The sequence below is a fragment of the Vidua macroura genome, chromosome 10, assembly GCF_024509145.1.
Source record: "Vidua macroura isolate BioBank_ID:100142 chromosome 10, ASM2450914v1, whole genome shotgun sequence".
In the NCBI taxonomy this organism is placed as follows: Eukaryota; Metazoa; Chordata; class Aves; order Passeriformes; family Viduidae; genus Vidua; species Vidua macroura.
In genome coordinates this window covers 9,567,692-9,689,587 of record NC_071580.1, presented here as the reverse complement: position 1 = coordinate 9,689,587, position 121,896 = coordinate 9,567,692, and the positions used below count along the sequence as shown (strand labels likewise).

At 46.3% G+C, this 121,896-nt stretch overlaps 4 protein-coding genes, 1 long non-coding RNA gene and 3 other non-coding genes across 17 annotated transcripts; 3 read left to right on the top strand and 5 right to left on the bottom strand.

Moving 5' to 3' along the window:
* The first annotated feature begins 361 nt into the window (after positions 1-361).
* ARMC9 (armadillo repeat containing 9) lies at positions 362-57,630 on the top strand. 10 transcript variants are annotated; one of them, XR_008438522.1, is made up of 28 exons: positions 362-432; positions 928-1,015; positions 1,544-1,663; positions 2,143-2,313; positions 3,339-3,494; positions 5,409-5,501; positions 6,132-6,156; positions 10,812-10,969; positions 12,753-12,851; positions 19,316-19,351; positions 24,490-24,524; positions 25,673-25,784; positions 26,721-26,813; positions 28,074-28,164; positions 29,026-29,149; positions 30,633-30,772; positions 31,547-31,623; positions 32,534-32,608; positions 33,648-33,738; positions 35,038-35,096; positions 39,724-39,828; positions 40,952-41,067; positions 46,093-46,217; positions 49,563-49,695; positions 53,116-53,285; positions 53,617-53,728; positions 54,403-54,446; positions 55,053-55,197. XR_008438522.1 is itself a non-coding variant. In XM_053985839.1 (26 exons), exons 2-26 carry the CDS (start codon positions 965-967, stop codon positions 56,603-56,605), a joined length of 2,475 nt encoding a protein of 824 aa, XP_053841814.1. In that variant the 5' UTR covers positions 362-432; positions 928-964; the 3' UTR covers positions 56,606-57,630. The 10 variants fall into 10 exon arrangements, 6 of the variants coding, with proteins under 6 accessions (XP_053841814.1, XP_053841813.1, XP_053841817.1 ...); XR_008438523.1 differs by lacking the exons at positions 54,403-54,446; positions 55,053-55,197 and adding an exon at positions 56,583-57,630 and having other exon boundaries at positions 49,566-49,695; XR_008438521.1 differs by lacking the exons at positions 54,403-54,446; positions 55,053-55,197 and adding an exon at positions 56,583-57,630.
* A 10,341-nt stretch (positions 57,631-67,971) lies between these two features.
* On the top strand, positions 67,972-68,494 carry LOC128811909 (uncharacterized). Its single transcript, XR_008438526.1, has 2 exons — positions 67,972-68,251; positions 68,346-68,494. It is a non-coding gene; the product is annotated as an uncharacterized LOC128811909 (long non-coding RNA).
* An 8,616-nt stretch (positions 68,495-77,110) lies between these two features.
* B3GNT7 (UDP-GlcNAc:betaGal beta-1,3-N-acetylglucosaminyltransferase 7) lies at positions 77,111-82,845 on the top strand. Its single transcript, XM_053985847.1, has 2 exons — positions 77,111-77,184; positions 81,610-82,845. Exons 1-2 carry the CDS (start codon positions 77,174-77,176, stop codon positions 82,808-82,810), a joined length of 1,212 nt encoding a protein of 403 aa, XP_053841822.1. The 5' UTR covers positions 77,111-77,173; the 3' UTR covers positions 82,811-82,845.
* Positions 82,846-87,010: 4,165 nt separating this feature from the next.
* Positions 87,011-94,407, bottom strand: NCL (nucleolin). The gene is made up of 15 exons (XM_053985844.1): positions 94,290-94,407; positions 93,546-93,653; positions 92,690-92,966; positions 92,197-92,349; positions 91,634-91,822; positions 91,344-91,427; positions 90,949-91,084; positions 90,570-90,706; positions 90,105-90,231; positions 89,745-89,890; positions 89,289-89,412; positions 89,028-89,182; positions 88,404-88,530; positions 87,733-87,953; positions 87,011-87,492 (listed from the first exon to the last, which is right to left on the bottom strand). The coding sequence occupies exons 1-15, from the start codon at positions 94,305-94,307 to the stop codon at positions 87,413-87,415; spliced, it is 2,082 nt and encodes a 693-aa protein (XP_053841819.1). The 5' UTR covers positions 94,308-94,407; the 3' UTR covers positions 87,011-87,412.
* LOC128812526 (small nucleolar RNA SNORA75) lies at positions 88,076-88,216 on the bottom strand. The gene has a single exon (XR_008438752.1). It is a non-coding gene; the product is annotated as a small nucleolar RNA SNORA75 (small nucleolar RNA).
* LOC128812529 (small nucleolar RNA SNORD20) lies at positions 88,839-88,915 on the bottom strand. The gene has a single exon (XR_008438755.1). It is a non-coding gene; the product is annotated as a small nucleolar RNA SNORD20 (small nucleolar RNA).
* Positions 91,163-91,233, bottom strand: LOC128812528 (small nucleolar RNA SNORD82). Its single transcript, XR_008438754.1, has one exon. It is a non-coding gene; the product is annotated as a small nucleolar RNA SNORD82 (small nucleolar RNA).
* An 18,056-nt stretch (positions 94,408-112,463) lies between the features above and the next one.
* Positions 112,464-114,982, bottom strand: NMUR1 (neuromedin U receptor 1). Its single transcript, XM_053985846.1, has 2 exons — positions 114,088-114,982; positions 112,464-112,867 (listed from the first exon to the last, which is right to left on the bottom strand). The coding sequence occupies exons 1-2, from the start codon at positions 114,980-114,982 to the stop codon at positions 112,464-112,466; spliced, it is 1,299 nt and encodes a 432-aa protein (XP_053841821.1).
* Positions 114,983-121,896: the final 6,914 nt, after the last annotated feature.

Genomic DNA, 121,896 nt, shown 5'->3' with positions numbered 1-121,896 from the left:
GGCTCATCCACCGAGCCAAGGCCGGGGCTCAGCCGCCTCCCACCCTGCTCGGTCCCTGAAAAGCTCCGCCCTCCTCGCCCGACATCTCGTTCAAACGAAACTTCCAAGCGGGAAGGCTTTTCCCGGCCCAGGGCGGAGCGGGGCACGAGAGCCCCTGTGGAGGCCGTTCGTCCTCAGAACGGCCCCAGGCCCCGGAACCGGCCCCAGGCCCTCCCGGAGCCACCTCAGGCCGCGGGGCCGCCGCTGCCGCTCCGCCCGCCGCGCCACAGGGGGCGCTGTCCGCGCGGCCGCCGCGGGCACGCCCCCGCCACGGGACGCGCCGGTCCCGAGTGGCGATTGGCTGAGAATGGTCACGTGCGCGTGACGCGACACGGAGGCGGGGCCGCGGTTGCCGGGGCGACACCGGCGGCGACTGAGGGGAGATTGGGACAGGTGGGAATGGGGGACAGGGAGGAATGGGACGCCTGGGAATGGGGGGGAATGGGGCATGTGGGAATGGACGGGGGGATTGGGACACGTGGGAACGGGGGACAGGGAGGAATGGGACACCTGGGAATGGACGGGGGGATTGGGACACGTGGGAACGGGGGACAGGGAGGAATTGGACACGTGGGAATGGGGGACGGCGAAGGGGCGAGTGGGAGTAGGGGATGGGGGGAATTGGGAAAGGGGGGAATTGAGGGAGAGGGGGAATTGGGGCGCGTGGGAATGTGGGAGGGGTGGGACTGGGGCGAGGGAGAATGCGGGCCAGGATGGACTGGGACAGGGAGGATGTGAGGCAGGTGAGAGTGGGGCAGGTAGACCGTGGGCACCTGTGTGTGCCTGCCTGTGTCTCTCCTCATGCCCTCTGGACATGCCGTGGCTGAAGGGCCGTGCTGTGTGAGCCCTGTGCTGTGCACTAACACCCCCTTCTTTGCCGTTTTCCAGCTTTATCAGTGATGAGAAGTAGCAGTAGCCCTTAGCAATGGGTGATGTTTTAGCGTATGAAGCTGAGTTACTTGGACTAGTGAAAGAGGTTGGTTTTCTCTCTTTATTTCTTTTTTTTTCTTTTTTGTGATTCTTGCAAGGCAAGATTTCTCTGTGTTTGCATTCAGACCCAGGCATTGTAACTGAGGTCTGGATTCTGGAGTTGTTTATCTGCATGAGTGTTGCTACACTCTGAAATTGTGCTGACTCCTGTCATGCTCTGTCAGTTCAAAAGGCTCAATGTCCATTAAATGCCAGCAGTAAATTTTCTTCTTTGGTTGATTGAAATTACTGGCTAAACCAAGAGGCATCATTCTTTCAGAGATGGTGCACTCAGTTGTCTCTAGGATGCAGGAGGAAATTTAAGAGAGGAAATTTAATATTTTCCTACCACAAAGTGTCAGTTCTTGATTTATCACTTTGCAGTCTTTGGCATTTGTGGACCATCCTGCAGAGAAACTTTGGCATTTCATGGGCCATTCATTGAAGCATTAATCACCTAAAAAAAAAGGATTAATCATTTACTGAAGCATTAATCATCTAACAAATGTTGTTCCTCTATGTTTGTATCTTGCAGTATTTGGATTTTGCCGGATTTCAAGAAACAGTGCAAGTATTTAAAAAGGAATGTAAAATAAAAGGGAAGCCACTACCTAAACCAGCTGATGTTTCCTCAGAAGATTCATTGCCTGTTCAGGTAATCATTTACACTTACTTTGAGTAATAATGAAAACAGAGATCACTAACCACCGTGTGAGCTATTACAACAGTGAATTGCCTGAACAGGTACTTGATTATTTGAAGAAATCCCCTGGCAGTCTTCTTCCAGTACAGGAGCCTTCAAGTTTGGGGTTGGGATTATTGTTTTTTTTCACAAATGCAGACATTTTGAACTCAAGGCACTAGTTTTGATTTACACTACATAAGTTTTTACTGATATGCTTGAAAATTTGGGCTTTGCTTCTTGTATTCATGAGTGATTCAGGCTCTCAAAGATACTAAAGATACATGAAGAAAGAATATTTGGGTGGTCATTGAATGGTGGGACATTTTTGAATAAAACTTTTAATTGGAAGTGTTCAGATGGCACTGGAATTCTTCATTCACTAACCTACTGCTGAAAATATGTGCCTCTTCTGTGCTTGGGTTTTCACTTGATGCTTTTCCCTTTCACAGGAAGGAATGCTTACAGCATTTGAAGATGGTGATCAGAAAGTTTTCTTCCAGCTCTGGGAGGAGCATATTTTGTCTTCAGTCCATGACAATGATCCAGTTGCTCAGAACCTGGAGTTCTATCTCCACATCTATTTTGCCACCTTCCTCTTGAAACAAACTATGGGAAAGCCTGTAAGTTTAGTTCACAATTCAAACCTCAGATTGCTGCTATTGCTGCTATTTGTTTTACTTCATATATTTGTCTTTAGTGTGGATGAGGATGGGATATTTTCTAAGAATCATTCCAAGAATATGTATCCAGTTTTGGCCACAGTCTGTATTTTAGTTCAGCCAGATCCTTTGTATTGTGAAGTACAGAGATGGAAGTTGGAGCTGTCCTTATCCCAAAGTTCTTGAAGTATTTCAACTTAGAAAATACCAAAATGGCAATACTTTCACACTTGTAATTGTAGATCATATCAGATTCTCAAAACATTTATTTGCTCAGAGTTTGGACTGAAGCTATGAGTTGAAATATAATAATTTCTGATTAAATGGGAAAGTTCAGTTTTGACCAGCTCAATATATCATGCTGAGAAATATAAATCCCAAGATGTTATAAAACAAAATCTCTGTTACATGGGACTTTTATGATGAAGAGACATTTAAGTAGCCTGGACTTAGCCAGATTAGCCAGGGCTTTATAGCTCCTGGCCTTTACCTGTTAGCTGCTACAGGAGTATTTGGATGGCTGCAGTCTGTTTTCCAGCCTCTAAGGAGCTTTTGTTCTGTTATGTGTGCCAGCTCCACTTCCCCCTGCTGTGCAAGTGGATTTTTTTGTTTCTGCACTTACCACTGAAATAAAGCATGTCTAAAGTATGTGTTTTCTCTCTGCCCTGAGTGTAGCAATGGCATTTTTCTTTAAAAATCTAGCCTAAAGTGAACAGGAATAATTTAAATTCAAAAAGCAGTTGTCTGTCTCTTCTTTCTTTGGACTTGGATGACAGAAACAACAGCATTAGTTTACATTTTCTTTTATGATTGGTGAAAACATACAATATCTTCTCTAGTTAAATAAATACTGGTTTTTAGATAACAAATACTCTGGAATTTTAAACTTGGTATTAATATACTTGGGTCTCTTCTTTTATTTGCCAGCTTTACAGTTCATTCAGAATGGTAGTTTTCTAAATTAAATCTGCTGCTTTATTTCTTAGGACAAAGCTGAACTTGATGAAAGGATTTCTTATTTCAAGGCATACTTGGAAACAAAAGGAGCTGCACTGAGCCAGACTACAGAGTTTCTTCCCTTCTATGCTTTGCCATTTGTTCCAAACCCCATGGTACATCCTTCCTTTAAAGAACTTTTCCAGGTAAGTGTATGTGTTGCAGAGATGGTTTTGTGGTGACTTACACTGAGCACTCTGCACACCACGTGGGTGGATGGTTAGGAGATGACTTCCAGAGCTGTGGTTCGATGTTCCAAAGTATTGCTGGCAATACCTGTGGGGAGGGTACAGCCACCATTTCATCTGCTGGTAGCTTGCTCCTCTACTGCAAAACTGCACCTCAGCTTCTCCATTGTGCTGGAAATGTCTGGTTGTGTGCCTGCACTATGACTGGATCAAGGAATTGCTTTCTTGCCTGTGAATGTGTGCGTAAACACCTCCCACATACACATACCTACACTAATTTGTTTGTAAAGCATGTATAGTATTTTTTAGAGTTATTTGCTCTGGATGCTTCCCTGACCATGTGGACAGTTGTGCTGCCCTGACTGAGCAGCTGTGGGCAGCCACTCTGGTGCAAGGAGATGTCTTCAGCCTGCATTGCTGCCACACTGCTTTTGATACCAAATCAAAGCTTAAGTGATGCTTGCCTTAGGGCTGACTTCAGATGTACCAGTTGATGAGGAGCTCCAGTTTAACACCAAAAAAAGGCATATCCTGCCATTTTCCTTTGGGACTAGCAATAAATAATGAGATAGACTGGTTGACCTCAGAGATGGAATATGACTACTCTTTTTTAATTATATGTAGCAGCATTTTTTTTAATGTGTTATCTAAGATGAGATCCTCAGGTTTATTCTGAGTAACCCAGTGTCCAAGCTCTTAGTCCACACTCACTCATATTTTCTTGTGGGAATTGTTCAACTCATTCCATGTTAGTGTTGAAACACAGATTGTTTTATGTTTGAGAAAGAGCAGCAGTGAGTCACTAGTTTACAAAGCAGAGTTCTTATGGCATGCATTTTTCTCAGGCATCTGATGCTTTATATAGCTGGAGTTCCTGTCAGTTTGTGTAATGCATCTTGAAAAATCATATGCACTCCTCTCTGTAGGAGACAAGGTTCCTTTGGTAATATACAGCATGCTGTGGTACACCACAGTCTGGATACTGACTTGGTAAATGCAACAAGTAAATTCTGTACACTCTCCAGCATGGTGAAATAAGGGCAAATCTGAGCTGTGAGAACAGCTTGCAACATATATGTATACAGCAGTAAATTTAGGGAGCTCCTGGTACTTGTTGGAAGACAGAGCTTTTTTTCCGTTGGCTGGCTTTTTCTCAAGCAGAAACCAGTTTCACTGAAGGCTTGAAATAGAAGACATGAGTGTTTGGTGGATTCCTAGTAGTAGTTTGACTTTTTTCCTTAACTGTTATTTTCTTGTGGGTATGAGACACTACGTCAGGCAGAGGACAGCATTTCAGTTAATGCTCTTGGTCTGTTCTGCTGCTGTTTTCCTGCATTGGCTGGTTTTCTCCAAATCCTTATTTTAGAAACATTGTACCCACCAGTGTCATGTCATGATGCTTGCAGTAGTTATGGACAAAACTTATAATTCCCAGATCTTTTTAGGAGCAAAGGATGAAAACTGAGCAGTGCAAAATTACAAATTTTGTACTCTATTTAATACACGTGAAAATAATTTTTTATCCTTTTCTCACGTTGCTTGTCTTTTAAAGGTGCTTTTACTTTCAGGGCAGTTGTTGTGTGTATATGCAAGCCACCAAAGCTATGTGTCAGTTTTCTACTTTAAATCAAAGATACATTGTGTTTCTAGAACTCTTATCTAGGAATAATACTGAACTCTCCTCTGACTTCTGTATGCTTTCAATGGGGAGTGAGCAAACACATTCACCTCAGTAACAGTGAAGGGAAAATCTTTTAAATCCAGTGCTGTCTGCCTTGTTTGCTAGTGGGAAGTTGCTGTGATCCAAGCAGTACTTTCTGCAGAGTGTACATATTTGGTGAACAACTGTCATTATTTGTTTTTCTTTTCAAGGATTCTTGGACACTGGACTTAAGGACAAGATTGGAAACCTTCCTGTCTCTGGCTCTCAAAGCCAGACAGACTCCTCGGCTTCTCACTATATTTGTATCCTTCTAAGAAAACACTTTGCAGATAATTACAAATACTATAAAGAGGCAGTATAATTTATTGCAAGAGTGTGCTGCTAAGATTTATTGCAGAATTGCAGTAACATGGCAGTTCAGTGTTTTTATGACAGAAAACATTGTCTATATTCCACATTCAAAAATAAACTTTTGGAAAAGTCATATAAAGACCATGTACAGATCCACATGAACCTACATGCTTATCATGTGATCATTCTTTGTTTCCATGTATAAATACAGGATTCCCAAAGGCACCAACCTGACCTGACTTCTTTCTTAGCATTTCTAAAGCTGTTAGTCTTTTAAATTAGCCATTTCAGGGACTAGCTGAAAGTTTTCCAGGGCTTTTAAGGGTTCTAGAAATTATTTGGTCACTGATAGGTCAGCAAAAGATCTCAAATCCCTAGGCAACACTGTGAGTTGCACACTTAAGAGGTTTTTATGTATTTATTGTTGATTTATGTGTTGTTGATTTATGTAGAGCATGAGGCACTTGCTGTTGGCTGGGATAGTAGGAATATCTGGCTTGGTTGAGGTTCTCATTCTGAGTCTCTGGAACAAACACTGAAAAGGTGCACATTTTCCTGATCTGCTTTTACTTGTGCAACAGAAGGAGAGTGGACAGTGCAACAAAGGTAAATACTGGGCTGTGGTAAGGATGTTCTATAAAAATGTCAAGGGCTGTGAAAGTAGTGGGAGGTTTACCTGCAGGGGTGGGGAAACCAGTGATGCATAGCAGCGAGTGTGTGGAAATCCAGACCCCAGCTTCAGTGATAGCTATGGATAGCTTTTCAAGTTCAGTAAGGTTCAAGCAGTCAATAAGTATCAATAAGTATGGACTATAAAGGGGAAAGGGCCTAGCAGTGGGATTTGTATTAAACATCTATTCTGTTCTGAAACATGGTAAAAACAAGTGGATAACTCCATAAAAGTGCATACCAGCTTTCCTTTTCTAGTTCTGATGAAAGTAAGTTGTCTTGGATTCCTTTCCCTTGCTTCCAGGTTTTATGTCTCATTCAGTTGTTCTGATGACTGTCTAATGATCTTAGACAAAGTTGATTTTTGTTCCTATTTACTCATTTTGTTTAAATAGTACCTCCTAAAATAGTGCATATTAGTATATCCTGAATGTGTTCATTTAAGTGTGACTGGCTGATGTGTTGCATTTTGAGGTAAGCTGCTTATACACACTTTAATGTGCCTGTGTGACTTGTGGCCCTTTAGAAATAATAATTTCAGCACAGAATCCTGTTAGATGCTGGTAACACTTGAAGCATGTGCCTTTTAAAAATCGGTTCAATAATTAGAACTTAGGTTTCCAATTACCTTTCATTGATTTTTTCACTTGACTTTCTGCATACACTTTCTAGTTAGGGATTTATATCTGACCAGTTAGATTCTTAAAATTACTTTTCCTCTTGAGTTATTTTATCTGTAAGTTTATCCTGAGGATTTACTTTTTGTAGATTGAATTAGGCAGAAAGTTAGGTATTCTCCCAGGGTGAGTTCCATGTGTTTTCTTTGTTATTTTATGCTTTGTGTTGCTGCATTAGACTTTCACTGAATAATAGAAAGGTCTCTTGGATTTTTATTTTCCAGGAGCTACACTTTTTCCTTGTGGAGGACTTTCCTGAACGCAATAATCCCATGCTTTTATTAAAAAGAAATAAATACGCAATTGTACCTGACTTATTTGGGGCCTAATGAGTTTTAATTTGGGCAGGTTCTGTGCTTTGTGCAGGGACTGTTTTGGAATTCAATTCATGCAGGTCAGCCTGAATTTGCAGATTTGCTATGTGCCTTGGAGGTTGAGTCAGTTCGGATTTTTCATAAAGGTTACTTGAGGACTGTTTCATATGAAGGTTTTTGATCCAAGAGGTTATTTTTGCAGTATCCTGCTCACATCACATGGGATCCACAGCACTTAATCGCTGCTGGAGAATATTTACTTTATCAGCGAAGGGGATATGCAAAGGAAATTTATAGGCAACCCATGAATGAAGAGCAGTATGGCAGAGTCCTGAAAACAGCCTTTTGTAAATAGTTGCCAGTCATCAGTCTGACATGCTGAAGTACTTCAAGTTTGGGTGGGGTGGTGTAAATGCTTTTGAGGGTGTCCTGGAGCGTTCAGTGTGTTTACCTAGCCTGATTTACCTGCTACAGTCTGGCTTCTTACCCATTTGCTAAAAAATTTCAGTTCCTGTATGATTTCCAAAGCTATTTCTGTGGCAGTTGTGCTTAACTTACAGTTCTCCCATATGTTTTCAGTTTGGCTGGAAAGGAAAAAATTGCAGAGTGGTTGGCATCTTGCACAGAGAGCTTCAGACCTTCTTTGTGTCATCTCTGCTAACAGGAACTGAGGGAATGAAGTATTTGGACATGTGTTCAGCTGTTGTTCCCTTCACTGCCTCATTACAAATCTGTGGATGAGTTCACAGCCACTGTTCCACTGTTTTGGGGAGGGGGAGAGTGGTGGAAGTTTTTCAGGCTTCTGCACTAGAGAAGGTGGAGCGTGACCTACCTGTCTGTGAAGATTTGCTAAACTCTAAATGACTATTTATGTGGAAAAATGTCAGTTTAAAGTATGGATAGTAATTTTTAAGCAAGAAGGAGACTCCTACTTCTCCTGAGAGCAAGAGTCAGTGTCCAGCAGCAGCTCCTGAGACCTGCAGCTCCTCTGCTCAGAGCTCTGCTTCACTGTGTGCAGGAACTCAGCTGGCTGGAGTCAGTGCTTCTGGACAAGTATGTGAAGGTGGGCTGAGATTAGACAGAAAGAGACAGAGCAAGCACAAGTTCAGGAAGTGTGTTTCAGGTATAGGTAAGTTGTAAAGGAATCTCTCACTTAGAGAGAAAAGGTTATCATGGAATTAAGTGCATATGTGTAACTTTTTGGCTGCTTGTAGGAACTGGAGTTAGAAGACTTGACAATTACACACATGAGAGAGCAGGCAAGAATTCTGGTAAAAACATGCAGTAGTTCAGATGATACCCAGTGCCAGCATCTTCATTTGGCAGAGTCACAAGCTTTACTGTATCTTGTATCTTCCTACACCAGGAGGTTAGTTTTTTGTGTTGTATTTCTTCCTCTTTTCATCGACATATGAATAATGTTTCTGTTAGGTATTTGGTCCAGAGCTTTTTTTTTTTCCTCCTCAATAAGCTTCTCATATGTACAAAGCATTTGCCAGTGCTGGGAGTGTGTCTGGGAAAGAGAGAAGCCACTCTCAGAATAACAGTGTTACTCTGATTCCTGTAATGGTACAGTTTGATCACTGCTGCAAGGTGACATAAATGTCAAATGAAATGCCTCTGAGAGGTGCCATTTCCTTTTACCAAGTCTGGACTGGGATGGTAATGATTTAACATTTTAAACAAGGAATTTAATACTAATTTTTACCTGGGCCGATAGCTCCCTGATTTGTCTAAATGAATGCTGTTACAGGGATATGGCAGGAATGCAATGAGGGAATGGGGCAGCACAGGACCAGCTCTTCCAGCAGCTGTCTGAATTTGGAACAGCTGCTTGCCAGTGATGAGAGCTTCCTGCTCTTTCAGCAGGAGAAGCTGTCATGAAAGACTTTCCCCTTTTCAGTAAAATGACTTTGGTGTGAGAAGATAGTGATACAAAATTGCAAGATATGCCAAGGCTTTGTGATTCCTTTCTGACACCCTTTTCTCAGTTTATTATTGATAATCCCTGCATTTAACAGCCAAGAGGTAAAATTGGACCGTTTCTGAATTTCCAAGACTAGTGTTCATGAGCTGCATTGAGTTTTGGTTATGTCGTTTTTTCCTGCTGACTGCAGTTGGAAGACATATTTTCATCACTGGAAATTTTACCCACTGAGCTATGAAAAGTAAGCAAACTGAGAAGGTTTATGCTTTGTGAGTTGGTGCTTCCAACTTTCCTTTGAGTGAAAGTCACGCTCTAGATACGTCCATTGGAAATTTATTAATTGAATGTGTTATGTCACAGTTAAATAAAAATATATTCCCATTTCTCATCTAGGCAACAGATGAGAATAAAGTGCTGGAGTAGCTAGTTTTGTGCAGTGGTTGCTCTCAGAATCTTTTTTTAGTTTAGAAAAATGTTCTTGTTTTGAAGCTGTATCATATTAAAGCTGTGGTAGCAGTTTAACAGTAATGGCTGTGAAATAAAAACAAAATCAAAGTTGAATTATTATCATCAAGGCTGAATAATTTGGTTGTCTTTGGAAGTCATCTTAACTCTACTGATTTTTCAGTTAATATTGATTGAAATTGAGATTAGTTTAACAGCTTACAGAATTGTGAGAAGCTTAGCAGTTTCAGCAGGATTGCTTAATGTTACTGTTCTTGGTATTTTGGTTATTGGTCTGGGGGTTTTTTAAGTGCATTTTGCTGGATTTGAACAGGATCTGTGGCTTATCGTTTATCAGCAAGATAAACTCTGTCATATTGGGCTGTTTAGAACGCTTTACTTTAACCCAGAAAGATTTTCAGTCTGTGAGAGGGAATCCTACTTTTGTCTGAAACTCCACAGTCAAGCTGATTCCTTCCCACTGTTTAACAAAACGTCCTATGGTAAATATTGTGTCTGTCTGCAGATGGGCCCATGCCACTTTTCACAACACTACAGCAGTACTGGCTTTTCAGCAAACTGATTTAAAACATAATGTTCTAGCAAAATACACAACATCAGCTGTAACAATAGAATTATTGTGCCTCCCTTCATGGTTTTGTCTGGTCACAGAGGTTTGCACTGTGGACCACAGCTCCAGGTTCACTGCCCAGTTCCATGCAGAACGCTGACTTGGCTGGGTCTGAGATTGGGGTGGAGTACACAGATTCTGGTACTCAGTTTGCTTTTGTCTTGAAAGTAATTGAGCCCAAAGGAACAAAATGTATCAGAAATGTAACTTTTTTATTATTCTGATAGAAATGAAAGACAAATTTGAGTTATTTTCAGAAACTTAGGATATTAAAAGTTAAGCGATAAGAGTTTACCATTAACCACGAAGTAATGGATCATCCTCTTCACAAGTGTATTCAGTGATGTTTACTGCCTTATAGTTGTGTTGCTACTGTAACTGTGAAGCAGTTGGTTCTTTGGACAATTAAGGTGTAATAAATACTCGTAGGTATTGCAATGAAAGGGAATCTTGCTAGAGGCATGAAATTATCCTTGTAGGCAAATTCCCACCTCAGAAATTGAGGTTGTCCGTTCAGAGCAGTAAAAATGCTTGTGGGTTCTTTTGTCCTTTTGTTTGAATAGGTGATGCTATTTCTTTTTTTATTATTCTCTTGACAGAAATGATGCAACATCTTCATCAGCAGTTAGTGAAGCGTGAGCACAGTTACATGACCAACCTGAAACGATTGCGCAAGTTGCAGATGGACTACCGTGGTCTCCTTGAAGTCACTGCAAAGCTGGTGGATTCTTTGGAGGCCACAGTCACTGGCAAAATGGTAAGAGATGACCCAGATGTGCACTTGCTTCCACACCCCCCCGAAAATGGAGACCAAAGGGTGAATTACACTTCATAGTTATGAGCATTTCTGTTAGCGCTGCGGCTCTTTGCTAATGAAACACAGCACTTTGGATGAGCAGTTCTCCCATTGCCCTGGTGAAAGAGGATAAAAGAAGTGCAAAAAGCAGGTTGAATTGTGCTGGCTCAGAAATCTTGAGAAAATTATCACTGTCTCACAAGACATCTCAGATCTCTTGTGCAGGTCCCCTTTTGAGCTTTGGCAGCAGCAGTTATTAGAGGGCATTTTGGTGCTTACTGATTGCAGTCCAGCCCATCAACAATTGTTGTGTATTAAAAACTTCTGTCAGGTCTGTTTTAAATTCCATGGTAGTGGAAACAATCTTCTTATCCAAAATTTTGGTGAGGAAAAGCTTTACTTTCTGTTCTGCTAAACTGGACTTGTTAATTTAATTGCTAAAGGGAGCAAGGAGATAGGAGTGAATGAGTTCTTAATGTGAAATGGGCCACACGTATGTAAATGGAGAAGGTACAACTTTTTTAGGAGTATTTTTTGTATGAAGTTGATTGTCTTTTTCATGTGTTGTGCTCCTCTGGGAGTTTAAATTCTGTGTAACATGAAGGCTGTTCTTATGGCAGATGTTAGTGCCCTCTAGGTGCTTTTGAAGGAACTGTGAATTGTTAGCAGGGAGAATGACCTGGCATTTCCCGTGCTGCCTGCTGAAAAGTCAATATGTACCTTCCTTCTGTCATCAGCACGAACACCATATGGTTTGTTACTCTGCTCTGGGATCACTGCTCACTGTTACTGCAGGGAAGAATTTGCCTTTGGGTGGATTATGCTTTACAGCAGATTAGGGAAAGTATCTTCTCGACAATAAAATCACAGTCATTCATTTGCTGCCTCCCATTTCACACCTCCGTGCTCTCCAGGCGATATCCAGTGACCCTCTGTGGTCGAACCGGACGCTGGTTCTCTTCTGTTGCGGATGTTGTTCAGTTTCCTTTGTGAGCCTTGTGCGGGGCACTCGTTTGGTGCTTCCGAAGTGTGTCCAGCTGAGGGTGCTCTTCCGTTAGGGATCCTGGATTCTGTCATTTCTGAATCCAAAGCGGAGTTGGGTACCGAATAAAGTGATATTGAAGTTACGGCGTTCTGAATTTGAAGGGGTTCATTGTCCTGCTGAAGGTCTGGGAATATCAGAAGAGTCCCCAGTTGCATTTCTATAATCTCAGTCCTCTTTTCTGGGGAAGGTACTAACTCTCCTGAAATTAAGCTATTCTGTTGAGGGGTAGATTTCCCAAAACAAAAACACTAAACCCACTGAGATGTTTTGCATTGAAAAACAAAGTGCTGTACTGTGTAATTCATATTTATTCTCTCTGCTGTACAAGATAGTTGTGTAAGTTCTGTTCTTTATGTAAACAACATGTCAGCATTGTTTCAAGCTCAAAACTGCTTCATTTTTTATTTTGATTTGATTTTGAACCTTTTGATTCACAAAAATCTGTATGCAAGTAAAGGTGTGACAAAATCTGGTTTTCTCCTAGACTCTCTGAAAGGGTTTAGCACTAGTCTTGTGAATAGCATAACTATTCCCAGATAAAGAGAATTTACAGTTTTTAAAATTTCTGTACAGAATGGTAGTTGCAGTATATACCTTGTGCCTGTGCAGTGAGCCTCGGTTGTGTGATTTCTTGCTCTTGTCTGGTAGAAAGTGTAAGTTTTATGAAATCTTGTTCTCATTTTGTTTCCCAATTTTTAGATTACACCAGAGTATATTCAAAGTGTTTGTGCTTGCTTGTTTAGCAAACATTTGAAGCAAACTGTAGCACACAACATTGACTTCACAAGGCCTGGAACTGTAAGTATAAATGTTTGGGATTTTTACAGTAATTGTCTTAAAAGACAATACTACTTAAGCTATATATAGAACAATAAATGCTCTGTAATGGGAAAGACAAAACATAATGTGTTCAAGCTTGTATAAGAATATGGCAATACATTGTTTTGTTGATCTTAGATGCTGGTCAATGACCTGGTTGTGTAGTTATAGCTGTGTAAGTATGGTTAATTCTGTTATTGTGAGGACAGTAAAATTTGTGTCTGTTAAAATGCTAACAAAATGCTTTAAATAAGCATTAATCATAAAAGCGCATCAAAACGTTTTACTAAGAAAATATTTTGTACAACTGTTCTACAAAGACAAGCCAAAATCATGAACTGTGCTTGTTGTTTCTGCCATGGCAGGCATTCATGTGTACTTAACTTTGTAGCAGGAGAACTTAGTGAAGTGTCAAAGGAAAAGCAGAAGAAAATAAAATTCCTGCTTCTTATTCTAGCCAAGGTTTTTAATAACAATGATGCTATGGGTACATTTTGTTCTTCTTGAAAATTTGCTACAGAAAGATAAGGAGATAATACAAATGCTTCCTTTTCTTTTCTATGTGCTAATATTTTCAGAGATAAGTATTATTCGTCATTGTTCTTCAGGCTGTTTTAAATACCCTCACATTCCTGTTAATGGTCAGAACTCCTTTCTCTGACCTGCCATGAGTTTAGGAGGTGCAATCTTATGCAGCCTGCAAAAGCTGCTATTTCAGGGTTTCAGGAAGGAACCAGCATCTGTTCATCTGTTACCTCAATATTAGGTGCTGTCTGCTGCTCCCCTCTCCTCAGATTTATATCATATCCATAGCTTATTTCATCTCCCATCCCATAATGTCCCCCCTCCCACCCCATCTTTCTTCTAACCAACGGCTTGCAGAGGCCTTTCCTCTTTCCTTGCCAGTGGCTTTTTGAGATAATGCTTTAGGTACCTCAGTAGTCTACTGTATTTTTGCTATCTGATGTTGTGTGTGTTTCTCCTTCCCTGTACTGAGATCACCCATTCTGTACAGCCACATGCCCTCTTCTCTCTGTTCCTGCTCTCTGCTTGCATCAAGACTTCTCTTTTTCTCCTGTGCTTTCAAGATGCTCAATTTGCCCAGGGTTTTGCTTATTATTTCTATTCTTCTTATCATACATTGATCCTCCAGTCTCTTGAACCCTTTTAGGAAGGGGGCAGAGGGATGAGTGTCATCCTTATGCAAGGTTCTGATTTCTGCTTCCCTAAAAGTGTCACTAAAAGCATTTCTGCTCCAAAAGCACCTCTGCCACTATACTTATGGCACTATGGCCACTTTGACACAGTCTCCAGCTATGCAGATAGGTTAGAGAAAGAGGATATGTTGGTGGTGGATTTTTTTCCCTGCTGGAAGTAAATTTTTGTCTCCTTTAATTGGGTTAACCTGAGCAAAGCAGTGTTCTCCTGGCACAGTTGTATCTATTTTTATACTAGGCTTTGCTAGCAGAACTATTTCTGTGTGACTTTGTGGCTCATTTATCCACACTATTTGAGGTAGTTGCTGTGACAGCCAAACTCTCTAGTGAAGGACCAGTCCAGTTATAGCCCTGAGACTGTGTAGATTAAGGGTTTCTAGACTGGTTTAGGTCACACCTTGTCATTGAGGTTCTAGCAGCTATTGTGGTTGAACTCTTATGTTGTTTCTATAAGCAGATCCACACAGGCCCTCTGAGGCATTAGCTAAGTTTTGGAGGGCTAATCACAGTCTTTGCATATAGACATTAACTGCATCATAATCAGGTTCCCTCATCTTATCCTTTTGTCCTCTCTTGATCATATTTTCTTGTTTATTTCCCATGTAAAGAGTTCTGGTTTTATACATGAATAGCAAACATGTAGAAACACAAATAAATGTTAGAAGAAAAAATAGATATTATCTTATGAAAAGAAAAATAAGATTCCTTTCTCATCCCAGCATATTTCTAACCACTCCCTGGCTTTGTTGATGCAGGAAGCCAGATGAGATGAACTAAAATTCTGACTATTTGCCACTAGGCCACTCAGGCATGCCATTACTTCTTCTTCAAGGATTCAAGTACTTCATTGTTATACACTCAGATGTTATTGTTCTACCCTTAAGTGGTTTCAGGTTTTTGCATAAGTTTTGGAATAAAGCTGGAGGCACCGTGACCCAGACTAAGTAGTAGCATGAGTTCACAGCATCTGTGCTGGATTTGTGTTGGAAGATTCATTCACCTTTTGCCCATAAGTACTTAGAGGCACTAGAGTGTGGTCTTTCCAGCTACTCCATTTCACAAACCTCCTGCTGTAAGGGGCAGCCAGCTGCATAATTACAGAGAGAAGAGACTAGCAGAGGGGCAGCTGCTTTGTTCATCCTTACCCGTACCATCATCTTACCTCATCTGTAGGCAGGATAAGTGAGAGGCTTAAAAAAACCTTCCCCTTATTCATTGTCTAAAGAGTTTTATCAGGCATTAAATATGGTGGTTTGTCGTTTGTTAGGTTTTTTTTTTCCCCCCACTTCACCTTGACTGTTTAGGATGATCCTATCTCACTGACATCACTGATGTCAGGACAAGGCCCTGAAATAAATTGGTTCTGCTGGATCAATATCTCTAAATAAATGAGCAGAAAAAGGAATCATTAGCAAGGACATTACTTTTTTTTTTTTTTTTTTTGTACTGTCATGCAGCCTTAAATTTCCACCACTGTTATTTAGGGTATGAGTGGAAATGCATTACATAGTTTGGAAAGAGGAGGTGCTTGAGTTCACAGCCAGTTGTACTGATGCAACTCAGGGGACAGTCCAGGTTTTGTGTCAGGTTCTGAGAGCAGAAAATGCTAAATCTGCATAATTCTCTGAGATCTGTACTTGAGCTTTAGAGTATATTTTGTTTAATCAGCTACACTGGTAGTTTTTAGTTACATGGGGAAGGAGGATTATATGAGTACTGTAACCAAAATGAAATATTGTCCAAGGAAATTAAGGAGTATAACTTGGATTATATCCTTGGTAGCATTATTTATATGCAAAGTTGATTTTGTTCCAGTACATTGTGCTCAACTTTTAATGTTGGGAAAAGTCATATTGTGTAGTAGAAAGCTGTGAGGTCTCAGGCTTTGAAATTACAATAAAGGTGAGCTGTATCAGTTGTTAATGTGCAAATATCAGCTTCCTGGTTTGCCCTCCACCATGGCTGAAGGCCTGTCCTTTCAAACTGGAAGAAATTTGTATCAGGAGAACAAATCCCAGGGGCAAGTCTTACTGACCTGGCTTTAAGACCTGAGGCAGTGACAGCCAAAAGAGTTTTCGGTTGTAATCTACCCTGAAATCTTTCTTAGCAAGGGCTTCTAGTGTCAGCTTTGTGTTCTCTGGTGAGCTGGATTGGATCTCATTCTTTTGCAGAACAACTCCATGTCTCTTGCCAGCTCTGTGACTTCCTGGGTCAGCTTGTGAACCTGATCTACAATCCATTAACAGGATGCATCTGCTTTGTGCAGTGGGAGAGAGGTCACACTACTGTTACAGCTGGGAGACCTTTCCAAGGCCTCTAAAGCCCTGTTTCACCCTCAAGTTTTTCTCTTAGCTGCAGTTGAATGTTATCTCCACCTTCCATCATGTCATTTGACATGTGTGGTCCTGAACTGGGAGATAAGAAACCAGAGAGAATTGTCAGAGCAGAAGGTGTGGATTTAAGAATAGAAGATCAGAGCAGCAGGTCTGACAAGCTGAAGAAATGTTTATTTGAGGAATTAATAGATTCCTGACTTCTTAGTGTTCCTTTGGATATGGAACTGATGTGGGTAATGGCAAATTTGAAAAGTATACTTTCAAGTACAGTAATCTATTACAGGACTATCACAGTCCCTTATATTTTTAAGACTCTTGAGATAAGTCAAGTTTTAATTTTTTTTTACGCTTTTCCTTATCTAGTCTTGATTTGTCTGATGGATAAGAAGCAGTGGTTGTAGTTTTTGATGCCTGCAGTTTTCTGTTTAATACACATCACGAAGCCAAGAGGATTCTGGCTTTTTATCACAAACACAGTACATTCACACCTCACCAAAAGTAGCACAGACTCAAGTCTGAAACCCAAAACCAGTTTTTTTTTTGATTGAAGTAAGGTGTACACCCTCCTGGAATATTTTGGATTAAGTATAAAGTAGTAAGATTCTCTAAATTTTGGATTACAGGCAAAACAAGAACGCTTCTTCAGATGTGCAGTTTCTGTCAATAGTAGAGATGGGTGTTAACCACTGGAGAATCTTTCTGTGACTTGAAAGCTGTAAAGTTGTTTGCATGTATTGCACCTGTGTCATGGAGTAGAATAAATACCCATTATGTTTTTGCTGTTATTCATTCTGATTATATTTACCTGTAGCTACAATTAGATGAATTAATGTCCCTTGCAAGTTTTGGGTCTCTTTTGATACCACTCTTGAAGCTGTTGAAAAGTAATGGGGTGGATTTTTTAAGTTCTCTCACTGGACAAAATTACCAGCTGCTCTGGAAAGTTAAACTGTCACTTACAAACTGTGAACAAAGAAGACTTTTTTTTTTTTTTTTTTTTTTTTTTTCCTGGATAGTTGTAATGATTATTATGGGCTCCTGTTTTTCTTGTACTCTTTGCTTTTTTCCTCAAATATGGTTTTTACTGCAACTGTGCCCTTGCCATCAAGCTGTAATAGTTGGTGCCAAGTATTCCATTTCTTACTTATGAAATTTCTGCACCAGCAGACCACATGAAACCTAGGGTGAGGGTAACAGAAGGTTTTTATTTTGGTTTTTTTAATCACTCTCTAACCCATTCAGAGTGGATTCACCAGGCATTATTATGCAGATGTTTGCTCTTTCATTTAAAATTAAAGTGCACATTGCAGCAAACAGCATCTACCCTAAGTGCTTTTCTTTGGATGACACAATCAGTTTTCTGCATCTCTGTCCATGGGATTATTTTTATATGTTTCCATTTATGTATGGAAAAGAAGAAACAAGCCTACCTCTTCAGGAAAGCAAGAAGAAGTTAATTTCTTCCTGCTGATACAGTATATAATGCCCTTTTCACAAGTTGCTGTATGGTTTTTTGTTTACATGAACTGTTTAAGGGTAAGGTATTGCCTTCAGTAGGGATTTCCACAAACTTTTCCTGTTACTGTCCTCAAATCATAGAATAGCCCAGTTTGGAAGGGACTCCCAAAGGTTGTCAGGTCCAGCCTTTTGTGATTTCCTTTAATGTTAAAACTTTACTTGAATGTCATCTTTTGTCTTGATGCCTACATCCATTTTCACTGGCTTAGGTTGTGCATGTGTTGAATTGTCTCTCATCATGATGCAGTTTATCCCCTGGTTTCTTTTGCTCACTTACTGGTATCTGTCAATGTCATCCTTTGCCTTAAATTTAATTTTAAATTGTCTTTGCCAGGAACTGTCTGTATGTGTGTATAGCACCATGAAAGTTAAAGTAATCATTCACATCAGGGAACTCGAAGTATCATGGTAATAAAAAGAAGAATGTCAGATTTTAAAAATTGATTAAAGAATAAAAATAACTTTATTTTCTGCTTACAGTGAGGAGTAGCAAGTTTCTTATGTCTTCTGTGTAAGGCTGTATAAGTCTGTTAAAGAGCAGCCTGCTAAATAGGGTGTTTATGTGCTTATTCATGTGTACAAATATGTCCTCTAAAGTAAGTACTGACAGGTTTGCACAAAAAAATTGGAAGCAAATAATTAATGTTGGTCTTATTTCATTGTGTTGAACTGTGTACTTTTATTTTTAATTAAGACTGTTCTTTTTAGATCCAAAGCTGTTCTAAGTATTTTAGTCTAATTAAGGAGAACATGGCATATTTTGTACTAAACTACTCAAACCATGAATTAGCACCATTCTTTATTTTAGTAACTACATACTAGGTTTCCCTCCATAAACTTCCTTAGTTTATCCCTGGAACCTTTTGGGATGAAGACTTGATAGCACTGCTGAAGCACCTTAAATTGTCTCTCTCATTCTTTGTTATGTGCTGGTCAGAAACTCCAGTCAAAGCAAGTGTGGAGAACAGTGGCAGGTTCTTCCTCAGAAGCTGAGGTCTTCTGATCCAGGCCATGTTCAGGGTATCTCTCTTGGTTGCCTCAGAGGTCAGATATTCCTGTCAATTTGTCAGTGCTTTGTGTGTAGCTATTCTGACTCTGACAGTGTGGAACAATGTGCAGACAGGTGTGTTTGCCAGGTGTTGAGAGGAGAACTCCCAAATATATCACAGGAGAGACACAGCAATTTCAGTTCTAAGACATACAAGTATGAGGATTGGTTTATACTTTTCTTTTCAAAGCTAATAGTCTGTTAATTTTTAGCTAATTTCTATCAGTTGTTTTTTTTATAACTGTGCATTTCTCTGTGATTTATTTCTGTTAACTTATTTTTTTAATCTTCTTTATTTTAATGTGTGTCTGTTTGCCTATAAAGGGATATTACTCTATGAGCCCTTGTGATGACGGATATGTAAGTGTCTATCTTTATTTCCTTTCACATTGCCTGCTCAGTCTGCCACAGTCTGTATTTCTCTTTCTTTCACAACGTGCAGCAATTTTCCCTGCATTTTAACTTGTCATGACATTAACTGTGTGGTTTACGAAGAGCCAGAAAATGTGCAGGGCTTGGAAATTCTGCATGGGGAATGGAATAAATGTTCTGGGTAACCTTATGGCTTCATAATGCACATAACACAGCATGTCAACATAAGAGCAGCTTTGTCCACAACTTTCACATGAAACACAGCTTCTTATAGCATGCAGAAAGCAATTGTTTCTTCCATGGGATCATCTGTGTATAGTATACATTCTCTCTGAAGTGTGCCAAAACCAGCTGACCCCACAACACCTTTGACAAAGCAAATAAATATGATTGCTCAAGATAATTCAGCAAGTTGATTCATGCTCTTCAGACGGATGTTGTATTCTACATATTTGTATTTTTTGTTCCTAAAGTCAAGCTTCCTTTTGGTAGTAAAGATTATTAAATTCTTTCACACAATTAAAATGGTCCTCTTTCACTGAAAACACAAAATTATATTCTCTGTACTGCCTGTGACTTCTGTAACCCAGATGGAAGTTTGTATTCTGGCAATACTACAAGCACACCATAAGTATCTAATTTTGCCCATAGTCAGTGCATTCTTTGTGAAGAAAGGAAATGAGTCTACTTCTAAGTAACTCAGTATGTAATCATTTCATAAAAGTGATTGACACCAGTTCTGAAAGATGCCAGTCAATTTAAAATAATATGTATTTATAATTTTATCACTTTCTTTAAAATACTATTTAAAATAATACAAATTTATATTTTTATCACTTTCTTTAGGTAAAACAAGATTTTGTCTTTCAAGAAAAGCTGCCTAATTTTCAAACATATATATCACCTGGAATTAAAGTAAGCCCTTGTGGGCATTCAACTTTCCACTTAGAACAACATTTTATTTTGAGAAATAGTCATAGAAGTATTGAATGCAATGGACTATTCCTTACATACTTCTTTTTATCTTGATGTAGAGAACACTACCCACATCCACCTATGGTGAAAGATCACCTGTATCAATCAACCTGTTCCCATTGGTGACATGAATGTTCATAATGGACACTTTCTGCTTGATGTTAAGCATTTTGTTCCTTCATGTAATGCTCTGTTTTGAGATTGAGAAAGGTTGATGACAGATAAGCAATTATGAATAAAATTATTTTTACTAAAGAAAAACATTTTCTTTATACCAGTTAGTATAAAGCATTAGTGAAATGTAACTTTATACAATGTAGAATGTAGTAGCTTACTGTGCAGAGTTGTTTATAAAACTGTTGTAAAGCTGTCTGACTCTGATTCTGAGGTATTTCTTGAATATACGGGTAGCTTTCAGCTCCCCTCACTGTTTATGTATAGTATTTTATACTTCTTTCTGACATTTGTGTTGTCATTACATTATCACACAGTATTACTGTGTGACTTTTTAATGTACACATCAGATGACTTAGAGAATCTGAGTTATATGGCAAGTGGGAAGTTTTCATAACAGCATACTTCTAGTACAAGTAGGAAAAAAAATTAAAAACATTCGCAGATCTTCTTATGAAATAAGACTTTGCATAGCCCCAGTAGATCTGCCAGGTTACACAAGCTCAGGGTCTAATCCCTCACAGGCTGTTTGGAGCAGTCTTTTTGTTATTAGTGTGTAACACATGAACTCAACATAGATTTGTGAGTTCTAATGATTTGTAGAAATCTGCTCAAATTTTGGTTTTACTCTTCACATATTCATCACATATCATTGATTATTAATTCTGAATCTGCATTGAATTTGCATTGAATTCTTACAGCACATTTTCAGAGTGGGAACTGAGGACAGAATCTGGCTTTCAGCTTTGCCTTCAGCATATTATGAATATATACATCAAACAGCAAAGGGGATATGGCTTGAATATAGGGCTGCAGTATTTGATAAAATCAGTTGTGGTTTTGGCTTGCACATGAGGTGCATCTGCTTTCTTTTATGAATACTGATTTTTTTTTTCCCTTTGAACCTTGGTTTATTCCATGCTGTTCATATTCATGCCTGTCTTTGTTCAAAAATAAAGGGATGCCATCTGTAGCTAATGTGCATCGTGACAGAATTATTTGACTTAATGTGGCACCTGGTTTGGCTTTGGCAAGAACCAACACAAACATAAGTCATACCCATGATCCTACCAGAATGAGCTATGCTTGGGCTGTTTTTTCTTGTGTTTCTTTTTCCTTTCTTAAGACACTGAGCTTCTGCATGTCTTGCAGTTATGACAAATGATCTCTCTCGAGATAGGTTTTGCATGAAATGTATGTTTTTCAAGATGAAGTCTATGCGTGTTGGGACATAGGAACATGTTCACCACAGGTTCTTCACACTCTGCCTTTCATTGACAATCTAAGGTATACTGTCACTCAAAAGGTCAAAATTATGGTTAACCTGTTCCAAGAAAGACTGAGGGAAGGACTAGGGAGAAAATGCTGAGGAAATAAATCTTGTAATCTAAGAAATATGAGAAGAGGAGCTACTAAATAATTTCTGTTTATGGTGATTGTGCTATAATCATTCAATTGTTTAATAGCAAAATAAATATTTTTAGCTCTTGCACTCTGCCATTCATTGGTAGATCTCAAAACCCAGCTTGTTCAAGAGATTGATGCCTGTATCTCCTTTTCAGATGAGAAAAATTGAGGCCTAGAGACATGAAATGATGTGTTTGGATTCTGTCTGCACTTGGTGGCTGAATCAGGACTAGAAGTGTATCTGCTGAGCCAATGCCTTACTCAGCATGCCACAGATACAGATTAGCTTACATATGACTAATTGCAATAATGCAGATGAAAAGGAAGAAAGGAAACCTCTGCCTGTAACATGCTTGCATTCTTTCTGCTTATCAGTGGTGCTGATTGTAGTCAGATTGAGAAATGACAGTGCAGTGAAGAACAAATAAGACCCCCAAATCTTCCTCCATTCCTGTTTAGCCTTGATGATTGAACCTGATGTAATATGAACTTTATTCTTATTGCTTTCCCAGAAACACCAAAAGCCTGACAGAACTTCCTTCCTCCTGTGCAGGTTCTAGACTGATAAACTAGGTCTAATCAGCAAAGTGACCAGAAGTTTTTCCAGCTCAGTGGTTCTGCCCTCAGAGCCGCAGTGCAGGGCCTGCCTCACTCTCTGGTGCCTTTTTGGTGTAGGAAGAGTACAGAAGGAAACCATACTAAATACCTTGCTGTGCTCCATCTGCTGGCTTAAAAAGTAATTTGGGAATTAATAGGACCTTGTCCCATTTGATCGGAATGTTTTTCCAGTTAAAGTTTCTGTAGTTTGAAATTTTATAAAAGCTTGCAAAATCTGACACTTTCCAAGAAGTTTTATTTGTGTAGAAGAGTGATATGTGTATCTTAACCAGTTATCCTCTGGTTAGATTTTTGTTGGAGCACATTTTTCTTTCTAAGACAGCAAAGAGATGTGTAAAAGAACCTTTATTGAGAAGCAGAGAATCTTTATATGCATCTGTATAGCCCTAGTGCCCTGCTCTGTTTCTTTATGCACTGCTATTCTCTGTTCGACCTTCCATCTCAAGGGCTCTGTAATTTTTTTTGCATTCAAGTGCTATAGCCACTTTCTTCCATTTCCCCTAATGGACAAAGGAGAAAGGTGCTGACAGAGGCAACTAAAGTGATTTGTGATTTCATTGCACACGCAGCTACAAGGTTTTAGGCTTCGACTGGGAAAACAGTCTTGTTTAAACAAAACTCTTTATACTTCTCAAAAATGCTAAGGAAAATGAATGAGGGCAAAACAGTCTAGGGGCAGATATGACACTTAGAAAGAATTTTGTATTGTGCAAGATAAACTATGATGTGAGAACTGCTGGTCCAGACAATTTACTTTTGAGGTGTATGACCTGTTTATTGTATATAAGTCATTAATTGACATAATATAAAATGTTTTCCAAAGTGCATATAAACTTATTTCACATCTAAGAGAGCAGTTCCTTGTATTACAAGGATACAACGAGGTTGTTTTCAAGAATATGTCAGTTGGTGTAATTCAATATTCTCTATGGTATTTCATGCTTTTTGTCTCCTAAATCCCAGTTTTAAATCTGACAATAGACATTGATTATATAGCTCCCATTGAAAGAGGTTCAGTTAGGAGAGAAGACCAGTTTTACAGGCATAAGTGGTAATGAGAGATTTTTAGCAGAGAGATCAGCACAAAGAGATGACATTGAATATTCTGCAAATACAGCATTCTGCAAATACGGCATGACATGAGAATGCATGACATGAAGCATTCTTATGCTAGAGTTGCTGCTGCTTTGCTTACCTACAGTTAAGTCTAGCAAAAACTATTTACTGAGGCAGACAACTTCCATGTGGAACTTTTATATGGTGTTGGTGTTCCTTGTTGCACAGTGGTGCCTGCACAGGCACTGTGTCACCCTGCATCAGAGAAGAAATATCCAGGATTTAATTAGAATTTCCTAGGCAGAACCACTAAGAAATGGCACATTATTTCATATTAGTTTTATCCATAGCAGAATACATAGCAGAATACATATTAATAATTATATATAGGGGTATATTTTGATAGCAGCAGGCACTTGATAACATTATTGTTGGAGCAAAGAATTACAATAAATTTGTATGCAGGAATGCATGCTAGATCTCCAATGAAATATTATTGCAATTTTAAAGGTATGAAAATTTATGAAGTCAGTGAACGTGCTTAGCAAGTTCTTCATCTTCCTCAGCAGGCTCAGATAGTACTTTCTAGTAATTTATTATTATTATTTTTTTTTAATGCTTCAAGCATAGGTAATTTGTGGAGTATGTGGGTGAGGATAATATAGCCAGATCATAACAAAGGAGATTTTGACCTGAAAAACACTTTAAGGGAAAAGAAAGATAAACACTGAAGTATTCTTTCTTTAGCTGTGTTTCTGGTTTACAGCACAGGTTTTTATAGGAAAAGAACTGCAGAATCTTAATGAAAGAATTCACTTTGGACCTCATTAATAGCATTATGTGAAATTTGGACTTATATGCTGTAATTTCATTTTTTCTTTTTTTTTGTGATTCAGGCTTCCACACTGTTAAGAGCATCTTTATCCTCTATGTAAGTATTTGTTGCTGAGCTTCAATTCTGTCTGTAGAGAAGAGGGGGGGTTTGTAAACCGAAGTACACACTGTCAGTTGTCTGCAAATGGGACTCACTCCTCCTCTGTGCTTCCTCTGACCTCAGTGAACATTGATGCAAATATTGTGTGATCTGTGTTCTTCTGCTGAGCAGCTTCAGTAATGTTCTCATTTCAGCAGAGTGTTGTTAACCCATCCAGTAAATCTGCCATTCCACACATGTGAGGTTGTTGCTGTATTTTTAGTGTTACCACATATTTCAGTCCTATTGTTGTAATTGGTTTGATTCTCACAAATCCAGGAAAATGGGGAATCACTAATATGGATTTTTGGGTGCCTTAACTTTTTTGTGTCTGACTTAATAAATTTTGGCTTATAGTATTGAATAGAGATGGTATTTTCAAGGTGAAGTTTTATTAAATTTTTGAGACACTTTTTATCCTGTTGCTTGCAAGATAATGGGACAATTTCACCTAGGACATAAAATTTGTTTTGGAAAGTGGTAGGATGGGAAGATACTAAAACATTTTAGTGGGTTATATTTAAATATTAAGACTGGAAGCAGTTTTCTTAAGGGAAACTTCTATTGCAGTGTTAAATTTTAAAACAGCAAGATAGTATTGATGCAGAGAAAGTAGTTAAGCCAGCATACTCCAAGCTGTAAAAATCCACTCAGCCCACAACAGCTTTGCCTTGGAGAAGACATTTCTGTGTGCGCTCAGAGGTGGACTTGGGGCTGCACCTTTTTACTGCATCTCTTTCTAACTGTGTCAAGAGCCATGAGCTGCTGCCCTCATGCCCCTGTGGTCCAGTAGAGAAGGGGAAAAAAGGGTTTTACTGTACTGTTTTGTGCCAGTAAAAATCTCAGGTCATCAGCTGTCTTGTTGTCAGTTTACTGTCTGCAAGTTATGATGGTAAACAAGCTGCATGCATAAGTAAGAAATAAACCCAAATTTAACAAGTCTGTTGTTCTAACACTATAATGGTAATAAAAGTGATAAAAGTGTGAAAATGTGGAAGTTCTTTTCCTGAAGCAGACTTCCTCTTTTGGCTCTTCTCACCTCAGTAACATCAGCTGCGCTGAATGAGGAGAGAGTTTTGATGACTGTCTTTTCCTTTTGCATTTAGGAAAATGCAGGATGTGCCATTGCTGCCCTCTCTGGATTATGAGAAGCTGAAGAAAGATTTGATTACAGGGAGTGATCGTCTCAAGGCCCTCTTACTGCAGGCTCTGCGCTGGGTAAGGACAGGGAAGCATCCACAGCTAAATCCATTTAGCAAACAACATGGTTGTTCTGGTGATGAGTTCAACATGACAGGCAAACTCCTGTTGGTGAAGCTTGCTAAGGCTGCTGAGATGATGAAGGCAGCCCAGGCAGGAGGTATCTATTTGTAGTGTAGCAGTGTCTTCTTATCTGAGGAGAGACAGATTCCTCACATGAAGAATTCCCAGATTTCTGGGATATTCAGTAGAATTTCTGATGTGCTTTCAAATAAATTGTTATTTTAGGCAGTTCCTTTTTCTACATATCTTTTTGGTTTATATTTATATAAATATTCTGTATCCAAGACATACCTGACTCTGATCACCAGTTTTCCTTTATAATCAAGGTATTTTGCAGGAGCCTACCTTTTGGCTGACTTCAGTCAAGTCATGGCATTTCAGAAAAATTACAGGTGACAACAGGAAGTTACATTTTCCTGCTGAAAAGGAAGCTGGTGTATTCAAAGTGACAGTCATGAAAGATGATAATAGTGGAATTCTGATCAAGTTTCAGTGTCTGTTTTCACATAAAAACAATCTGTTTGTTCTGACCAACAGTATTTCTAGCCCAGTGCTCTGTCTCAGATGTTTAAGAAAAGCACCACATCTGTAACTGTTAGAGGGGCTTTTTTAACTTTATGGGAAGTAATTCTGTATCCTTCCTGTAAGGACAGTGATGACAGCTCCCAGGTAACAGTTTTGTAATGAATCACAGAGCCGAGGTCAGGTCAGTTCATTTCATCTCTTTCCCTTAGGCCACTGAGGCACTGAGGTTGAATTACTGCTCCCCATGAAAGAGGTTCTCAGCTATAGAGTATCAGCACCTTTAAAATCTCCAGGGGTCATCAATCCATAATTTTGGCTTTTTGTGGTTTTTTTTTACTTGTTCATTTATGTTGTTATTTATTTTAGCGCTTGACAACATCATATCCTGGAGAACAGAGAGACACTATCATGCAAGCCTACATCAGTAATGACCTCCTAGATTGCCACAGCAACTGTCAGGTCAGCTGAACTGAGTTGTCAGTTGTCCAACGTCTGTGTGATACTGCTCATTTATGTCTGTGAAGTGCTGATCATAAAATTTTATTGCTCTCTGGAAGAGGAGAAGAAAAAAAAGGTAGTAGTGCCAAAATTGGGTGATACATTTAGGTTCTGCATCCCAGTCTTTAAATGTTGATGGCAAAGGTTTGCTTTACAAGAGCTCTTAGTGTAGACACAGTTCTTGTAGACAAATGAAAGTTTATCACCTCGCTGTGCTTCACTTCTGTGAGTTGAACTGAAGCCTGATGCCCTTTAAATCTTGGTTATCAGATCCTGTGTCTCTTTTTGAGTGATTGTGTATTGTTAAATAATACACTCAATTCATTTCAGTGATCTAAGATAAGAACTAAATTAGGACTTCAGTCCCAATGCCACTATGGAATGTGTCATTGTGCACCTGCAATGATCAACTGTGTTTCTGTGAGTTTGAGGTGGATTGGCACCTTTCTTTAGAAAGGGGAATTCTGGTGTGTTTATTTTGAAAAGCTGTTTCAGTCCCTGATAACCCAGTACCGTTACTAAGAAAAGCACAACTTTTTTCATTGGTTGTAGTACCTTCTGTGCATAATTGAGTTTCCCAGGGGTTCAAGGCACTGAGCCTGCTTGGTTTATTGTGGCTTCATTGTCTTTGCAACAGTCACTTGTACCACTAGGAAACATAAAGGATTATTAAATCAACCATCAGTTTTTCTCCCTCTAAATTTTTGTAAGAGGGAAGTTATATGTAAAGCCTGAAATAATGCAGATAAGAAATAATTTCAATGTGGTGGTGTTGGTAAGTTACTGAGCTGCTTCCCACATTCTTCGTTGTCAAAGAAAAGCATTCCTATTCAGGTAATATTACTGCAATTAAGTTTATCACCAAAACTAATTTGTTTGGTTTGTATTTTTTTTTTTCACTGACTGAATATTAATTTTAGGTACCAGCTTTAGCTGGACTTTGTTGCCTCTATATAATTTCCACTATACACCATAGAGTTTAATGGTGTTTTAACAGCCTCAGATGAGAAGCTGAAATTTGCCTGTTTGTTTATTTTCCATCTCTCCTTCAGTCCCCTGCCAATAAAAAAAAATAAATTGTACATCATACTGACAAATCAGTATGCTTTCAAAGAGTTTGGTTTTTTCTGTGTAAGTTTAATGAAGTTTTTAAAACATTATAGAAGACTAACTTTCGTGTTTTCCTTCTTGTGATTTATTAATATCTGCTTTCTTTTTCAGAGAAGTGTCCTCCAGTTATTATATTCTAAGAGTGAGGTAGTCAGACAGTATATGGCAAGGCTCATCAATGCTTTTGCTTCACTGATAGAAGGTAAAAGATTCACTGCAAAAAATAAGATAGTATTTTCATATAATGCTGTCTTATTGGTGCTTCACAAGTGCATGTCAGTGCATGTGAAAACTTGGAGCCTTATTTGCACCCTATATCTAGGACTCACTCTATTTTGTTATATGCATTCAAAGCAGCTTTTCAGTATCTGCAAAGTTTTCATTTTGACAGTGTATATTCAGTATTTCTAACTTGTTTTGATGATTTGTGATCTATGTGGGAACTTACTCAGATACTGTCTTTAATATAGTCTTCAGTTTCTCCATGAGGGTTAAATAGAAAAATCCCCATTAATTAGGTTTCCTGTGGGCAGATCTGCTCCCAGGCTTTGCAATAGTAACTACTGTGGCTCCTGCATTTTTCTGGTCCTCACCTGAATAAATCTTTGTGCAACACTGCTAACAATCCAGATGCATATATCCAGCTTTCTATCTCTGCCTGTCCCAAATTAGCTCTTGGTTTGCTGCTATTTTTGGAACTAAGTATTGCACTGAAATCTCATTTGAAGTCAGTAGCAGGAGGGAATCTAACTTTCCCAAGCTCCTTGGACATTTCTGTTCTTTTTCTTGATTGTACAAAACTGATAGATCAGAAAGCATATACTCAAAGTGGATTCTGTATGGTACTGATCTGGCAAGTGTGGACCTCTAATACCCCAAGTGTCTGGACTGAGTGCAACAGGTCTGCTACACAACTTTGTGCAAGTTTGTTTGGATCTTGGCACAGGTTTGTGGCTTGTCAAGAGGAAACTGAGGTCAATCCTGCTTACTTTTCCAAAGAGAGGGAGGTTTTCTGTCATAGCTGCTATCTCAGTATCTGTTCTTTCATCGCTTTTTGCACCAGGTCGTGCCTACCTTTCTCAGAACCCAACATTGCTGCAGATGCTGGAGGACAGACTGAAAGCTGAAGACAAGGAGTCCCTTACATGGGAGAATGTTCTGGGGGCTCTGCAGAAATTCAGCCTCAGGTGATGAAAGCACAGCGTGTGGTGGTGACAGCAGGGGAGGAAATGCAGGCTAGTTAGGCTCTGTTCAGGGAGGAAAGAAGAGCACTTGATTTTCCCATAACAATCATCAGAAGCCCTGATGGCTGATGAAAGCAATGTCACTTATTATGAAGGAGAACTCAGTTTTGCTGACTGAATTAACCTGACTTCCTACCAGCTGTCAAGGCTCAAGTAAATGTACATCTCCTGCCACAGCCGTGTGTGCTTTGTATGTGCTCCTTAACTGAAGAAAGTGAAAATCTTAATGTAGAAAGCTCTAATGATCCTACATGGAAAAAAAGAGTTGTGTTATATTCCAAAGCATAAGGTTTTCATTATAATTTCTGCAAACATTTTTCAGGGATTTCATCTTTATCCTGTTGACCCCCTTTCCTGGAGCTGTCTATGCACAGGCTGTCTTGTTTCTTACTTTTGCTTTAGCAGTCTGACTGAAGTGCTCACCACAATAGAAATACACAAAAGCAGTAAAGGGCATGCTCTCTTTATCAAATAAATATGATCTGAGGAACACTGTTTTCACAGCAGTCAGGCAGAATACTGAAAATTTGGAAGTTTTTTATTTTCTAAAAAGTAACAATCTTATAAAAGGTTAATTCCAGATACTTGACATAAGGGAAACTTTTTTAATATGTGGTCAGATGCTCCCTTGTTTTGCTTAGTCCAGGCCATAGACTTGCTGCAATATCCAGCACTAAGAATCATATGAGCTCTCAGGACCAAAGCTAGGAAAGCACCTGCTTTGACCTTTGCAATTTAAATATAATGCCTCTTGGAAATAATGTTATGAAAAATTCTATACTTCAGTAAGACTTTTCTACCAGTATATATACTTCTTTTTTTGTATTGTAAAGTGTAGAATTTTTATTGTAGATCATGGTTGGCCACCTGATACTTTATTAAGCATAGTCTTTGAGGGCAACTACAAGTTGAGTTAAAAAAGCATGAGATTGAAGAATCTCTAGAGAAAAATGCAAGTAGATTCAGGCAAAAGACCTCATTTGTCAAATTGACAGTACAAAAGTGCTACAGTGCTATGGCTACCTCTGACAGAAAAAGTAATTAATTTGTTTTATGGATCTGTTGTGTGTAGCTGGCTTTTTAAACTAATTTTAAAAGACAATTGAAAATGCCATTTTAGCTGGAGTAAGAAGCCTTAGAAGACAATTAAGAAATTTACCTCAGCAGTTCACAAGTTTAAAAAGAACAAAATAAAACAAAAGACAAACCCCCCCCCGATCTATCCAATGTTTTAGTCCTCTAACTGTATGGGAATCTGCATCTCCAATTTCTTCAGGCTTTGTTATTTATTTAGTTTAGCGATTCTGCCAAAACAGGTAATTTAGGGATTTTTTTTTTTTTACTGGCTATAAATGTATATGAAAGCTATTTATGTTGTCATCTGACATTTGTGATTTATGATCTGATTTTGTTTTTTTAATCCTAGGCGCACACTGCAGTCAGCAATGATCAAAGATGGGCTTATTTTCTGGCTGGTTGATGTTCTAATAGACCCAGATTGCCTGTCTGATTACAACCTGGAGTACTGTGCTGCCTTGCTCATGAATCTTTGTCTGCGGAGTGCAGGTGTCTTACATTTTGAATTACAACCTTATTCCAAGAAATAGATAGGGAAGAATGTGAATCTTTTTTTCCTGTTTTACCAGGATTTTTTCAAGTGACTACAATCAGCAGCAAGAACCACAACCAGAGATATCTGACTGTTATAACCAATGCTTTTGAGCACCTTTTTTCCCCAAGAATTCCAGTTATGGGAATTCTAAAGAATTAAGCAATGGCACCCTACAAGATTTGATTATTTTTTATATTAGTACGTGAAGGCTGCCATTCCTACATTCCAGGCCCACTTTTCAAAGGACACTTTGTGTACACTTACAGGATCTGTGTAAGAGATTTCTTTGTAAACAGAAAGAACTGGATTGAGCAGTAAGGGTGAGGAACTTAACCTTCACCTTGCCTTCACTTCTACAAAGCAGAGATTCCTCCCCAAGAGAATAAGATCCTGTCTGTGTCCAAAAGACTTAAAAAGAGCAAAAATTAAATTTCCTTTTAAAAAGGAAAATAAGGTAAGGGTGAAAAATCATCTTCTTGTAAGCAAAAAAATGCCTTTGTTACATTTTTAAATCCCCTTTGTGTTGCATCCTGTCCAAGACTACAACTGCATAAATCCAGAGTAACTTCACTGGTTTCAACTCAGTTATGCTGAACAGCATTTGTCAGGAACAAGAAACAGTATTGCTCTGTGCAAACTATATTTAATACTGATTCTAAAAAGTAAGAAAGAAACTTGCTCTGATCTGTTCTATTTTTCAAGCATATTTATGTGTTCTGCCTTTGCAGGGAAGAAAATATGTGCAAGTATCCCAAACCCCATGCTCAGAGTTCTTTCTGGTCTTCTTGACCATGAGAATCCTAAGGTATTTGTACAGCAAACTTTGGGTTAATGAAAAGGTGGAAAGAAAAATTAAAAAAAGAAGAAAGGAAAAAATGTAAAAAGTAAATTGATTTTGTTTCCTTTATTAGACCCTCATTAATTAAGTTGCATGAATTTTTCCTAAAATTCACAAATACATAAATTTTATTTTGTTGAGCAGAGGTTTTTCTAGACAGAAGCATGTCTTGCTTTAACAAACATCAGCAGCTGAGAATGGCAGCTTTTGGATGCAGTTACCATGCAGTCCATGTGCCTTAATTGCAGTTTCTGATGCTGCTTAAATGGCATGCACCAAATCGCCTTAAGCTTGACTGTTCATGAGATGAACAATGTGCGATGAAAACCCATTATGCAAAACATCAGGTGCAGGGGAACACATTTGCTGTAGTTCTAAGGAATGCTATAAGAAAGTAGTAGACTTGTGACATTCATGAAGCTGCTTTGGCTTTATCATCCTGCCTGAGGCTACAGTGCTTGAAGCCTGTCTTGAGTTCATGCTGGCAGGGACTTTTCCCTGTTCTTTGTCCTGTTTTTTGTACTGCTGTTAGTGTTTGTCAGAAACGAATGGTTTTTCTGCTTTTCTCTCTTTCTTTTCCTTTTTCTTTTTTTTTTTTTTCTTACAGCTAGTCAATTTGTAAGAACACATTATCAGAAGCAGGGAGGGCTGTTTGGGAAATTGGCATGCAGCATACTGGTTTAGATCAACCATATCACAGTATATTTGCATCCTAAAAGTTCTCTGCTTCCCATGTGGGAATTTTTGCAAGTCCAGTCTAGCCTGGTTAAACTCTTTGAAGTATAATTATTTTGTACTTCTGCTTTTATATTTTGATAGCCATCTGGGAGGAATGTAAGAGTTTTTCTTCATGGTTATTACTATTTCTTCCTCTTAGGTCCAGTCATATGTGAATGGAGTACTGTACAGTATTCTAGCCATCCCTTCTGTCCGAGAAGAAGCCAAAGAAATGGTAAGAAGTGCTGCTTTGCAGAGCATGAAAATCAACACCTCTGCCAGAGATGGCCCAGACAAGGACCTGCTGAGCATGGCACAGCAGGGCTGTGAGGTGGGGGCCAGGGCATTTTGAGAAGGGAACCCACAAGAGGCCCTTCCCCTTTGATCCTCAGGGAAGTATGAATATATTTCTCAAACACTTCTGCCATATTTCCAGGTCTTTTTCCCAGGAGTGGAGCCCCAGTAGTGTGAAGGATTCTGTCTGAATTATAAATTAAAGGTGTTATTTTAGAATTGTGTGTCCTTCTAGCATTTTGTAGACTCCTTGTGGCCCCAAGAGATGCTTTCATCTCACCTGCTACTTCTTCCCCTTATTCGCATTCTGCACCAGTGAGTAGCCACTAAAAGGAGTTCTTCCTGCTTTTCCTTCTGCCTGGTATAGAGGTGGTTATTTGGGGAATGAGCAGGAGGGAGGTTTCAGAACTAGGAACTGATTTCCTGTGAAAGTTAGTCTAATGGTAATGACTGCGTTTCAACTTCTATGTTTGAGGAAGCTGCTCCTGGGATAGCAGCATGTCTTTGTATCTTAAGAACTAACCCAGAGAGTTATGGAGACATAATTGTTGTCAGATATTCTACCTCACAGAGCACAGAGGACTGAAAGTGATCATAAATGCTTGAAGACACAATATCAAGGCTATAAGAAGCCATAAAGAGAGAGAACAGGTTTAAAGTCAAAGCTGGTTCTGCTTTCTTTCTCTGAACCTTGCACTGTTGTCTCTGTAGATGCAAATTTTATCCTGTTCTGATGACTATTGTGCACTGAATTCAGAAGGCAAAAGCAACATGTCACTGCTTAAGCCTTGAAGCAATCTAGAGAGCGTATTTCTTTTGTCTGTGCAACACTTGGAGCTGGACACCGTGGTTTGCTTCACACTGCCTCTGTTTTCCCTGACCAAAAAAAAAAAAAAAAAAAATATATATATTTTAGCTAACAGATCTGTCACTGTGGTGACGTGAAATACTGATCTACCAATGCTTTCTGCTACATCCAGGGAATGGAAGAAATTCTGCGCTGCTTTATCAAGGAAAGAAATGAAGAGATGGTTCGCCAGATGGAATTTGTTATCAAGCAACTCAATTCAGGTCAGAACACATGCAGCTATCAGAGCTTTAAGTCTTTCACAAAAGCCACAAAAAAGTTCATGTTTCTACTTGGCATTGGAAACCTCAAAGAATAACAATAATGTGATGGTCTGAGAGACGGTGAATAGTGAATGTCAGGATTTGAAAGTAATGTATTTTAAGATTTCCTTTATGTTGTAGTAATAAAGAAGAAATAAAAAGCTGAGTAAGACACAATTCCAAAGTTTTAGGATCATAAATAAAATGACCTTGGCTGTTCTCTTTCATGCCAGTGGTCTGATGGTAATGAGAGACTGCTGCCAACTGCAAATATGCAGTAGAAATTTGTAAAATAGGATTTAGTGACTAGGTTTGTCTGTGATCATCTCTTGCTCTATTGAGGTGTAGCTTTATGTGAAATTGCTTATCCTGAATAGAGAGCAGAGACCATCCTTTTTGGAGAGGATGTTGATGGGTCATCGAAGTTGTAAATGCTGTAATACAGACTGAGAAGGTGGAATATTTATTCAATTTTCTGTTCCCTGTGACTGAAAGGAAGACTGAAGAAAGAGAAAGCAAATAATGAAAAGGAGATTAGTTCTGGTTGCATCTTTCTGTACAGTAAACATAGAACAAGTTGAACTGCTCTGTTGGCTTTTGGAAAGAGAACACAGCCTGTCTTACAGTTCTAGCTTGTAAAAGAACAAATAAAGTATTTAAGCACTGTATTGCCACTATATAATATTTGTTCTTCAGGGTTATAGAACCTCTCCTCTTCTACCTGCAAATGACATTTTTAAGAGCTTTTGTCTGAGTCATTGAGGAATATAAGTTGTGTTTTCAGATTTCCAGCATAAGCCTGGCCACTTTCTTCCTGAGGAAATAATTTTGTCCAAAACTTACAATAAGTATTCTGCATGAGTACTAACTTTTTATGTACAAAAGCAGTATAATATTAAAGTGTTTGTAGGGAGAACTAGAGTCTCTTATTAAAAAATATTCGAAAAAATAGACAAACTTGCAAGTACACACACTTTCATACTAGTCTTGTCAGTAAATACAGTGAGATGTCACCATGGATTTTATGAGAAAGTAACTATTCCAGAGTGTTTCTGCCATTTTCCAAAATGTGAATTGATTTCAGTGGTTTCTAGTAGAATGCTTATAGGATCAAATTATTCCAATAGTTGTTCTGAAAAGGACATGTCTGTATGAGAAGCAGGTTAAATCTTACTCCTGTAAAACTGAGGTAATAATAAGATCCTATTAAGTTGTACATGTGCAACTTAACTGACACCATTTTGTTTTGCTTCTTTCTAGAAGAGCCATTCAATGATAGTTTTGTGTCTGATGATGATGAGGAAGAGGAGTATGAGGAAGTAAGTAAAGGCTTTCTGACACTTTTTAGAAAAATCCTTAACCTTCTAGAAAGAAAATGTTTGTGTCAATAATGCAGACTTTGGTTGTCTGGTTGGTGGGTTTTGCTTTTGGTTTTTATGTTTACTTAATTATTCTTGCATTAACAAGAAAATTGGATCTGTTTCCATTACCTTTTCTTCATTTGAACTCCTACTCTTTTATTTTAGCAACTCACCACCTCTGTGATAATTAAAGGATTATAGCTTGACATAAGTGAAGAGATGAGGAGTTACTGTAGCAGTAGGAACTTTGCTTTCAAGCAGACCTATCGGATGCAGTTAAAAAAAAGTATATTACCAGAATAGTTTATAAACAGGTTGTCACTTTTTCTTAAGGTGTCATTATCTATTCAGGGTGTGACTTTATTTGCTGTTTAAAAACTTTGAAATATATTTAGTAAATTGCTGGAATGTAAGAAAGGGAAACAGTTATTACAAATAAGGGATAAGTCCCATGAGAAAATAAAATAAAATAAGTATGAGAAACTATATCAAAGCTGATTAGCTTTGTATTTCCTTCTCTGCTGATAAATGCATTCTATACCAGTATTTCAACATCTTTTAAGAAGCTGTCTTCATAGAGCCATGGGTGTAGACAACACAACATACTGGATCACCTAAATTAACAACCAAAGCGAGATGTAAATCATGTGAGAGAAATGTTATACCCAGTTTTCACTGGTGGTGTTGCCATTTCTGTACTGCCATAAGTGCACAATGGAGGCTTGAAAATACAGTGTCAGCAGTTACGTGGGAGTTTTATCTTAAGGAAATCTACCCCACTGCATTTTTATTTTATTGAGAAGCCTTGCGTGAGAAATTTAAAAGAACAGCTATGGTAATGTCCTGGAAAGAATATTTGTGCCTACTTAGGTGTGTGTATGTGTGCAAATACATTCTTAGCATGTGTTTGGCCCTGAAGAAGTCAGTGACATGGAGAGTGAGTGAACTGCAAACTGTTCTTGTATTAGAAGTGTTACTGCAGACAGATTTACTGAAAACCGTGCTTTTAGACTAAATATAAGTTTTTTGTCCTGAACCAACAAAGAATAAGACAGATAAAACTTAGTTGTGTCCACATTCTAGTAGCTCGTTGCCCATTCATGGGAATGACAGTGACTTGGGGAAAACCAAGTCTAAAATTTGTCCTGTTACTGCAGCATGACAGATTGCGTTTTCCAGTGCACATTGACCTTTTTCTGTTTTGAGAGCATATAAAAATGCAAATATCCTGACTGCAACAGGTGTGGTGTGCTCTCAGCTGCTATGGGGTGCAGCATCATGCAGGATCCAGCCTTTGCCTGTCAGTGTCCAGGGAAGCCTTGCATTAGTTGCATTATTTATCCAGTTTTTGTGTTGTGTTGTGTTGTGTATACCTTTTGTGTTGTGGCACAATAGGTGGTGAAGTAATAACTCCTTTGCCTAAAGTTAGAGCTATGTGGAAACTCTAAGTTTAGAGCTAGAAAATAAGTTTTATTTAACAATCAACTCTCCCCTTTTTATTCTAAGGGGAGAGTTCTAAGTGAATTCTAAGGGAATACAGTAAACTTTTCTTTTCTTGTAGGATTAGATTATTGTAATTGTTTCACCTCCTGCAGTCCCAAAGTCTATTTTTTATAATCTTTCCACTCCTCCAACTGAAAATCAGTGCTTGTAGTGCAAGATGGGCTTCTTGGAAATGAATCATGAAAACTTTCCTTTGCTTAAAATGCTGCTTAACACCTTTTAACGGATGTTTCAAGGCTTTGAGTGTCTTGGGTGTATGGTGAAAGTCCAAGATGATAAGACCTTTGCTTGAACTTCAATATACTTTTTTAAAGGATACTGTGTTGTGAAAACACATGGATAAGGAACTCCTTCCTGAAAGATGTGGCATTGAATTGCATGATAATGTTCAACACTTCCATCACTTTACCTGTTCCTGAAAATGAAAGGAAGGTGAATTCTCCTGTTCAGTCCTACTCCCTAGATGAGTTGCTGCTACTTACAATCCCAGCAAAGGCTCTAGGTCAAATCCTTTTGAAATGTATTTTTGCCACTGGATCTTCATGTGATTAAAATGGACTTCTGACATTTCTTATTATTTGACTCAAAAAATAACAGTAGGCTTTTGCGTCCAATTTCAGTTTTTCATTAGCTTTGCCATTATATTAAAAAGAAAAGCCAAGTTTGAAACTGTTTTTAGTGTAACATTCATTGCAACACATTCTGAATCCTTATTGCTGCTGGGAACTAAAATTCTGTTCTGCTGCAAGGACATTTGGTTTCTTAGTCGCTCTGTTTAGAAAATATAGTTTACAAATATCATGGCAGAAATGCATGATGTTGTTACTTTGTTAAATAGACAAAGATTTGTTGACTCACTACCTCAATGCTTGGAACTCTTTTGTATTTTGGAATTGCAGTGAGTTATTGTTCTCAATGGTGTTCTGTGATAACATCTAATGTTGTGATCTGGCAACAGAAAGTTTTGGAAAATTTTATCAAAAGTGTTGCTTTTATGTAACTTTTAAACTACTACAGACTGAGTACATTTCAGAATATGTCCATATATTGCCAGTTTTGCCAGTTTAGTGACATGCTTTCAGACTGCTTACTGATGTTAGAATTTGTTGCTCAATACCTTTATTTATACCTTTACAACTTAAGAAACAACAAAAAGCCTCTCATGCACCCTTGATTTGCAGGTTTTGCTCCAGCTTTAATTGTTTACAAGAGCATGCAAATGTTCCCAGTGCTGTTACTATTACTTTTCATGGGGTGTTTTTGGGTTTTTTGCTTTTATCTGTGTTTAATTTAGAGTTGATGAATTCTATCCTGGCTTTGAGCAGATCTTGTGGTAACTCCTTTATTCTAAACACTGTGGCTAAGATGCAGTTGAGCCTGTTAGAGGAAAATTCTGGGATTTCTAAGGGCATCATAGTTCAGAAATTCAAGGTTCGGTAACTGTCTTAACGCTGGAGCATATAACCATATTAAAAATGTCTCTGTGTGTGCTGTTATTCAGAATAAATTGGCTTTTGTGTTTGTCTGTAAGCTTTAAATTAACTAGTGTAGAGCTTAGGATACGCTGGCTCCTGGAGTACATACCCAGCCTTGAGATGTCAGCCTTCTGGGGTGTGTTGACACCCACAGTCACAGTGTGTATTTCCTGGTGCTCAATACTCTCTTGACTGGTCTGTTAAATACTAACTTAATTTATCTTCAATATTTGATCTTTGCGTTCGTTTTTTATTTGACTTGGACCATCTTGAAAAGCTGCTTGTTAAAGTGAATATGTGATATTGTAGCTCTGTTTAGTTACAAGCTGGAGCTGTGTGAGGTGACTGTACAGTGACGATTTATCAGAAACCCTCTGATCCACTGTCACTCAGCACCTGGCAATAAAATCAGAGAGCTGCCGTGTGAAAATCCACTTCAGCCGCAGAGTACATCAAAAGAAAGAGCTTAATCACAGGGCTTCCAGCCATTACATTAACGGGCTTGGCTTCCAACATCATCTGCAGCCTGTGAGCATTGGGGAACAGGGCACCAATTGTGTTATTTCAGCAGTGCAGTGATGGCACATGGGCAAAGTCCTTATTTTGTACAAGGAGGCAAAGGAGGGACACTTTCAGGCTCGGTTACCTGGCAGGCTAAATAATGTCAGGGAGCAGGATTGGCTGCATTAACAAACCTTGTAAAAAAAAAAAATAATCCCCCCAGACGTATTTATAGAGCTTATCTTTGCGATTTCCCCTCCACTCCCCCCAGTAAAAATACACTATACTGTGGACTTTGGAGTGTGGTTTCTTGGTGGGGGGCAGGGGGTGGTGGGTTGTTTTTTTGCTTGATACAGATGATTGTTGCCTAGTCTACAAGTGTTTATCCTTTTGCCATCATCTGGGTTATTTTTCACCCATACCCAGCTTTCCAGGTAATTAAGAGCTGATTGTGACTATCTAAATCTCACAAAAGTAAAACTGCTTTTCATTTTCATTGTGCTCTGGAGTTCATCAGAGTCCAGTGGACATTGTTTTTAATGGAGTTTATGCCAGGCTCTCTACATAACGATACATACCTTTGTAGAACGAGTCCTTTTTCTCATTTACTGTTTTTGACAGCCATTTACATTTACTGTCACAACAGGTTTCAAAAGCAAAGGACATTTTCTTCATCTGGAGTGGGTCTGTCTTAGGATATCCTGTGCAGGACAGAAGAGAATCCTTTTTAGTAGCAAAACACAAGCAAAAATACTGACTTGTTCTTGTACTACTAATTTTGGTTTGCTGGAGGAATCCCTCAAACTTCAAAATTTCCTGGCTTTTTTGATCTGTAGAAGCTGCAGAGCTTCCATGAAAGATGAATCATCCATAGTTATTCTAGAAATAGGCACTGGAGAGTGAATTCTTGGTAGTTTTTACTTGAAGTTGGTTACATTTGGGTTTGTAGAATAAAATCATCAGAGGATTGTTGCCTTGTTGTATGATATTTTTCTCCTGAAATACTGATTCCAAGCTTTTTGTACCAGCTTTTTTTTTTTTTTTTTTCTTTTTTATTACTAGCTTTAAAGCTTCCTTGCACATCCGAGTTTCTTGTTGCCTTGCAGGAGGACAGTGACGTCCTGGAGCCTGATCTGGACAAAGATGAAGTTTTGCTGCCTCAGCTGGGGGAGCTTTCAGGAGAGAAGCTGCTAACAACCGAGTACTTGGGCGTGAGTACCACTCCTTAGAATATTAAATTAATTTCCGGGGTTAAGTGTTTTATTTCAGTAGTTTCACCACTTTATTCAATTTGTTGCTTGAAGAGGCAGGTGCTACCTACAGAGCAGTCTGAATCTTTCACAGTCTGTGTATGAGCTGCTGCTCAGGAGAAGCAGAACCAGTGTGAGAAAGGAGCTACCCTTTCACGGGGGTGGTCAGGCTATGGCTTAATAATAAGCTACAGGCAGCCTTAGGGTTCTAGTGCTACACCAGTGACTCTGAGCACACAAAGCACAGTGCTGAGCAGGTTAATACTGGAACATTCTGCAGATCTGAAATTATTTTAGAAAAAAGAAAAGTTGAAAAGTCAACAGCTCCTGCAGGCGTTGTGACGGATCAAGTATTGTCTGCCTTACTTCAAGCAGCAAAAAGCTCTTAAGTAAAAAGCATAACGTTTGTATGAATGCCATTTAGTGTGCTGTGACTAATTTGAGATATTCAGAGGGCTGGAGCACCTCTCCTGTGAAAACAGGCTTAGAGAGTGGTGTTATTCAGCCTGGAGAAGAGAAGGCTCCAGGGAGACCTTATTGTGGGCTTTCAGTCCTAAAAGGACCTACAGGAAAGCTGGAGAGGAGCTCTTTCACAAGAACATGTAGTGATAGGACAAGGGGGAATGGCTTTAAACTGAAAGTAGGTCAGATTAGATATAAGGAAAAAATTCTTCCCTGTGAGGATGGTGAGGCTCTGGCACTGGTTGCGCAGAGAAGCTGTGGCAGCCCCATCCCTGGAAGTGTTTGAGGCCAGGTTGGATGAGGCTTTGAGTAACCTGATGTAGTGAAAGGTGTCCCATGGCAGGGGGGTTGGAACTGGATGGTCTTTATGAACCTTTCTAACCCAACCCATTCTATTATAAATGTGCACTTTCTGGATTGGAGAGTCCAGAATCCTGACAATGGAAAAGTGACCTGAGGGAAGATGTTGTGAAAGAGCCTTCATTGATTCCAGGCAGTTTTATCCAGTGACACCAGAATGCAATTTAGCTTCTGCTGCAATGTTTCTATAGAATTTTCTCTATGGCTTCAAATACCTGTTTTTCCACTGCATTATTTTTTTTCTTCATTTCCTGTCTATCAGATAATGACTCACACTCCAAAAACTAAGAAGAAGCAATTTGCTGGTGTCCAGCAGAGTATAGATGAGCCTCTCCAGAGACCTGTGACACCAGGTTATCACAGAACTGCATATCTAATGTAAGTGCAAACAAATGAGACCAAGTTGGATTTTTTAAGCTCTTTTAAAAAGTATAACAACAAAGAAAATAAGCCCATAACAATGCCTAATAGCTAAACCTTCCCTATCTAAAAGTGCATTGCCATTGTCATTCATTGTGGATAATTTCAAAAAAAGGAGCAGAACATTACAGGCAGAGAAAGGTCCACTGGCTGAGGTCACATTCTCAAAATAGTTGAATAAATATTTACTGATCAGGTTGATTTAAATTTGCATCCTCTTATAAAATATTCCATTGGAAAGTTGCACCAAACATCTACAATGCCTGGGATCTCCCACTTCACAAGCAACAAAGTCTATTTGCTCTGGGGAGGTTTGTTAGAGGACAGATGAAAAAGAAAATGGATAGGATAAAAATCTTGTTGTGTTTCCTTGCTTTGGAAGAAATACAGTTTCCATCAGATGTGTGTGTGACACTTTGCTCTTGGTGTGATTTGAGTCAGAGTAGAAGGGTTGTTTTAAATGGAATAAAGGAGTCTTACCACGTAGAGCTCCTTGAATATTCTCTGCCTTCTGTTAGAACAAGTATATCTTAATTTCTGAGATGAGCTTTCTCCTGTTCACTGTCCTGACTGAGAAAGTAAAATAGCAATGAGATCCCAAATTAAAATTATTTTTTAACTTTCAGTTGCATAGTTTTGGATTTGATCAAGTCCAGGTAGCTATGATACAGGCATGTTTATTGTGAGGATTTAATGTTTTCATCTCTGCGGATACTTAATCTGAGAGACTACAAGACTAACAAAGTATGATAAGAGTACTCAAGGCTCACAGGATTGGTATAGGTATGTTAAAATGAATGGGTAACCTGAAAAGCACAATGTAATGAAATTACAGGTGGTTCTTCAAACACATCAGTCCTGAAGATTGTCCCATGTTGTCCCTCTGCCACTCTTTTCTTTCCTGTTCATATTTTCTATTTCTTAAAGTACACTTCCTCCTCATTTTAGTGTGGAAAATGGGTACAGAAGATGGTGAGGACTGATGTAGTTGCACAGGTGACTCTGAGTGAAGTCTGTTGTTTTGGATAAGGAGTGATCACAGCTTTATCTTGCCTCCCACTGTCTCATGCTGGAATTAGCACTGCTGCTAGTAGGAATGTGTACCATTCTTATGGAATTATATGTATGAGGTTACCAGGGCCTTGAAACAGACAAGTGTAACATACCAGATCTGGGCATGGACAAAACCCCAGAAGACATTTATTTTTTAAAAAAAGCAAGATGAAGGAAATACACACTTCCAAAGCAGAAGAATTTTTGGCTATCCAGTGGCATACTTTGCCTTAAAATCTTAATTTTTCTTCCAAGTACTGGCCTGGATAAAATGGCATTTGTTTGAACGTGGCCCTACTTTGTCTGCCTGGTATAGCCTAAATGTGGATTTGGAGTTCTGGCTTTGTGTCCTTTCTTACAGCGGCCAACTTTTTGCACCATCACAACATCCACAGTTTTTGCAAGACCTCTCCCCATATATATTAAATGTGTGTGTTTGTGTGTCAGAAGAAAGCAGCAATTAATTAATATATTAGTAAAATAGTGATTATCTAACAATTTTCATGCAGTCCTCCAAAAGAACTGCAGGCCTTAAAAATCTAGACTGGTTAATCTATGCCTAAATATACACATACTGGTTTTCTATGCCTAAATATACATTGCCACTTTACTGTGGAGTCAGTGTTAGAGTTCAAGGTCCCACTTCCCCTGCACAGTATTTACATTCAAGTATGGCACAACTTGAATCTTCTCAGTTGTGCCCCATGGTGGGCTTGGAGACCTGGAGTGATTCTGTGGAATTGGCTGTTAGGGCAGTGTTACAGTCCAGTTTTTCAAGTTACTAGAAATTCCTCTGCCCAAATTAAGGTGCTAACAAGACCATATGCCAAAGTCAATATTGTGCATTTTATTTGATAATAAATAAGAGAGAGAAAGGGAGAAGAAGGAAGAGAAAAAATCAGAAAAGAGGTGGGGGTACAGAAAGAGAGTGTCAGAGACAGATTGAAATTCTCACCACTCCATGGATCCCAAGGATGCTCCATTGATCCTCTCCAGCTCTGGTCTTCTTGGTGGTGAGGGTGCCCCAAGTGCACAGAATCCAATGGATGAGTACATGCTCAGGCCAGGTGGGAATGCCCAGGGGGGCAGGTTGACACAGTCTCTTGCAGCAGGCTCTGTGTCTGTTGCATCACTTTGCCTCACATGCAGTCCCGTGGTGCAAGGCCTTAGGAATGAGTCTGAGGGGTTCTTTGGGGATCTTTGATGGATTTTGACACCCCCTCAGCTTCCTGCCACATCAGTGTCCCATGGATGTGGCCTGTGGGGGTTGGGGGTTACACAGCTGGGCCAGTTTGTGTAAGGGAGGATGGGTATTCAGTGCCTCTGACCAGAGGCTACACCCAAAACTGCCTCCCCCCCTCGTTTCATGGGGGGAGTCTGTGTAAACCTGGCCTCTGTGGGCTGTGGTCTCCCTCACCCCAAACCCAGCCAGGGATAATTCTCTGCTGCATTTGGCTTTTTTGTGGATGCATTCCTTGCTCTCAGCCTTGTTTGCTTCTCCCTAGACCTGAGATGATTGAACATAATGACCCCTTTATCTTATCTAGGCAGCTTAACTCACAGTTCAAAGTTCCAGTCAGGCATGTTCAAGGAGGGGGGCTTCTGTGGTTGTAGCTTCTTTATACAGTTTTTGCTATAATGGGCAAAACTCCTTCCTAACAATGTCTAAGGCATGAACTATTTCAGTCTCTGCCAGGCAGCCTTACAGCCTGTTTAGAAAGTATATTTTCAGGAATAAATCATCACTATCACTGGAGTGTCTAAGCATTACATTCTTGCTTTATAAGTGGAGAGAAAACCAAGCTTGTGGAAATGAAATTACATTCCTCTGGGAAGTAAAAAAAATGGTGTCAAACCCATGGGAGTGGCTTTTATGTCCCAGTGTCATGTACTGCAGTGCAATTTTTGCATCAGAAATAATCTCTGGAAGTGATTGCTGCCTCTCTTTAGCACCATCCACCCAGGCAGGGTGTTTACTTAAATGTCCCGGGATCCTGGAGTGACGCGACTCTTTTATTTGGCACAACTTGAATCTTCTCAGTTGTGCAGCTTGTGCCTCTGCGAGACGGCTTCAGGTCACTGCTGGATACAAATTAAAAACACATTTCTACCATGCTGGTTCTGGTAGATCTTAGTCTAAGAGAAGTGTTAGTTTGATGGTGTGAAGCAGCCTTTACAGATTGCCTCACTATGCAAACTGCAGAGGAGAAATGTAAACAGCAGAAATCTAACCCTGTGAAAATATGTGAAAATTAATTTCCCTCCTGCTCTGCCCAAATGGTAGAAATACTATGAGTGTTTGATGCTCCCATGTTTTAAGCAGGAAACAAGCAGTACCACCCTGAATGAGAAGTTTGTCCTTTGTACCTAACTAATTTGTGTGCAGGAAACTGCAGTGAGTAGATGAAGACATTCTCTAACTACATTTTACAGCAGAAAAGGACAAGCTTTGATGGCTTTTATGCTGTTCTAATTTTAGTACAAATTCATTTACTAAAATAAGGAAATACTCGCTTGGAAATTATTGCAGGAGGAAGACAATAAAAACTTAGCTGCCTTAATTTGAAAGCAATATCTGAACTGGATGTATTCTGTAGTTTAAATAATTTAAGTGGCTTGTATCATATGAATTCTCATGAAAAATGACACTTTTGCCCTGGATACAGCTTGTCTACCGGATACAATGCAGGACAGCTCATCTGAATATCTGAAGTCTTGTGTTCAGCAGAGTGGTTAAACTACATTAAAAATTTTTGTAAATGCTTCCATTCAAAATTGAAGTGAATATAACTTGTTTGAAGTTCTTCATGTGAGACTCAATGTAATTAATATATTCCATTTAAAAACATCATGAAAGAGCAAGCAGTTGAGGAGATACTATAACATGTCTGAGTTGTTGGTTCATACCTCCAAACAGGAGGGGGGTGAAGATTTTTAGTGCTGAATAGAAGTATTCACACAGAAAATTAATACAGAATAGCCACAGAACATGAAGCAGCCATTTCATGCTAATTTTTCTATGACTTCCCAGTGCAGACAAGGCTCTAGTTACTTCAGATGAATTGTCATGGGATCCCTGTATGGACAAGCTCTTGCTGTATGGAGCTGAGGGAGTCAGGAAATACTGGAAAGCTGCCTTCTTCTTTTTTTCATTTTTCCCTCCTTTAAAGACTCGCTGGCTGTGATCACTCAAGGGGGCCTGAACTACTTAATATTCTGCTAGCTATTTCCTTGGAAACCAATTTAGCTGTGAAATCATTAACTGCCTTCTTGGACTGCATCCTTTTTACTAGAAATGTAGTTTAGTTACCTTAACCTGTTATTGGGCAAGGAAACTTCGCATGTCTGCCAACTTCTTTTCACACACTTTTCACACCCTCTCACTTGTGCTGTGTTTTATTGCTTACTAGTAAGCAATTGTGTCCCTGTTCTGTCCTTCAGCTGCTTCAGTTTCCCACTGATCCACTTCACTTGTGAAATCAAGAGTTCCATTTGTTGCCTACTTTGTTTTAAGTCTGTGTTGCATATTGCTTTTTAAAGTGAAATCCTTGTAATGTTCAGAAGTAAATGTTAAATCCTTGAAAAAGCTAAGTATTGAAGACATCTCAGACCCATTTCTACAATCTTTTTCTTTAAGTGTCATGGTGGTATTTTGGGTCTTCAGACTGCAGGGAGTTATAGTTTCCTTTCCTCGGCTCTTTTATTGCAGGAGGAAAAAATGCCAATTTCAAATATGTTTGATGTCAGCTCGTTTGGGGGAGGTATAGTCAAGCAGTTAAATTGCTTCCTTAGTACTGGTTTGCAATATGAAATATAAAATAATTTCAATGTGTACTATGTCATTACAGACAATTAGAAGAAATTAGAATTTACTCTGATTAAACTTTTTATACTGTGAGCATTCACCTTGCATTCTCCTTTCTCCTCCAGGCCAGAAAACAGTAGCAGTTCCTGTCACGATAGGGATGAGAAGCTGCAGTCTCCACTGAGTGGTCCTTCTTCCATTTGTGGTGGGAGACAGTCCAGCATTTCTGACTTCTGCATTTCCCCCTCATGTAAGGATGGCCTGTGGGTGCTGTTCTTAATTGCTGATGACTTCCTTGACTGGGGCAGGTATAGGGGGCCTGGACTGTGTGTTGTAGATTGGGGATTCTTTTAGTGTAGTGTGGAAATGGCCCTCTGTTTATAGAGCCTGGGTCAGTCTGCAGGACCTTGGGGTACACGGGAGACTTCAGCTCCAACTGAATGAATGGCCACAGAAGGTAACGTGTGGCCAGCAGACACCAATGGTCTCACTTGCCTCGCTCCATCTTGCTTCCTGTGGAAGTGCCAAGGATCAAACCCAGGGCTTCAGGTGCTCTGCAATGTCCCCTGCCCAGGGAAGGAGCTGCAGTCAGAGACAGTGCACTTCCCAACAGGCAAAGCCCCTTGCTTGATCAAATATCCCTTGTTTGGATCTAAATGAATCACTGTCTGCTGGCACCTGCAGGCTCTGTTGGCTGTATCTCAGTGTTAGAGAGAAAGGCAGCTGCAGTTATCTGCTGAGATTTGCAACTGCATTCAGACCATCCAGGGCTGTGGAGGATGGGCAGCCTGATGCTGTGTGGCTGCATTGTGGGTGATGCTGCTAAAGATTCTGCCCTTGCAGCTTCAGCTGAAATTAATGCAAACTCAGCTGGGCCTGAGAGCTCAGAAGCATGTGATGGAATTTAAAAGGTTATAGCCTTCTGAAATACTCGATTGCTGAACTTCTGATATCCACGAGATCTTGGAACACTGGATGTTGGAGTTTTAACCTTCCTGGAGGGATTCATTAACATTTCCAATTACAGATCTAAGGCAAAATGTTCAGCAGCATAGATAAAGGATCTTGCAGCACATCCGGGACAGAATTATTAATAAGTTCAGGCAAAGTGTGCCTTTTCTTTTCTGAAAAATATGCTTTGAAGCAGTAAAGGAATAGCATACTTTTTACTTTCTCTTCTATTTTTTTTAAATTTCCTAAAGGAAATGAAAAGGATTCTGAGAAAAGTAACTGAGGTCTTGCAGACAGGAATTCGCTTGCATAATGCCTAGAGCTGATAAATGGAACATGCTGAAGGAGAGGAGGATAGGAGCAGGAGAAGCTCCTGTCCACGATGGACACTTGGGTTCTTGCTGTTGTGCAGCAATGAGAGCTGCTGTTCTCGGCCTCACTGTGCACAGTACCAGTTCGGGGGGTTTGGCCGACCAAAGGCAGCAACTCACACCAGCAAAGGTTGTAAACTAAGTAATTTGGCAGTTTTCCTGCAGAGAAGGAAAAAAAGAACAGATTTTTACATACCTGTGCTTCGTAAAGGAAATTAAGCCAAGTAGTTATCAAGGGTGTTCCTATTCAGTGTTTTAGAGTGTAACTGGATGCAATTCCTAAGGCATTATGCAGCCATCCAGAGCCCAAGTGAACAGATTTTGGTATCTTTCCAGTGAGATGCATTCACTCACCTCTGTCACTTTTGCTGTGCTGCTGAAGCTGTCTGATAGTCTGTTTTGTAGAGATTTGTGAAGAGGTTTAAACAGGCAGCCTGAGTCAGTCAGCAAAGTAAATGTTGTTGGTTTTTGATGAATATTGATTTAAAGCCTTTATGCTGAGGATATTTCTGCCAGCTTAAATGTTTCATTTTGTCAGAACTTTGCTTGTAGCCTCTGTTTAAAACAGTCTGTTAGCTACTTTCAGTCAAAATTATATGCAGGTGGCTACTGATAAGACTACTAGATTATATTCTTTTCCTGTAGAAAAATCTTTGAGGTCAGAACATACAACATATTGCTAGTTTATATGCATTATACATGTAAAAACACAAATAATTTTTGTGTGTGACAGAGGAAATTTTTCCTAGCATTAATCCGGGCTATAAAATAACATTGAGCTACTTGAAAGATGGCCTGAGGTTTGTTTCGGGTTTTTGCAAGTAGCAGTGACATATGTGCTTGTCTGTCTTATCTTTTGAATTACATTTAGATATGAGGGAACTAGAAATGAAGTGGAACGGAAGAGAAAAGAGAGACTGCACTGCTGGACCCCCTGGTTGTTATGTCAGTGACAAGACTTTATTCTGCAGGATGATAATTGAGCTGGGTCTTTGAACATCTCCACTTTTCCAAAAGGCAATGGGGATTGTAATATTTAAATTGAAAAGGCTTTAATTTAAGACAAGGGAAAATAAGCCCTTTCTCTTCTGTTGCCTTCTAAGATAAAGCAGGGAACAGAAATGTGTAAAAATAATGGTACTGCTTCTAGAGGCTTTCATGATCCTCTGCTAAACATCTCTGCTGTGCAATAAATATGCTGTTTATTGACTTCTGATTTTGGTCTAATGGTCATTCTGCAGTACTACAAATATTTCAGAATATTTGTTTACCAGCATGACATGAGTACCTTGGGACTCAGAGTTTCATGCAGCCAAGTCATGAAATGAATAGTAAGAGACAAAGAGTGAAAAACCAGAATAAAAGCTTCATGTGAACAATTAGCCTCCTCAAGGGACTATCTCAAGGAGGCTAAGTTTAGCCTCAAGGAACCTTGATCCTATTTTGTTTTCCAAAAATGAGCATAGTTCTTTAATGTCCTCCTGGAAATATTTGGTTGTTCTTGAATTGGTCTGATTTTGTCTGGGTCTGTCCTCTCCCCCTTTATCCTTTGATTAAGAATCAATAATTCTTGCACTGTTTTATTTTTTTGTCTCCTGTGGGCAGAAAACTTGTGGACCAAAGATGAAACTTGGTCATCTTCCTACGCTTACTATGCTGAATGCCAGACAGAACATGTGCTGGGCAGCAAAATGTCTGTCTGAGAGTGCCCTGATCTGCATTCTTATCAGCATGAGAGAGCAAACCAGGACAGCAGCCTGTCCTGAGCGTGGCAGGAATGGAGCTAGGGATTTTCCCTAAACTTTCATTGAACTTGCACATCTTGGTAGCCTTGTGGTTCTAAGCAGAGTGTCCTTCACTTCTCCATTAGTGTAAGGCAGAAATTGAATCTGACAGAAGTGTAAAGCACTTCTTTTTGTCTGCAGTGGCCCTGTTACTGTGGATATGTACAGACAACTGCAAGGGGTTGTGTTCCTATGGCTTTAATGAGATATTGGACGTAGCTGAAGTGTGTTAACTGCGGGTCTGCATACTCCTATCCCATTGCAAGTGCACAGTGTAGCCAGTTTTATTTTCCAGCTGCAAAGGACTTTAAATTATCACACTTGCAGCTGTTTTGCTCAGGTGATGAGCCCTAATACACTCTGCCACACAAACTCAGTAGCCTGCCAAAACCTCAAAGTTTCCTTCATACAGCAGAACTGTGACTTGATTGTATTTCTAATAAAACTGTAGGGAGACAACTCCTCACTGAACTTTGTTTCCTTTTTAAGCAGCAGTTGAAATGAAGTCATCTGAAGTATTTGCATCAGGCCATAGAATGGACCAACACATCCCAGCTGGTGATACCTTATCTTCTCAATCTGCTGACTTCACTGAGGACAAAGTAAATGGTCAATCACACAGGTATGATCTATCCAGAGGATACCTAAAATTGTGAGAGGAGTCTGACAGGATTTTCCAGCTAATTCCATGCTGCTGTAAAGACAATCTGTGAAGTTACTTGATGTGTGATGCAGTCCAGCCTGAGACAGCTGTGGTGGTGCTCGCCAAACAAAATACCCTTTGCTGTGCCAGAGGCAGCTGTTCAATTTCTAAGCATCTGGTTCAGAATGAGAGAAGTCTCAAGCAAGACATTATTAATGAACTTCACATGTATGCTCAACGCAGCCTTCTGAAAATAAAATTTCCTGATTGCTTCCTTAGATGACTCAACACTAGCCCATGAAAATCATTTATTGGTAAAGAAATAGGTAGGACTGTGGGAACAGGATGGGAATTAACATGCAGAAGGAAGAAAAATGAAACATTTAAGTGGGTTAAGAGTGCTTAAAGATGCTGAGTTGCTAGCACTGCTGACCAGAGTCCTTAATTTATCCACTAGATGAGTATAGCAAAGGAGGCAAAGTTACGAGATCACCCAGCAATGGATTTCAACTCTTCCTTGAAATTATTCCTGTGAAATGAAAAGTCTTGCTCTCCTTACCCTGCTTATCCTGTTCACCTTAAGCCCTCTGTGAAGCCTTTGTCATGTGTTCAACTGTGATGTTATATCCTGGATGAGAACTAGGAATTAATTAGCAATTGGACTAAGGTCTACCAAAGTTTTCAGGGCCTGCATGTGTCCTTCAGACATTAACAGCTTTTTCCTACAGCTAATTAGATTGGGCCAAGTTTTAAACAGTGTAGACAAATTTTAAAAGCAAATATGTTCCAGAACTAAAACACAGAATGGGTGGAGATGTGTTAAAGGAAAACTTTTATAAGCTCTTTATGCACCTGATTTTTCAGAAGTGCTTGGTTATTTGTGTCAATTACAGCTCTAGAACTTCTGAAAGATTCTGTGTCTGGAACTTTGTTTCCTTCATGCCTACAGATGCCAGTGTGTGGTTTTGGGTTTTTTGTGGGGTTGGTGTGGCTTTGGTTGTTTGGTTGGGTTTTTTTTCCCCAGCTGTACTGTTTCCATGGTGAGATCTGAGAAATTATACATTGTCAACAAATTGTCACTGGTTTCAGCTGAAGTGCTTAGCAGTCATACCTCTTGGCCAGCATTACTGGTTTTATTTCTGTTGTCTGTTGTAACAGTAGCTAAGTACATAACAGAAATACAAATAGACCATACAAATTTATAGCCAAATTGTTTGCTTTGTGATGGAGATAGGGATATTATCTTTCAGGCTTTGCTTCCAGGAAGCAAGTCAAATTGGCAGCATCTTGTCCCCCGCCTTAGTGAGATGCTTTGCTTCTCTACGTAACGTATTACTTAAAAGGTGTGTTCCCAGTAATTTTTAGTATTTGTTCACAAACATGTGTCTAAATCTCAAGATGGAATTTATAGAAGTGAAGGCAAGGTGCAGTATCCTGCAGAGGAAGATCATATCTTTTCACCCTGTGTTTCCTCAGCATGCATGCAGTAATTTGGATTTCCAAATGCAGCCTTGAGTTACAGATACAGGAATGCAGCCATTCGCAGTCAAAGAGAGCACAGGGTTTTCTGTGTCAAGGGTCTTTTGTTAATATGTTGGTGTTGCAATACCTAGACCTGCCTTTTCATTCTTTCACTCCTGGATGCAGACTATAATTTGTTTGCAAAACAAACAGGACTAATAAATCACTGCTTTGCTCATAGTTTTGTCCACTGTAAGAACTGTCTCCTTCCTAGAGGCAAATAACTATTTGGCAAATACCAAGACCTTCCTAGAAGAGGTATGTATGAGAAAAGGAGGGCTAAGTTGGGCTGTGGAAGTGGTCACTTCTCTTTCCCCTCTTCCTTAGCAGTATAAATTGAGAACTTAACTGAACAGAGATGAGAGAAAGGTAGCAAAATAAATTGGAGAGAAGAATGAGAGCTTAGTAGTGACATTTCTGCTACAGCTGTTTTATTTCCACAGGAACAAATGATTGTTCCAACTGATGCTAGGTCAGACTGAGTTAAATGACAAAATAAGCAATAACAATGACACTGCTATATGGAAATAAAGATGTTTAAATATCTCTGTGGTCCACGCCTTGAGGTTTTATCTAGCCAGTCTTATTTTTTGGTGTTGTTTTACCAATCTGTTTCTGCTGCCATCTGCCACCTCCTCCTTTGAAGCTGAGACAAGTATTAACACTTGTAATAGTCATAGGTAGAAGGCTGCAGAGATGGTTCTTAGCAGAGCAATTAGCACATCTCTGCCCTTAACATTTAGCATATACATATGCAAAGTACAGACAATAATGCTGTTTAAAATACAAAAGGAACACTTGCTCAAATTTCCCTGCAAGGTGAAGCAGGGCCTTGGAAGGGCTAATCAGTACTGACGTAGCAGCATTCCCGGGGGAGGAGGGGAGATTAAATATCTTGAAAATCCTCCTAATCACCCCTTCTGATGATCACAAAGGATTCTTTTGATGGAGCTAATAACACGGGAACTTTCTATTTGAATCACCGATTTTTTTATGGCACCTATTTTTTCGATGTTCTGCCTTTGGTTCTTTTATTTCCCTTTTTAAATACGAAGTTTTCATGTAGCTGTTACTTCAGTTTAGCCTTTTCTCCTTTTAAGAGAAAATCGACTCAGTAGTGCAAACATTAATTTAGATTCAAAATTATTTTAGAGACTTGCTATTTCCTGGTAGCCTCCATTTTTGTAACTGGGGAGAACCATATTTATGCTGGGGGCAAGGAAGGACAGTGTATCCTCACACAGTTACTGGCTAAATTTTAAAGAATGGTATTTTTGCAGACTATGAATAGCAGCAGCTGCTTTATGTTCTCAGTGTGAGCAAGGAACCTATGTGTTTAGGGAATTTATTTTAGAGATGCCATCACAGCTTTTTGCTCTCTTGACAAAGCCTTCAGGGAATTCTACAAATCATATCCCAGACAGGAGCCAGGGAGGCTGCCTATGTCTGCCAAGATTGACCTATACCTGGAAAAAACTGTGGTGTCTGTGCCCTAAAAGGATGTGTTCCTGTGCTGTAGCATATCTGTCTATTTTTTCCACCCCAGAACGAGTCACTGGATGTGATAAACACAACAGAAAACAAGCTAAAGGTCAGTTACTGGTTTGCAGGGAATTTAACTGGCCCTGTTCACTGCTGTTGTGCAGAGTGAGGTTTGGGTAGGATGGACAGGTGGATAGAGCCAGGCTGGAGGCTGTGCAGTGAGCACAGGCCCAGGCAGTGCCTGTGGTGCCATGTTCCTTTCCATTTGCAGCCTCCCTGCGGTTTGAGCACCCGCCAGGCTGTCACAGCACGTACTGCAGGTTTCACTTGGTTGCAGATTTACTATGCATACATATTTCTCCATGCATTGCTAACCCTTTCCCTCTCCTGCTCCAGTGAGTTTGCCCAAGCCTTCACCAGCAAACCTAAGATCCCTCGCACTCCTGACGGGCAGAGCAGCAGCCCTAGAAAGGGAAAGGTCCCAGGCATTGCCCCCCAGTTCTCTCAGTCTGGACCCCAACAATCAAGGCATCCAAGCTCCGCAGGATCTACAAGGAGTCGACAGAGTAAGTGGAAAATGTCATCGTTCTGTGTGTCATTCCTTGGGTGGGAAAGGAGGGAGCATTGTAGAAACTCTTCAGGAATTAAGTGGTAGGCTGCAAATGTGCCAGGAGTATATGACATTGTACTTGTCATCTGCAGGATGTACAACCATGTAATTATATCCTGCTGAGCACTGCTCCTATTTCCAGGCTGTCATGTGAGCAGTTAAAAGACATGCTTTGTCCTGTCTCTGGGTGGAGAAAGTGACCCAAATTCTCAAAAGTTTTCGGGGAAGCTTATGAGTCTCAGATTAGACCTTCCCTAGATGTCATCAGAGTTTTTCCTTTTCTTTAGACATTTGTTCATCCCACTGTGTAACTTGAAGTCGGATCCCTGGGTGTGTCTACACTGCAGCTGGATGTAGAGCACATGTCAGGCAGCTCAGGAGATGGCTCAGGGCAGCTTGGTAAGCAGAGAGCCAAGCACAGTGTGCTGCTTATGGCAGTCTCCTTTCTGCTGGAGACTGGTACTCAAGTACCACGTGGCCATGCTGTGGCCTGCAAAAGTTTATAAAAAGTACTTCATCTGTGGGGGGTTCAGAAGAGAGGGTGGCTTTGACTTGAAGATGGAGGAAGATGATGGACACTTGCTTTGAGCCAGGCAACACAAGCTCAATACAGAGGAAAAATTTATCTTGGATGCCCACGCATCAGTAAACACATGTGGTGTGTCAGCTGTGGAGTTTTTTGGGGTGGAGGGGGAAGAAAGGTGCGTTCTTCAGTAACGAACAAACTTTTTCCCAGGCATGTGGATAGGAACAGCTGGATTCAAATAAAACTCTGTGTCCATCATCAGTGAAAATGGCAGGAGCATGACATCATAACAAGTTTAGTGATGATTATTTGATCACAATGCAACATTAGCTCTATTCTTTAGCTGTAACTGTAACCTTGAAGCATTTAACAAAAGCACAGTAAGTCAATACCTTCCCAAGAAACTCGAAATGTGTATATATCATTAGCTACTCATTACAGATACAGGAAATTAAATGAAGATAATTTAAATAACCCAGTAAACCAGTAACAGAGCTGGAAAGAGCATTCTGAGCCTCCTGTGTTGCTCATTCATTGTTCCACACAGTTGCATGTGCAGAGAAGTGGTATGGCTTCATTCAGGGAGTACAGGTGAGGCACTGGAAGGGAATGTTCTTGGTGGCGAAAGGAGGTTTTGACCCAGAGGCTCCTTGCTTCAACACTCCTGTGCTGAGGTAATGCAGCTCTTTCAGCTTTACCTTTGCTGCATGTGCCCCAAGTTTTACCTCTGACATCAGTGCTCTCTGTTTCCTGTAACAGCAGTACTGTTCTGCCCTGACTGGAATTGGTGTTAACACCCAAGAGTCTGTCCCTGGTTCCTGTTTCGGTTTGTTTCCAAAAGCATTGGCCCATTGAAAAGAAGCCCTAGTGAAGGAAGGAAAAGTACAGAGTGTGTGTGTGTGTGTGTGTGTGCACAAAATCTTCTGCATGTTGTAGTTTCTCCAGGGCAGCTTTACACTCCTGGGGAGAGTGTCCTAGGAAAGATGTGACAGACCAGTGTTGCTTTCAGGAGGCTCTGGAGCAAGATCCTTTTCCAGTGGCACAGTGTTAAATGTATTTTATTTTTAAATTGCTCTGAAGTAGATCACTTGGGGTTCTCTGTGGATTCAGTATATGTGATCTGTTAGTCCAGATACTTGAGCTCTTCTAACTTTTATTGTTTTATTTGTTTTACACTATACCTCTTCTCTTTGCTAGGAACGTATGCTGAACGTATAACAGGCATCCCAACTTGCTGTGTGTCCATTTACCATTTCTCCCAGTTTTTTGCTTGGGATTCCAGGTTATCATTTTCTATCTGTCCACATGTGCCATGAGACAGTGTCAGCAATTAAATGTTAACTTCTTCCTGCTAAAAATAGCAAATAAATTATTTTGTAAACAACAACTAATCTTCCACTCATGCTGTGTACGTGTATCCAGCCTCGTTGTCTGCTGTCACAGAGCACCAATTAGTTCTTGTCCATCCTGCAGGGACTTCCACACAGGTGTTTATAGGTGGGAAGAGTTACATGAAGGTTGTAAGGAACAGATTTTTAAAGGGCTAAAAAGGGTTTTTATGCTGAAACTTGAGGTTCTCAAAGGTAATTCTCAGCTGTTACTTAAAGATGCAGGGAAGAGTTCTTAAGCAAGTGAGCCCCTAATGTTTCCCTAGTAAAGCTCTGTGCTTACTGCTCCTTTAATTTCCTAGTTGACTCATCTGCAGGTCAAAAATGGTATCAGATGCACAGATACCAGCAATCAGTAGATTCCAGCAGTTGCTGCCTCCCATTTGCCTGCTGCATAGGTATGTAGGATTTTACATATCAAGAGACTGTTCCAGTGGAAGACTAATTTGTGGATTTCTTAATATTTCTGGACAAATGCAAGTTTTTATAGCTGATGGACACGATGAGAAAAAGATGACTTTCTGATTTTACTTGCTGTATTCACTTATTTTAGAGGCACAATTTTAGCTTGATTTTAGTATTTATTACAGGTGTATTTTCTGGAAACAAGTTGATTTTATGTAAACCTGCCTGAACTAGCTGGACTACTCCTCTTGGAGCATAGAGTGTGTGGAATGCTTGAGGAATGCAGAGGAAGCCCAGGTACTTAGTGCAGCTACAGGCCTGGGGCCAGAGTCCTGCCCAAGATGCAGCCCCTGCTGTTAACTGAACTCCAGAGCAAAAGCAAACTCCTCCAAATAAAATCAGCCATGCTGGGATCCTCTGTGATTTCCACTTCCAAGCTGGCACATGGATGACACTGGCAGCATGGATGAAACACAGAATTCCACAGGGAGTATAGGCACCTCCAAATTTAGACCTTTTCAACTGTGTTCCATGTGGACATGGTTTTGTGGTTTACTCCACTCTGATCCTTATTCTGTCTGTTCCAGGCAACTCTGCATGGGTGTACTGAAGCTGTTTGCAGTGTACCAAGTTCTAAGGCACATTGCAGCTAGGGCAGTACAGAAATCTCTACCAGAAGAATGGGGAATGTTTTTTGTCGGGAGTGCAACTGGGCCCTGGTGATGCCCTTTCAGTTCTTTCAATATCCCCTGAGAAGGGATTGCCATAAATGCATTCTGCAGGTTTGAGTTGCAGCATCACGAGTTAAAGTGCCTTTCTGCATGTTTTTTGAGATGTTTGTGTGTCCCTGTACAAGTGTTGCCCTCGGGCAGCTCCTGTCTTGTAATAAATCCTGCTTTGAGCTGACAGACCCTTTCTCGATGTTTTTCTGCAGGCAGCCAGTCCTACAGGAAGTGAGAACAGTTCCTTTCCTCGAGAATCACCTGTCACATTGTTGAAGGACAGAGCCAGCTTCCTGTAATGAGCTTTACTGGCAACTTGCAGAGGAGAGTGAGGTTGTTGACACTGCAGGCCTTGCACAGGGATTCGGGATTATCTGATGGGATGTGTCTGTGGGCTCTAAAACTGGCTAAGACAAGGGCCTTGTTATTAGAATTCGAGGTCTCAGCAGCAGCCCAGGACTGACATGGGAGATGGATATTTTCTGATAGTTTACTCTAAAGTGACATTGCCACCTTGAGAAGAAACTCTTGCTCTCTGCCTTCTGTGTCAGTGTAAATGGCATTGGAAACAGAATGGCTCAGCCCAGAAGTTTTACCAAGAAACTATATTTTTACTTATTGCTTGCTGAAGCAGCCTGCCAATTGCTTTTTTAAAAATTTTGCCTGTGTGACTGGTTTGGGAGGTATCTGTGTTCAAAGGATCTGCCTGAAGAGGGACAGTGTCTGCCACATGTGCAGAGCCTTCCAGCCCGGAGCAGTCCTGTGTGGGGTGAGATCTGCATGGCCTCCAGACCCTGAAGAGGAGGTATTTTATCAACTTCTGGTTGACCTGTAGCAGATGAAAAATACTGTTACAGTGCCCAAGGCACCATCCATGCTCGCCTCTGAGGTCTTTATCTGCAGCAATTACTCCTAATCCTTCTTTCTGCATTTTTTTTGTTAATTCTACTGTTTAACATTTGTGGAATGAAAAATCTCTTTTTTTTTTTCCCCTGGAATGAAGAGTTTTGCTTCTTCATTCATAGAAGAAACCATGAGAATGTGAACAGATCAGAAGCAACTTTCTCTTTACATGTAACTGTGCTCCATCTTCTTTGGTGTTTGTTGTTTCTTTTATGCTCTTCACTTCAGAGCAATGAGTGTTTATGTCTTTATGGAATTTGTGCTGGTCTTTAGTGCATGTGAAGTGCTGGCTAGGCAAGAGATATCAGGAATCCTTCCACAGAATAAAAAGCAGCAGTTCTGCCAGTGAATTACAAAGCTAGTGCTGTTTTTTGTTCTTTCTCTCAACAGTAACAGTGACCTGGAAACACTGAAGTCTTCACTGAGGGCTGGCTTTTCAGTAACACCCCTTCATGTGGCAGCTGCTAGGACACATAAATGCAGTTTACATTGGAACTTGGCTGCTGCTGAGGCAGAGATGTACAAAAAGCAAACAGTGTATTTGCCACAGTGAGACTTCAGAAACAAATGCTTGAATGAGTATGAAAACAGAGAAGCTAAGGCTTTGGTTTTGGAGAGCAAACAAGTGGAACACAGCCTGAAAGGTAAAGCATCTTCTATAGTGACACTGCCTTCCCCTAAAGTAAAGAGTTGTAAAGCCATTTCCATAGAGCCAGAAGAAAGCTTTGTGCTTCTGACAAGACATTGAATTGGGCCTCGTGCTCTGTGCTGGCAACTCAAGAACCAAGGCCACTGATGTCTTTGCTTCATACCCACTGAGATCAGTGATGCTGTGTCAAATGTTTGCAGAAAGGGCTCCCACACACAAGTTCAGGAAACCCCTTTGGATAGACTTTAACTCAGAACGGGGTGTTTTGTAAGAGAAGACCTCCTGTAGCTTAAAATCCAGTCAATTCATGTGGAAGCTACAATTTACTACTCAGTAACACCGACCTAACACCAAGCTGCCAGAGTATGGGTGTTGCTTTAGCTCCCAAACTACACGGGACATGAAGTGACTACAGACACTTGCTAGCCTCTGTCACACAGATCCCCATGCCAGACAAAGGAGTCAGAGAAAATCTCTGACTTGTGCTTAGAATAATCTGCCTCCTCTCAGAGCTGATAAACACAACTAATGGGAAAATGTCCTCTGGTTCACAAAAAGGCAGTAATGGAAAACAGCCATAAAAGTTCACCTCGTGGCTTTCCAGGGTAGGCAGAATTTCCTCTGAAATTCTGTTTTTTTTCCAGCACTGTAGCATCAACAACCAAGTTGTGAACGAAGTGCTAAGCAGTTCATTTGCATACATGAATAGCATAGAATGCTCCAGTAGCTGAGTTTTCTTTATCTTACAGCAGTGCTGTGTTTCATGTTGGATCTATGCTATGTTCATGCTAGATCTGATTGTGTAAAATGGAGAGCAGCTTTTGAAAAGTGTTGAGAGTAGACTAATTTATTTTTTGCGGGGAGTGGGGTGGGGAACAACAACCCCAAAACCTCACTGATTTTATGAGTTGAGGTAAAACTTCACTGCCCCTTGCCAGACCCCCCAAGGTGGTTGGTAGGTGTGGCATCTGCTCCAGCAGATCAAGATTCATGAAAACCAAAATGCATCTTGCTGATTTGGACTGAAAGGAACAAACTGAAGAGTGTGTGGTTGTGTGTTTCTTGCTCAGGCCTGTTGCAATGCAGAACTCTATATTTTCCCATGTTCTCTTAGCTGTGTGAGTATGGAGTTTGAAGTCCAAGACTATTTTTATATTAATGCATGAGAATCTTAATTTTCCAAATAATGAGAGAAACTATGGATGTGCTTAGAAATAAGTTATCAGCTGAACAGTAATTTGAGAGACTGAGGAAGTAACATGTCCTCCTTTCCTCTGTCTCCACAAAAAAAGCCCCTGTGATCGCAGTCAGAAGATTTGAAGCTAATGAAAAAGGTCAATTCTGCCTTTGTTCATAGAACTCTACTCTTTGGAGTGGAAAGGTCCCTGAATGGAGGTCAGTAGCACACACATAGCAAATTCAGCACCTCACTCTGAAAAGTTCATGGGTGTCTTTTGCTTGTGCCAGGAAGAGGCAGCTGTTAGATTCAACACCCTCCTGGGGAACTCTTAACAGGAGCAGTGGAAATTGCTGCCGCGGTGGGAGAGGTGTGATTGCACTTAGAGTGGCTGTAATTTCTTTCACAAAGAGCAAATAAAATTATTGCAAAGGACACACGGATCTGCAAGGAAAGTTTTTCCGGGACCAAAGTCTAAGTGGTGCTACTGTGCCTTTTGGATGCAACTACTGTATATTCAATGTAATTTTGTTTATGCAGAGTGTTATTTGAGACTGTAAGTCTATTGAAGTTTGTATAGAGGGCTCATTCTGTACAACTGCTTTAATATTATCTTTCCATGACTAGATAAAAATGCTCCTAAAGGGTTTTTTTTCCCTTCTTTCTCTTTTTGATATATTTGGTTTGGGGGTCATGCAACTTTTTTGTATGCATTTCTTTACATTTCGCTCCAGTTTATTATTGACAAATTCTGTCCCTAACAGTTTTTATCTCCAAATGAAAAACACAGCTCCCTTCAGTTCAGCCTGGCCTGCCTCTGCAGAGGTGATGGTGTTTACTCAGAATTGTTGCAAAGCAGGCATGAACCACTCATTGTTTGTGGTCTCACATGAGGAGAGCCCAGGCATGTGGGATGCCACCAGCGACACTGGGTTGCTATCAGAGATATTATTTGCTGTGCAATTTAAGTGTGTTAGAAAAGACAACCAAGGAAGTTCTCTGGAGGGAAAATATTGCTGTGGTGGGGAGGGACAGTGGTTGCTTGGTTTGGCTTTGAGTTGTCCCTTTAAACAAAGTTTCACTAATCTTTATAAATCATGGCACTGCAGAAATAAGGAGCTCTGCATGGTGTTCATGCACATCTTGGCGTGGTGGTAGCCAAAAAGCAAACGCACTGCCTTCCTTGCAGGTGTTGAAGTGTATCCAGACTTACTGTGTAGCTAGGGGCTTGAATTGATCTTTGAGATAGAACTTCCTGGCAGTTTGGACCATCTTCACGCTTGCAGTCGGACTGAATATTGGAGCAAGCACTTTCCTGGGAGGGGAAATGTGGGAGAGTGGGGGGGTGCTCCTTGCTTGAATCTAAGGAAGGAGTGTGTGAGCCCTGGCAGGCACCCCAGACACCTCCTGTGCTGTGTGGGCCCCTGAGCTCGAGGAGGTGTGTGGGCATGGCAGAGGATATATATAATTATAGCCTTGCAAACCTCCACTGATCCTGTGGGAACCCTGTGCCAAAATACCTCTGTGACTGAGCCACGTGGACTTCTCTGGGCTAGGCTGCACTTTCCCAATGTATTCATAGAAATTGTGAAAGGAGGGAGACTCTTGAGAGTTTATTGACAGGTGAGAAATAGCAAGATGTTTCAAGACAAACGAAACAGACTAAGACCAGACTGTTCTGGCCAAGCTATGGCAACCTGCTGCTAATGGATTTGAAAAAGAAACCGACTTCTGGGTGCAGAGCACAGAACATCATCCTACTGTGTTATCAGACCAGTAATTCTGTAGCCTGACATCTTGTCAGGAGATGGAATCCCATATTTCAAAGCAGGTTTCCTCCCAGCTCCAGGCTGCTTTCTGCCCTGCAGTGACATTGTATTCAGTAACAGCATCATGATCCAAATTTCCACTTTTTGAGGACCTGAAGCTGTCCAAACAACAGGCTCAGTGGCGCACCCTAGGACATCTAATAACTTTCTGGAACATGTCCTCCTTTTCGTACAAGTTATGTCAGCAGGCCTTGGCATATGGTCCAATTTTCCAAGAAACTAGGGCAGTAATTGATGGCAGTGAAAGTGAGAATGCTTCACATAAGCAGTAAGAAATCTTATTTCATTAAAGTTGTCACCTGAATAACCTTAATGTTTTGTTCTTATCTTCTTCAAGTATGGGAAATGCTATTCTGATATAATTTAAGGCAACAGATTTGGGAATGTCAGTTATTTTGTTTACTCTGCATGCTAGTGACCTACGACTGCTTTTAATTTCAAAAATAGTTTTCAATATGCCTTGCTGGCTTTCATCTTAAAATAATTTGAAAGTGTTACTTCATTTTAATTTTTTTCTTTTAATAATGCTAAGAGCTAATTCTTCTGAGCAACCAAATAAACAGGACAAATAAAAAGTAGCAGACACCTGAAACAATAAGGTTTATTCTGTAGATGTTTAAGGTGCTTTTTATATTGGGCTGTAACTCACAGCTACAAATGCTGCAGCCATTTGACAATCAGACCACCTGCAGAGGGTTTTTAGGAGTTCAAGGACACCTCCTTCTACTCATCTCAAGGAAAAAATCTGGCCTTTGTAGATCCAGATTTGGTTCTCCTCCTCTGAAAAGTGAAAAAGTTGAGCTGGAGTGAGGATGGGATGAAAGTGCTGGAAATAGCAGCTGTGTGCCAAGTGATAGAGTTCCTCATTTGGGCTGCCGTGTGCCGGTCTGTGTCCGAGAGCCCTTGCCTGGATCCGGCTGACTGTTGGCAGAGGTTGAATCCTTCCTGAGAACAAATCACTTTATTGTTTGTGCCTGCTCATGCACTGCCTTTTGGGAGTGTGGTTCATGTTGTTGCAAGAAGCAGAACCATTAGCACCAAATGAATTCTTTGTCAAGCAGCACAGTCTCCCTGAAATTTTTCCTGTTTTCTCCAGCAGCCTTCCCCCAGGATCAAATTTGCAGTATTGTAGGGGACTGGCTCCTGGTAAGCAGATGACTTTTTTTTGTTAATTCTGCAGATTGTGGCCTACCATGATTTTCCATGAAACTGGCTCCTTTCTATTTCTTCCTCATCCAAGTGAACAGCTGGGCAATGAAATGTGGCAGTCTGGGACTTGAGGAAAACAGTTCTGTTTCGATTAAGCCCCTTCCACCCTCAAGGCCTGTGGAAACTGGGCTATTTGAAACAGCCAGAATTTCCATCCTGACTAACTGTACCAAAAGCTCCATGCCAGCATTGCAGAAAGGTGGGTGTGAGCCACTGTGAACTTCTACAAATCTCAGACCGTGCTGGGGCTCCTAAGGTTCTCTGAAACCACATTTACAGCAACTAAAGCAGTGTCAGCAATTGTGTCACTGCTCAAGTCACCCAGAAATGGCAGCAGTGAGAACCAATTTCATCTCGAGTGATTTGGCTCCTGGGTCATGCCCATGAACAGGGCACAGACCAAGGATTCGTAACATAAAAACCAATCCAGGTGATCTGACACCTTTCTGGTGACAGTAACACATTTGTATCTGGAAAGCCCAGTCTGAAAAAGATACATCCTTGCTCTACATCTCATTGTTTCATTATTTGTTCCTAGTGAGATGGAAATATCTCCTGTGTTTCAACCCAGTCCAGCTTCCCCCAAGCAGCTCTGAGGAGGCAGCTACTTTTCTACAAGCACTTGCTCCTTGCTGGCAGCAGGGGATTGTTTAAACTCTTGCACAAAGCTGGTAAGTTTTGTTCAGGTGCCTAAAATAAGTTTCAGAGGGAACCTCAGTACATTCAGTACATTCATAAACCTCAGTACATTCATAAAAATCTGTCCCTTTATCCTGCAGCAGTGGCCTCTCTGAAGAGCGTCCTTGTACTTTCCTGCCTCCTGCTTCCTTCCCTCTCTCTAACTTTTTGTTTTGTTTGGAGTGGGGGGTTACCTTATTTTTTCCTGCAATGGGAATTATTCCATGGAACTGGATCATGTTCATGCATTACAGAGGCAAAGGAGGCTTTGAAAGATGCTTGTCCCAAGCTGGAATTCTGTGAAAAATGGCTGGGTGTTTGGTGCTTGCTGGTTGTAACCCCTTTTGTCTGTACCACAGCCTCTTCCTGCAAACAGACCTGATCCCAAAAAGATCCCAGATTAGGGTCTCTGGTATTAGCAGGAATTCCCTTCCTTTTGTACCCGGGCTGATTACAATCTCTCATTACCTTTACCTTCTAACGTCAGTACTTTATGCAAAGCTATTTCCTAGTAAGAAAAGTTCAGGGCAACTCAGCCCTGAAGTGTTACCTGTCCAGAGGTGAGACCTCTGGTCTTCCTTAGACACCCCTCAAACCATTTCTGGCAGTAGGAACGGGACAGTGTGATGACAGATGAGCTGGCATATTTTGCTTCTTTCTCCCAACACAGACAGTTGTCCTGGGCAGAGAAGTAAACTCTCACGCTGCCTTATCTTCTGCAGAGCTGACTGGTCCTGCAGCTTGGCACAGGTTCTGGTGTGACCCACGTGCTGCCTTGAATTAATTTTCTCTGGGCTATGAGTGTGGTTTGTACTGGGAATACCCTGTCCTTGCTAGAAAATCAGCTCCTGGGGAAATACGTTCTTGCTTAGGCATGTGGGAGATGATGCATGTGGGGTGCTATCAGCCCAGCCTTTGGGGTGTGTGGTGAGTTAACCCTGGGGGGCAGCTCAGCTCCACACAGCCCTCATCTGCTCCCCCCTTCCCAGAACGATGGGGGACACAAGCAGAAGGGCAAAAGTAAGAAAATCTGTGGATTGAGATAAAGATAATTCAATAGGTACAGCAAAAGCTGTGTGCACCAGCAAAGCAAAATAAGGAATTCATTTCTGCTTCCCACGGGCAGGTAGGTGTTCGGCCATTCCTGGGAAAGCCAGAACAGTTACTCCATCATGCATAACTCTTATTTGGGAAGACAGACATTGTAACTCCTTCTTTCTCGCAATTTTTATTGCTGAGCACTTTGGCACACGGTCTGGGCTATCCCTTTGATCAGCTGGGGTCTGTGCTCTGTCTCCTCCCATTGTCTTGTGCACCCCCAGCCTGCTCACTGGTGGGACAGTGTGGGAAACAGAGCTGGCCTTGTGCTGTGTAAGCAACAGCTAAAACACCCCTGCCTTATCAGCTCTGTTTTGGTCCCAGATCCAAAACACAGCATGACAGCAGCTACTAGAGAGAAAATGAGCTCTGTCCTGGCCCCAGCCAGGGCAGGTGGGTCTTCTTGTTGTGTTTTGCATGGCACTGGCCACAGCATGCGAGGAGTGGAAGCACAGTACAACTCAGGAGAGGAAAAAGCTTGTCTGAGCCCAGCTGGGCACCAGAAGAACTGTGTGGGTGGCAGCAGGGGCTGGTGTGGAGCTGGCACCCAGTTTCTGGACACCAGTTAGACCAGTTAGAGAGTAGAAACTGTGGGTTTTCCTGAACACTTTTGGGGAGATCTGAGAGGATGTGGCACACAACCCTGAAAGGAGACTCTTGGTCATCTGCTCTGCCTCCAGGGAGTTGCTGGCAGGGGCCTTTAAACCCCCAGTTGAACAGCATGGAAGAAATCAATACTGCACTGGGAGCTGGTGCTAGCTTTTCACCACTTCAGGAAAGGTTCATGCTACTGCAGCAGCTCTTCCAAGTCAGGCTGTCACTGCCTGTTGCAGGCTCCTTTTCAGTCCTGTGGATGAGGATATCACTTTTTTAATCACGAAGAGCTTTTCTTCTGTGTCTCATCATGAACTGATGCAATAGATCTGTAACTGCCCCAAATGGCTGCTGTTTGCCTGGCAGCAGCACCAAATGTGCCTTTGTAGCACCAAATCAACAAGGCAGCTGCATTTCAGCCTGGATTATTATTTAGAGCCATTTGTATTCAGGATTCTCTTAGAGCAGCTCAAACCTGGAGTTTGACCTGCGTTCAGGTGTGTATATACCAAGTAGTTTGTATTAAGCTTAACCATGGAGAAGGTCATACAATAGGCTTAGTGCAGGAAAGGCTGAATCAATATGAAATTGAGGTAGTTCCTGTAAAGATTCCGGAATGGAAAGTTTACCACCACCACCATCACCACCACCACCACACCTACTTTCAGAACTTGCACATCACAAAGAAGTTGAGGAATACCTTTGTGGTGGGTGTTTGTCTCAAATGCAAATGTAATAGTTTTAAAGTGTCTCTTTGTTTTAACTCCTTCAAGCAAGACGGGGCTTTGCAGCTGCCTCAGGGGAGATTCGGAGATTGCAAGAGAAAAGCAGGGAGATATGGGGATTCCCCCTGAGCCTCGATGGAGTGTGGGCAGCAGGGCTGGGAGGCTGCTGGGGACCAGCACCCCAAAAAGGTAGAGGGTGAGCTTTAGGAAGGGTCCTATTTTAATCCTTATTGTTTAATTGGAGGGTCCCATTTCTTGTTGGTAGGAGTGATTCTTATGATCCCTTAGTGCTGTCTCCTGCGTTCTTGCAGCAAAGTGAAATTATTTAGGCAGGGTGAGGGTGCAAGAACTGCTCTGTGCATAGGAAGGGTGCAGCTGGGGGAACAGCAGCAGTGTTGTCCTTACGCTGCTGAGATTGCCTGGAGACTTAAAATGTCAACATGATCAGTACTAGCTTCTTCTTATTTTCTTTTCCAGGCACAGTTTGAAGCTCATGTGCATGACCCTGAGGGTGAGAAATAGATGGTGTTTGTCTGGACGACCACATGTCTCCCCCACTGGTGTGGTTCAGGAGGGAAGCTCCTACATACTATTAACATCACAAAGTGAAGTTGAAACAGTTTTGATTCTGCTTCTACATAAACTTAGCCCATGCTCTGCCCACATCAGCTAAAAGCTGTTACGTGGGATCTGACTTTTCCTCCACATCCACTGAACGTGCAACCCACACCAAAGGCAAAGATTGGGGTTGTGCACGCCCAGCCCAGGTTTTCTTTTGCTCTGCCACCCCTAGTTAATGGGGTGCAAAGTACCAGTGCTACACATTTCCTCATGCACTGTTCCTTTTGCTCTAAGCCTGAATATTACTTTTTCCTGTTGCATTGTTTTTCGGAGGCAGCATCTGGCCAGGTTTCTGTTGCATTAGTGAGTTTGCTGGTATTGGGTTTTACTCAAACAATGTGTTCTGCCACAAAGGAGCAGGTTGGAGCAGGTTAGAGCTGTCCAGCCTGGCCGTGCAGGAACCAGTGACGAATAAAGCTCCATAAATACGTTATTCTGCCTCTCCCCTTCCTCCACACAAATATCAATTGCTTTTCCAGATTATTGAGAAAAGAATCTCTGTGTTTCCTGGGTGTGAAATGCGTTGGTTCTCCCTTTGCAAGCAGTGGAGATAATGTTGCTGGCAGAGCTATGGCTTGGCCCGAGGCTCTGCCGCTGGATGGGTGATCCCAAGGCCAGCAGGAGCAGTGGAGATATTTGTGTCAGCCCTGTGAGCAGATTGCTCACTGGGACCCATCCGGGATTCATGACCAGCCCAAAACAGAGCTGCCTGCAGGGGCAGGGGTCCCCTCCTTCCCTGCTGACCCCAGCACACAGTGCCCTGCAGGGCTTGGGTGTAGGAAATGCTCACTGGCCCTTCCTCCACTTCAGCAACACTAGGCCTGGGAAATGAGGTCCCTCTGGGCTCCAAGAATCGCAGGGCTTTGTACATATTTTTAAGCCTCATCCATGAATTGTCCCCCGTGGCTGCCACCACCCTCCTTCAGCATCATAATATCTGGCACAGCTACCACTGCCCGGAAAGCTGGGTCTTGTCCTCCCCACACACTCCTTGGGCTGTGCTAAGGGTTTCATAGGATCCATCTCCCTCCTCCTTAACAAAACCAGGTAATGTTGGAAGGATAACTGAGGAGAGCAGGAGTGGAAAGGGTTTCTGCAGCCTGATGCAGCAGCACTTGCTCTCTGCCCTAAGGCAGTTTGAGTCTGTGGGCTGTGCTCACCACAGCATTGTGCAGTATCTGGTGACAAGACACGTCCTTTCCCTGGGGCAGCTGCTGCTGGTGTCCACACACACGCGGCTTCACCCCACACAGCCAGGAGTGCAGTTTCCAGGTGACCTTTCACAGGTTAAGCACAGCTTGCAAAACCTCATGCCTCTTTCCAGGCTTATAAAACTGACTCATTTGTTGTGGTGGTTTCATTTGCAGTTTAATTTCAGGAGCTGAAGAGGGACTTCACTGCTACCGAAACCTGGCGAGTGCCCAGAGGGGAGGGTGGCTGTGATGCACATCTCAGCCCTTCAGCTACCACATTCCTCCCACCAAGATTTTGAGATTTCCCTTCTCTGGCCCTACTTGTGGAAGAGGACAAACAAACCCTCCAAGGAGAAATGCCTGGGCAAGAGCAGAGGTTTGTCAGGCAGTCAGTTGCAAACTCCTGGTGGAGATTCCCCTTGAGCCTGTTCAGCTGCCTCTTGCAGTGTAGCACAGTCAGGGTTGTAGGTTTTTCCCATTAACCCTGTTCCCAAGCCCAGAGCTGAGCTTGGTGCAAGTTCAAATGCTCTACAGGTGTAAATCAGCACAGCTTCAGCTACACTGGTGACCCTGCCACGCTGCCCACGGAGTGAGGGTGAGGCCCCTTTGTCCCCTTTGTCCAGCCTGTGCTGAGAGCTGTGGTAATGGTGATCTCCCTGGACAGACAGAGGAATCTGTTTTGTCAGGTATTTTGGGCATTCTGGAAAACTGAGCAGAAAATGACAGGTGAAAAACACAGCAAGAGGCAGGAAGGAAAGAGGCAGAAGATTCTCCTGCAGTCTCATGCCCGAAGGTTGGTGCACATTCCCACTGTGTCACCCAGGGTCACAAGAGTTCACCTTGCTCTTTTGTGTCCCCTGAGGCATGCGCACCTTGCTGGAGAGGCCCTGACAGCTGAAAAGCCCTCATATTAGGCTGTGACAGGTTGGTAAGGCTCCTTTTGGGGTACACCTGAGCACCACCCTCCCCTACAACTCCATGCATGGACTTTTCCCAGGTTCCAGCACTTCACCCCTGGCCATTAGACACAAGACTCTGGGGATGGCCAGCACGTCCCCTTGCACAAGCAGGGCCCAGTGCAGTGCAGGGGTTGGTACTGCCCTGCAGTATGGCTCCAGCCCGCTCTCTGCACAGCCCCAGCCCTGAGAAAGTGCAAGTGGCTTTTCCAGCAGCTCCTCTGATGGAGGATTCTGCAAAGTTTTCAGGTGAGGGGGTGGTTTGGATGGGGGTGCCCATGCCCCTGCTGGTTTGGGAGCTGGGCAACAGAGAAGCCCCTTCTCCGGCCCCATCCCTGCACAGACAGAGCCCCGCTGTTGGTCAGAGGAAGTTTGGTGAAGGCAGAAAGGAGGAAAAGATTCCTGACAGGTTTCATCTGTCCAAGCCAAGAATGGTCACATTAGAAGCTTGTAAACCTTTTTCTTCTCAAATACATCTATTTATTTTTTTAACTGCTGGCCGTTGCTCAAAGCGACCCGGTCTGTGTGTCCATCCCATTCAGTCGAGCTCTTGCCTGTGCCTCACCCGGCCCCGATTACTCCGGGAAGCTCTTTGGCTTCCCGGCCATGAAAGCCGCTCTCTCAGGGAGGGCGTGGATGTCTCCCCTTGGCCAGGAGCCTGTGCCGGCAGCGGGCGCTGGGGGGGGGCTCGGCCCGGCGCTGGAAGACTGGGACAGTGTTCGGGGCCGAGGGCTGCTGAAAGGGCTCAGTGTGCGCCGAGCGTGAGTCAGCCGGGCCGGAGGGCAGCTGGGAGCCGGCGGGGAGAGCAGCGGAGAGCTGCCGCAGGAGGGGCCGGCTTCCCAGGGAAAGGTGGCGACATGGATCTTATTAGCCTGGAGTGGAGGCAGAAGGGCCCGAGCAAGGAGGGAGGCTGAAGGAGGTTTCCAGGGCTGGAGAGATTTGAGGGAGCCTTGCATCACACCTGGGTGTCTGCGAGGGGTCAGGGATGGGAACGGGAAAGGGGCAGTGGAGGCTGGGTCTGTCTGCACCCATCACTGGACTTTCACGTGACTTTGAGTGTCAAACAAAGCCTGGGGAAGGGCTGGGAAAGCCCTGAAAAGATCCATGTGGTCCTTGAGATACGGAGCTGTCTTGTGTCACATTTTGGTGTCCTGAGCACTGGCTTGCAGGGCTGGGGCTCCATCCTGGCTCGTGTAAAACATCCCTGGAGCTGCTGGTTTTCTTTGGCTCAGTTTGGCTGTGCACTTCCCGTTCTGGCTGACACACACCCAGGCGGCTGCCGGGCTGTGCCAGCACCTTACACATCCCCAGCATCAACTCCTGGGCCCCAGGGATATCACCTGCCGTGGCAGAGCCAGGAGGTGGCTTGTCACTTCCTGGAGCAGGCAACAGTGCTCATAGCTCTGGGCAGTCCCAAAGGGAGAGTGGCTTCCTGGTGGTCCCAGTTAGGACCTCTGTGCCTGGCTGCATGTGAGATGAGAAGCAGGGAGGGATTTCTGGTTTAGATTAGATGTAAGCATGTATGGGAAGATCTGGTTTTATCTCAAAAGCAAACAGCTCTGCACATGGTGGTGCTACCACCCAGAGAGGTCCCCCATGATGTATCTGAGGATTAGGCATGTGCTACTGTCTTCCAGAGGTATCATGTGCTCATGTAAGGCACCAGCAAGAGAAGAGTAGAGGCCCCTTGGGGTTCAGCTTGCCCCTGTCCTGGAGCCCACATCTGCTGGGGAGAGCAGGAGGGGACCACTGGTGCAGAGAGTGTGCAGAAGGCCCTTGCAGTGGTGTTGATGAGGAGATGCATCCTGAAGGGATATGCTAAATGGGGATTTAGCTGACTGGACTGTGAGGGAGTTGAACTTTGATGAAAAGTCAGACTTAGATATTTCCCTTTAGCACAAATAGCCATGGCCCAAAAAGAGAGTGAGTAAATGGCAGATGATGGCTCTGGGCAGCCTGGCCACATCCCTGTGTCTCCAGACCTGCAAAAACCACCCCAGAGGCTGGGAATAATCCTATCAACTTGCTGGCTGACATTTCAGGGCTAGTTCACCCACCAGACCTCTGGTTTGTTGATCTGTGGAGCCCTGTTGCTGAACTCTGCAGCCACATGCTTGGTGTTGGCACCATGAGCTGCTTCTGCCAGGGAATGTCCCTGCCACCTCGCTCCAAGGACTGATGGGCTTTCCATCCTGCTCCTTCCATGATGCCCAATTCTCTATCCTTCCCAACCTCTCTCTAGTGTTGGGCAGATCCTCAAAGCTTTGGCCCTGCAGGAATGACCTCTTAGGGTGGTGCATTTCTGTCCTGTTGTCACCAGTGACAGCGGGAGGATGACGGGAAAGTAAACCACAATGGGGAGCACAGTGTGATGATACAAATGGGCTGGAAAGACCCAGGAGAGCCATCAGTTTGTCCTCCACCCTGAGCAGGAGCTGGTTTCCTATGGTGAGGCAGGGATCAACCCAGCAGCGGTGTCTGGAGCCTCCCTGCACCAAGACACTGGAAATGCCAGAGCCACGTGAGAGTCGTCAGCCCGAGGGATGGCACGGGGCTGTGGCTGCGCCTGCTGTGAATCAGGGAAGGAGCTGGATCCATGCATTAACTCACTGGCCATCTCAGCTCACAGCATAGAATGACTTCACCGTCGGGTGAACATCCCACCATGGAAACTAAACCTCAGGAATGCGTCTGGGTGTGCCGACTCTCTTCTCCTCTCCAGAGGGCTCTCTTATGTCTCAGCTACTCCCAGGCTAGCAAATTGCTGTTGTCACCTCTCCCACCAGCTCCCTGAGCTGGTCTGGGGAGCAGTGCCCATGCAAGGGTCATCCCCTGTGCCCGGAGGGTGACTGCCCAGGGGTGGCACTGTGGGTGCTGCCCTCCCTCTGTGCGCATGCAGGGAGCTCTGCCATGGCTTCAGTCCAGTAGCCCCCGCCAAAGAGGGGAAGTCTGCACTCCACATGCCCTCCTTCTCCTTTTCTCCGTCTCTTGCTGGAGACAGATCCACCAGTGGCTGTAGCAGAGCCCAGGTTTTGGCGCCGAGCAGCAGCAGAGCGATGATTAATGCTGAGCAGAGCCACAGAGCCAGGGACGTCTGAGTTGTCTCTGCCTCTCTCCTAAACCAATTTGGCCAAAAAAGGCTAATGTGAGCATTTCTGCATCTGCCAGCCTAGGAGGGGGCTCGGCCAGAGCTCAGGGTCTCAGCAGGCATGTATGGGCTGTATGTTTTTCCACTTGGCCTGGAGAGGGGCCGTGGGCAGGCAGCCGCTGGGCTCAGGTGACTCCTGAGCCGTCCTTTCCATCTGACTCATGAGAGACGTCGCGAGTGCTCTCCTGCCCAACGGAAAACACGTCTCCTTGCAGCTCATGGCTTCTGGGCCCATGCCAGTCCCCAGGCAGCACAGCTTCCCAGGGCTGTGCTGGCACCTGGAGCCCAACTCTTCCCAGAATGGAGCTGGGAGAGAGGCTCCATGGGATGATGCCCAACCAGGGCTTTACCTTCAGGCTGTGCCCATAGCTGGCGTGGCAGAACGGTCAGGGTGGCAAGGGCTGGGCAGGACAGGCCCATGGTCCCTGCGATGGGCAGGAGCATCTCTACAGGCAGGGCTCCTGATTTCACTGCTGGCATCACATTGCTTTCTTAACACTCCTGATTTCCTCTTCTCCACCTCTTTGGAGGGTCCAGGATGGAAACGACCGTTCTTCAGCACCAGGACAGATCTTTCCCTTCCCAAGGCCAAGCGCCCCATCCTCCTTCCTTTCTGGGTTTGGGCAGCATGAGAGTGTCTCCCACCTCAAACCCCTCATTCACGTCCCCCATCTTATGTCCTCATGGGCTTGTTTTTTTCAGTGCCTGGATGCCATCCTACCATAGGTTATCAGGAAAAACCCAGACCCTGGGGCTTTCTGCACAAGGGAAACTGAGGCACACTGGGGTCAGCATCTCTTGCTGGGGCTTGTGGCTCACTGTGCCCAGCCTCAGGCTGTTTGCATCATGCCCCAGAGCCTGCCCTCTCTGTGCCCACTGCCCAAGCTGCAGCACTGGGCTCCCCCTGCTCCTCTGGGAAGGGAAATGTTTTCCCTTTCCCCTCCCATTCTGCTCGCCAGCAGCCAGTGAGTCCGGTTTCCCCTGCGCGCTGCCGCCAAGCGCCTCTGGAACCACTGGAAAATGCATAAAAGGCTGGGCAAGGCTGCGGTGAGGGTTACTCGCAGTCACAGCTGGATCCAGCTGCTGCTTTAAAGCAACAGCACAGCCACACAGGACTCCCCAGGACACCCCGGTGTCCCAGGGGTTCAAATCCCATGGGAAGAGAAGGCAGCATCCTCACTGTGCAGCAGCCATGAGGTTGGAGGGGGCCTTTTCACTGGGGAAAATGAGGAAGGGGAAGCCCAAGGACAGAAACCCTTGGGTGGGTCTGGACCTGGGATTTGCTCACCCAGGTTTGCAGAGTGCTTCCCCCTGCCCTGCTCCTGTGGTTCCTGGCACAATGACCAGGAGAACTTCCCTGCCAGCCCCAGCTGCATCCCACGGTTGGGTTTGCAAAGGGCAACAGCAGCTTGGGGACCCCAAAGCAACGGGGGCTGGCCTAGCCATTACCCTGCAAAGCAACTTACACTCCTCCCCTGTTTTTGGAAGAAATCATGCAAATCCCAGAGTGTTTGATTCCAGGCAGGACAGAGGGTGTGGCTTTCAGCTGTGGCTGAAAGGTGTTTCGGCAGCCCCCAGTGTTTCAGTGTGTGAAATGCCGAGGCCAATGGAGTGGGATGGAGCAGCTGGCTGTAGGAAGGCAGAAAACCTCCTCCTACATCCTGGGTGCCAGCATGGTCCTGCTCTAGCAGAGGTGCCGGGATGGAAACAGCCGCGGGGCACTGGGGTTAATGAGTAAAACAACTCACCCCACCTGGGGTCTGGTTTATGGCCGTTAGCATGGGCAAGCAGAGGGAGCTTTCTGTGGGGGTGGATGTCTTTCCCAAGGTCCCACGTCAGACTGGTCAGTCCGTGACGTCTGCTCTACCTTCCAAGACGCAGCAATAAATCAGGTTAATAATTAATCCCAACTGCCTGGGGAACCTTCCCTGGGATGAAGGCAGAGCCGGTCCCGCTCACAGCTCCCAGTATCCCACGTGAGAGCCGCAGTGATGGGCGAGTCTCACAGGGTTGCTCTTTACCACAGCATCATGAAAGGTGCTTAGAAAACAAACATGGAAGGAAAAAGGAACATTCCCTGTCCTATCACATCCAGGATGTTTGCTCCTGAGTGTGTGCAAAGTCTTGATGTGGTGCGAGTCTGGCTCAGCCAAACAAATTACAGCCTTGACCTCCCTCCCTGCTCCAGGGTACACCACAGGTGGTGGTGTAGCAGAGAAAAACCTAAAAGTGTGACCACCCTGTGCAGCTGATCTTGAGTCAGGCTGAGCCCTTGGTCCTGCTCCAGGCACTCAGAGGTTTGAGGAGGAGAGGGCTGGTTTGTGTGTCTCCGCAGGGCAACGGGACCTTGGCTTGTGTGGGAAACCCAGCCCAGGGACCACAGTGTTGGCACAAGTGGTCAGGAGGTGTGAGAGTTCCTGGAAGAAGCAGTGAGAGTTTTTTCTGTGTATGTATAATTTGCTGGAATGAAAATAAATCAGAAAACAACACTCACACACACACCAAAAAAAAACCATATCAAAGAAACCAGTGCAGCTTTCCCCAGTGAAACAAATTCCAAACCATCAGTGGGAAAACACTGGCTAGGTCAATCTGCCACTAGCCAGTCTTCTGGGATTACATAAACTTCATAAAAAAAAGCCCACTTATTTCTTTGTACTGTTTTTTAATGAAACATTTTAGTTCAGGTCCATTTTGAAATTAAAAGAGGATTTTGGAAACAAAAAAGCATTGTGGTTAGCTTTGAGAACATTTAAATGACCCACTTGGGCATCACCCCAGTCCTCATCCTTTCCCTTAACCCAGACATTGTCCTGGAGCCCCGTTTGATGTCAGCTCCAAAGCCTTGTTGTCCCCACAGGTTGCCCCTCCCCATCTCCAGCAGTGCCACCAATTGGGATAATGCTTGGGTGGGGGGTGAGCGTGTGGCCCTGGGACTGGCTCTTTCCAAATGGGTCACAGGAGCTACCAGATGTGGAGATGGCTGCTGCCAGCAGAAGCTGGTGTCACCCTGGCTGTCACTGAGGTGTCACCCAAGAAGATCTGTGCATTGCCTTCCCCTCTACATCCCCATCCAGTGCAACAACAGCGTGCTCAAATGCTGTTCCTCACAGGTGCCCTGCCAGCTCTCCCAGGGCTGCAGTGGCCTGGCACACCTCAAATGTCACTGCTGTTGTGCAAGGCAGAGGAACTTGGCTTTTCCATGCTCAAGCAGCACCTGCCACCCCAGAGCACTTATCCAGAAATCTGCAGCTCTGCCCACAGTGCCAAAAAGGCACCTGGTGTCTCCAAATTTCAGCCTAATGGCTCAGACCTAAGAAATACGGGTGATGGGTGCTGCAGAGAAGGAGGGGCAAGGCTACAGATTCAGTTGCTTTGCTGAAGGCAGGGCTAGGCAGGAATGGCAGGGATATGCTGCTGGCAGAGTCTGCTGGGGTGGATGAAAATATTCAGGTATCTCTTTTTCATGTTTCGTTCTCAGCAGAGTGGTTGTGGCTGCTCATGTGAAATCTGTTCTTGCTGGGTGCTGGAAAGAGGCAAAGGGAATGTGTGTAGAGTAATACTTTTCAAAAGAAACATGCTTTCAGTTGGATTTTGTTCTTCCTGCTGTTTTTCTGCTTTCTCAGGGTGAATCTGAAGAACTGAAAACTTAGTTTTGTCCTAAACTTTTCTATGTAATGATGAAAAAAAAATCATAAACAATTCTGCTTCATTTCCAGGTTCATCCTTGAAACAGGAACTGGTGGTGCCAGGGATGGCCAGGACTGTGTTTATCCCAGGCATCAGAAGCCCCAGACCTGACAGGATTTGAGCCTTTAATGATTATCAGAGGTAAAGTTTTGTGCAGCCCTCACACCCAGGCCTGCAGTGCTCTCATGCAGTGGGATGTGCATCTTTTTCCCACACAGGGGGAGGTAGGGGTGTTATTTGAGCCAAAACCCTGCACAGCAGCATGGAATCATCCGGGAAGTCCTATGCTCGCGGTCCTGCACGGAAGCAGCCGTTGGAGAGGCGGGACGCTGGGAGCAGGGCTGGCACCGCTCCCTGCCCCAGGCTGCCAGGAACTCTCCTCACCTTGCAGCAGTGCTGCTTCCACACCGGAGCAGCACAGCACAGCCCTCAGGCTGCACCAGGCCAGCCCTGCTCCTGCCGGCTGGATGTGCTGGTGCTGGGGCATCCACAGAGCCCCGTGAGACTGTCACACACCCACAGCTGCTGCGTGCCCTGGAATGGCAGCAGTCACCCCGTGGCTGTGGTTTGGGATTTACTGCAGCTCCCCATGAGTGGATGTTGCCATCCCTGTCCTCATCATGGTCCCAGGGCAAATTACAGGGATGAAATGGTTGTTGCGCTCTCAGGGCTTTCCTGTTTACATCCCTTGAGCCTGTTTGTGCAAGGGCCATTCTCCAGTGGTGTCCTCCTCCACTGTGAGCCCCTCTTTGCAGAGTGGGGTGAATTCCCAGACATGGGCTGGCATGCACCAAACCATCCCTTGTGTTGCAGGGATGAGGTGGGTCCTTCTCACAGCCTGTTCGGGTCAAGCTGATGCTCAGTGAATCTCATGGCCATGATTTTCTTGGGGCCATGAGTGCAGCAAATACAAACTTTCCTATAGGCACTGGGAACAGGCTAAAAAGGAATCAGGAAAGGTATGTATGGACTTTTGGTGATGATAAGGACATGGGATACTGTAGAGCTGGTGCAGCCTGTTTGGGCAATGTTTCCTGGGGAGCTTTCAAAAGTCCCAGGACACAGAGCTGCAGGGCACCTGGGAAAGCGATAAGCTGAGATAAGGAGAGAGAAACAGATCTGGAGAAAGTAATGCAATCTTCCTCCCCAAAGTGAGCTGGATGTGGAGTTTTCTTGGTGCTGTTTGAGTAGCAGAGGTTGTGTGGGTCCCTCTACATGTCCAGTCTTTGAAAGAGCCTTTCCCATGAGAAGCTCAGTGTGTCCAGGGGGTTGTGAGAGCTATAGGAGACCCTGACCCTCATCATGAAAAATGCAGAGGAACTGTTCAGAAAGGGACTGGGATATCTCTGCTGGACAGGAAAGGAAATATTGCAAATTTCCTGCAGGCTTCCCAGCCTGGCTTCATGGCAGACATGAGCAGCTGGTGGGATTGGGAGGGTGACAAAAAAGGGAGACATTACAAGGACTGATTTTTATGGCTGAAAAACACCTGCAACAGAAATGTTGCATTTAAAAGGAAAGGAAGGTCTTTAATCTGCTTCTTAATGGGCAATGGGATGTCCCATGCTGATACGGCTGTAGCAGGAATGCTGGTGAAACTGCATCCAAACCAGGGCTGAAGGAACGGTTTGAAAGACCCCTCACCTGGCTGTGATGTTATTGGAAATTTGACCCATGAGAGGTCCCAGCATGCTGAGCAGGCACCTTCCTGCTGCAGCAACTCCCTGTCAACTCCCTACACCCCCAGGTGTGCTGTGGGTCCCAGGAAATGTGTGAGTCCTGGGCAGAGCATGGATGCCTGGGTGAGACTGGAGTCCTGGGCAGAGTATTGGTCCTTGACATGGTGTGGAGCCTGAGTGACATGTGAGTCGTGGGGGAATGGTGGGTCTCAGGAAAGGTGGGTATCCCAGGAGGCACATTAAAGACTCTGGGGCAGAGCTAATGCGCCCCAGAGAGGTCACAGTACACGAGAAGCCGGACTAGGACGCCCCCGAGTTCCCAGATCCTGGTGAGTGTGCCATCAGCAGCGGGGAGGGTCCTCAGGGGGACGTGTGGGGTGTCACCCTTAAACTCCTTGCCACTGGGAGCACTGGGGAGGTGTCTGTCTGCTGGGGCGGGCGGGGGGACGGGACAGAGGGGCAGGGCAAGAGTTAACCTACCTGCTCTGCCATCCATCTCTAGGCTCCACCTCGGAGAGAGAGGGGAGGGAAAAGAGGAAAAGTAGGGAAAAAGAAAAAGAAAAAAGAAGAGGAGGAGGAAGAGTGCAGAGAGAAGCGCCCGGACCGCGGGCAGCCCGGCCAACAGCGGAGCGGCCGCCCCGTCCCACTCCCAGCATGTTCCAGTGGTGAGTGATCTCCGGGGAGCGCGGAGCCCGAGCCCCGCTCCTGCCCCGCTCTCGCACCGAATCCCGGTATCCCTGCCTCCGCCGTCCCGTGTCCTCCATTCCCGCTGCCCGGCACTGCCGTCCCGACGCTGCGTCCTGCCCGGAGCCGGGGGACTGCCAGGACCCTTCCCCACCGGGTCCCTCTCGAGAGCCGCCCCGGGAGTGGCTGGCCGGGGAAGGGCAGTTCTGGTGGGGACGGTGGGCATGCGGAAGCGACTAAGGACGGAATTTGTTATTTGTCCCCTGTCCGTCTGTCCCCATCCCAGGAGCGACCCTCCCGCCGCCGCGGCTCTGCGGGGCTCCCAGGCGGGGTCTCGCTGGCCGCGGTACCCCGGAGAAGACTCTCTGCGGGTCTGCTTCCGACACAAATTTCTCTTCATCCCGGGGCACCGGAGCTCCGGCCCGGCGGGAGGCAGGATGGGGGCAACGGGCAGGGGCGGCCGGTGGGTGGCCCCCAATCCATGGGGATGCGTTTCCCAGCTTTTCCCTGAAAAAAAAGCTGGTTTGTGTGGAGGTGCTGGGGACAGCAGGGCCTCCAGCCCTGCCCGGTGGGGTCCCGTCCCACGGCAGCGCCAGCTTGGGGGCGATGCCCTCGCCGAGGGCGATATCCAGGGGTTCGGCTCTTGCCCTTTCCCCAGAAGCGGGTTTTTACGGCCTTGTATTTAAACCAGACGGCTTTTATGAGGAGGGGACGTGTCCCCGGGCACCCCCATGGCGAGCTTCGGCCCCACTTGGTGCTTGCATCCAGCTATAGCACAGGCTAATTCTGGGGACATTTGGGTTCTTTCTGCCCAGCATCTGTCCCTTTATAAGATCCCCTCACCAAATCCTAAGCACTGCCAACAGACAGGATTCTATACTGGCAGTGCCTCCAGTGACTGGGTCTAATTGAGGGGCCAGCAAAAGCCCCTATCACATAAATAGCGCTGGCGGATCAAAGAGGTTTTCACGTGAATCCAAAGTGAATGGGATAGGGATAGAGAGCCTCTGTCTCCGGTGCCTCATCTGCCCTCGAGCATCAACATCTGAAAGGGATACTGCCCACCTCTGATTTGGAGTTTATGTTTAACACTCTGGTGGTGCGGCCACCTCACAGGGAGGCTTTTGAAGTTTCCTTGGTGGATAAAAGGGAGGAGAAGGAGCATGTTAAGACCTTTTCAAAGTTCTCTTGATGGCACCAACACCAGCAGTTGGGGCAGACAGACCTGACTGGCACCGATGGCAGCCCCCCCCCCTCCCCACCCAGTGGGTGCCACCCTTGGACTCTGCAGTGCTGGGTGTCCCCAGCTCCTGGGGACACTATGGGAAGTGGCTGGGGGCTGTGCCCCAAAAAAGGGTCCTGGGGCTTGGCAGGGTGACGTCTCTGTGATGGCAACAAACCCAAAGCACCTCCCTTGCCAATGCATCCCCAGAAAGCAGGAGATACTTTTTCACCCGTACCTGAAGTACTTCCCAGCTGAGGAGACCACAGAGCAGGAAGATTCGCCACTCGAAAAGATGCACAAACAACTGTTGCTCTTTTGTCCGCCAAATCCTTGGTTTGATATGGGAATTGCCTGCGGTTGTGGCTCAGGGTCCTCCCAGTCCCCGCCACTTTCCTGGCTGTGCAGGGACAGGGTTTCTGCAGGGCAGAGGTGGCTGTGGGTCTCCTGGTTTCTGCTGTACCTGGTGGGACCCCGAGGTTTGCAGTCAGACCAGTAGGAAAAATCCCAAATAGGATCTTGTAACAAAGCAGGAATTGCACTGGTGAGAACTGGGAAACAGGGTCCACTGAAGGAAGGAGGAATAAGTTTCTGTGCTGTTGTGCAACACCTCACCTATAAACATACCCAGGCCACTTGACGCTCCACCTCTTAATAAAAGCTGGAGTTCTCCCCTCAGCTCTGAGGGGTCAGAACCTTCTGTCCCAAGGAGAGTAATGGGGGTCAGTGCGCCCATGCACTGTTAGGCAGAGTCTGCCAAGGCTGGGACCATCTGTGCCAGTATGTGACAGCTCTACCTATGCAAATTGTTGAAATTTGTATCAGTAATTCCCTGCCCTTTGGCTTCTGGGGAACCTTTGGCCATCCTTCAGGCTGAGTATTTTATCACTCCTTGTTCTTGGGTGGTGGGGAGTGTAAGAATGTGGTGGCACAGGACAGGATGGGATGGGTTTGATACAAATGAAATTACTATACAGGGCTGACAGGGGTTATTTCTGCAGCAATGCCAGGTATGGATGAGAGGTTTTAAACATTGTTTGGCTGTACTTGGAGTAAAGTTGTATTGGAACTGAAGGGTTTGTAAGAATAAGCTCAAAGCTGTGCAGGCAGGGCTGGAGAGGGTTAAGGGAATGGTGAGATCTAATCAGAACTGCTCCCTCATCAGTCTCAGATGAGTGGCCACATACAAAACCGGATGAGGAATATCTATCCATTTATCCTTAATTACTTATTTCCATGCTCGCTCCTACAGTCCACACTAGTGATCACAGTTTTCCCACGACAACGTCGAGCTCAAAAATTCTTTGTGCTTCAGAGCAAAGCCAGAGACAGGAGGTCCTGAAAGCTCCTGGTTCCCATCTGGGATTGCTAAAATTCAGGATCAGTGGAATCCCCTAGCACAGTGCTGTCTCCTGCCCTGGGGACTTTGATGACCTATAGGGTGTCTCACCAAGCAGGTGTTTTGGTGCAGCCTGAGGCCCAAAACTCCCCCAGCTTCACGGTGGTTCTGATCACAATCCAGTCCCCAGGTCTAGGAGAGTTTCATGGATTTTGGATTTTTTTTAATCTATCTGGAAAATTCTTGGGTTAAAGATTTCAGCCCCAAGCTCCTTCTCTGGACTGTCCTGAAGTGAAAGTGCCATCTGCCTGCTAGAGATGATTCTGGATTTTTCTGGCTCTGACAGGAGCAGGGGGCTGCTCAGCCCTCAGCCTATCCCAGTGGGTGTCACCCAGGCTGGGATGTGCTTCTGACATGAAGAGGACAGGTACAGGGGCATCCCAAGACCAGTGCCACATCTGTCTCCATCAGCTCCACAACCCAGTGGCAGGAAAAAGGGGTCCAGGGACTAGCAAGCACCTTGTGTCGGAGCAGACAGAGATGGTGCTGCCCTTGGGAAGCTGTCGGGAGTGGAGACAAGGAGCTCAACAGCCATTCTCTCATACCCAGTGCTCATCTGCACAGGGAGATGGCCCAAGGTGGCTGGAACACGCAGGACTGAGGCAGGAGGAAGTTGGTGCAGATGTGCAAGCTGTGGAGGGAAGCTGAGTGCTCAGGAGCTACATTGTGCAGCTGGGCAGAAAGGGCAGTTCCCCTCCTCAGTGAGATGAGAAACCCACCTTTAGCTGAGTGGAAAAGCAGGCTGGGGAGGAATTGTGCATCAATAATCTCCAAATGCAGCCTTGCTGGAGTCCCAAGGACTCAGAAGGATCCTGCTCAAGCTCCCCATGAATTCCATCCAGGGTGTGTCCCATGAGCCAGCAGCTTCCCAGGGCTATAGGTCTGCAGCAGAGGAGAGCAGCAGGACGGTCCCAGGAAGAACTGGGTTTAATCTACTCAATGCCCTGCACACCCTGGACTTGTCACAGGGTGCAGACACCTGCTTTGTCACAGGCTGGGAAAATCTGCCCACCCAATCTGCCCTGTATCCGCTGCTCCTTATCACCACAAAGGAAGCAATGGGACCCAAGAGCTGCCAAAACACTCAGGAGTGCCCCCAGAAATACTGGTTCCCAAGGTGGTTGTAGGTTTAGGGATGTCTTTTTCCCATTGAACCATGAAATTTCACTCAAATAGCTTTCTTTTTTTGTCCTGATGTGCCATTTTGAAATGAAACAGCAATGCTAGTTTCATGTTGACTCTTGTGGTCTTCCCAGTTCTGGTTTCTCAGTGCTCTGTAACCTGTGATACCAGTCTAGGCCATGGACAATATGCCTGTCCTGGAGCTAAGGCTTCCTTGGAAAAGATAATTCCCTCCTGCTCTTGTCCTAAATGACAATTTTCAGATGGCTGAAACAGCAGTTTCCCTTGGGACTTCCTTCTGAAGCAGCTGCCTTGCTGAAACTCTCCCCCTGACTTCTCTCTCTCAGCCCATTTTCATCTTTCCTGTGAACCCTTCCCTGATCTTAGCACTGGGCTTACCAGGTGACACTGCAACCACCCCCACATACCTTGTGACTGTCCCTACAGTTAAGTGTGGCCCCAGAGCCACCCCAGAAGAAGGATGAAGCTGGCAAGAGTATGCATTGAGGTGTCCTGCAGCTCTTCCCACAAGGTTTCTCCTCCTCAAAAGGTGATGGAACACAGATTATGAGCATCCCATGACCTCTCAAGGAAGTGGTTTTGCAGACAAGCCTCTTTAAGCCTGCATATTCTTCTCCTTAACCCCTTGTCTCTTCTCTTTAGGAAGAAGACCATCTACAAAACAGTTTGTCTCTCCTTCTTGCTGGTCATTACAGTGACGGTGCTACAGCGTGGAATGGCCCCAAACCACTTCATGCAGGGCCAGCAGCAGAAAGAACTGCCCCCTTCAGAGCCCTTGAAATCACAGAAGAGAGACAACACCTTCTCCATCAGCAGCACTTTCTGGAAGACCAAGAAGGAGAAAGCTCCTGTGAAGGAGGAGAGCGTGACAGCAAAGCAAACAAAATCCTGGGATGTCACCACTACCAACTGCTCAGCCAACCAGAACTTCAGCAAGGTGGATTGGTTCAAAGGGCTGGAGCCCAACTTCCAGCAGTTCCTGCTCTATCGGCACTGCCGCTACTTCCCCATGCTGATCAACCACCCAGAGAAGTGCAGCGGGGATGTCTACCTGCTCATTGTGGTCAAGTCCATCATCACGCAGCACGACCGCCGCGAGGCCATCCGGAGGACCTGGGGCCAAGAGAAGGAGGTGGAGGGCAAGAGGATCAGGACGCTGTTCTTGCTGGGCACTGCCTCCAAGGAGGAGGAGAGAGCCAACCACCAGAAACTACTAGATTATGAGAACCACATCTATGGGGACATCTTGCAGTGGGATTTCCTGGACAGCTTCTTCAACCTCACCCTCAAAGAGGTCCATTTCCTGAAGTGGGTCGACATCTACTGTGACAACGTCCGCTTCATCTTCAAAGGCGATGACGATGTGTTTGTGAGTCCCAGCAATATCCTGGAGTTCCTGGAGGACAAGAAGGAGGGAGAGGACCTCTTTGTGGGGGATGTCCTCTACAGGGCCAGGCCAATCCGTAAGAAAGAGAACAAGTACTACATCCCCAGTGCCCTCTACAACAAAAACATCTACCCACCCTATGCAGGGGGTGGGGGCTTCATCATGGATGGAGCCCTGGCCAAGAGGCTGCATAAGGCCTCAGAGACACTGGAGCTGTACCCCATCGATGACGTCTTCCTAGGGATGTGCTTGGAAATCCTTAAAGTGTCACCTGTTGGGCACGAGGGCTTCAAAACTTTTGGCATTGTGAAAAACAAGAACAGCAAGATGAACAAGGAGCCGTGTTTTTACCGGAGTATGTTGGTGGTTCATAAACTGCTGCCTCCAGAGTTGCTCCAAATGTGGGATTTGGTCCACAGTAACTTAACATGCTCAAGAAAACTCAATGTCCTTTAGCTCAGTCTCTCTGGAGAGCTGGGACTGCAGGAGCTGGGACAGCTGATCCCTGCTCTGGGGTGGGGTGAGCCTCCGCTGGTGGCACACAAATCCTTCAGGGGTACTGCCCTCCGGGGTGAGGAGGGCAGAGACACTGCGCTCACGGGCAGGGTTTGTTCCTGTACTGTATTGTGGTTCACGTATCTCCAGCTGGGTTGGGGGTTGCTGAAAAAGAGAAAAAAACCAACAAAACATGACAAGTCTAGCACAAAATGGAGAGAGGGCAAAGATGTTTGTGCTCTGCTTTCGGTACCTCCTCCACAGCAGCATGATGAGTGGAGGAGTGGAGGGAGGCAGGGAGGGATGTGGCACTGGCATTTTTTGGAGATGTTTAGGGTCTGGCTATCCAGGGAAGCTGCTCCAAGGGTGTTCAGCCAATTACAAGTGCATCGGCCCCTCCTGACTCAAAACTCATGGGATTTTATTTGTTATCTCAAATTTCTCCTCCATGCAAGGTTTTGGTAACGTTGAATCTGTGTGCATTGGGTTCACACCCATCAAAGTCCTCTGTGTCCCCATATGCAGCTGGGGAAAGGGGCTCTTCTCTGAGGCTGGCCCTCAACAGCCCTGAGTCCCCATTAGGGTTTGAGCCTGGCAGTTGGGGAACTGGGGTCCTTGTCCCTGTTAGAGGGTCCCAGGCAACGGTGGCTCTGAGCACCAGCCTGGGCTGTGCCTGCCTCCCCAGCCCCTCTGCAGCCTTACTGCATGTGTCCTCAGAGGAATGCACCCAGCTGAAATTCCTCAGGGATTTGTTCCTCCTTGCAGGAAGGAGACTAGGCCAGCTGCCCTTGCCTGTGGCCAAGGAAGAGGTGGAGAAAACTGGTGGCTCGCCTCAGAGTCCCCCAGGGATTTGTCACTTCTGGGACTCTACTTCCTGGGCATCCCAGGGGGTGCTGTGGGGAGACCCTCTCCGTGCTGCACAACTGCCTTCATGGCTTTGCCTTGCAGGGGGACAACAGCCCCAAAGGCTCTGTGTGTGTGAACTCTGCTTCGAGTTCAGCCCTGGTTTGTCAGCAACTGTGATGCTCCAGGGTAGGTTGGAGACATTGGTCCTGCTCTGGCATGAGAAGCAGAGTGCAAGGAGACAAAGTGAAGGAAACCTGGTGTTTCACACGTCCGCTCCTCTCAGGGTTGTTGCAGTATTTATTCGACAGGCTGAGATGCAGGAGCATGACAGGGAATGGTGTCACAAGACATGGCCTTTTTTCTTTGGGCTGCAAGGGCCGCGAGCTCTCGAGGGGAGCCCTGGGCTGGCTGCTTGGTGGAAACCACCCAACAGAGAGACATGTGGCCACACAAGGGCCACGGATGCTCTCCAGCCACTGACTGCAGGCATGAGCAAAGGCCACAGGAATGTGCAAAGCCACACATGCTCACACACGTGCTCCCAGGCACAGGGTCTACACGCACAGATGCCCCTGTGCATGTGTGTAGGGCTGGCATGCCCGGATATCCCTGCAGCAGGTGGACACACACAGCCACATCCATGGCCCTGACTACGCACAGCAAAACATGGGCACAGATGCCTTTACTCCCTCTCCCTCTCTGATGCCAGACATTGAAAGGAGAAAAATTTTACTACCTCAAAGGTTCCCCTGTGCAGTGCCTTTTTTTTTTTCCCTTTCTCTTATTTTCTTAAAGCATTTTGGAAACAGGCCTGTTTCATTTACTCCAAGTACATTTCCCAGGTTAGAAAACAAACTAAAAAAGATCATAAACCAGTCAAAAAGGGCACCCACACTAAGCCACACCACTCTTAAAATGGCCCTGCTCAGATGAGATGCAGATTTGAAGAGAAGGAAGAGAAAGAGTCAGTGCTGCCCAGGGCTCAGCTGGTGAAACTGGATGTACAATGCACCAGGTCCCTGTAGCAGCAGGGCAGAATCCTGAGAGCATTTTTGGTACCCACTGGGCTTAGGCAGCACACAATTCTTTCCTTTTACCCTCCCCTCCCTCCTTCCAACAGGAGTGAGTTCAGAAACACTTTCCAAATTGATACTTCCATAATTTATGTCAGGTACAGTACTTTAAGCTGTACATTTATCCTGGATGCAGGGCCAGCTCTTGCTCTCTGTAGCAATGTGTATGGTGAGCCAGGGCTGTGTGCAGTGTTGTTCTTCACCTGGTGGGACCTGTACAGAGAAACCTTGTAGAGTTTGGTGACTATTCTAGTTTCTAAATAAAGGTCAAAAGAAGAAGAAAAAAATCCTACAAGCCTTTACCTCGTGTCATTACTAGTGAGTTTCTGCTGGGAACAAAACCTGGCAGTGTGCAACAGTGACAAAACAAACTCCTTGAAATGGGCATCTGGGGACTATAGCTGCCCTGTTCCAGTTTGGCACAGCTTCCTTGTGGAGCCTGGCATGGTAACCAGGCTGGTGGGTATTTTCTCTCTTTCATGCACTCCTCCACCTTCATCTCAAACTAAACTTCAGATCCTCCTGGTACCCTGCAGGGAGGAGCTTCTCATGTCAACCTCTGTGGCAAAAGCCACCTCAGCAGGGCTGGAAGCTCACTGGTTTTGTTGAGCACTCTCTCCTTGTGCAGAAGGAGATGGGCACCTCCCGTCCCTGTTACCTCCCCACAGCAGGACCTTGCTCACTTCCACAGCCAAAGCAGCACCAGGGGGTAACAGCCCCTGGTCATGAGGTTCGAACCTGGCTGGGGTGAAGAGGAGGAAAGCCACAGGTGAACCCGTAGGTCTCACCTTGGCACGTGGGCACCAAGGGGCCGTTTCCCGGGCTGGCACTCAGCTCGGACACTCCTGGTGCCGGGGAGCAAAGAGGTCAGCGAAGGGGACCAGGACATACTGTATTTGTCAGGCTGGGCCACCTGTGACTGGGGCTGGCTTCCCCAGGGCACCAAAAATTTCACACGCATGGACAAAACACAAGCGCTCAGTGGATGCAGTCATGGATACTCCTGCCCATTGCCTGTCCAGTGTGACCCCACACTGTCACATGGCACCGTGTGCCACGAGTCCGGCAGTGGCAGTAGGGCCCGTGCGCCGGTGTGGAGGCGGGTCCGGCCGAGGCTCCCGCAGTCCCCTCAGGAGCGGCCCCGTCACGCACGGCGGGAAGGACGCGGAGCGCGGGCGGGTGCTGCCCCCTGGCGGCCGCGCCCGCCCCCCCGACCATTTGCCGCCGGGGCGCGCGTGCGCCTCCAAAATGGCCGATGGCGAGGGGCCCGGAGAGCCCGGGCCAGGGGCGATGACACAGGGCACACAAACCCCAGAGCTCTCCAGCTGAAGGGACCCCAGACACCACTGGGAATGGCCTTTGGCAAGGCTCGATGTTGGGAAGCCGGGGGAAACGGCCATAGCAGCATGAGCGGCTGCAGAGGCTCGGCAGGGCAGGGAAGGTCCCAGCAGTGGCCACGTGCCAGGAGGGTGGAACAGTCTGACCTCGGCCGGAGGCCACTGGTGCAGGCCAGTGCCAGGGCACGATCTTTCAGCAGGGCAGGGGTAGATGACACGAAGGGACCCTGTGCCCAAGAATGCTCAGCTACACAGCCCCGCTTTCTGTGCCTGTTTCCTGCACCCATCAGTCTGGGAAAACCATGTACTCCAATAGCTGCCAGTGCAGGGCAGCACCCTGTACCTGGCTAGAAAAACCCACCAGTGACCACTGCCACAGGACTGAGGCTCTTCATCCCCAGGCTGATTTGTGTCTGACCTTGTGTGTGAGAAAGGAAAGCAGGCTTGAGTTTGGTTAAAAACAAGCAGCCACTTAGCCCAAACTCCTGTTTATGTATTCCTTTCACACTTGGGGGCAAAGGAGACAATTTGGAATGAAGCACAAGAGAAAATATCTGTAGAAGAGAGCAACTGAACTGTAGGGCCTTAGTACAAGATCTGATTTACTTCGTTTAAAAAGAAAGTAGAAAAGCAATTGTCTAGCAAGCACCATCACAGCATCTTCAGTTAAAAAAAAAAAAAAAAAGGTTGTGGTTACAGAGCTTACCTTTGCCATCATATTCTTTTTTTCCCCTACTTCCTGCTAACACAGCACACATACACTGCTAGGAGCTGACACAGGCTGGAGCAGAGTAGGACAGAAGCTGCTGCTGTGATACCAATGACCTTAACCCAAAAAAGGGAAGGCTCCAGACAGCCTGTTTCTCACAGCCTGGCTTCATTTAGTGGCACAGAAGTAACACGAACCAGTTTAGGTCCTTTAATCTGTCCAAGACAGGGTGCTAAAGCACAAATGATAAAACATTCTGCATTTTTACAGCAAAAATGCTACAGAAGTTTATAGGAAAAAAAAAATTTTTTTGTACATGGGTAAAACATTATAAATTCAAGACAACTCACAGACAAGGAGTAAATTCCCACATCTATCACTCTTTTTTTTAAGAAGTTCATTTGAACAGGCAAGCAGTCAAAATGGCTTGCTCTCTCTTCCTTGAAATGAAAATGTTATCTTCCAAGTGGCTCACAGTACTGCTTCGCTTCTTGGAATGTCCTCTGAAGGCTCCGCCAAGATCAAAGGAGAATAAAAACCCCCGGAGTCCTTTCAGATAGTCTTGGGAGAGCAGGAAAAGGGAAAGGAAAGGGGAAGTTTATTCAAACTTGATCTTCTTCCCTTGTGGCTTGTGATCTCCACCTCCTCCTCTGCCTCCTCGGAAGCCACCTCCTCTACCTAGAAAGGAAATTATTGCAAAAAGCAGAGTTACCGCTATAGTATTTGATATATAATATATATATATATACACACATGCACACAAATATATTGCAGTGGTATATCTATACCACTGCCTTTCCCAATCCATCCTAGCACATGACAGAATGGTCTCTGGTAACCATAACCCATAACCCCAAGAATGGCATGGGTTCATTTTGAGCACACCCCCTCTGAACAGCAGCATTTGCTTCCTCTTACCTCCAAATCCACCTCTGCCACCACCTCTGCCACCAAATCCACCTCTTCCTCCTCGGCCACCTCCTCTGCCACCACGACCACCAAATCCACCGCCACGCTGAAAGTCACCCTTTGGCTTGGCAAAATCAAGGGTCACTTTGTTTCCATCTATCTCTCCATCTTCCATGGCTTCTTTAGCTGCTTTGGCATCTTCTGGAGAGCTGAAGTCCACAAACCCAAACCTAGGGAACAGGTTACAAGAGCGACAGTCAGTCACAGTTCATGAACTGCAGCACCACCTATAGGTTCCTAACAGAAATCCTTTTGGAATCCACCAGCACTTCTGCATCCCACAGGATGTGTCACTTGTAGGACAGCAGTGGCTAATCACAATCGATGGAGCCCCACTGTGAATCTGCCAGTACTGTACAGTTAATTTTCTTCTCGTGCGAATCCATCAGCTGCCACGGATATTTGTTGGCAGGAAGGAGCTCATTGAGAAGAGGTGAGAAGTGAGCACGTGCTGCCCTCCACCAGAGGACCCGAAGCTGTGTGTTCTCTGCTCCCACCCCTACTTTACCTGTTTCACAGAACCACCCACATGAGTGTGAGAAACACCCTGTACTGCAGAGGTCAGCTAAAGTGAGGTGCTCTGTAGCACCTGAACCTAGCCCAAGTGATGTTTAACCCACCCTTTAGATGATCCAGTGTCTCTGTCCGTGACTATTCTTGCACTTATTGAGCCTTCAAATGATTCTCTTAACGTCTCCTCTGTGGTGTCCTCAGAAAGGCCTCTGACAAACAATGTTTTGCTTTGTTCTGTGAAAAGGGAGCACATTCAGAAGTTCATTCAGCCTGAGCAAGGAAACCTTCAGCTTCATAATATCACATCCAGCTTGCATCACTAGCTCCCAGAACAGCTCTCAGGGATAAAGGGGTTCTTTTCGAGGAACAGCTCAAACACCTGAAGTCCATGGAAACTTTTTCAGGACTGAAGTTAGAGCCTGACATCAAAGGATTTCCATCAGCCAACTGGATACTGCCAAATTAAATTTGCCCCACTCCCTTTCTAAAAATAGATACTTGCACCTTATCAACAATGATAATAACTACCTATACAGACACTGCTGGATCAGCACTTGACTATCTAGAGGAATTTGACAACAGTTTCATCAGCATTTCAGATAATCAGTCATCATATCCAGCACACTTGCTTATGATGTTTGGGGTTTTTTTTGTTTTGTTTTAAAGCAGCCCCAGATTTGCCTGAATGGTGCCCTCCTGCCACAGCAGGAGATCTAACATGAAACACTTACGACTGAACCCTCCTCCTCGGGCATTCGTGCTCCCTTTCTGCCAGGATGGTGAACTGAATTCCAGTCTGATTGTTCTGCCTTCAATCTCTGTGTTGTTAAAGGAATTCAATGCTTCTCTGGCATCCTCAGCTGTGGCAAAATCTACAAATGCATACCTGTGTGGAGAGGAAGATTCCAGTCAGCCTGGGAACAACAAGGGACACCTGGAGGCAAGTCAGTTGCAATGCCAGCCTGGGGGGTCAAGTGAAAGGCACAACCTACCCTTTAGGCCTGCCCTGGTTGTTCTGTGGCACCTTGATGGAAGAAGCTTTCTTAAACACTTCTTGGAGAGTCTCTTCTGTAGCAGCATATGAGAGGTTGTTGACAATTAGGGTCTTCGACTCTCCTATGGGGAAAAGTCAGTGCTGTTAAAGTGCAGACTTGGAGAAGGAGAGCTCTTGTCCTCTAGTTACCAGACTCTGCCAAGGGGTAAGAATACTTGCTGCCCTTTCCTCACCTCAAGGTGAGGCACAAAGCCAAATCCAACCCTGTTTCAATCACCAAGACCAGTTGCCCCTTGTCTGAAACATGCAGTAGAGACTTAAAGTGCAAAGGATGCAGAGCACAAGTCAGGCAAAAGGTCTGGTATCTTAGTTGCCATACCCTCACTAACTTCTGAAGCAAGTGGAAATGAATACTGAATATCATCTGTATGCATGTTATTGGTATGGAAAGTACCTTTCTGATGGTCTTTCTGATGTTCTTGCTGGCTCTTCTCACCAGTGAAGTCAATGACCACGGCACGACCCTCAATTTCTGTGCCCTGCTTCTCTTCCAGAGCTTTGTCTGCCTCAGCTTCTGTTTTAAATTCAACATAGGCCATCCTACAGCACAGAAAAGAACGTAAGCAAACGCTTCCTTCTGGGAACAATAAAGTTTGTGAATGAGGGGGGAAAAGATGTAAAAGAAAAATGCTGCAAAAAGTAGGACAACTAATGAAGCAGGTTCCTTAAGGCAGCCAAAGGACACCTAAGCTTATCAGAATATGCCAAGAGCTAAAGGAACAGCAAACACACAACAGTCCTCTCAGCTACACACCCTTTGCTGCTCCCGTCCTTGTTCAGCACTATCCGGACTTCCGACGCATTTTCAAACACCTCCCTGATGTCATCCTCGGTTATGCGGTACGGCAGGTTCTTCAAAAACAGCGTTCTGGCATCTCTCTCTGCAAAGACAAGTTATTTCAGGTTACCAGCTAAAAATCTCTCCTTATCTACACTGCCAGTTCAGTATGACTTAGCAAGTTGATCCAGCAGAAATTAACAGCAAGCATTCACATTTTCAGAAGCTGCAAAAGCAACTGTAACAAAAGTTAATGAAAATACTGTATTTCTCTTAAGGGCGTCAAGTTCAAAAACCAGGTCCTTAAGTTTCAGAAAGAAACACATTTCTTCCTCAGCCCTCCCAATACGCACTATTTCTTGGGATCAGGTGTGCAGATACTCCAGTCTGAACTTGTATATCTGTATGTAAGCATTTTAGAAGTTCTTAATTGGGTCGTACCTTTCTTGTTTTCTTTCATAGTTTCCTTGCTCTTTGCTTTTTCCAGTTTGACTTCCAAACCCATTAACTTCTTTCCATTCATCTGGAGAGCTTTATCCAAATCCTCAGCAGATGAGAAGTCCACATAGCCGAACCGCCTGAAAGAACAGCATCCGTGAGGTCTCAGCTGATCCATCTCTGGCAGCACAGACCACAAACAGAAAACTAACACCTGAGAGGTCCTCGCTGGTGAAGTTCCAGGCAAAGTTAAACCCTCATCTCTACCAAGAGACCACCCTAGCATTTTGAGGGGAACCAGCACCAGCACAACTTGGACCCCTCTGAACAAATTAGTACCAAATAAAAGAAATGAGCAGCAAAATCATATTGACGAACTCACTTGGAAACACCGATTCTGACATCTACAACTTCAATATTCTTCTTCCCAAAGAATTCTCTGAGGCCAGTCTTCAGCTCCTCAAACTCCTTGGTGCAGACCAAATTTCCAACAAATACAGTGAAAGCTGATGTGGGCCCTTTAAATGAAAAGATAATAAAGTGGGGTTTTTTTAAGGCAGCTTTTATAACTGGGAGCCAGAGTCCAGACAGCTTTAGCACATCAGGTTTTGCTCAGAAGTGACATCATTATTTCAGTATTAAGTCCCTTATAATCATCATTTGTGCTGGAAACCCCCGCCCCTGACATCCTGGACCTTCACAGTTACATTCCTCATGCAACAGAGTTCAATCACAGTCCATTAAACAAGCATCATCTGAGGATCCCACACCACTTACCATCCATTTTCTTTTTCTTGGGCTCTGGTGCACTTTTATTGGCCATTTCTTTCTTCCTCTTTCCAGGTGCTTCCTTGACAGGTTCTGTGCCAGAAAACAAAACAACACTGAAAAATACAGAACATTTCCTAAATTGAATCAATGCAGGAGCATTAGTCCTTACACCATTCATACACAAGATCTTCTCCTGTTACTCAGAAGCTGCTCCCCAGTACAAAAGGCCACTGTACCACATTTCTGATCAGGCACCATACCTGTTATTAAAGAGTCTCAAAAACACTTAAACTCACTTTCATCTTCACTTTCCTCTTCGGCATCCTCTTCATCCTCCTCCTCATCATCGTCATCCTCATCGTCATCCTCCTCCTCATCTTCCTCATCTTCAGATTCTGCTGCCTTGGCTTTCACTGGTGCAGCCTTGGCTGGAGTGGTTTTCTTCACTGGAACAGGGGCTGTGTCCATGGCTTCATCTTCAGACTCTGAAACAAAATGACCACAGTATTCAGACAGTTCCACATTAAGAGTCTTTTGAAACTAAGAAAACAAAATGCTGTTAAGCAAAATGTTCCTCATTTTGCTTAAAATTTGTATGTTATCAGGAAAAAAAGTTTAATACACTTAATTTTTACAAAAGTTGTCTCTCTCCCTTATGTTTTACTGCATTAAAAAAACCCCAAAATCTGTTCACTAACAGTAAGAAGTTTTACTGACAATAGGGAAATTAACACCTATTCAGCAACATAGACAACACCAACCCGCTAAAACCAGCTGGGCACACACTGCATCATTCCCATTATCCTTTAAGTTATCTCCCTCCCCCAGGTCCCTGTGTTTAATAATAAACATCTTATACCGTCCTCTTCTTCATCGTCCTCCTCATCATCTTCTTCATCCTCATCCTCCTCAGATTCCTGCTTTGCTGGCACAACTGCAGGCTTTTTGGCTGGTACTGCTGCAGGCTTTTTGGCTGCAGGCTTCACAGGCATTGGTGGTTCCTCTTCCTCATCTGCACCAACAGTACAAGTCTTTACTACTAAGGTTCAGTGGATGAGTGGTGTAGGTAAAAAGTGCTTAGAGCTTCCCAAAATTTTGTCCAAAAGTTCAGGAAAGAGCAATCAAGAAACTAGGAAATGTCTTACAGGCCATGTGTAAGGCAGCTGCAGCCCTAGCTCTCCTCCAAACTTCAGCCATTGCCCACCTCTGCTTCATAACCCCACTTTAATCAATGAACCCTCCCTCAAGTATTAAATCATACAAACATACAAATACTTCAATTCCAAAGGTACTCATATTTAATGACTTGATCGAACCAGCTTTAGTCAATTCCTAGTTCAAAAGTAACTTACCAGAATCTTCTTCTTCATCCTCCTCCTCATCATCATCATCATCTTCTTCTTCTTCACTCTCTTCCTTCTTGGCATTCTTTCCATTTTTTGCTCCTTTGGTTAGGACAGCAGCCTTTTTAGGAGTTGGAGCAACAGCCTTTTTCGGCTGTGGAGTAGCCACAACCTTCTTTGCAGGTGTAACTGCCTTTTTCGCAGGAGTAGCAACTTTTTTTGCAGGAGTTGCAGCCTTCTTGGCTGGGGTAACAGCAACTTTTTGTGGTTTCTTCTGGGGGATCATCTGAAAGACACATTAGTGTAAGATTCATGCTGGCCTGTTTAGCCTACCATTACTTCACTGTCAAACATACAGCAACTGAAATCTAAAGAATATCCTTCTGACAGTTTCTGTAAAATTACCTCAAATGCCCACCCCAATGAATAAATAAAGCTCAAACTCAGCTTTTTCATACTTTCAGAAGCCTACATCAAAGCACCTCTAAATTCCCTGGTCCTGAACCAAGACCAATGATGTCTACTAGCATTCTATATCTTGGAATTTTTACACTTGCACATTAACCACATGTGGACAAATATCATACTGCTCATTACTAGGGTAATTAGGTACCCACTTGCTTATCAGCTTTAGTACAGCTTTAAGACGCCAGCAGCACTTCCAGAAGCCTGGAAACACAGACTTAGCAGTTGAGCTATTTTTCCCCATGCTGCTTTAATCTCACAAAATCCAGTTTATTCTTTAGCCACAGTTTGGTGAGGAACACCGACTGTTGATTAAACCCCTGTTAGAGTGTAACCCATAACCCGCACGACACTTGTGTAACACGTGCATCCTTTTTGACTCCATCTCCAGATCAATCACCTCTTCTCCGCTGCTTTCCTCTAGGTCAGAGGACTCCTCTTCCTCACTTTCCTCAAACTTTTTCGGGGGAGGAGCCATTTTTTTCTGTTTGATCTGATTCTTCGGGGTCTGAAAGAGAGCGGGAGCAGCACGTTTAGCTGCCGTGCTCGCCCGGGCTGCCTGCGAGCGCTCGCTCCGGCGGGCAATTGTCCCCACCACGTGGCCGCCCTCCGGCCCCGGCGGCGCTCAAGGGGCCGCCCGGGGGCTGCGGGGTCGCGCCCGCCGGTGTGCGGGGCCTTCCCGGGGGCGCGGGGGCCGCCCCGGGAGCTCCGCGCGCTCCCACGTGCTCGCTGTCCCCGCGCCCCACGTGGCCGCACTGTGACGTAGCCCCGCCCCCCCCCATCCCGCGCGCGCTCGCACGCGGGGCCCACCCGCGTCCCTCACACGCAGACCCGCGCCCCGCAGCCCGCCGCCCGCTCCCCTCCCGCCCCGCGCCCCCGCCCGCCGCCGGCGCCCGGAGCCGAGCGGGACAAGGCTGGGGGGGAGCCTTGAATCCGCTGCCTCCGGGCCCGCGGCCCCTCCCCTCGCCGCCATCTTCACGGCTCGGGAAAGCAAGGCCCGGAGCCACCGCGCGGCCCGGAGCGCACGGCGGCGAGAAGGCGGCCCGGCTCCCTCCCCGATACGCCGCCATCCGCACCCGCCCGCCCCATCATGGCGGCGTTCGCTCGCTTCCCGCCTGGCGGCTGCGGCCCCCCGCTCCCTCACCTTGGTAATTTTCACCATGATGGCGGCGGTGCCTGGCGGCGCAGGGGCGGCGGCCGAGCTGTGTCGGGAGCGGGGCGGGCGCGTCCGGCGGGGCGGCGGCGGGGGGGGATCGGGCCGCAGGCCGGCGGCGGGAGCTGCGGGGACGCGCGGGCGGCCGGGCCGGGCACTGACACGAAAGAGCGAGCGCGCGCCCCTTCCGCCCCCTTTGCTAGCCCCGCGCCAGGCCGCGCCCCCACCGCCCCCGCCCCGACCAATCGCCGCGCGCGCCCCGCCGCCCGGCCAATCGCAGCCCCCGCCCCTCGAGCCGCCGCGCCAATCGCCGGCGCTCTGCGATCGGCCAACCGGAGGGCGCGTTACAGCCCCGCGGCCGCGCGGCGGGGGCCGAGCGCGGGGGGACGCACCGCCCGCCCGGGAGGGCTCGGCCTCAGCCAATGGGACGGCGGCAGCTCGGCGCCTGCGCGCTGATTGGGCGGCGTGGCCGGGCCAAGGGATCGCACGTGGCGGGCGGCGGCCACGCGGTGGGGCCGGGCGGGGGTCCCGGGGGTCCGGCCGGTCCCGGCACCGGCAGAGACGCTGCCACTCCCCGGCAGTCACGGCTGCCCCCGCCGGCCCGGCGGCAGCTCGGCGTCCGGCGTGCAACTCTGCCCGAACACGCTTTTGCCTTCCGCTTTGGGATTGGGTTCTCCCCAGCGCTGTCCCTGCCCCAGTGCTGTCTCTGCCACCCACTTCAGCCTGGCCCCGCGTGCCCTCCCCGACCCTCGGGAGGCACTAAGCACCCCTGAGCAGCTTGGAAAAGCATCCGTAGGAGCCGGTCAGTCTGCTGCTGCTGCTGCTGCTGCTGCTGCTGAGGTTGCGGTTGGCAAAGGAGCACTCTGCAGCTGCCAACCTCCACTGCTTCAGCTGGGAGAAAAGGCCCAAAATGAAAGAAAAAAAAAAAAAAAAAAAAAAAAAAAGCCTGTGCTTGCCTGATGGATACTTTTTAATTCAGTCACTGCAAGAAGACACCACCTTTCTCCCTGTGGAATTTTTCCCCGGTGGCTATAAAGTCGGGGTATAAATGACCCCAAGGCACAATCGGTACCTCTGTTTTACTTGTCACTCTGGTGGGAGGGCTGGGTGCTGCCTTGCCCCTACTTGACACAGAGTGGCCTCCATTGCTGGGGTTTTCCCACTGCCTTACCTCCCCTACCACTTCAAACTGGGCATCCAGCCAGCTCCTGGGGGCTCCTGACGCAAGCATAGGTGACTAGCAGTTTGCTCATCCACGGCCTACTTGAGATAAGAACCTGACTTGAGGAACAGGAGATCCTAGTGAGCCTTAGAATAAAAATGCAGACTCACAATGAATGCCATCCTGCACGGCCCTGATGCCCTGAGGGGCACCCCAGGATTATTCAGTGCCACCTGAAGCAAGGGACACACTGTGGGTGAGGCAACATAGCTGGCTCTTAGGCTGTCCTAGTGCCTCTTTCTCTGCTGGGTAAGAAGAGGCAGTTTCCAGGCAAGCTGAGCTAAGGGCACCTCCTCACTGAGAGGTGATGGGATCAATCAGCCTCTCCAGGAGTAATTCAAGCCTGTGCAGAGCCTGCCACCATCAGCTACTATGGGGAGGGAAGGAGCTGGAACGGAGTGGGATACTGCCCATGTTCCAGCCCTGGTCACATACATGCAGGCAGATGGGGATCTCAGCTGGGAAAACCCCTTGTGTAGGGCAGCTGGACCCTGCCTGTGAAATAGCAATGTCTGGCTCATGTCCCACTGTGTGCTGGGGGAGCTGTCCCCAAGTGGGGACACTGCACGGGGGAAGCAGTGACACAGACCAAGTGTGGCCCAAGGGGATGCAAAGTGATGGAATGGAAGACAGAGATACTTGAAAGTGATTTTTAACTGTCTGAAGCAAGAGCTGATTGCGCTCTCCTCACCATGCATGTGGTGCAACAAAATAGTGTACCATGACTGCCTGAACAGCTCTGCTGTCTGTGCTGGGGCTGGCCTTGGTTCCTCCACGTGCTGTGGGAGGCTGGTTTGTCATGAGAAAGGTACAACTGTTGCTTTAGCCAGGGGCAGTGTTGGCAGCTGGGACACTGCATGTGTCCAATAACATTGCCAGCAGTGGGATCTGCAAAGGGCTGGGCTGGCAGCTGGCTAATCTTGGTTCCCAGCCCTGGCAGGGGAGTTCTCAGTATGGCCTGTGTTCAGTCCCGTTCCCCAGCAGTGTGTTGGAAGGTTGTCCTTGCCTCTGGCATCTCTGAGGTGCAGCAGAGCCCAGTGTTTGGGGAAGGAGCACAGCACCCTGTGCAGAGGAGTGAGAACCAGTGCTGCCCACAGGGCTGTGCTAATCCATGCTGTGTATCAATCCATGCACCCTGTCAATCCATGCACTGTGTCAATCCATGCTCCATATCAATCCATGCACTGTGTCAGTCCTTGCACTGTGCTAATCCATGTTCCATATCAATCCATACTCTGCATCAATCCACACTCTGTGTCAATCCATACACTGTGTTAATCCATGCTCCATGTCAATCCATGCACTGTTATCCACACACCATTGAGCAGGTCTGGATATGGCCCAACCCTGCCAGCTGCTGTTATGGTCAAAAAGGGCCCAGGATACTGCAGGGAGGAAAGTAGCCAGGACATTGCAGATGCCAGTGTTTAGGCTGCGCTGTTCCCTGTATCCCATGTGTGGCCAGGATTTTTCAGCCCTAGCACTGGGCAGGATGATGCCAGAGTGGAGCAAGGCCAGCCTTCTTCTGGGACACACCATATTGCAGGGCTGTCCCTGCTGTGGCACAGCACAACCCAGCTCCTCTGCAGGCGGCTCCAGGAATTTCAATGCCGAGGGAAGTCTCACTGAGAAGCATCAGTGAGAAGGGTAATTTGGCCAAAAGAGCAGGTTTGACAGCTCTATTTGTGCAGTAAATACACTTTAGGTCCTTTTATGGCTGTCTCTTGTTGTAGCATGTCTGTGGCTTGGGAGCGTTGATATAATTCCACAGTTAAAGGGAATTTAGCTGGTTCAGTGGAGACCCCAGGAGGGATTTGCTGTGGATTCTCAGTTTCTGGCATAGCAGACGCTCACCCCTGTGCTTTTCCCGAGCCTTGCAGCGCTGGGAACACTTTACCCGGTTGCGGCTGCCCAGGGCTTGGTGGGGGGAACTGGGTTGCGAGGCAAACGCGGCCGCCCAAAAGCCAGGAAAATTGGGTGGCCAGCTGGAGGGGGAGCCCCGCAGGAATCACAGATGGGGTGAGTGAGGGAGTGTTCCCAAACGCCCTGTTCAGCCTGTGGCCGGTCGCGGCTGCGTGTTTCCACTAGATGGTGACAAAAGGCTGCCTGTCCCGGGTGGGAGCCGCGGGGACACCCGGCTCCCCCAAACGCCTGCCTGGGCGCAGCTCAGCGGGACATCCTGCCCGGCCCCTTCGTCGCTCCCAGGAGATCCCGGGACGCTTTTGATACCCGCCGGATATAAGCAGCAGCCAAGTGCATTCGGGAGAGGAAAAGTTTTACCTGTAGTTGGTGCAGGTGTCTGCTGCCAAAAAATTTGTCAGGGATCTCCGGCAAACATCCAGTGGGTGCTCAGAGAAGGGGAAACGAGCTAGAAAAGCAATGAAATGTGTCCCTGAGCCGTCACCTGCTGTGTGGTCTGAGCAGTGCCCTGATGTGTACGGCATGGCAAAGGTGACAGGAAAAAATATAAAACAAACAAACAAACAAAAAAAACCACACAAAAAGACCCCAACCAAAACCCAAAAACCACTATTAAAGCAAATTTACCAATCCTAGGTCTAGGTGCTGCTCAAAACCTCTTGAAAACCCCCATTTTGCACTGGCAAATCCTTTTCTCCTCTTGGTGTCCACCTCACCCCGTCATGGTGCTCCTATGCCAGCAGGTACCCCAGCTGATGGATGGTGAGCCAGCAGCACTAGGCACTCAGGGATTGTCCTCTCTCTTCCCAACTGCACAGTTCCCCAGGCCCTGATTAATGCATGACAGAAAATTAGATGGGACTGTGTCGTAGTCTAATTAAGTCTTTTCTTCATTATCCCCCTGTCTGTGCCAAGAGGAGAATCCTCAAGGATGATGAGCATGAAGTGGGTGCAGAGCTTACAGTGACAAATGGCACTTAATTCAAGTAGTCACAGACAAGTGCATGTCCTCTGCCTTGAAATGGGCAGCTTGGGACACACTAGCCTGCAGGGATGAAAGTCAACAGTGTCTGGCAGAGTATGGGATTTCTTCTCTGGGAAGTATCCTTTCTTGAGGTGGGATGCTGCAGGAATTGGCTTGGGCCCCTGGAGACAGGCATACCCATTGTCACTCTGGCAGATGCTGGGTGATAACCCAGCACATTCCTGTGCCATTTCCTGGGGTCATGGACAAGGAAACCTACAGGTGACTCTCACAGGGAGTTTTGTACATGCAAATTTAGTCTCCACATGCCCTCCAAGTATTCCTTGTAGTGATAATTTCTGGTACACTGCAGAAAAAAGGGGATTTTTATTTCCAGAAGGAGCCAATTCCCCTAAGATGTCCCTTCTGGCAGGCCAATTCCTCTCCCCAACACGCCTTGCCTGGAGCTGGCAGCAGGATCTTGTGGTGTTTCTGTGAGCCACCAACAAGCCCACACAGCCACCCAGAGCCTCCCAGCCAGGTGGACGCCCCTCTGGATCTGCTCAGCAGGAGAACAAGTGCAGCCCTGGAAAAAAGGATGTGTGAGAGAAAAGTGGGACCAGAAGAGGACTTGCAGTAGGTGTGAGATAAAGTAGACAAACAAGGACTGGGAGATGTGGAGCAATTTGGGTGGTGAGAGGAGACCTTGGGAGCACCCTTCTCTCTCCATTGGAGTAGAGAAACTCCAAGTGGACAAGTCAGTGAGATGGGAATAGGCAGGCATGTTGAAACAATGCATACAAATCCTTTATAACCCAGGGGAAGTCAATCCGGAGCAAAGCTACAGGTGATCCCAGGTCAGCAATGCCAGGCCAGCAGCCAGAGCATGTCACAGTTCCATGCAGCTGCACATTTTCCTGCATTGCCCTGCAGCATTTTGGAAGGCTTTCCAGGACCTTTGTGGAGACAGTCCAGAGGAGGAAGCTCCTCTTTGAATGGGCATTTCTGTGCATCCTATTCATCTCCCAGAGCTGGAGCAATAGGGAACAGAATCCAGACAAGCACTGGGTCTCCAGGGATGACTGTCAAGACATTCAAGTAAAATGTCTGCACATTCTTGTGGCTCAGCACATCTGCCCCTTGGTACAGCCCCATGGAGCAGCAACCTGGGGCTTTGTCTCAGTTTGTTCCCATTTTACCTGCTGGAAGCTCCCACTGCTCCCAGGCTGTGTTGGGCTATTTCCATTTCACGGCAGCTCCCGGGCACAAGGCCAGTGGAAGGCAGACGCTCTGCCTGGAACAAACCCAAACCAGAGGATTTTTCTTTCTTTTTTTCCTTCTCAATCACAAAAAAAAAAAAAAAAAAAAAAAAAAAATCTTTCTTTTTCTTGAGTTCAAACTGGAAAAGCAGGAATTTCTCTTCACTCCCCTTATAAGGTCACCAGTTTGATCCCCATATGGACCATTCACTTAAGAATTGAACTCAATAATCCTTGTGGGTCCTTTCCAACTCAGAAGATTCTGTGATATCAGTTTATTTTTGTGTTTGTATCTGAGTGAGGGGGTGAGCTCATCCCTGCTTGGGAGCCACATGCACCCATCACTCAGCAAAGGCAGAGGGCAGCATGGCATGGTGAACCTGGGGCTGCCCCGTGCCCTCACCTCTAGCACCAAAACAGAGCCAAATAACATCAGGGAGAGCAGAGCCACACACACACAAACACACATGTGTCCCCAGTATAACATGTCCCAGCCTCTGCCAGGGAGCAAGAGCCAGAACTGCTCTAGGAAACAGGCATCAGTGCCAGTGGGAAGTGCTGGCTGGCTTCTTAAGCTCAGTGGGAAATGTTCTATCGCTCCCCCTGAGAGCTTCTGTGCTGTGCTCTCCCAGCTAAAGATGCCCACTGAGCCCCATCCATGCAGTTTGCAAAGCCCCTGCCCCAGCTTGCTGCCGTGAAGGAACAGCCACCCCAAGGCCTCTCATGGTTGCATGGTCCAGCCATGGGCTGAGCTTTTTGGAAAGGGTTACTTCACATTTGACTGTGCCTGCAGAGCTGAAGTGACCTGGGCAGGCGTCAGGGTGTACAGAGCACCTGTGAGCCTGGGAGAGGTCAGAGCTTGGGAGTTGGGGAGACAGAGACCAGATTTCACCATCCATCTGCCCGCCTGCAGCAAGCTCCATCAAAAGGAGGTCAAAAGTAAGAGCTGAAAGTGCTTTTCCAGCCCAGACCACTCTCAGACTGTTTGTGCCTCATCCCAGCAGCACACTGGGCTGTTTGACTTACCAGCTCTCACCACAGAAATTCCCACTTGCAGGATGAGAGATGAAACCATTGCTTTAAAACTTCCTACGACCATAGTTAAAAATAAGACTTAGAGCAATAATTTCCCCACTGTTGGTGCCTCAGACCTGAAAAACCTAGTCCTGAACGACCCAGTGGTGTCTCATTTAGCTGGGCAAGCTGTGATCATGATGTCTGTATCCTGGGAGGGAGGCGAGAACATGGTTTCTTGGGGAAAAGTCCTCTCCTTCCCATCCTGTACAAGCCATCAGCTCATCTCCCTGTGTACGAAATGGCAGAGGAAGCTTAAAGCAGACTGAAAATTACACTGAAAATTACACTGCATCTCTCCTGCTCAGTTTTAATTGTAGAGCAAAGAAAGAAGCCCATCGATTCATCCTGCTGGGTAATTAAATGCTTAATGCTATTGACTATAAAGACATTATGGTTCAGCAGCCCAACACTAATGCATTAATAATCGCTTATATCCTGGCGAGGAAGGGGCACGAGCTGTTCCTGAGGAGCACGATAGTTACGTGGGATGGGAGCACACAGTGAAAAACCTCAGGGACTGAATTAGTGCCGTGACAACCTGCAGGAGTGAGAGCTCATCCCAGGGAGCAGGGGAACAGGGAAGGGCTAGAAGGACCATGGAGGAGGAGGCAGCCCCTACCCCAGGGAAGTCCCCCTGGCCGTGGCAGGGGGAGGAGAGTCTGAGCTCTGAGCATCAGTGCTGCCCCCAGCACAGCTCTAGGATGTTGTCAGCCATGGGATCAGGAAGATGAATCTGAGCAGTACAACCCTTTTATAACAAGCCATGGCAAAGGCACAAGAACGTCTGCCCACCTCCTGCCGGGCTCTACATTCCCAGTAATTAGCCGTCTGCTTTAGTGTATTTATTATGCACAGGATGTGGAGCACAGGGCAGAGCCTACACATTGCCTGGGATTAAGCACATAAAAGTGAGCTGAGTGAGCACTGCTCCAAGCTGGAGAGGCCGATTTGCTTGCTGGGAGAAGCAGTCAACCCTCAGAACTGCTGTGCCAGTGGCTACTGTGCACTTCCTGAGGGGGGTCTCACCCAGTGAAGGATGGAGGCTGCACTGCCTCCCACCTGCAGGGACCTCAGAGCCCAGCACATGGCAGGAATCCCATGCCCTGTGGACAGCAGGGAATGCTTAAGGGCCATTTATAGAAGATGGAGGAAGGAAGGACCTGCAGCATGACGGGGAGAGCAACCTTTTTCAAGACCATCCTCTGCTGCGTTCTTTTCCACCTCCCCAGGATTGAGGCATTGTCCCTCCAGCCGTGGCATGCTGGGTTACCCCACCTGCAGCCACTTCAGGGACACTGCAGACATGGCCTAAAAAGCCACCAGAGGCAAAATTTCCACCTAAGCTCTCAAATCCATGTCAACAACCCCCTGCCCAAGGATAAGGGGAGCCCACACAGCCCTTCCTGAACTCCAGCATGGAAACCAAAAGCACTTGCAATTTTTTCTGAGCAAACCCAAGTACAGATCATGCTGTCAAACCCTTATTTGATTTGTTTCTCTGGTGGCTCTGCTCCATTTGCCTTCATTACTTTCTCTGCCCTGTGCCGTAGTCCAATAATGCAGCATCTGCCCAATAAAAGGTCCATGAATATAATTTACAAGTAGTTGGCACCTTCTGCCTTGTCTGGGAGGGCGGGCTCCCTGGGTACACTGCCGATTGGAAAAAGTGGATTTTACAGTCATTCTCAGTGGGGTAAACAACCTCTGAGCACTGTTTGTAGCTTGATTTATCTTCATGAGGTTGCAATTCTCTTAAACATTTGATTCATGGTTTGAAATTGAACCTCTCTAAGTAAATTTCTTTTCAGAGTCTTAAAAAAAAATTAAGTCTGGAAAGAAAGAAGGGAAGGTGCTATCTTACAGCCCCAGGGAGGAGGAAGAAGGTGCCTCTGGTGCTTTGATTATATCTGAAGGGGAACACTGAGCCCCGGAAGAAGCAGCACTGATGCTCCCAGTGTCCCACCTCCCCAGGTAGGGCAGCCCTGACTGGGTGAGCTGCTGCATTTACTCTAGGAAAGCCTTTCTGAGACTGAGAATACACACCTATGTTGGTACATTTGTGTGTACAACAGCCTCAGTAGGGGTTTGTTGGGTTGTTAGGAAAGAAACATTTCCTGAGGATGCTGTGAGGGTAAGGGAACACATTGCTGTGTCTCCACACTCCTTTGCTCTGAGGCTTTGGGATGTGCCTGTGCAGCGATGGGCAGATGTTGGGGGCTGTGCTGTGGAGCAGTGCTTGCTCTGCACCCTTTTCCAGGAGCAGAATGAATCATCACCACTATGGGTGCCAAACCCTGCACCCTCCGGGCTGGGAGCTTCACAGCCTCATGCCTAAACTTGCTGAAATTGGTGCAGGTGGCATCACCTTCTGCCTTTGGGCTGAGGAGTGCCCAAACCAGTTCTGCTGCTGTGCTGGGGCTCATCCTGTGCCTGATCCTCACCCTAGCTCCAGGTATCACTCCCAGGGAAGCTGAGCTCCTCCACACAAACTGCTTCCTGCTGCAGGGCCAGCATCCTCCAGACCCTGAAGGTGATAAAAGTTCCCCAGTGGATGAGCCACAGCCTGGGAGGGAGCAAACCTGTTTGCAAAAGGAGATCTCACTGGGAGAAAAGTCCAGAAGAAAAAGGAGAAATTTAAGGGGAAGTCCAAACATTTCCAGCCACAATGGTACCAGATTTCTCTATTTTAATGGGTTTTCTTTGGCCCCATCACACTGTGGGTGAAGGCTGCCTGTGCAGAGAGGAGAAAGGCAATTTCTGTCCAGGGCTGCCCTGGGCTCTCATGAACACCTGCAGCAGTGCAGGGGTTAACACAGACTTTGGTCTCACCAACCATCTCCTGCCAAAGCCTTGACCAAAAAAAACAGGCTGGGTCAATTGAAAAGGTCCTGAAGACTGGCCAAGTGTAGGGGGATCAAGATCTGTTCCCACTTCTAACACAGGAGAAGGAGACAAGTGCATCCCCAGGTGCCTGTCCTGACACCAGCTTTGCTGGAAAACCAGCTAAAGGCAAACCTTGGTGAGTCTAAAAGAGCACAGAGCTGTACTTGCACTGTCATGACTGCAGGGTTAGTGCAGTGCTTCACAGCCTGAGCTTCACCCTCTTGGTGTTGAAAGGTGCATTTAGCACAGAAATGACTGGAGGGTGCAGAAATGCACCAAGCAGGAAGTCACACTTTGCTTACTCATATTGAGCCATCTCTCTCTTGCCCAGTGCCTCAGACCAAAGGGGCACAAAATCAGGACCCATTTTTCTACCTCTGCTGCCTTTGCTCTCACCTGCAGAAAGGAGATCCTGCTCCTGCCACCACTGAGTCTGGAGCAAAGGCAGTGAACAGGGGGGTTCAGAGGTATAGCAGCATCCTGCCTGGTTGCTTTCTGGGAAAAAAAGTTAAATCCTTCTCTTGTGGGATAATTCAGGTTTTATGGGCATGGAGCAGCCTCTTGGAGGAGGAAAAATTAGAGCAGAAAGTCCTGAAGATGCCAACAAGTGCCCTCTGGCCACATCACACTCATGAGTGTCCCAGCTACCAAAAGCAGTTGCTGTGGGGTGATCTGTGAATTCACACCCTCTGGTGCTGCAGCACAGGAGGGGACCTGCCCTCACCAGCAAGGAGGGGACACAGCTGAAGCAAGTCCCTTGGCAGAGCAGGATTGTGCTGGACTGAAGTGGGACCATGTCTGTGCTTGGAGATGCTCTGGCTCCCTCTGGGTATTAAATCAAAAGGATACCAGATTGCTTGGCCTGGTCTTTCCTGTTGTTTTAAATTGTTCTCCCAATTCCTGGCTCAAGCATAGTGACAAAAATCATCACTGTGACAGAAAAGCTGAGTTTTGGGACATCCTGAATGGGACTGAAGATCCCCAAACCTGTTTCTAGTAGGTTTGGAGAGGAAACCATGGACGATGCAGAGGATGCCTCACTGCTGACCCCAGCCTCTCCCAACACACACCTGCCGAATAAAATTGTATCAGTGTTAGCCAAAGGACCTGTTCAGCTCTGTAGCTGCTGGGCTGGGGAGATGTTGAACTGCTGGGGCGAGGAAGCAGGCCAGGAGCTGGGAGGAACAGCAAGAAGACACAGAGAATTCCTCCCAGTGCCTGAGGAGATGCTCGCAGATACAGATAGGTAAAATAGGAGATGCTCGCCCTTCAGACCAATCTCAGCTCCAAGGGTAGGTGGTTTCCTACTGCAACCACTGGCTTTTGGAATAGAGTTAAACTGTTACATCTCCTAGCTATGTCTGCCCAGAGACAATCAGCACAGAGACAAAAATTGTACTAGGAAGAAAAATCTTTAAATGTTTCTACTGTCACACTCACCCCACCCCACTGGGTGCAAATGGGTGCTTTTCAGCCCAGTTATTACCACTTACTGTGTTTTCTTTCTTTTGGCTTTTCGTTGCTGTACATATAATTCAACCATCCTTAACTGAATCAGTAGAAATTCATCTTATCTATCTCCTTTCTTCCTTAGGAAGGGCCTGAAGGAGTCTTCACCCAGCCCTCATCTTGCAGATGATGCTTGAGCACAGCACTTGCTGCTGTGTTTCAGGTTCCTGCCAGATGGACTCACCGCCTGTTGGTCGGGATTGCCACAGAAAAATAGGAACGAAACCCAGCTCAAAGCATTTGCTTTTCCATCTGTGCTAGGCGGTTGTTGAAATCAGCGCCGGCAGAGAGGTTTGGAGCTGATGCCAGAATAAGTTTGGAGAAGTGAAGAGCTGTAGAGAGACGTGGATCTTCCTTTAGCCAGAGCAGAAATCACTGGAAAACACCAGAAGAGCAAAGAGCTCACAAACCACGATGCAAATAAGTCAGCTTGAGCCTGGCATTGCTAGCTGGCTCCCAGGATGGCTTGGGGCTGTAGGTGTGGGAGACAAGAGCAGGGCAGGCAGCAGCAATATCCTCCCTTCTCCTCATTAATACAGCGGTGAGGCTTGATGGGTCTCCTAAATTATAATGTCTTTCTTGTCATTAACTTGATTTCTTTCTGGTGACAGCTGCAGCAAATTGGCCCCAGCTGCTCTGAGCAAGGGATGAGAAATTAAAAGGAATTAAACAAGCCAAGTGCTGGAGGGGTTGGTGTGCAGGGGAGGGGGTGCTTTGGGCCAGAGATGGCATGGCATGGCATGGCATGCAGTCATGGGGGTAGTAGGAAATGCCAGGAAGGGATAAATGGGCCCAGGGCTCATGCTTCTCCCTGCAAGCAGGACACTGAAAAGGTGCCTGCCACAGTGAGGTCTGTCTGGGGAGGGAGCAGCCCTGTGTGTGCTGAGGCTGCTGCCATGCAAGAGGACACATGGGAGCTCCTCAGGGATTCCCCCCTCCAAGGAACATTCCCTGCCTGGGGATGAAGGAGGACAGTGCTGCTGAGATTCTTTGCAAGCGGGTACAAGCAGGTCTCAGGCAGCAAGAAGTTTTTGTCAGCTGTCCTGGAAGAGGCCAGGCACAAGAACTGAGGAAAACCAGATCTATGTCTGTGTCTCCATTTTCTGCTGCCTTTTGGCAGCTCTTGCCCCTGAGGCATTGCCTGCCCTGCCAGGGCATGGAGATGGTCTTGGAGAACCAGTCCATCAGTCTCTGCCAAATACCTGCGGGGAACCTGTGTCATCCCATCCTGGCAGCCCCAGGCTGATTCCTGTGTGAAATACAGCTTTTGACCTGGCTTGTAGCCCCAGGGCCAGCTGGAACCATCCTGTGCCTGATGCAAGCTCCGGGAGTGGGCAGGAGGGGATGTCTCATGCTCAGTCTCAGCATCCTTAATGTGAGATGGTCATTAATGTGACACAGTCACTCCACCCGCCCAGGAAAGATAACAAGAAAGATGAGTTTGGCCTCCCAGTCCTCTCAGACAGCTTTTTCCAATGTGCCACATTAAATAGTCCTGAACTGAGAAGACAAACTCGCCCTGGCTGCCATGATAAGCACAAAGAGTGATAAACCCACGTAATTAAAGTCTGCCAGTGTAATAACATTGCAGCGGAGACAGCTGGAGTCTAGCCCTGAGCCTGGGTCCATACCTTGGGTTTTACTTGTTTTCATTCAAACTTAGTTTGGAGAGATTCAGCCCAAGCACTGCTGGGTGCCAGGAGGGAGGGGAAAATGCCATCTGGGCATGGTGGAGTGGAGGAGCTGTTGTTCCCTTCCTGGCTGTAACACAGAGAAGTCCTTAGCAGAAGCAAACACCCTCAAAACCGTATTTGAAGAGGAGCTGACCTTATAGAAAAGCCCATGGTTCATAAGGAGGCATTTCCCTTTGAGGTACTACACCATTGCCCTTAGAAGCCTGGGCAGGGACAATAGGGACTGGTCAGGGACCACTTTAACTGGTCCTAAATATATAGAACACTAGATTAAAGTTAGTTTTTTCCCATCTGGGCTTCCCAGCCTTCCTCTTCATGTTGGAATTTGCTCCATCCCAATGAGACCCCAAGGGCTGATGCCCCCTCATCCACCACATCCCACCCAGGGGACAAGGGCAGGACCCTGGGATGTGTGTGCTGGGGACCCTAAGCACAGCTTGTGGGCTGTAGGAAAGCTCTTTGCAGACTGTTGTTCTCCAGGTCAGTCTCAGGGCCCTGAGCCCAATCCCCCCAGTCCTGCCAGCAATCACAGCCAGCTGTTAGCAGTCCCCACTTGCCTCAGAGCTCAGCCATCCAGCCGACTTTAATCCACTTACTGCAGTGCTAATTATCTTTGCTCACTTTCATTTTTTTTAACCAAAGTGTCCCCATGAACAAAATTAAGCATCACACAGGCTTCTCTGACATAAATTCTGCCATCTTTAGCAACCACAGTTGCTACAGGAGAAGATGTGGGCTAACCTCTCTCTTTCTAACCCATAGTGGCAGGGTTTTAACCCTGCCCCAGCTGACTCCCGTGAAGGTGCCCAGTGGCTTTAATTGTCCCTGCTAGACTGGGGAAGGACAGAGGTGCAAGGCACAGTGCCCTTCCCCACACCCTGCCAGCAGGACAGTGGGATTTCAGACACAGAACAACACACAGTCCTTCACTTCTTGGAGATGCCCTTTGTTCCTCTAGCTCTAGTGTTTTCCCTCCCTGTGTGCCCTAAGGTCAGGAGAGGTGGGGTGCAAGGACCCCCTCACTTCCCTGCACGTAGCCTCGTCCCTCCAGGGCTGTTGGGTTTGCTGTGACATAGAGGAGACTGTCCCTGGTGCAGGTGACAGTCACAGTGCACCACTGCTGAGTCAGCCTGAGCAGCCAGAGCTGCACCTGAGCTCTTCCACCCAGGCTGCCTCTTCCCAGCCTCCCTGCAGTGCCTGGCTGTCTGGAAGCTGATTTCTGTGAGAATCCTGGCTCTTGGAGAAGCCACTGAGGAGCCAGGCAGGAAGATGGGCTGCCTCTGCCTAAAAACTGAGCCCAGAGGTGTCCCTGAGGAGCAGAATCAAATTCTACATATATACCCTAGGGGCTGGACTAGAGAACATTCAAAGGTCCCTTCCAACCTGAACTATTCCATGATTCTGTGATTTCTTGCTGTCTGCTTGCCTCCTTGCCTGTCTCATGTTGCCCATCACCTTCTGTAGGCACTATGTGTTGTCTTTTCACCGCCAGCACTAGCCTGGAATAAGGGGAATAAATGAAATATGGTTCAAAAAGCAGCCTAAGCTCAAACCCAGCACAGCTTCCAGACTTCTACATTTTCCTGCTTCCCTCCTCCCCTAACAAAGCCTGGGATCTTGGTGGGAAAGGCTGCTGTGCTGCATCCACGGCTGGGCAGCCCAAACCTGCCCCCTGCCCCGACCTAGACAGGGACTGCTCATTCCCAGGCTCACAAGGGCTTTGCCAAATTCACACTGTACGTGCTTTCCCCATCCCATGGCTGTGTGAAGGAAGGGAAAAACAACCCTTCCCTTGAAACCATTTTCCCTTGAAAAGGGGCAGAAAAAATCCGCTGGCACACTCTGGAGCCATTTATCATGGCTACAAATATACAAGGCAATTGCTGCAAAACTTGAGTTTGGCTCTGTAAAGGAAAAAACCCCACCCCATGCTTGTTGCAAATAATCACAGCGCAAAAAAAAAGCCTTACAAGGCTGGGGCAGCCTCATAGATGAATTGCTTTTTAATCCCCAAAGCTCTGGTGATAAATCTTTTCACTGGACGCTCTGGAGATACTGTGTCACTCAGGGCATGCAGCAGTGTCGGGGAAAACAGCTCCAGGAGCTGAGCTGGCACGGGGGGACAGGAGGGTTCTCCTGCAGACAGGAGCAGGTGATTAGGCAGGAGTTGGCAGTTGGACAGAAGCTGCTATAAGTCTGGGAGGACAGATGGACAAGTTTTGGGGAACAGCTCTTCAGAAACAAAGTGTTTGGAGAGGAGATGGTGGCATGCAGCCCAACCTGACCACGTGCTCCATATTGCAGGGACAGAGAGATGCTTCTCCCAGCTCCGAGCAAAGACAGAGCAATGGCATCCACACACTCCCTGCATCTCTTGGCCCCTTAATTTACCTCTACTCTGACCCATCTGGGGTTCCTTGGGCTCTGAAATATTTGACTCCCAGGCAGTATTTTGGAATGCTCCTTCTGCCCAACAATCCTGAAGCACCAGTCAGGTGCTACAGGGGTGAGAGCAGTGGGGACAACTTGCCCATCCTTGCCTTCTGCATTTTCCCATCCCACAGGGCCTTTTGCTTCTATATCACCTCCCTGGGAGGAATAATCCCTCTAATTTATACTGGGAAGGTGGCAGGGGCCAGGCTGATCCTGAGGGCTCAGGGCAGTTGGGAGCACCGTTCTTGGAGCAAACAGCTCCGTAATTCCCTTCCTGGGGCTGCAGTGAGCCTGAGGCAGGATGGAGTCATCAACCACTGTCTTCCCAGTGGTGGAGAGGTATAAAATGCTCTTCATGAAACCATTCTCCCTGAGAAGATCAGTTCCTTTTTTATTAAGTTTCATGCATTCATTAATTATAGGATTTAAGGACTTGCCCAGCTGCCTTTGATTCCAGCATCTCTGGGGAGCCTGGCTGGCATGTGGTACCCGGGAAGTGTCCACATCATCAAATCCCAGCCCATTCATCTCCACCCAGGAACTGCCACCAGCTGTGCTGCAGCTACATCTCTGACAAGCCTTTGGGATGCTTTTCAGGGTGACCCTGGCCCAGCTGTGCACGTGGAGTGGGTGGTGGGGCAGCCCCAACATCACCACCCAATATATCAGGGCTTGAGCTGCATATTCCCCTCGTGCATCTGAGAGAGGAGAATTTGGGGTCACCAAGGGGGATGGGGAGTCCCAGGACAGGAGATGCCCGGGCAGCTGTGAACACAAGGCTGGATAAAGGCAAGGCCGGTGCCTCACCTTTCTGGCTGCTCTGGACTCCATCCCAGCTGTGCCGCAACCAAGGATTCTGTAAAAAAACCCTGGGAACACACATTCTGACACACTCTGATACTGACCAAGGCACTTGAGCTGCAGCAGCCACAGCTATATCCCTGCACAGCCTGGCTGTTCAGGAACAGCAGGAAAAGTTTGCCCTCATGCAGCATGAGGGACCCAAACTCCACACAGGCGTCTGTCACTACATTATAAAATACTATTGACTGCCTATTAAAAAGCCATTCCCTGGAGATTTGTGGCTGAGGAAGCAGCTGGGTGAAGTGAGACGGGGCAATAATGACCATCAAGGAGGCATCAGTCACATCCACCCACGCAGCAGCCACAAGGGGCCCCACATGGCTGCCAGGGTGCTGTGTGCCCTGCCAGGACCATCACTGACAGGAGAGAGAGAGAGAGGATGAAATAGACAGATCTCAATGTCCTCAGTCACACCAACATCCTCCAGAGAGAGGCTGCAAGCAGTCAGCAGGACCCTGAAACACAAAGTTACTGCAGCCCAATGCCCACCCTCACCCAGCAGCACCCATCAGGACCCCTCAAGGGCCAAGGAAGGGCTTTGCCCATGGCAGACCTGGCTGTGGGATGGGGAGCAGGGAAAGCCAGCTGCACTGCCTCTGAACTAGGGATTGGGTAGATGGGGGCAGGAGGGAGTGTGCAAGCCCCAAACCCTGCCTCTTCTTGGTCACTGGCCTGGCTATGGTCCCATGCAATGGGCTTAGGAGAGGCTGGAAGGAAATAGCAGCTGCCAGTGCTCTGCCTGGGGCTTGCTCATCCAGTATTTCTGCTCAAGCAAGCCCCAGGCTAGCCCATGCTGACCAGAGGCACGGCCATGTGATGCTGAGCCAGGGGAGCCTCCAAGAGCTGGCTGTGAGGGAGTTGGGGTTGAGAAAGTAGTGCAAAACAAGAGCTCAAACTGCTTGGGCAGTCCCTTAGCTCCCACTTCAGATCCTCAATATTTCATCCTGCAGGACCTGGTGTACACGGGGAAGGCAGCAGCATTGATCTCAGACAGCAAATCGATGGGTCCTTCCAGCATGACCAGCCAGCCCACGCTCCCTGGCATTTTCATGACATTTTCCAAGCCGTGTGTCTGGGGAAGGAGTGATGGCCACGGCTCTAGAGGCAGCTGTCCCTCTGCAAAGGCCCCAGCCCTAGCTCAGCCTGAGAGGCCAGGAAGGGTGCAGACATCCCACTTGTGCCCTCCCTGCCATGCCCTCAGTGTCCCTGGACCTGCAGACCCACCACAGCAGCGGTACCCCCAGGGAGATCTGGTGAAACAGCCCTGGTGTCCATCACCCTGGCACGTGGCCCATCCACCACCCTCCCCAGGAGCATGGCCTGGGCTCAGTCCCATGCTGGGAGCAGAGCTGGGTGCCAGGGGACAAGCAAAATCAGGCCAGTGGCTTTTTTTAATTCTCAGTGAGGCTCAGCCCATGCAGGGCAGGGATGGAGGAGGGTTCCCCACATTCCCCTCAAGTTCAGGTGACCACAGTGGGCAGAGGAGGAAGAGATTGGCACTCAGCACATGCTAGTCAGAGAGGGGAGAGGGGAGCATATTCATGTGAGACAGACAGCTATGGAGCTCTGCCTTGGCACTACAGACAGCCTGGAGCCTTTGTTCCATATTCTCCCCTTGGACTCCAGCTCTGGAGGGAGCAGCTGTGCTCCTTCCCTTGCCCTCAAAGGGCTGGGAATGCAGGGCATGAGAAAGGCTGGGAGCAAGGAGCTGTACCAGCACCTGCAGCCAGGCACCAGCTGGCACCACTGAAGAGATGTGCCAGAAAATCAGGGTTACACTGGTGCCAGAGAGCCCTGAAGAGGTCTCAAGGGAGAAGGCACCCACAGACTATATTTTCCCCATGGGATTTTTCCACAATCCCATGCAAACCTCTCACACACCTCTGGATCTCAGCCCAGGTGCAAGCACCTCTGGGGGCACCCATCTATCCCTGTGTCCCAAAACGGCCTGGGATGCCTAAGTCCCCAGCTCCAGTACCTGCGAGTTCACCCCCCTGGGCCAGGAGGGATGGAATATTTTTAGGGATTGCTGACATATCCCTGACATAGAAGTCAGCTGTCCCCACACCACAAGGGATGCCCTGGCCTTGGTCAGGCCTGGTGCTGAGGACAGTGGGATGCATTGCTATGCATCCAGGACACAGCAAGGTCACTGCCACCATGTTCCTGGAGCAGTGCTGCTGATGCAACCAGCCTTTCCACCCCAGTGGGACAGCACAGTGAGGCAGGGATCCCCCATCGCTCCTGCCCCGCTCCCCAGCACAGGATGAGTGCCACAGTCAGATGGATGCTGGCAATGAGGAAAGCTGGTCCCAGAGTCCTTCCCTGCCCTCCCACTCTTCAGCAGATGGACATTGCGTGCGTGGTGGCCTGGCCCCTCTCCATGTCCTCCAGCTCGTGCTCCTCGGCGTCAGAGAGGGGCAGCCCGTTGGTGCCGGGCACGGGCTCGCACTCGGTGCTGCGGGTGGTGGTGCGGGTGACGCTGGGCGAGTACTTCCGTGCCCACGGCGGGCGGTGGCCGGGGCGGCACATCACCTCCTTGAACATCTCCCGGAAACGGGTGGACATCAGGTTGTAGAGGATGGGGTTGGCAGCCGAGCTCAGGTAGAAAAAGACACCTGAGATGATGTGGACGTACTGGAACATGTGGAGCATGTTGCTGGTCCAGGTGGATACAAAACTCCAGACAAGGCGGTCGGTGTGGAAAGGAGCCCAGCAGATGCCAAACACCACCACCAGCACAACTGTGGGGAGACAAGGAACCGGTGTTACTGGGGGGATGGGGATTACTAACCCCACAGAGATCTCCAGTCCCTGGACAAGCACTGCCCCATTTCAGCTTTGGCCATAGCAGAGAAGCACGAGAAGGATGAAGGAGAGGGGAAAGGTCCCCTCAGTGCCTTCTGGACTTGTCATGGAAGGGCTGGAGGTCTGGACAGGATCTCCTCTCTCCATCTCCTGCCAGTGCTATTTCTGTGCTGCACTTCTCCACTCCTCACTGGCAGGCAGCTGGCCCTGTCACAGCCATGCGGCGCAGCTGGGGGACTCAGTCCCTAGTTAGCATCCAGCCCCCGGAAACCTGCCACGTGCACCAGCAAAGTCCAAGGAGCATGAGCTATTTGAGACCTTTCCTTGTGCTCTGGTTTTGATTTTGTTTTATAACCCAGCTCTGCTGATGGAAAGGAAAGGATGTAGGTATGTATATGTACAGGTAATCCTGGGGTCCTCTGCCATACCCATGCCACAGTGCATCTCTGTGGCATGCAGGGCAGGTCCCCCTTTGTCCCCAGGCCAGCCCAAATGCCTTGGAAAGCAGAGTTACCATGTGTCTGGGAGGTGGTAGAGAAGCAGCCCTTGCTGTGCCTTTGGGCTGGGCAATCTGCCACGGCTGTGCCATCACGGACTGGGAGCGTGTGGAGGCCAGTGTGCCGGGGAAAGGCAGCTACCTGAGGGCAGCCAGCTCCCACTCCTGGGAAGGGGGCCAGAATCTCTGGGAACCATGCTGGAGAGGGGTGCAATAGTGAAGAGCAGTGGGAAAGAGGATGTTTCAATCCAGCCTTGGGTCATTGCCCTGTTAGAGTTACAGAAGCTGTAGGGCTGGGCAGAAGTGCTGCCCTTCTGGGAAACCCCACCACTGCCACCAGCATTTGAGGTCTGGGTGGAGGGATGGGGAGTGAGTTCCCCCATCCCAACCCACCTCCTTTCTCTTTCTCATCCTGCACTTCCCTCAAGAAGGGGATACAGTATGGCTTGGAGGGAGCTGGCCCAAGCAATCCTTACTGCTGGACTAGAATCACCAGATCTGCCTTTGCCCCAACACCTCACAAGCCAGACCCACAGCCTTCCTCTGGGATGACCCAGCTGTGGTGCTCTGGACTGTCCATGACTCAGTTTCCCCCCAGCATCCTCCCAACACAGCCTGGGGAGATAATCCCTGGCTCTGCCATGCCCAGCACCGACTCACACAGCATCTTTGTGACCTGCCTCCTCTTGACTTTCTTCTGCCCCTGGGGGTTGTGGCAGTTGCGGCTGCTGCCGGTCTTGGCTCCCAAGGCTTCCAGCATCTTTTCTTTCTTGAGCTGCAGGCCAATGAGAAGGTAGAGGACACTGATGGTCCCCATGGGCAGGAAGAAGAAGAGGATGGTGGTGACCTGGATGATGAGATTGTAGGTCAAGCGTGGTTTCACAAGGGTGCAGATCTCTGAATCGGGCACCCGCCCCCGTCCTGGCACATAGAGAGGCTGCAGCCCATGGAGGCTGGTGTTGGGGATGGAGCAGACGACCGACAAGACCCAGATGGTGACAATGACCCTCTTGGCGTGGTTCCTGGTCACCACGTACTTGGCTTTGAGCGGGTGCACCACAGCGATGTAGCGCTCCACGCTCAGGGCTGTGACGTTGAGGATGGAGGCGAAGCAGACGGCCTCGAAGAGCAGCGTCTTGAAATAGCAGCCGCTGGCCCCCAGCAGGAAGGGATAGTTGCTCCACATGTCATAGAGCTCCAGTGGCATCCCCAGCAGCAGCACCAGCAGGTCTGACACGGCCAGGCTGAACAGGTAGTAGTTGGTGGGCGTCCTCATGAACCGGTGCCGGAGGATGACGATGCAGGTGAGCGTGTTGCCCACAGCCCCCACCAAGAAGATCAGCAGGTAAATGACACAGACTGGGACAAAGAAGTTGGACCGTCGAGGTCCCAGGTATTTATCCCGCAGCTGCTCCTCTGTCAGGTTGGCATCCTTAGGGTCGAAAAAGGTCTCTGGATGAGTCCTGTTGCTGAGATCAGGGCTGATGGGCTCCACAGGGAAGTCTCGCTGGGGCAGGGGGAACTCGGAACTGGAGCAGTTGACATAGGGATTCATGGCTGTGGAGAGATGGAGAGGTTTTTGGGATGCTCTCCCAACTTCTCTGCTCCCCCTGCTCCCATTGTCCCTTTCCCCACTGGTGTCAGGATGCCGGGATTCTGCTGATCACCAGGGCTCTGCTCTCCTGCACCCATCCTGCCCCAAACACAGCCTTTCCTCTGTGAAACCACACAAAACCTCCACCTAAACTCTCTTGGGCTTCTCAAGTGTTTCCTGCCCCATTTCCCATCCACAAACAAACCTGGCAGCTCCCCAGTCCACCTCAGCCCCTCTGCCCCATGAGGGGAATGTCAGCAGGGCTATCCTCTTTTCCTGCTCTGTAAGCAGAGCAGGATACAACCCCAAAAATCTCTCCTGGCAGCAATTCTAGCAGATATGTAGAAGGGCTGGCAGGGCAACCAATAAAACAGTCAGAGGGAAAATTGATTTTCCAGCATGATAAGGACTTACGGCTTTTTGGGAAACTCCAGATGAACGCTGAGGTCCTACTACCCCTGCGCCGGACAGGGACAGGGTCAGGGCTGGGGAGGGACCGTGGGAGGGGATGGAGACTTCACTGCCTTAAGAGGCAGGCAAATGAAATCCTGCCGCTGCTTTCCCCTCGGAGCTCAGCTCGGAGAAGCCGACTGCCCTTATCCACCTTCTCCCTCGTGTCTGCTGTCAGCTGAGAGGCTGGGGGCTGTGCCAGGGGCTTCTCTTTCCACCGCTGGCCAAACAAATCGCGGTGCCGAGACCCTGCCCCTGCCAGGGGCTGGCTCCTTATCTGCAAGGCAGCACTGACAAAAAGCTGCCCTTCAGAGAGAGGAAATAACGTTAAGGTAATAAACTCCATCGACTCTGGGAGTCCCAGGGGAGGGCGGCACAGACGTCTCTTGCCCCCCCGGCAGCCGTCGCAACGCCGGCATTTGTCATCTGCGTGGCCTCGGTGGTGAGTAAAGCATCGATCAGCCCCGCGGCCGCCCTGGCCCCGTCCGGCGCGGGAGCCTGTGCAGCACCCGCTTGTCCGGGCTCATCTCGGGGAAATGCAGATGGACCCAGCGGCTTCCCGAGGTCTCCCACTTCCAGATGTGCCATCCCTGGGTCACCCGAATCACTCTCCCGTGAAGCAGGTGGCTCCAGCCGGCTCTCGTCACACTTGGGTGAGAGGAAGTTGCTGCGCTCGCAGCATCGCCCCGTGCTCTGCGTCCGGCTCTGCGCCCTCCCCGTGCCCGGTGTCTGTCCCCGCTCCCGCCTGTCCTTAGTGGTGACACCTCCGTGCCAGGGAACGCTCCTGCTCTGCCGTCGCGCAGGCCCGCGCACACACATGTACGTGTCTCGCACACACAGACCCACTCACGGCTCCTGAGCTCCACGGACTCGTGTCAAGGCTGCGTGTCCCCGCTCTGCCCGCGGCTCCTGTCTCCTCCACGTGCTGGCCCGGTCCGAGACCCGCCCGGAGCCGGAGAAGCCCACGGGCTCCCGCTCCGCCTGCGGGGTGGGGGCTCCGCGGCTCCGGGCTCTCCAGCCCGCCCCAGCCCCGCAGGTGGGGAGGGGGCGGGGGATGCGGGGTGGGCAGCTCATCGTTCCGCCGCTCCGTGCGACGGCCGCGGAACGGGGCACAGGGACACGCACCGCTCCCTTCATCCCCTCCGAGGGTGGCAGGGCGCAGGTGGACCCGGTCCCCCAAGAGATGACACCTTGAAGGGCTCTGTCATCCCGGGACTTACCTCAATCTGCCTGTCCCAGCACCATCCCACCCTGCACAGAGGCTGAGCTGAAAGAGCCCCAGCAGGGCTGAATTCGAGCAGGCAGTACAGGGATCTTGGAGAAGGAACCTGGAGAGACCTGCCAGGAGAGACCTACTGCCAGCCCCACGCGGGCTGAGCCCCAGCACAGCTGACTGCACTGCCGAGCCTGGTGCTTGTGGCCAGGATGTGAGGAGCTGGTGGCTCCAGCACCAGGACACAGCCCCGGGGGTCCTGCACGATCCAGTCCTCCTCCTGGTGCCAGAGCACACAGCAGATGGAGCTGTACCACTCACTTCTCATTGACTTTGCTCAAAGAAATTCCAGAGCAGCCCAGGGATCACAGGACAAGACCAGCAAAGCCCTTGCCTGTCTTGGTAGCCCTGACCTGGCCCTACCTCTGCTTCCTGCAGCAAAAAAGCATCAAGCAGAAGGGAGCTGGCAGAGCAAACACTCCAAGGGCACAAAAGGTCTGTGGCTACCCTGAGCCTTGACTTTGCTCAGGAAACCATCTTGTTCCCCAGAGGAGAGGAACTGCTGGAGCCAAAGGCCTGGAGGGTAAATGAGTGTAAACAAGACATTACTCAAGGGAAGAAATCAACAAACTGGAAATAGTGTCTGAAACTGGGAGGGAGAAGAAGAGTTGCTGCCTGCTCCTATGGAAGTGAGGAAATGAAACTTCATTCCCTCTGGGGATGGAGACACAGTAAAACAGGGTTATGGCATAGTGCTGGTGACAGCTGGGACAGGACACAGGGACAGCAGCAGGGTGATGCTGGCAAGGGCTCAGCAGGGATGTTTCGGCAGATGCCAGGATGGGTGTCAGTGCCAGGGAAGTGGCACATTGCAGGTCACACCCCCTGGGTGGCAGAGCTACAAACAGTAAGTGATGAGGCAGGGATTTCTCTCCCTGCCTCCAGACTGTGCCCAGGCTGTTTTCCCTGGGGGATGCCCGAGGCAGGGAACAGATCCATGCCAGTGCAGAGGCACAAGGAGCCTCAGCATGAGCCCACTTTAGGGATTACAACATGGAAAGAAGCATTCCAGGAATGTCACTCCCTTCCATTCCTCCTCTGTTTTCTGACTGCCCCGACGAGCACAGTCACACGCAGCCAGCTCCCAGCACAGTCCCAGGTGCTCCCCGAGCTCTGTGCACAGTTACACAGCCACTTCCCCGTCCTTGGGGCAGAGGCTGTTCCCTGCACGCGGCCACAATTCCTTCAACCGTCTTGTTCCTCATCTCTGTCTGGGCTTTGCCTCAAGGCAGCCCTTGGGGAGCCCCCTGAGCTCTGCACCTCTGTCCTTGTCCCTGCAGGAACCCCCACGGCTCACGTGTCCTGCACTCCCAGGAGGATGAGGGGATGTCTGCAGGGACCAGGGTGTTTGGAGGTTGCTTGGATTGGAAGAAAGCAGTGGGGATGTTGCTGAGCTCTTGACAAATTTCAACATCTGTTTCCCTAAAGCCTCCTTTCCTTCTGAGGACAACAGGCATGTAGGAAGGATGCAAGGAGCAAGGACAAGACAAAGCTTGGTTCTCTCCAAAATGACCCACGAGTCCCTCCATCCCCACCAGGCTGTCAGATCCAGAATTCCAGGTGGTGGCAGACCTCCCTGCCCCATTTACAGCCCCAGTTTTTCTGGGACACCAGAACCACGGGACATGGGATCCTTCTCCCTTTGCCTCCTCGCTTCCCTCATCATTCACATCAGCCTGTTGGAGCATCCCACATAACTGGGGCTCAAGAGCTGCTCCCACCCTACCTGCTGTCATATCTCTCTGGGAAGAGTTGGTAGCTCTCAGGGACTGACTGCATATCACTTCTTTCTCTTGGATCTCTTTCTTCCTGCATCCCACCTCTGAGCACTCACAAATTAACAGTCCTTTAGAATGATCCATTCTCTCTTTTAATTTTCTGATAAACAAAACAACCAGGAGGTGACAACCCCTCTTCCTCTATTGCTCAAAAGAGGGTAAACTTCACATGGGAGCTTGATCCTTCAGCCTGTTCCTCTGATCTGGTATTTTGTTATATTAACACTGCTTGGGGAGGTAGCAGGGAGGATGGCCAGCTGCACACCAAAACCTGCTCCTCCTCATGGTCTGTCAGCCACAGCCCAGCCCTCTCCATGGCCAGAGCACCCCTGGGTTAGGCTGGAAGACAAGCAAGGGCACCCATGAGGCTCCTTTTGTAAGCCCAGTTCCAGTGTTCCTCCTGCTCCCTGCTGTACACCCACGCCTCCCAGAGGGGCAGCCAGTGCAGAGCTGTCCCCACTGGCAGCTGGCTCTCCCCACGAGTGGCTTAAGGCTGAAACAGAGAAGCTGAGCAGGGCCCAGCTCTGCAGCTACGCCAGGAGAATTAAGAAGCCAAAAGAGAAAGCAAACCTCAGTTTCAAAGCTCGAGAGGCACAGCCCTAATAACCTACTGCATCCACTTGTGGCTCCTTTCACGAGGGCATCACACAGTAACTGCAGGGCAGCCCAGCACAGCCTTGTAGAGCTGTCTGTGCTCCATCCCCATTTCTTCCTGCACTTTGCAGATTTAATTAACACTCTCTGGTTCTGAACAGAAAAAGCCGCCAAGCCACAGAGTAACATTGCATCCAAGAGGGAAACTGAGGCACAGACAGGCCCTTATGTCCCCTCTGTGCTATCCTGCAGCAGGCAGGAGCCCCTGGGTTGCATTCTGCTGCCACAGAAGGGAGCAGATGAGCAGGCCCTTCTCAGGGAATTGCTGCAACAAATTTTCCAGGGCAGGGATAGCCAGCAGAGACAGAACAGGGTCATGAACCCTCTCCCCTTGGAGAGGAAGCAAATCTTTTGGCCATGAGGATGTAAAAGGGGCTTCTCTCTCTGCTGGGAGCTGCCTACTCAAAGCTGCCTGTCTTTGGTCACCTGGAGATGACAAGCCTAGAGGATGCATTTCAGAGAGCAGGAGGATGCTTTTTTTTAGACCTCAAGGCCAAGGAAGGGCCATGCAGACCCACAGGGCACCAAACAGGCCCAGATCTGGATAATTTGGCACAGACAGGTCAATGAGGTGGCCTTTTCAAAGCAGCCCTGCTGTGTTTTACCCAGCAGAGCCCACCCACCCATCCTTGTCTATGTGGGACACCCTCCTGTAATAATTTTTTAGCCATCACTCTCCTGTGCATCTCCACTCACTCTCCAGAGGGCTTTTTCGCCGTGTAACAGCTGTGCCCATTCCCAAAAATCTCACCTCAGCATTTTTACCTCCTCTTCCCCTCTCACACAGCCTAAGAAGGTGACATCTTAACCTCTCACAATAGTGGCAGTTGTTTCTGGATCTCCAAATCCCCTCATAAACTGGCCAGCACCTTTTCCAGAGTGCAGGCATCTGGCAAAGGAACAGCAGGGAGCCTTTGCTCCCCTGGGACAGCACCCCTGGGATGGTGCCCTACTCACAGCCTGGTGTTTCATTTCTCCCTGCAAAAATGTCTGCACCCAGAGCCCCACAGCTCATCTGAGGAGTAGCTGGGGAGGGACGTTTCTCCTCTACCCCAAATGAGGCTGAAAGAAGGAAGAAAAAAAAATATATATGTAGCGACCATTTAAATATTCACTGGGATGAAAGCAATCAGCTTTCTGAGGAGCAGCAAAATTGGCCTCTGCTCCACAGCTTGTGTCCCCTGGGTCTGCTGAGGGGACAGGGAAGGCAGGCACTCTGTTAACAGGTATTCAGGCTCCATGGCAACCATAGTTTTGCTAATCAGGGCCAGCACAGACTTGAAGTGCTTTTTCACCTGGCAGGAGCACTGGGCTTTTGCCATTAGGCTCAGTTAGCCCGGGGCGCTGCCTTGGCCGTGCCCCCTGGGCAGTGATGGAATTGGAGGAGGGCTGGTTGCAGGCCAAGGCATCCTGACAAGGATCTGCACAGTTCCAGCTCTGTGCCCTCCATTCAGCACGAGGCTGGGGACCATGTTTTTTTACTGAGGTCAGAATTAATCACCCAAGATCAAAAAAGGGTCAGATTATTCCACCCCAAGCTGTGGATGTGTCTGTTGGCCAGGGCTTTGCTAATAGCACATTGTTTTCCTGTCCCTCCCTCCCCACCTCTTTTGGCTCCTGTTTGATGCTGCTCCATGGCACCAGGCAGGGTCATCAGAGGTGGCAGAGCCAACACTGGAATTGCAACCGGTGATGGAGGTAGCATTTCGTACCTGGAGGTGACAGATGCAGCTGCAAGAAGAAGGGGGTGTCTTCTGGGCCTTGGTCCCGCACTACAGGCAGAGCTACCACCACGTTTTCCTTAACCTGAAAAAGCCAGGCTTGGGGAGGATGAGAGGCAGCCCATGCAGGTTCCAGGGCTGCAGCAGAGTGCTCTGCCAGCCCCAGAAGTGTTATAAATTGAGGCGAATAATTTGTTCAGCCTTTCAAGAGTCAATCAGAAATTTATTGATTACAGCAAGCGATGGCAAGCAAACAGCGCTGGGTGCAGCTGGGGAGTCCCCGCTCTGCAAATGGCTCACCCCGTTTTCCCCTTCCCGCAGTCTTTTTATACTCTCTTTCTTCCGTGTCTGCGGTAGCTCTGGGTGTACTCTGCGCTTGCGCCCTCTGTTGCTAGGGGGTCGTCTTCTACTCTGGTGGTCGTTTGATGAAGGCTCCTCTCTTCTTCCTCGGTGAAAGTCCACTGCCTTGTAATGATCTTTTCCATATAAGGTTATATGTTATATGCACCTAAGTTCTAGGTACACAATCAGCTTAAGTAATCAACATACTAGCTAGTTTCTGTCTGGTGGTTTTCTGTTATCTACACAAGGCTTCTCCTTTGGTTTTCTGTTATCTACACAAGGCTTCTCGTTTCTGTCTTGATGAACAAATAGTCTTTTCTAACTTATCACAGAAGCAGCAAGCAAGCTGTGATGGAAATCCCTCATCCTGGCTGAGATCTGCTCCATGACAAAGCTGTGGCACACTCGGGCAGGAGGGACTCGGCACCTGGCCAAAGCTGCCCTGCCTTTCCTCAGCAGCAGAGCCAAGGCAGGGGACACCCAAAGGAGCATTTTGCCAGCTGAAAACATCCTGGCCAACACATAATGAGCCTGGAACCACCTCATCTACAGCAAGTCCATCTCCAAAATATATTTAAATGGAACCTGGGTCTAGGGCATTTTACCAGGCACCAATAAGTCACTTCATGGCTTTATTTGTTACTTTCCAAGTCTCCT

Excerpts from the sequence above, each read along its gene's own strand:
- NCL (XM_053985844.1), bottom strand. Across the intron at positions 90,707-90,948 it reads GTCAGAATCGGTGTTTCCAA|GCGGTTCGGCTATGTGGACT; the intron begins GTGAGTTCGTCA and ends CTGTTCTTTCAG. Across the intron at positions 89,891-90,104 it reads AAGGACGGGAGCAGCAAAGG|GATGGCCTATGTTGAATTTA; the intron begins GTGTGTAGCTGA and ends TCTGTGCTGTAG.
- ARMC9 (XM_053985838.1), top strand. The coding sequence starts at position 965 with ATGGGTGATGTTTTAGCGTATGAAGCTGAGTTACTTGGACTAGTGAAA. Across the intron at positions 1,016-1,543 it reads TACTTGGACTAGTGAAAGAG|TATTTGGATTTTGCCGGATT; the intron begins GTTGGTTTTCTC and ends TGTATCTTGCAG. Across the intron at positions 6,157-10,811 it reads GAGTGGACAGTGCAACAAAG|AAATGATGCAACATCTTCAT; the intron begins GTAAATACTGGG and ends TTCTCTTGACAG.
- NMUR1 (XM_053985846.1), bottom strand. The coding sequence starts at position 114,982 with ATGAATCCCTATGTCAACTGCTCCAGTTCCGAGTTCCCCCTGCCCCAG. Across the intron at positions 112,868-114,087 it reads GCAGGTCACAAAGATGCTGT|TTGTGCTGGTGGTGGTGTTT; the intron begins GTGAGTCGGTGC and ends GTCTCCCCACAG.